General features: G+C 39.4%; 2 protein-coding genes across 12 annotated transcripts; both read left to right on the top strand.

Annotated features, from left to right (window-relative positions):
* The first annotated feature begins 38,898 nt into the window (after positions 1–38,898).
* On the top strand, positions 38,899–62,905 carry ZNF367 (zinc finger protein 367). The gene is made up of 5 exons (XM_081523167.1): positions 38,899–39,715; positions 54,089–54,239; positions 56,853–56,972; positions 57,984–58,122; positions 60,397–62,905. The coding sequence occupies exons 1-5, from the start codon at positions 39,305–39,307 to the stop codon at positions 60,617–60,619; spliced, it is 1,044 nt and encodes a 347-aa protein (XP_081379293.1). The 5' UTR covers positions 38,899–39,304; the 3' UTR covers positions 60,620–62,905.
* Positions 62,906–65,620: 2,715 nt separating this feature from the next.
* On the top strand, positions 65,621–119,048 carry SLC35D2 (solute carrier family 35 member D2). Of its 11 annotated transcripts, none has more exons than XM_081523087.1 (12): positions 65,621–65,835; positions 74,914–74,947; positions 76,825–76,911; positions 85,240–85,307; positions 91,123–91,194; positions 92,590–92,658; positions 97,982–98,084; positions 99,563–99,655; positions 104,506–104,573; positions 116,427–116,505; positions 117,603–117,685; positions 118,409–119,048. In XM_081523087.1, the coding sequence occupies exons 1-12, from the start codon at positions 65,672–65,674 to the stop codon at positions 118,509–118,511; spliced, it is 1,023 nt and encodes a 340-aa protein (XP_081379213.1). In that variant the 5' UTR covers positions 65,621–65,671; the 3' UTR covers positions 118,512–119,048. The 11 variants fall into 11 exon arrangements, with proteins under 11 accessions (XP_081379213.1, XP_081379233.1, XP_081379244.1 ...); XM_081523101.1 differs by lacking the exon at positions 65,621–65,835 and adding an exon at positions 65,993–66,422; XM_081523107.1 differs by lacking the exon at positions 92,590–92,658.
* Positions 119,049–125,581: the final 6,533 nt, after the last annotated feature.

The following is a 125,581-nucleotide window of genomic DNA, read 5'->3' as shown; positions in this document are numbered from 1 at the left end:
TAACTGCTGCCAGCTCTGTGTTTTACTAACTTACTCAGTTTTCTGTCATTCCTGAGGAGGGCAGGGATGATGTCTGTCTTATTCATTGTAACTTACATTCCCAGTGCTTAGCATTCTAGGTAGCTGAATAGTACGTTCTCAGTAAATATTTGTTGAATGAAGATTTTAAGATATCTGGTCTTTTCCTTCTTGGAGTCAACAGAGGCTTATGATCAAAAGCCTGTAATTTTTATCCAAAAGAATTGAAAGCAGGTGTTCAAACAAAACCTTCTACCTGAATGTTCATATTAGAGCTTCACAGTAGACAAAAAGTAGAAGTGACCAAATGTACATCAGCTGATTAATGGATAAACTAAATGTGGTGCAATGGATTAATATTTGGTCAAAAAAGGAAATGAAGTGCAGATAACTGCTACAACATGAATGAATCATGAAAACATTATGAAAAGTGGAAGAAAACAGACATAAAAGATCCCATATTATATAATTCCATTTATGAAATGTCCAGAATAGGCAAATCCTTAAGAGACAGAAAACAGATAAGGGGTTTGGGGGGAAGGAATGAGGAGTGACTGCTTGATGGGCATGAGGTTGCCTTTTAGAGTGACAAAAATTTTCTAGAACTAAATAGTGGTGATGGTTGCAAAGAAAATGTGAATATATTAAATACCACTGAATTGTAAAATTGCTAAAATAATATGCTTTACGTTTATTTTGCCAAAAATTTTAAAGCTTATATTTTGGAGTTAAATCATGGTTTGAATCCTAGCGATGCCACTAATTGACTTTGTAACCCTGGACATATTCCTTATTCTTGTGCCTCAGTTTTCTCATCTGTAAAAAGGAGGCAATAATGGTACCTACTTCAGAGGTTTATTGAGAGAGCTGGGTCCAATAATGCATATGAAGTGTTCATCACCGTACTTGGCACAGAATAAATCCTCAGTAAAAGTCATTTGATAGTAATTATGATAACAAAGAGAAAAAACCAAAAATGCATGAAATCATATAACTTAGAAAATAAAGCATACCAAAAAAAGCAGTGAGGTGTGGATGCTAATCAGTATTTATTGGTACCCGTGGAAATGCAGTGAAGTTTAACTACATACAAAATGTAAACTCTTGTTTTTCAGTAGTTGAGTCATGTCTGACTCTTTGAAACCCCATGGACTGAAGCAAACCAGCCTTCCCTGTCCTTCACTATCTCCCAGAATTTGCTCAAACTCATGTCCATTGAGTCAATGATGCTAACCAACCATCTCATCCTCTGCTGTCTGCTTCTCCTGCCTTCAATCCGTCCCAGCATCAGGGTCTTTTCCAATTAGTCAGTCAGCTCTTCAAATCAGGTGGCCAAAGTATTAGAGCTTCAGCATCAGTCCTTCTAGTGAATATTCAGAGTTCATTTCCTTTATGATTGACTGGTTTGATTGCCTTGCTGTCCAAGGAACTCTCAAGAGTCTTCTCCAGCACCACAGTTTGAAAGCTTCAATTCTTTGGTGCTCAGCCTTCTTTATGGTCCAACTCTCACATCGGTATCTGACTACTGGAAAAACCATAGCTTTGACTAGATGGACCTTTGTTGGCAAAGTGATGTCTCTGTATTTTAATATGGTGTCTAGGTTTGTCATAGCTTTTCTTCCAAGGAGCAAGCATCTTTTAATTTCATGGCTGCAGTCACCATCCTCAGTGACTTTGGAGCCCAAGAAAACACTGTCACTGTTTCCATTTAAAAAAATGGAAATAGATGGGAAAACCCCCATCTATTTGCCATGAAGTGATGGACCATATGCCATGATCTTAGTTTTTTGAATGTTGAGTTTTAAGCCAACTTTTTCACTCTCCTCTTTCACCTTCATTAAGAGGCTCTTTAGTTCCTCTTCACTTTGTTCCATTAGGGTGGTGTCATCTGCATATCTGAGGTTACTGATATTTCTCCTAGCAATCTTGATTCCAGCTTGAGCTTCATCCAGCCTGGGCATTTTGCATGATGTACTCTGTATATAAATTAAATAAGAAGGGTAACAGTATATAGCCTTGATGTACTCCTTTCCCAATTTGGAACCAGTCTGTTGTTCCATGTCTGGTCCTAACTGTTGCTTCTTGACCTGCGCACAGGTTTCTCAGGAGGCAGGTAAGGTGGTCTGGCATTCCCATTTCTTTAAGAATTTTCCACAGTTTGTTGTGATCCACACAGTCAAAAGCTATAGCATAGTCAATGAAGCAGGTGTTTTTCTGGAATTCTCTTGCTTTTTCTATGATCCAATGGATGTTGGCAATTTGATTTCCGGTTCCCCTTTTGATTCCTTTTCTAAATCCAGCTTTACATCTGGAACTTCTCAGTTCACATACTGTTGAAGCCTAGCTTGAAGGATTTTGAGCATTACCTTGCTAGCATGTGAAATGAACACAATTATGCAGTAGTTTGAACATTCTTTGGCATTGCCCTTCTTTGGGATTGGAATGAAAACTGACCTTTTCCAGTCCTGTTGCCACTGCTGAGTTTTCCAAATTTGCTGGCATGTTGAGTGCAACAACACTTCAATAGCATCATCTTTTAGGATTTGAAATAACTCAGCCAGAATTCCATCACTTGCTCCACTAACTTTGTTCATAGTAATGCTTCCTAAGGCCCACTTAACTTCACATTCCAGGATGTCTGGCTCTAGGTGAGTAATCATATCATTGTGGCTGTCCAGGTCATTAAGACCTTCTCTGTACAGATCTTGTGTATATTCTTGCCACCTCTTCTTAATCTCTTCTGCTTGTTAAGTCCTTGCCATTTCTATCCTTCATGACGCCCGTTTGCATGAAATTTTCCCTTGTTATCTCCAATTTTTTTGAAGAGATCTTCAGTCTTTCCCATTCTATTGTTTTCCTCTATTTGTTTGCATTGTTTGTTCACTTAAAAAGGCCTTCTTTTCTTTCCTTGCTATTCTCTAGAACTCTGCATTCAATTGGGTGTTATCTTTCCCTTTCTCCCTTGTTTTTTGCTTCTCTTCTCTCTTCAGGTATCTGTGAAGCCTCCTCAGACAACCACTTTGCCTTCTTGCATTTATTTTCCTTTGGGATGGTTTTGGTCACGGCCTCCTGTACAATGTTACGAACCTCTGTCCATAGTTCTTTAGGCACTCTGTCTATCAGATCTAATCCCTTGAATCTATTTGTCACTTCCACTGTATAATCATAAGGGATTTGATTTAGATCATACCTGAATGACCTAGTGGTTTTCTCTACTTAATTTAAGTCTGAATTTTGCAATAAGGAATTCATGATCTGAGCCACAGTCAGCTCCAGGTATTGTTTTTGCTGACTGTATAGAGCTTCTCCATCTTTGGCTGCAAAGCATATAATCAATCTGATTTTGGTATTGACCATCTGGTGATGTCCATGTGTAGAATCATCTCTTGTGTTCTTGGCAGAGGGTGTTTGCTATGACCAAATAAAATGTAAATTACCCTGAGTTAATTAATAGACAAATTCCATTAGGAATAATAAAACAAAATACACTAAATCTTCCAGATTGACTTAAGATTCACAGAAAGATCAGAGAATTTAAAAGCATATACCTTTATTACCTTTGACTACATTCAGAGAGCAACACTTGGGTGAAGGCCAAGGAAGAGGGACCAGTGAGGCTGTAGATGGTGTGAGTTTTTGTGAATCATCAAAGAGTTACATTCCACACACTCTGTTTTGCCACTGGATTGTTGCTCCCTCTTTGCTTACTTTTCTCCTCTGTAAAATTAGGGTAATTAAATTGATCCTGTGTTCCTCATATGGTTTATGGGAAGATAAAACCGAAGAAGTAAATTTTAAAAGGTTGAAAAATTGTATTATTTTACAATGGTTTCTACTTGAATAATATATACAAGAACAAAAATGTGTTTCCTGACTCTAAGAATATCTCATCTGTCTTTTGTGTCAGTTGAATTAATTGTGGTAATATCAGTGAACTCATAGTTCCTGGCTTAGTTGTCACCAAGTATAAGTGGATTCAAATTCAGTTTGCCACAGCAAATGAATAAAGCAAGTACACAGTTTCAAAGTTAGGGGTTGAAAGTGAAAAGTGAAAGTGAAAGTCGCTCAGTCATGTCCAACTCTTTGCGACCCCACAGACTATACACTCCATGGAATTCTCCAGGCCAGAATATTGGAGTGGGTAGCCTTTTCCTTCTCCAGGGGATCTTCCCAACCCAGGAATTGAACCAGGGTCTCCTGCATTGCAGGCTTTACCAACTGAGCTATTAGGGAAGCCCAAGTTAGGGGTTATAGAATCATAAATAATTCAGAATCAGGATGCTGAGGTCAGCATGTTGAGGTTTGACAGAAAACAACAAAATTCTGTAAAGCAATTATCCTTCAATTAAAAAATAAATTAATTAAAAAATAAAAAGAATCAGGATGTTGCAGGAGAACTCCAAGCTGATCAAAATCTATTTATGATGACCAGAAACAGAATACCAACAAATATTTGTATTCTTGGTGTCACTGAGGTTCTTTCCAGTTTTCTTATGTCAATATGTTACTGGCTACAACAGTGCTTTATATTTTCAGGCACTCATGTCAAAAGAACAGTTTTTTATTCTCTGTCCTACTATTAAAATGTTGGTCTTGGTTGTAATTTTAATCAGGTCTGAATAAAATAATTTGGAATTTAGAACTTCTAGGTTCCACATTTATTCTGGATTCTTACAGTTGTGAGCAACAGAAATCATATAATTAAAACAAAGGAATTTGTTGGCTCAAGAAAAAAGTCCAAGAGTGTATCAGGCATAGCTAGGTCACTGACAAACCGTACCAGGACCTGACCTCTCGTTCCGCCACTTGCCATCTCTTTGTTATATTTTCTTCCCTTTGATCTGCTTCATTCTGTAGATAGTCCCAGTAGTGACATTTTAAAATCCTTATAGTTATGAGACAAGCTAGAAAGGAAAGGGCCTAGTTCACCAGGTCAAGCTGGAGTTAGCCTCCTCAACTGAAGCTGAGTGAACGGAGTGGATCCCCAATGAAAATGTTTCCAATACCAGCAGATAGGAATGGATGGCTGGGCAGGTAACAAACAGAATTCCCCTCAAGTGATGATTAGCATGAACATGTTACTGGCACCCCTCTTGCAGTGTTGGATTGTTTTACCTTGTATTATAATTCTTATTCTTATTTCTCCTCCCTAAGGTGAAGAATCTTATCTAATTCATTTTTCTGTCCTCTCCTTCTCTTCTTTATGGCCTCATCTTCAGTGCTTGCAAAAGTGCTTTTCATCCAGGAAATATTTGTTGTGTGAGTTTCTTCTTTGCATGAACATGCTCCTGACAATTTTGCATGTGTTAGAAGTAAAATAAAAATGCAATAAACTAATTAATGTGTGCAAGTTAATTAATACATTTACATGATTAAATGGATGTGACACTGTTTCTTTTATCTGTAAGATTCATATTCTACATCTGCTAATAATCATAGCTGAATTTTATATAGGGCTTACTAGGTACTAAATCTTTCTAAATATTTTCTGTTTAATCCTTACAACAACCAGAAGAGGTGAATGCTTCTTCCATCTCCAGGTTACAATGCCATGTATGTATGGCATGTACATTAATTGATGTATGTATTATTGTTAATTAATGTACTAATTAATTAATGCCATGAGATTAATGCTTCAGTAAGTGGTACTTCTGGGATCAGGAATGTGAGTTTATACTCCTAACCATAATGCTTTTTGCTAAACACTGAGCTAACAGCTTAGGTATGAGCAGGACATGGTTTTGCTCCTTCAAGAGCTATGCAAGCTGGGAACAGACATTGTACATTTAAGGCACAGTTCTCAGAAGATCCCTAAGAGGAATCTAAGTAGGGGTCTGTAATTATATCACCAATAGAATTTTGTGAGGGAGTGCTCACTGAGACACGAGTAGGGAAAATGGTATACTTAGACCCGTAAAAAACATAATTTTGTGGACTGAAAGCTATATTGTGTCCAAGCTAAGTTTGAATTGACTAAGATGTTGAAATAAGGCTGCTTTTCTGCTTAGATTAAATTTTAGAAATGTATTAAAAATAAGCTCTCATCTCACTCTCTAAGGATGATCTGTGAACCAGCAGCTGCAAATCACCCAGGACCTTTTTAGAAAGGCACAATCTCAGGCCCACCACAGAGCTACTGAATCCGAATCTGCACTTTACAAGGTCCCTAAAAAATGTCTGTACACAGTAGAATCTGGGAAGGGCTGAGTTAAAGTGAAAATACAAAGGCAGCAATGGGATCTGTTAGTACCATCTGATGGAAGTCTGGTCACTCTTTGTTGTTGACATAGTTTAGTCTTATCTGGTCATTGGTGAGTTTTAGGTGCTCAGCTTGAGACCTTGCCACATGGTGAAGAGTCTGTCCACCAAGGAAGGACAGAGATCCTGCACCAGCAGAGGTTCAAACAATCTCTTCTACTGCTAAGTCCTCTAGCCACATGTCCTTTGATGAACCTAACACCTTAACACAAGGTTAGGGGGAATTAATTGGGAAAGGCTCTAGAATGGAAGGCTTTGATGAATGATTGAGCCATTCAAGGAAGAATTACATGTGCAAAGACCCACAGCTATAAAATTGGAAGCTTTGCATTAACTAGAATTTCTCTGTAGAATGGTAAAATATGGGGCTATACCAACAGGAAGGGGCCAGACCTTGAATAACTTTATGTGCTGTGGTTAGGAGTTGGGATTTTATCTTTTAAATTCATGGTTTTTGAGAGTTGGGAGAAATCAGCTTTATTGCTTGGGTGAAATTATACATGCTCACTGAAAGAAATTAAAACTATGAAAAACACAAAGTAAAACTCATCTGAAATAGCACCATCCACAAATAATCACTGCTCACATTTTCTAAGCATTCTTCTAGTCTTCTTCACACATGTGTACAAACATATGATATTACCTATCTGCTTTTTTCATTCAACATTGTCATAGACATAGTTCTGTGTCAATAAATATAATCATCTATGTCATCATTTTAGTGGCCACAAAGTACTCCACTGTATGTAATTTGCATGTGTGCACACAAAGTCACTTGAGTTGTGTCCAACTCTTTGTGACCCCATGGACTGTAGCCCACCAAGCTCCTCTATCCATGGAATTCTCTAGACAAGAATTCTGGAGTGGGTTGCCATGCCCTCCTCCAGAGGAACTTTCTGACCCAGGGATAGAACCCATGTCTCTTATGTCTCCTTAATTGGTAGGCGAGTTCTTTACCATTGAGCCATCAGGATCTGGGTCCAATCAAGAGACAGAAACACGGTAATACAAGCAGGGAAGCTTAATATAGAGAAGTATTAACCTATAATAGTAGAATGACTATAAGGTAGTAACAGAATTCTCAGTGGTGCCCTAGGACTGAGGAAGGGTATCTAAGGACAAACAAAGTTGGAAGGGAGTTTAGACTACACTGAGGAAGGTGTGGTTATAGCCCATTGGATGGTTGAGAAGTTTGCTGGGTCAGAGATGGTCCACAATCACTGGGAAAGCAAGAACAGCACCCCAGGGCCTACATGACTAAAGGCTGATGGGAGAGGGGGGTCCACACAGGAAGTGCCACTGTTGACACTGCTGGAGCCGGAGCTGAGGAGATCACATTCTGCAGGAACACAGCACACTTGTGTGTATACACACAATTCTATGTGTACTTGGGCTGAGGAGCCTCCAGACACTGCATGGCTGGCTGGCCCACCAGATGGCTAGTCTCATAGGGTTCTAGTGTGTGCCCACAGAGGGCAGGAGAAGAGAGTGCCAGGAGCAGCTGCCTGGGCTGAGACATAGGACCATGCATTCTGGGGCTCCTGGCCCACTGCCCATGTTGACAGCTGGAAAAAGCAGAAGCCCAGAAAATAGTACAGAAAAAAACACTTGGAGTAAGTCTGCTTATGCTCTGCAGGAGTCTGGTGACAATGTACCCCAGAACGAGGCAGGATAAAATCTCTTTCTCTTTCAGTGTCCTTCTAGCACCCACCATTACCACAGTTTGAAACCTTCCACTGGTAAAGGAAAATGATTTAAAGGGCTCAGATCCACTTTTGTGGAGCAGGTAATTAAGGATGAATTTGAAGATTAAGATGATAAATCAATAATTAGCATACTGCTGTTGCTAAGTCACTTCAGTTGTGTCTGACTCTGTGTGACCCCACAGACGGCAGCCCACCAGGCTCCCCCGTCCCTAGGATTCTCCAGGCAAGAACACTGGAGTGGGTTGCCATTTCCTTCTCCAATGCAGGAAAGAGAAAAGTGAAAGGGAAGTCGCTCAGTCGTGTCCGACTCCTAGCGACCCCATGGACTGCAGCCTACGAGGCTCCTCCGTCCATGGGATTCTCCAGGCAAGAGTACTAGAGTGTACTTAATGAGTTTTCTATTAATGGAAACTTTGGCATTTCCCATGCTTCACCATTTTCAATAAATGCTTGCATATAAGACTCTAGATACACATGTTTTCACACTCGAGTAATTATTAGAAGAGAGTTTTAAATTAAGGAAATGGTCATGAGATTTAGCTCCCATTCGGGGATTTGTCAGTCAAAGCTACAATTGGCTTTTGGAAATACTGTGGAAATCAGAAGCTGCCTGGATCACTCAGAGATGGTGAGGGGCTTCCTCTAGAGTTAGCCACAGATGTTTTTTGTAAGAATCACTGTAACTATCAGGAATAACTACTTCAGAAGTTTTCTTACTCCAAAGCCTCATCTCCAATCGCTAAATTGTCAACCAAGCCCATGCTCTGAGCCATTCAGGCCTCTCCCAGTATAACAGACCTCTGCCCTGCCACCCCTAGAACCACCAGAAGTCTTTCATCTCCTTCTTTACTTGGTACCTGAAGAGTCCGTTTTTCCTTCATAGGAGACTAGCTTATTCTCCTTGAGAATATTTTTAAATTTGTTATATTAGACTCACAATTATAGATGTTTATAAATAGAACTAAACGCCCTCTAGGACCCAGTCAACTACATGGAAGGTTTGTCCTAATTTCCCTCATCCTCTCTGTCTCCCAGTTCCTACTTAGAAATCCCTCAAGTTCACCCCATTGATGTTCACTTCCTGTACACACACTTCAATCCATTAATTAGCTGAGCAATCACATTATGCCTGGAAATCCTTAGAAGGATCTTGAAAGATAGGTGTTATCACTGTTTTATTCATGAGGAAATTATAGTGAAAAGACCTTAAAAGTCTGTCTAACATCACAAAGATGACAAGTAGTAAAGCTGGAATTTGAAACCAGACCCTAAGTCTAAAGTCCAAGCTACTTTCATATTTTAGAAAAAATATGATTATCTCAAAGGGAAAAAGTCCAGTAGGTTTACTTTCTTGTACATTGGCTCAGAAACACTCACCCTACCCTATGGTTCCCCAGCTCCTGCCTGTTCTGGGCCTGGTGTCTGGCTCTCCTCCAAGGACTCTGCTTGTGATATTTGAACACCCTCCACACAGGCAAAGAGGTCTTTGTTTCTCAGAGTCACCATCTTTTCTTTTGGAGTTCTCGGTCCCAGCCAGGAATTACTGAGAGCACGGGTCCTTCCGTTGTAGAGTATTTCCTAGAGACTTTATGCTGCCTGAGACTATTAACAAGCAGTGACAATCTCACCAGCTTTTGTTGAGCATCAGCTGTGTGTCAGGCCTGGATAAGACAGAAGTGCAGGGTGTGGATTCTGCCACGTTTGTCTTTGATTATTCATCCCAAAGAGTTGGCCATCCTGTATTTCTGTTTTCTCACACATAATTTTTTCCAATTATAAATTTATGAACACAAAAAATTTAAAAAACTCAAACCCTGTGGCAAAAAAATTCTCATAATTTGCCCTTCAACTTCCCACCTCCTTCCAAAAAAAATTCATTAGATGTATGTAAAGAAAGTGAAAATGAAAGGGTTAGTCCCTCAGTCCTATCTGGCTCTTGTGACTGGATGGACTGTAGCCTGCCAGGCTCCTCTATCCATGGGACTCTCCAGGCAAGAATACCAGAGTGGATAGCCATTCCCTTCTCCAGAGTATCTTTCCAACCCAGGGATTGAATCCAGGTCTGTTGCATTGCAGGCAAATTACAGATGTATATAAGTCAAATTATTATGCTGTACACCTTAAACTTATAGAGTACTGTATGTCAATCATATCTCAAAAAACTGGAAGAAAGGCACTTCCCTGGTAGTCCAGTGGTAAAGAATTTACTTTCCAATGCAGGGGATATGGGTTCAATCCCTAATCAGATAGCTAAGATCCCACATGCCACAGGACACCTAAGCCCCCATGCCACAACTAGAGAAAGCTGCATGCCGCGGTGAAGACCTAGCAGTAAAAAAAAAAAAAGGAAGAAAAAAATTTTAATTAAAAAAAACAAACAAACATGAAAAGGGAGTTCCCTCATAGACTATTTGTTAGGATTACAGTCCTTCACTCTTCAGTCTCTGGTCGGGGAACTGAGACCCCCCCCAAGCTACTAGGCATGGCAAAAATCTTTTTATTTTTTAATTGAAATAAATAAACAGTGCATAAGAAGCTTTTGAAAGGAATGGATATATTAATGGCATAGATTGTAGTGATACAGTCATGGGTGTATACTTTTCACCGAACTGATCACATTTTATACATTAAATCTGTAAAGCTTCTTCTATCTCAATCATACCTCAATAATATGGTTTAACAAGTGAAATAAAATGAGTGGAAAAAGTCACCATTAACAGTTTAGCATTTTTTGTATTTAAAAAAATTTTAGTAGACAATGTTTTATAGCAATTTTAGATTCACAGCAAAATTGAGCAGAATGTACGGAGATTTCCAATATACTCTCTCCCCTCACCAAGCACAACCTCCCTACTATCAAGATTCCCTGCTAGACTGTTATATTTGTTACACTATAAACACAGTGCACAATACACAGTCTATGAATCAGTGAACCTACACTGACACATCATTATTACCCAAAGCCCATAGATCACATGTGGATCACTCTTGATGGTGTAAATTTTATGTATTCAGGCAAATGTATCCACAATTATAGTATCATACTGAATAGTTTCACTGCTCTAAAAATTCTCTGTTCTTCACCTATTCATCCCTCCCTATGTTCCCCTAACCTATGACAACTACTGATGTTTTTAATGTCTTGGTAGTTTTGCCTTTTCCAGAATATCAGATCACTGGAGTCATGCAGTATGTAGCCTTCTCAAACTGGCCATATTTTTAGGTTGTTTTTCCTAAGTGCACAACACTATTTACTTGTTTATTAATTAATTAATTAAATAAATAAGGATACTATCAACCTATTATTTAGCAACTTTCTTCAAGTAACACTATGCCTTGAATGTATTTTATTATCAGTATATATAAAAGATAATGATAGTAGTAACAATAATAAATTTATTGAGTATTAACAGTGTGCTATGTGCTGTATACTTTAAATGCTTTCCATCTGTTTTATGGGCTAAATTATGTTCCCCACCAAATTCATATCTTGAAGCCCTAAGACCTCAGAATGTGACTGTATTTGGAAATAGGGTTTTTAAAGGGGTAATTAAGTAAAAAGTGGTCATTAGGGTTGGTTCTAATTCAATATGACTGGTGTCCTTGTAAGAAAAAGAGAATAGGATATAGACATGCATGGAGGGAAGTCCTTTTGAAGACAGAGGGAAAAGGCACCCATCACAAGGCCCAGAAAGAAGCCTTGGAAGGAAACCATCCTGCTAACACCTTGGGCTTAGACTTGCAGTCTCCAAAACTATGAGGAAACAAACTTGTGTTGTGTAAGCTTACTCAGACTGTGGTACCTCGTTATGGCAGCTCTAGCAAAGTAATACAATGTATTGATATAACTCACTTGTTCTCTTCATAACCCTGAGAGGTAGGTATCCTCATTTTACAGGAAGAAACTAAGGCACAGAGAAGCTAAATAACTTGCCCAAGATAACCCAGAGTATAATGTCAGGATAGAGTAAGATGCATTGTGGTGACAAACAGTCCTCGAATCGCAGCAGTTTAACACAACCCAGGTTTACTTCTCACTCACACTTCAAGTATGAGTTTGGGGAGAAGACACTAGTTCTTTCTAGGGGCCCAGGAGCCCAGGCAGATGGAACCTCAATCTCAACACACGTTTCCACAATTCCTGAAGTGGAAGAAAGGGTACATGATGAATCTTACATTGACTTCTAAAGCTTTACCTGCTCATCACTTCTACTTGCATTTCTTCAACTAAGGCAAGTCAGAAGGCCAAACAAAAGCACAATCCCACAGTGTTCCCAGAGAGAGAACAGAACCAGGGTATTTATAGTTCATGGCAACTGCAACCACATGGGGCAGGAAATCTCAGCAAACTCTGAAGCCTATACTCCTGACATATATTCCAAAGTACAGATGGTGTGTTGTATGTTGAGGAATTAACTTTACCCATACAGAGGTCTGGCCTGCTTGGGGGTGTTCCCTGGAATGTCCCACTTGGTAAGAGAGTCTTTGATAGTCTAGTAATCTAATAATGTGATTGGATGGGCCGCATCAGTTCCGACCTCCAGAGGAGCTGGAGACTGCAAGTCAGCCATACGGGTAATATGTGATCAAACCCCAGTAAAGCTCTGAATACCAAAGGCTCAGATGAGTTTCCTGAGTTGACAGCATTCCATGTATATTGCCACACGTTGGTGCTAGGTGGGTAACATATTCCTAAGGATATGGAAACTTCATGTTTCAATCCCCCTTTTCCCCAGAGTCTGTTCTATGTGTCTCTTCCTTTGTCTGGTTCTAATTTGTATCATCTCACTGTAATAAAACTCTAATAATAAATATAGCATTTTCCTGAGTTCAGTGAGTCATTCTAGTGAATTATTGAACCGAACTGTGGTTGTAAGAACCCCCAAATTTGTAGTCAGCTAGTCTGAAATAAGGGTGGCCCTGAAGACCCTCAAGTTGTGGCAGGTATCTGAAGTGAGAGCAGTCTTATGGGAACTGTTTCCTTCCTCTGACCTTATAGTTTGGTGAACTCATTGCACTTGGTGTCAGAGTTGGGCAAACTTGGCTCTCTGGAGATACATTTTAAACTCAAACTTTGGCTAACTCATTTGCAGGTAGAACCTACACTTTCTCAATCGAACCTCAGCTTTCCTCTCCATTTTGTTCTGCTACCTCCTGTACCTTCTCACATGCTTTTAAAATTTTTGTTCCCCAAACACCCCTGACTTCTTCATGCATCAGCAACCTCACACGTGCTGTTTCGTCTATCTAATCTGCCCAGGGAGACTATTCATCACTCAAGATTTAGCTTTAAATTCTCCTTTCTTTCAAGGTTATTATTTCCCTACCAGAAAGTGTTAGCCATTTCCTTTTTTTGTGATTGCATAACACTTTGTTCTGGTATGTCTTATAAGTTTTCTATTAGGTGATCTAACAAAAGTAAACACACAGAACAATAATGCAGGATGAGAAGGTGTTACAACTGATCTCCAAAGATGGCTCTCAATGAATGACACGTTTCAGTTTTGTGTACTTGTGCAGTCGCCTCCCTCGCTGAATCTGGATTGGCTGTGACTATTAAGAAACAGAGTAAAGTAGAAATGATGCTGTGCCAATTCTGGGCCTAACCTTTAAGAAAAGCTTCAGTTTTCTTCTTGGAACCTAACTGCCATGGTATGAGGAAGCCCAAGCAGCCGTGTAGAAAAGCCACATGAAGAGGAGAAGCCCTAAAATCACATGGATATGTTAAGTAGCTTCAGTCATGTCCGACTCTTTGCGACCCTATGAACTGTAACCCACCAGTCCATAGGATTCTCCAGGCAAGAGTACTGGAGCGGGTGGCCATTTCCTCCTTCAGGGGATCTTCCTGACCTAAGGATTGGACTCATGTCTCTTACATCTCCTGTATTAGCAAGTGGGTTCTTTATCACTAGTGCCACCTGGGAAGCCTCACAAAACCACATGGGAAAGGAGGGAAACTTAGCCATTTCTGCATCACCAGAAGCTTCCAGATGACTTGAACCCCACCAGCTGCCTGAGATACATCAAGAAAGACCAGCAAGAACTGCCCAATTGAGTTCAGTCAATCCACAGAATCATAAGATAATAACATGGTGGTTGTTTTAGGTCACTGGGTTTTGAGTTTGGAGATCATCAGATTGGGAGCTCAGTAACACAAAGATACTAAATATCCTAGATGTTTCCTTAGCATAGAGCAAATATAAGAGAAAGTGTAATAGAGCAGGCAGTGTGCGGCTCTTGGCATGTAGTCATTGTTTGCCATAACCCCCCACTTCATTACCAGGTAACAGTTACCTCGAAAGCACTAACAGTCTCTTAGCCATTGGTCAGCACCACAGTGGGCCCCTCCTCCAAGCAAGCAACTGTTGGTGGGCCATTCACCCAACAGCTGGTAGAGTGGTGGTCGTCAGGCAGAGTGAGATAAGAGGCGAATCCCACCCTTCTCCCCTGGGGCCTCCAGCTCACCCAGTCTTGGGCCAGCAGGTGAGCTGGGGGCCCCAGGGAACAGTCTGGGGACTGTGTTTTGCTGGGCTCCAGAGCCCAGGCTGCCCACTGGCCGGGCCCAGGCCTTGAGGCAGCAGTGAATTTCCCCTCATCCCTGCTGCTGCAACCTAATAGCAATGAAGTCTGCCCGAGTCACAGTCTGAAGGACTTAGATCACATGGTTTGAGTGGCCTGAGGAGCCTGAGGGTCAGTTGAGTTGGGCACCTGTCTCCTTCAGTTGATGACAGCTGGGCAGAGTCTGGGGACCTGTTCCTGAGGTAGCCGCCAACTGAGATCTGCTTCCTCTTAGCCAGGACCTGGATCTTGGAGGGTGAAAGTTGAGCCTTGGGACCTTGCCTTTTCTTGTCAGAACACAGAATAACATTTGTTTGGTAGAGAGTTACAAGAACATCGTTACCTGACCGTGATCTGACTTCTAAAAAAAAGGCTCTGACTATAAAGAAAGCCGAGCACTGAAGAATTGGTGTTTTTGAGCTGTGGTGTTGGAGAAGACTCTTGAGAGTCCCTTGGACAGCAAGGAGATCAAACCAGTCCATCCTAAAGGAAATCAGTCCTGAATATTCATTGGAAGGACTGATGCTGAAGCTAAAACTCCAATACTTTGGCCACCTGATGCGAAGAACTGACTCATTGGAAAAGACCTTGATGCTGAGAAAGATTGAAAGCGGGAGGAGAAGGGGATGGCAGAGGTTGAGATGGTTGGATGGCATCACCAACTCAATGGACATGAGTTTGAGTAAGCTCCGAGAGATGGTGATGGACAGGGAAGCCTGGCATGCTGCAGTCCATGGGGTCACAAAGAGTCAGACATGACTGAGCGACTGAGCTGAATTGATGCTACACACCTGTAAGTTATGAAATAGTGCATCTTACCTATATCTCAATTAAAAAATTAAAAAGAAAAGAATGGCAGAATTCTCTCCTGCTCTAGGGTCTTTCTGTTTGGAGCTGTTTCTTCTATAAGACTCATTCTCTAAATTCTTTTCCATCCCTGCTCAGATGTCTTCTTATCACAGACACCTTCCCTGGCAATTCCATTTTAAGCCCCATTTCCCAATTTATCTTCCTCCACAGCATTTTTCATGATGTATATTCATTCATTTGTTGTCTGTCTCCTTCCACTAGAATGTGAGCTCTGAGAACAGAGACATTGCTTTGTCCACTGCTGTATCCTCATTGTTGAGAACAGAGATTGACACATAAGTGGCACTCAATAAATATTTGTTGAATGAATGGAGGTAGAATGTCTAAAAATGTACTTTCAGCTAAATAAAAATGCTAAGCAATACAATGTACTTTATTCCTTTGCTTAGCATCAAAGATTGTTTCGGCCATTGTAGAAAGTCTTTTTAAAGTGGCTGGGTTTCCTAAGTCATTATATAATTACCCTCTTAAGTCTGAGTGAGCCCTTAAAAGCACAATTTCTAAATTGTTTTGCCTATATAACACTGCTGTTATTGACATTATCAATTTAGCAAGCATTGTGATGGGGCATACTATTAAAGCACAGCCTAGGAGAAGTCAGCTTGTGATGAGCACTGCAGTATAAAGAAGAGTAGACTTGGTGCCAGTACTCCCCTTGCCCCATGTCAGCCAGATGGCCTTAGCAAAGCCACATAATCTCTTTGGGACTTTTTCTTCGACTGTAAAATGAAGATACCCTGCCAAGTCTACCTAACAGAGATATTGTGAGAGTCAAATACGAAAATCTGTAAAAGTGCTTTGAATGCCTGAAAAACATCATGAAAATGGAAGGTATTATTATTATGTCAAAGTAATGATCAATCATCAATTTTTGAGCATCTGATATAACCAAAGGACTCTGCCTCTACTATGGGAGAAATCTATATCTAAGCTCATGGAGAGGCTTTCTGTTGAGATGGAGAAATGGGGTCAGTATGCACATTGAAAATGTGCTCTAACTAATAAGGCAGTCATTTTCAAAATGTGCCTTAGATACAAATATAATTTTTAAAAGAATTGGCTGACTCAAATGGACCTTGGCACATTAATTTTTATCAAGGAGGGTGATTGAGCCATACATAGATCTCATATAGTAGACACTTACCAGTTAGATACCACCCCTCTGTGTGCATGCATGTGTCTATATCCCTTCTGGGCTTCATTCTTTTGTTCATATTGCTTTTTAAAAAATTATATAAGGAATACATGAACATTTCCACTGAAAAAGAAAAGGAGTATAAAAACATACCAAGAATAACAAGAAAGTCTCCTTTTGTTCCTTCACCCATCATATTAGATTTCTCTTAAGTCACATTTTAAATTAATATCAACAAGGGAGAATAACCAGAGACAAGAAACCTTTAAAAACCATATAGGACTACTTTGCAGTGTTAATGTTGGTCGCCCAGTCATGTCTAACTCTTTGTGACCCCATGAACTTGTAGCTCACCAGGCTCCTCTGTCCATGGAATTCTCTAGGCAAGAATACTGGAGTGGGTTGCTATTCCCTTCTCCAGGGGATCTTCCCCTCCCAGTGATTGAACCTGGGTCTCCTGCACTCCAGGCAAGGTCTCCTGCACTGCAGTCAGATTCTTTATTGTCTGAGCTACCAGGGAAGCCCACTTTGCAGACTTCCATTCAAATAAATTTGAGCACCTATAGCAAATGGATAATTTCCTAGGGAAACTCAGATTAGCAAAATTAAACCCATTAGAATTAGAAAGCTTAAAGAAACCAATTTCCATAGAAGAAACAAAGAAAATTATTAAATAACTGCCCTAAGAAAAAGCACAAGGCCTGGATAATTTCCTAGGGGAATACTACCAAACCATCATATCAAAAGCATTAAAAAGGAAGGAAATCTTACTTGTTTTTTCCATGAAGCAAGTATAACACTGCTATCTAAACTAAATAGGGTACAAAGAAAGAAGACTGTTGGTCAACATCATTCATGAATATTGACACAAAATTCTAAACAAAATATTAAAAAAAATAATTAGCAAAATTAATTCAATGCCATGTTAAGAAAATAATGCATGATGACCAAGTGGGTTATGTTCCAGAAATGCAAATTTGGCTTAATATTTAGAAATCAATTAGTGTCATACAGAATATTAATAAAGCCAAGAAAAAGAATCAAAGAAGCTGAGCAAGTCTTTGAATAAATCAATACCTATTCATCATAAAAACAGACAGGAATTAAAGAATTCTTTCTTAATATGATTATATGTCCATATATGTGAAAGTGAAAGTCGCACAGCTGTGTTTGACTCTTTGTGACCCCATAGACTATACAGCTCCTCTGTCCATGGAATTCTCTAGGCAAGAATATTGGAGTGGGTAGGCTTTCCCTTCTCCAGGGGATCTTCCCAAGCCAGGGATCGAACCCAGGTTTCCTGCATTGCAGGTGGTTTATTTACCAGCTGAGCCACAAAGGAAGCATATAATATACACCTTACTCTTAAAACTAGTTTCCTACTTAATCAGCAAACATTACAGGCAATTAATTCTTCTAGGACTGGAAATAAGAAAACTATGTGGATTATCCATTACTATTCAACATTGCACTAGCTGCTGCTGCTAAGTCGCTTCAGTCGTGTCCGACTCTGTGCAACCCCATAGACGGCAGCCCACCAGGCTCCGCCATCCCTGGGATTCTCCAGGCAAGAATACTGGAGTGGGTTGCCATTTCCTTCTCCAGTGCATGAAAGGGAAAAGTGGAAGTGAATTCCCTCAGTCATGTCCGACTCTTAGCAACCCCATGGACTGGAACCTACCAGGCTCCTCTGTCCATGGGATTTTCCAGGCAAGAGTACTGGAGTGGGGTGCCATACATTGTACTAGAGGTATTAGCCAATACAATTAGACAAGAGAAATCAATTAGAGACATCAGAATGGGTAAAGAAGAAGTAAAAATAATTTTATTTGTAGATGATATGATAGTATACCTGAAAACCTCTCAAAAATCAATAATAAAATTAATTTAAATATTAGAAGAATTTAATGAATTAGCAGAATGTAACATTAAAATTTTTTAAATCATTAACTTTTACAATAGAAGCAAAAGCAAAAATAAACAAATGGAATCTAATCAAACATAAGCTTTTGTGAGGAGAGGAAACCATAAACAAAATGAAAAGACATCTTATGAGCTGGGAGAAAATATTTGCAAATGATACAACTAACAAGAGCTTAATTTACAAATAGCTCATATAACTCAATAACAAAAGAAACAAACAGCCTAGTCAAAAACTGGGCAGAAGACTCAAATACACATTTCTCCAAAAGAAGACATACATATGGCCAACAAACACATGAAAAGATGCCCAATATCGATAATCATTAGAGAAATAACAAATCAAAACTACAATGAAGTACCATCACACACTGGTCAGAATGGCCATCATTCAAAAGTCTAGGAATAATAAATGCTGGAGAGGGTGTGAAGAAGAGGGAATCCTTCTACGTTGTTGGTGGGAAAGTAAATTGGTACAACAACTATGGAAAACAGTATAGAGGTTCCTTAAAAAACTAAAGATACAGTTGCCATATGATCCTATGATCCCACTCCTGGGTGTATATTCAGAGAAAACTCTAATTCAAACATGCATGCACAATGATGTTCACTGCAGCACTATTTACAATAGCCAAGATGTGGAAGTAACCTAAATGTTCACTGACAGAGAAATGGATAAAGAAGATGTGGTATATATATACAATGGAATATTACTCAGCCATAAAAGAATGAAATAATGCCACTTGCAGCAAAATGGATGGACCTAGGGATTGTTATACTCACTGAAAGAAGTCAGAAACAGAGAAAGACAAATATCATATATCATTTATATGTGAAATCTAAAAAAAAATGGTACAAATGAATTTATTTACAAAACAGAAATAGAATCACAGATGTAGAAAACAAATTTATGGTTATAGAAGGAAAAGTGAGGGGAGGGATAAATTGGGAGATTGGGATTGACACATACATACTACTATATACAAAATAAATAACTAATAAGGACCTATTGTATAGCACAAGGAACTCTACCCAATACTCTGTAATGACCTATATGGAAAAGAATCTAAAAAAGAGTGGAGATACACACACACACACACACACACACACATATATATATACAACTTACTCACTTTGCTGTACACCTGAAACTAACACAACATTGTAAATGAACTATACTTCAGTAAAAATTAAAATGAATGAAAAACAAATGATTTTTGCCCAACAAATTAGCAATAATAAAAAAGATAACATTTAGTATTACTGGGAATGTGAAAAAAATAGTTACTCTTTTATACTACTGGTAAGAATGTAGCTTATTGCATTTTAGAAGAGCAATTTGGGTATATTTACCAGTTAAAATTCTCTATAGTTTTAAACCCAATAGTTTTCAACCCAGCAACATTTTTTTTTTTGCACACGACCTTCACATGGAGTTTTTGGCCCTCTGATGTCAAAAGGACACCTGTGCACTAGACACCTGATCAGGCCCAGTTTTAGAGTTGGTGGTCCCAGCCAGTCTTAGCTGGCTTGACCTGGACAAGTGCTGAGTACAAGTGCCTAGGCTGTGTGAAGCTTAGAGAGTATGTGATTATCAAATAAATAAATAAAGGCAAGCTTGCTCAGTGAAGGCAAGTTATAAGTGAAGGGTTTTTTTTTGTGTGTATGTTTTAAAAAACAAGTTGTTCCCTTACCTACTGTTCTCTAAGACAAGCTCAAGGATGTCTGTTAGTCACCATTTCCGTTAACCCTATGGGGGCACTGTCTCAAAAAGAGGGGACTACTATATATGTTGAGCACAATATCAAATGCTGAGAACACAAATATGTATATCCTTAGCTCTTAGCTTTGTATCCAATTGAGATGAGAAAAGATAACCTGGAAGCTGACTTCTAAGACATGAGAAAGCACTGAAGTAGAGAGAGACTTGGGGGAGAGAGACTGGAGGGGAGGGTTTTACAAGGGTATGAGAAGAAGCAAATAGGGAAGGGGTGGTGGAGATGGAAAGGAAAGGATAAATTCAGGAGCATGCTGGAGATAGTATCTGTAGGATCTGTAAATCCATTGAGTTTTGAGGAAAGAGAAGACAAAGGTGGGCTTCCCTGGTGGCTCAGATGGTAAAGAATCCACCTGCAATGTGGGGAACCTGGGTTCAATACCTGTGTTGGGAAGATCCCCTGGAGGAAGGCATGGCAATCCACTCCAGTACTCTTGCCTGGAGAATCCATATAGACAGAGGAGCCTGGCAGGCTACAGCCCATGGGGTCTGAGCGACTAAGCACAGAGTACAAGGTGAAGACATTGGTTATTTTGTTTTCTCAGGGTAAAAGCAAATGAAAGATTGATTCCACTGATATGAAGTACCTAGAAGGGGCAAATTCATAGAGACAGAAAGTTGATTAGGGGTTAACAGGGCCTGAGGGAGGGAAGAACGGAATTCAGAGTTTCTGTCTGGGATAATGCAAATAATGTTGATGGTTGCACAAAATGTGAATGTATTTAATGCCCTTGAACTATACAGTCAAAAATGATTAAAATGGTAAATTTCATGTTATATATCTTTAATCACAATAAAAAGAAAAAAAAAGAAATACATTTTAGGTTTGATAATTACCATTTTTTTTACACAGCAGAATCATTCCTTTTTTAAAAAAATTGAAGTATATCTTGGCTATTGTGTCAATCTGCTGAACAGCAAGGTTATACATATATGTATACTCTTTTTTATATTCTTTTCCATTATGGTTTATCACAAAATATTGAATACGGTTCCCTGTGCTATACTGTAAGACCATATTGTTTATTCATTCTATATATAATAATTTGCAAGCAGAATCATTCTTAATTGCAGAATGCATTAACATCGTGAAGAATTTCAATTGTATGACACATTGTATGTTATTTCATAATTTTCTGGCACACTTTATACAATTAACTCACATGTGTTCTTTGAGGAATATTATATTCAGTGCTGTGTAGATTATAGGGAAATGATTTGCAAAGAGGGTTACTTTCATTTTTAAAAGCAGTTAATTGAGTACCAAATTTCACACGTCTTATCTCATTGATCCACATGCAATCATGAGATAGGCACTAGATCCATTTTTAAATGCTTTTTTAGTATGGCTGGATTGCTTCAAATAAATCAGCATTTTCAGATTTGTCATTAAAATTGAAATGCATAGCTACTGACTTGTATTTTGGCCATATCCTGGGCTTGTGGTATCTTAGTTCCCTGACCAGGAATTGAACCCAAGTATTCACCAGTGAAAATGTAGTGTCCTAACCACTGGACTGACAGGCAATTCTCACACTGACTCTTTTTTAAAATTAGTGCTCTCCTACTGCATCTTTACATAGTCAAAGATGCAGAGTTTTTAGAGTTTCTAACATGAAGACTATACTCCAAAGTTAAATTGGTGGTGGTGTCTATTCATGTCTATAAATTCTCTTTCTAAGTAGAAGAATTAGTGCTATCTAATGTCTTGATCATTGCTGTGTCTATTTATGGAATTTTTAGCTTTTACTGTAAAGGTCTTTTTAAGCAAATGGTTTTCTCTTTTGCCTCTTATTATTGTGAATTTTGTAAAATAATTCTATTTTTCCCTCAAGCTTATATATTGCCCATATATCCCTTTCAATCAATCTACTAAACCTGAAGAAAATTCATAGAGCCACTAAATAATAGTAAAACTTTTGTCATATAATTTTAAACTCCAGATAAAGAAAAAAGACAATAGCATTAGTCCTGTTAAACATCAAGCTTCCACACTATGAAAGCCACACAAGTACTGGCAGTTTGGACAAAGATCATTCAAAAAGAGTCAGGACTTTTATTTTTAGGAAATAATTTTTCTTACTTTGGCATGTGCACATTTGAAAATATCAGGTTTATTTGTAACATTTATTCACTTTAGGTCTTCTAATTAGAGAATTTTGACATTTAATTCCTAAGATAAATTTAATCTTATAAGAGATGATACATTTCCAAAGAGGTACTTTAGAATCTCAGTGGTCTTTGGGTACAGGTTAGCAAGGGAGCCACAAAACTTCAGTGGGTCAGCTATTATTGTTTTATTCATGCCAGTCTTAAAAAGTAAATATAGCCTTTTTGAATGGGCAAGTCCAGAGAGAAAAAGCAGGTTAGTTGTTGCCAAGGCCTAGGGAGAGAAGGGGGAATGGTAGTTGTGTCATGAGAACAAGGTTTTCCTCTGGAATGTTGAAAATGTTCTGAAACCAGATAGTGGTGATTATTGTACAATATTGTGAATGTACTAAATGCCACTGAATTGTTCACTGTCAAATGTTTAAAAAAGTAAAATGTATATGTATTTTTTACAATAAAAATGTAATCTTATTACAAAATAGCAATTTTAATTATAGACAATTCATACAAATACAAGAAGAAAAACATCACCATCAGTCTCACTGCTCATATAGAATCAATGTTGCCATTTTGGTGACTATCCTCCCAGTTATATCCCTATGCATATAATTACTTTTCTGCTTCAGTTAAGACTTTTTGGTTGCAAGTAACAGAAAACAGAAAATCTGGTGTCTTCAGGAAACCTTGGACAGAAATGTGGCTGGGCCTCTGGGAGCTGAAGGGTCATTGAGAGGTCAGGAAGTGCATTGCATCCTTGCCAGGTCTCCCCTCTGCGGGCTCTGTCCATCAGACTTCATCTCTCTTAGATCATCTCTTCACTTCTCCATTTATTGGCTGACTGCTGCCCCACAGCTCCTTAACATGCCTGCTAACATTACATGCCTGCTAACATTCTAGCCACCCACAGACTGGCTGACTCTCTCAGACCCAATTCCAAATCCTGGTCATGGTTCACTCAGTTTTAGCTGGGGAAGTTGGGTCAGGCAATATAGAGAAGAATGAATTCAGATCACTTGCTTTGAAAAATTTTGAGGTATCTTCAAAGATAGAATCAGCTTTAACCATTTTCCAAGGGAGGAAAAAAATAATGGTAATAAAGTTTATTTTATAGCTTTAACAGCACATTATACATATACAGTTGAGGATAATTTTCTGTATTGTAGATATTTCACAACAAATTGCAAACATGGGTGTGATTTTATTTAATTACTTATTTAAAAGTTGATGTTTATCATATTTTCAGGTAAGTCATCAATTTGTCACTTCAAAAGCAATGCTCTGGAATTAATTTTTTCTTAATTTCTTCCCTGATTAAGGCCAAGTGGTCTTAGGATGCATGTTCATAAGAGAGTTTCGTTGATGATATGAGGGTTTCATATAAGTATTCCTTTTAACTGAAAAAGGAAATTGGGAATTTTGTTTAAAAGCAGTTCTAGTGAAGTATAATTCATCTACCACAGAATTCTCCTATTAAGTGCACAATTTGATTTAATCTTGCATTGTTGTGCATTCATCACTATAATCCAATGTTAAATCTTCTCTTTTACCCACAGAATAGCCTTCTGCCCAGCTGTAGTCAATCCTGTTTTCACTTCTAGTCCAAGGAAGGCACTAATCTATTTTCTGTCTCCATAAATTTGTAAAAAGGGCAATTTTATTTTATATGGCAAAATATTTATGGTCTTTGTGGAGCTCTCACAATGTCTTCATCTGTAAATAAAGTCTAATTTCAAGTTTGATAAACAATAACTTTTTGTTTGATCTTAAGCAAAACATGTAACTTGTTCACCATGTTTTTTCAACTATACTTGTGAAGTTCTACAAGCAAATGAAGTATATAAGTGTATATTTTTAGATGGGGATCTTACTTTTAAGTTCTGAATTTCTCCCATTAGCTGTCCCTCTCTGCCCTTATCAATTCTGTCCTTTGTCCAGCCAGTCACCATTTAGAACTCCTAGACTCCTGTTCTCCACACAAGCCTAGGAAGCCTGAGCCAGTCAGACTTCCCTTTCTACCTTCTTCTTTATTGTTCATTGGACTACGATGCATGCCTCTGAGGATGCACTAGGCTTTTCTGAAATCTTGAACTGTTATGCAAGAGAGGAAAAACTCAAAAGTATACACTGAATATCATTTCCCCAAAGTTCTAGGTATAAATACTCAAGAAGTTAAAACCTCCATGAAGACTTTTCATTCCTGCACTAATCTCTTGCTTCCCTGTCATTGAAGTCATGCTTTTCTTATGCAAGTGCCTCATTCTAAACCTGTTCATACAGGTGTCCCAATCCTTTGTTACTTTTCAAGAAAATCTAGACCCTACACATAGGATTGGTCTCATTCTGAATCTGTGTTTCTCACTTAGCAGCTTAAGCCCTTAGTGAAAGTGGAAGTCGCTCAGTTGTGTACAATTCTTTGGGACCCCTTGGACTATACACTCCATGGAATTCTCCAGGCCAGAATACTGGAGTGGATAGCCTTTCCTTTCTCCGGGGGATCTTCCCAACCCAGGGATCGAACCCAGGTCTCCCTTATTGCAGGCAGATTCTTTACCAGCTGAGCCACCAGGGAAACTCAAGAATACTGGAGTGGGTAGCCTATCTCTTCTCCAGAGGATCTTCCTGACCCAGGAATCGAACCAGGGTCTCCTGCATTGCAGGCAGATTCTTTACCAACTGAGCTATCAGGGAAGCCCTAAGCCCTTGAGTATGAGTTATTCAAATCTAGACTAGAATAATTACCCCTGGGAAGAGGGCCTGGAGAAGAAGAGTTGGTGGTGACTCTCCAAGTCCCACAGAACAGATGGACATGGAACTGAGGGCAGACTTCGGTGCTCCAAGTTTCAAGAAGCAGGTTAGGGTAGCTGTGGGTAACTTAAAATCTTGTTCTCTTGATCTCTTTTGAATAAAAGAGTTCACATTTCTTTTATTCCCTGGACTGTCTAGGCTAACTATGGAATAAAACAATATATAGTCATGTTCATCATATCATCTCCCAAGGACAAATTTTAATTCCCAGAAGTAGCACATAAACTCATGAAGAGAAAGAGAAGTTTCCCTTCTTACTCATAATTTATAAGCCATTTCTTAATAAATGGAATCTGCCCTGTACATTATTTACTGGACATTATAATATAAAATGTACTGGTTCTTTACCTTCATTGCTCCTTCTTTGCTCTCTGCTTTCAAATTATGACCTCTCAGGTCTTCTAAGAAACAAAGCAATTCTATTTTTAGCTCATAAACTGTACCTTTTACAGGCTGCTCCCTTAGCTATATTAGATCTCGCTGAGGCTGTCAAGTCAGTACTTATATAAGTTCTATTAAATTCTTGCCCAGGGTCATACTCTGTCCAGGGAGGAATAGGATGCTGTGATTTCATTCTTCTACTTTTAAGTACATAAATTTTAGTATGCTCTCAATCTATGTGATTTCCACTTGCGTTATTTACTAACTTATGGATATAGTAGTATTCTGTCAGCCCTGTTTAGTGATAGCTCCAGTTGTCACTAACGCAATCTATTGATAAGATAGAGCTGAGTTTACTGCTTATGTTGGTAAGGAAGAACCACATCTCCTCAGAATTTTGGCAGTTTTTCAAATGGAGGAAGGTCGGGAGAACTCATTTAGAATTTGAAGTTTGGCTTAAGAAAGGTCTTTCCATGTAAGGACTTGATTAGAATTGGGTAAAGATCAGATAAAACTGTTCAGGATTGGTGAAAATAACAAAGAATGGGTTTTGAGGCTAGGAATTCAAGAATCTTAGGGCTCAAGCAGCCTGTGGATGTCTTCCTTTGATGAGTTTCTTTTAGGAATTTTCTATGATGAACTTCAACATTTGCCTGGGAAAGAAACTCCCAGAAAACTAATGAAGACAGAGGAATAAAAAAGTGTTGTAGATGTCAATGTAGAGGAGGAAGTAGGTGGGGAGTGAAGTAGTTTCAGTTCTCAGTGTCCAGAGTAAGTCTGGTGTTGATGGTTTTGGTTCTCAGCCCCTTTCCAAAGTCAAGTGAATTAAAGTAATTCTAGCTGTTGAAACAGGTACATTCCCAAATGCTTGATGGCCAAACATGAATTAACTTAATTTTTCCAAAAAGAAGTGTTCCTGATTGATGGATGATTTTCCTCCTTGGGGAGAGAAGAACTCAGGCCTCTTAGAGACTGAGCTCTACTATCAGTGGCCCTAAAATTTGAGCATCATCAGAACCACTTGGAGGGCCTGCTAAATTGTACGTTGTTGATTCTGTAGGTTGGGGCAAGGGGTGGTGGTAAGTTGGGGATGGAATCCAATCACTTGCATTTCTATCAAGTTCCCAGGTGATGCTGATGTTGTTGGTCCCTGAGGCCTAGGCTTCATCTGCTGTATCCTCAGCATCACAATGGGAGATTGTGAAAATGAAGCACATCACTTCTGATCACATTAATTCATGGCAACTTAATACACAATTCCCACCTAGATAAGAGGGGTCTAGGAAATGTATTCCTTGGACCAAAAAAGAATCTTTGTAGAAAATGAACCTTTAGTGGTGTTAAGTAACAGAAATTCAACCAAGTAAATTTTAAAGATCTATTTGGCTTTATTGGATAATTCACGAATCAGGCAGCATTCCATCTAGCAAGTAGTGAGGAGCTCCAAAGCGCTACAGAAAGGGAAAGTTTTTAAAAGGCAACACAAGAGAGTCACGCCAGAAAGATTATTTCAGGCTTAGGTGATCTCCCTATGGAGGATAGAAGGGGTCTGGGAGGTGGATACCTCATCTTCCATTGGAGGATGGTGAGGGCCCATGTGACAGATCACCTTATAGGTGCTGAGCAGAAAATTCCTGGCAGACCTGTTAAGACTAAATTTCTGGGGGATGTTGAAGCTCCAATTAAGTTAGGTACTAAGCCCTGGTTTGATGGCAGGGCTTAGCATAAGTGGCCCCATTTTGGGCCAGGATTTTCTTTTCAATAGTAGATAGCTATCCATCTCCCCCAAGCCTCTAGCCACCAAATCTCCAAGAGTACCCTTCTCATTCACAGAACACACTCACTTCCTCCAAAGATCCATCCAATTTACTACATCCCAGTGGTTCACAGTACTCTTTGCAAAGCCCAAAGTGGCTCCTCGTGCTTTATCACCTATAAACCACAAAGTGGCCTGCTCTACAGTATAACGGTGGATCAGGGACAGGATAAAAGATCCAATCAAACAAGCAAACCTGGAGACACACAGCAGTCCTTAGTCCACAGAAATGACAAAATCCTGCAGGGCTGGTGCTGAAATGGGGAAGGCATGAGTTCTCACGGAGTAGATTCTGGCTACGCCTTCTGGTTTCCTGTCCTGTGAGCTCTTATGGTCAGGAATTCCTTGTGGCACTTAGTAGCCTTCTAATCTATTTACACTCAGGCATTTCAGTGTGGCTATAACTGCACCCTAGGCAGAATTCTGAGGCCTAATCTGTTTCTCTGTTTTTTGCCCCCTAGTGCTCTCTTCACTACATTGAAGCCCTATGAAACAGCAGGTGAAAACCCTGCACTCTTGAACTGATTGTTGCCTTAGCCATAAGTTTAGGTACCTAAATCTCTTTTGGTCTTGTCTCTTACTGTTTGGAACCTGCAAAAGTCAGTTTTTGTGACAACTAGAGCCTAGAGGCCCCAGTGTTTGGTTTTTCTCTATTACATTTCATTTTTGCTCTCAAACTGGGCAATCTTTCCCTGAATTCCATCTTTTGCTTGTAGGAAATTGCTAAAAGCTGAAAATAAACATCAGTATATGCTATCACACCACCTTTTACCAGCTGCTTCTTCTAAAACTTCTCAACAGACTTCTGGTCTTGCTTCCAACTTACCAGTTAGCCAGTTTTGCCAAATGTCTTGTGGCATGGATCTCTCTCTTCAGCTTTAGATACCAGTTTCTTTGCCACCTCCACCTGATCATGAACCCAGCTTCACATATTGTTGGATTTTTGTAATATCAACATCCTACTTCTGATTCTAATTTGTGTGTTAGTTAAGGTAATTCTGACTGCTGTAACAAAAGTTCCATGATGCTCTTAATGCCTGGCAGCTCCTCTTTTTGTGGTGATGGAGGGACATTACCTCCTTTCAGGTTGTGGCCCTTCTATTTCCTAAGGACTCAAAGTCTTTGGTTTGATTCTTTGCATCCAGCTGACAGACAGGAGAAGAGATTGTGGATTAGGCACATCTTCCTCTTAACATTGTTGGTCTGGAAATAACATATTGCGTTTGCTCATATTACATTGCTGAGAACAAGTGACGTGGTGACACCCAGGTGTATGGAGTGACAAAACAGTGGTCTCTATCAATACTGTTCTTTTATAGGAAAATTCTACAGTGTGAAAAGGAAGAACACATCTTTTGGTGGGTATCTAGTTGTGTGACACAGCAGACCACCCTGTCATTAGAGCCATTCAACTGAAATCCAACTTGGATATAGGTATTCTACCAATTAGGAATGGCTTTGGGTCATTAGTAACATATTCCAGAAATAAGAATAACTTAAAACCAAAGTTTATTTTGCTCTCATGTAAAAGATATCCAGAACTGGGCTGTCTTGGCAGGTATGGCTGTTGCATCAAGTCAAGGCTGTTGCTTCTGCTTTTTTGCTTTACCATTCTGAACACTAAGCTTCAGTTTTTCAGAATGCCTGCTAAAACTCTAGACATCACATTCACAATTCAAGTTGGAAGAGGGAAGAAGGGTGAAAAGACTAAAGAAGCTTCCTGAAATTCCATCCCTAGTAACATTGCCTAACAGTTAATTCACAATGACCACATCTAGTTTCAAGTGGTATGAAAGTTGCTCAGTTGTGTCCGATTATTTGCGACCCCATGGACTGTTATGGAATTCTCCAGGCCAGAATGCTGGAGTTGGTAGCCATTCCCTTCTCCAGGGGATATTCCCAATGCAGGGATCGAACCCAGGTCTCCTGCATTACAGGTGGATTCTTTACCAGCTGAGCCACAAGAGAAGCCCAAGAATACTGGAGTGGATAGCCTATCCCTTCTCCAGGGGATCTTCCTGACCACGAATTGAACCTGGGTCTCCTGCATTGCAGGCGGATTCTTTACCAGCTGAGCTGCTAGGGAAGCCCCAATCTCAAGAGAGGATGGTAAATGTAGAATTTTAGCTAGGTGTAATGATGTATCAGGCTTCCCAAGTGGCACTAGTGGTAAAGAATCTGCCTGCAGTGTGGGAGACCTGGGTTCGATCCCTGGGTTGGGAAGATCCCCTGGAGGCAGTCATGACAACACACTCCAGTATTCTTGCCTGGAGAATCCCTTGGACAGATGAGCCTGGTGGGCTACTGTCCACAGGGTCGCAAAGAGTTGGACATGACTGAAATGACTTAGCATGCATGCACACAGGATGATGTATCAAAAATATAGGGATTTTATTATGAAGAAAGAAGGGGACAATAAGTAGCCAACTAGTGCCATAGGGTCATTTCTGAATATAGAAAGGAGGAACATTGAGCTTCCTGCTATGTTTCAGGGTAATAATGATTCCATACGGCACACTGGGTACTTTATATCCTGTGATAAATCAAATGAATTGGGTAAATGCAAAAACTACAGTTATTTTGAGAGTCTGTCCTTTTCCTAAGAACCAAATTCTAACTTACAGTCAGTTTAAGTAATCACCAATTGTTAACCCTATATGTGTGTTAAACAAATTTCATATATTGATACTTCAATGTGATATTTCCCAACCACATTACACATATTAACTTATTAAGTTAGTCAACTAATAAATGTTAATTTGACCTCTATGATATGCTCTGCAATTTGAAACCTACTGGAGAAAGTGAAAAATAAAAAAGATGTAAGTACACTGAATTCAGGACTTATCAAATGGGATGAGTGTGTGCATGCTCAGTCATGTCTGACTCTTTGTAACCCCATGGACTATCCGGCCAGGCTCCTCTGTCCATGGAATTCCCAGGCAAGAATACTGGAGTGGATTGCCATTCCTTTCTCCAGGAGATCTTCCCAACACAGGGATTGAACCTGCGTCTCTTACATCTCATGCATTAGCAGGCAGATTCTTTACCGTCTGAGTCACCAGGGAAGCCCATCAAATGGGATTATTGTTGTGTTGTTCAGTCACCCAGTTATGTCTGACTCTTTGTGACCCTATGGACTGCAGCATGCCAGGCCTCACCATCTCCCACAGTTTGCTCAAGTTAATTGCATCGGTGATGCCATCTAGGCATCTCATCCTCTGACTCCCTCTTCTTCTGCCCTCGATCTTTCCCAGCATCAGGGACTCTTCCAATGAGTCAGCTGTTCGCATCAGGTGACCAAAATACTGGAGCTTCAGCATCAGTCCTTCCAGTGAGTATTTAGGGTTGATCTCCCTTAAGATTAACTGGTTTGATCTCCTTGCTGTCCAAGGGACTTTCAGGATTCTTCTCCAGAACTATAGTTTGAAGGCATCTATTCTTTGGCATTCTGTTTTCTTCATGGTCCAACTCTCACAATCGTACCTGACCAATGGGAAGACCATAGCCTTGGCTATACAGACTTTGTTGGCAAAGTAATGTCTCTGCTTTTCTACACACTATGTTTGTCAACACTTTCGTGCTAAAGAAGCAATCATCTGATTTCCTGGCTGCAGTCACTGTCCGCAGTGATTTTGGATCCCAAGAGGAAATCTGTCACTTCAGTTCCGTTCAGTTGCTCAATCATGTCTGACTCTTTCCAGCCCCACAGATTGCAGCATGCCTGGCTTCCCTGTCCATCACCAGCTCCTGGAGCATACTAAAACTCATGTCCATCGAGTAGGTGATGCCATCCAAGCATCTCATCCTCTGTCGTCCCCCTCTCCTCCCACCTTCAACCTTTCCCAGCATCAAGGTCTTTTCCAATGAGTCAGTTCTTCCCATCAGGTGGCCAAAGTATTGGAGTTTCAGCTTCAGCATCAGTACTTCCAATGAATATTCAGGACTGATTTCCTTTAGGATGGACTAGTTGGATCTCTTTGCTGTCCAAGGGACTCTGAAGAGTCTTCTCCAACGTTACAGTTCAAAAGCATCAGTTCTTCTGTGCTCAGCTTTCTTTATAGTCCAACTCTCACATCCATACATGACTACTGGAAAAACCACAGCTTTGACTATCCAGACCTTTGTTGGCAAAGTAATGTCTCTGCTTTTTAATATGCTGTCTAGGTTGGTCATAGTTTTTCTTCCAAGGAGCAAGCATCTTTTAATTTTATGCTTCAGTCACCATCTGCAGTGATTTGGGAGCCCCCAAAAATAAAGTCCGCCACTGTTCCACTGTTTCCCCATCTATTTGTCATGAAGTGATGGGACCAGATGCCATGATCTCAGTTTTCTGAATGTTGAGTTTTAAGCCAACTTTTTCACTCTCCTCTTTCACTTTCATCAAGAGGTTCTTTAGTTCTTCACTTTCTGCCATAAGGATGGTGTCATCTGCATATCTGAGGTCATTGATATTTCTCCCAGCAATCTTGATTCCAGCTTGTGCTTCATCCAGCCCAGCATTTTGCATGATGTACTCTGCATATAAGTTAAATAAGCAGGGTGACAATATACAGCCTTGACAGACTCCTTTCCTGATTTGGAACCAGTCTGTTGTTCCATTTTCAATTATAACTGTTGCTTCTTGACCTGCATACAGATTTCTCAGGAGGCAGGTAAGGTGGTCTGCTATTCCCATCTCTTTAAGAATTTTCCACAGTTTGTTGTGATCCACACAGTCAAAGGCTTTGGCATAGTCAATAAAGCAGAAATAGATGTTTTTGTGGAACCCTGTTGCTTTTTCGATGATCCAACAGATGTTGGCAATTTGATCTCTGGTTCCTCTGCCTTCTCTAAATCCAGCTTGAATATCTGCAAGTTCATGGTTCACGTACTGTTGAAGCCTGGCTTGGAGAATTTTGAGCATTACTTTACTAGCATGTGAGATGAGTGCAGTTGTGCAGTAGTTTGAACATTCTTTGGCATTGCCTTTCTTTGGGATTGGGATGAAAACTGACCTTTTCCAGTCCTGTGGCCACTGCTGAGTATTCCAGATTTGCTGGCATATTGAGTGCAGCACTTTCACAGCATCATCTTTTAGGATTTGAAACAGCTCAGCTGGAATTCCATCACCTCCACTAGCTTTGCTCGTAGTGATGCTTTCTAAGGCCCACTTGACTTCACATTCCAGGACGTCTGGTTCAAGGTGAGTGATCACACCATTGTGATTATCTGGGTTGTGAAGATCTTTTTTGTATGGTTCTTCTGTGTATTCTTGCCACCTCTTCTTAATATCTTCTGGTTCTGTTAGGTCCATACCATTTCTGTCCTTTACTGCGTCCATCTTTGCATGAAATGTTCCCTCGGTATCTCTAATTTTCTTGAAGAGATCTTTAGTCTTTCCCATTCTATTGTTTTCCTCTATTTCTTTGCACTGATCACTGAGGAAGGCTTTCTTATCTCTCCTTGCTGTTCTTTGGAACTCTGCATTCAGATGGGTATATCTTACCTTTTATCCTTTGCCTTTCACTTCTCTTCTTTTCTCAGCTATTTGTAAGGCCTCCTCAGATAACCATTTTGCTTTTAGCATTTCTTTTTCTTGGAATGGTCTTGATCACTGCTTCCTGTACAATGTCATGAACCTCTGTCCTTAGTTCTTCAGGCACTCTATCGGATCTAATCCCTTGAATCTATTTGTCACTTCCACTGTATAATCATAAGGGATTTGATTTCGGTCATACCTGAATGGTCTAGTGGTTTTCCCTACTTTCTTCAATTTAAGTCTGAATTTGGCAATAAGGAGTTCATGATCTGAGCCACAGTCAGCTCCCAGTCTTGTTTTTGCTGACTGTATAGAACTTCTCCATCTTTGGCTGCAAAGCATCTAAATCAATCTGATTTCTGTATTGACTATCTGGTGATGTCCATAAGTATAGTCTTCTCTTTTTTTGTTGGAATCTGTCACTACTTCCACCTTTTCCTCTTCTATTTGCCTTGCAGTAATGGGGCTGGATGCCATGATTTTAAGTTTTTTTTAATATTTAGCTTTAAGCCAGCTCTTTCACTCTCCTTCTTCACCCTCATCAAGAGGCTCTTTAGTTCCTCTTCACTTTCTGCCATTAGAGTGGCAGAAATATCTGAGATTATCTGATATATCTGCAGTTTTTGATGTTTCAAATGGGATTTATAAGATTAAATAATATTCTATTACATACCAAAAATCTTAAACGTTTTGTAAACTTTTGAACCTATCAATGGTCATTAAAGCATTGATTGTAAAAACAGCAAACTAAAAAAACTTCAATTTCAATAACATAGCTTAGTTGGCGCAGTGGTAAAGAATCCACCCGCCAGTGCAGGAGACGCAAGAGACATGAGTTCAATCCCTGGGTAGGGAAGATCTCCTGGAGTAGGAAATGGCAACACACTGCAGAATTCCTGCCTGAAAAATTTCATGGACAGAGGAGCCTGGTGGGCCACAGTCTATGAGGTCAAAGAGTTGGACATAACTGAAGCAACTTGGCAAGCATGCACGTACCACATCTTTACTACTGGATTGTGCCTGCTGATTGAACGACCTGACTCAAACTGGGCAATCACATTCTACCTCTTAATAATCTGAAGTTGAGATTTGTAAATGCCAATCTGTTTCTTCTGGTGACTTGAACACAGCATAAACACTCAAGAGGCTGACGTATGGTTTTGTATATTTAGCTACATATGTGGAAAAGCAAAGAAGTGTGTCTACAGAGAGGAAAGAATGAAGCACAGCCATAGAGCCAGGAACTGAGGCTGGAAACCAGAGGATTCGGATGACGTTTCAGGTTCCAATCCTGACTTTGGACTCCATTTGACACCCCTGTTTCCTTTTAATAATTCTGTTTTCTGACCTGGTCTGAAGTTACTCTTACTTGCAACCAAAGTTAGATTGCCTATTTAAAACCAAAAGAGCTATTTCTAAAAAAATCAGCAATATCATCACAATGAGATAGTTGGGCATTTGTGGCAGTAGATAGGTAAATAGATGTTAAAAATGTTTCCTTTTTTGCTTAACTTGATGAAACTCTCATGCACAATGCTTTCGGAAAATATTTTGGGGAAAGCTTTTGAAGAAAGATATGTAGATACGGTCTATCTAGATAATCTCCTGTTCTTAGAGCTTAAAAACCCCACTGATATATTGTGGAGAACCATTTTCTGCAAGGTTTCATTCATTTTAAGAGGACTTTTTGGAACTCAAATTTGAGTTTGTTGCCAAATAGAACATTGAGAAAATTATTTTGGAGAATTTTTACAGTAAAATATTTTCCTGTTAATGTCAAAACAAGTGATCAGGCATTTTTATCCCATTTCATCTACATTTATTTGCAAAGCTGTTTTATATGCATTTTTAGCTGTGAAGACAAATCACTTAACAGGATCTATGTTATGTTCAGCCTCTCACATAGGAAGATATTGTAGCAGTCAAGCAGCTCCAAATGCTCTTGTTGATATTGTTTGCGAAGTGAAAAAAAAAAAAATCCTTGCTTTGTTTTACTCAGATTTTATCTTGAAACCATTAAGCACATTTTTTTTTTTTACCTTCTCTCTCTTTTTTTAAAATAAATTTATTTATTTTAGTTGGGGGCTAATTACTTTACAATATTGTAGTAGTTTTTGCCATACATTGACATGAATCAGCCATGGGTTTACATGTGTTCCCCATCCTGAACCCCCCTCCCACCTCCCTCCCCATCCCATCCCTCTGGGTCATCCCATTGCCCCGGCCCTGAGCATTTGTCTCATGCATCGAACATGGAATGGTGTTCTGCTTCACATATGATAATATACATGTTTCAATGCTATTGTCCCAGAACGTCCCACCCTCACCTTCTCCCTCAGAGTCCATAAGACTGTTCTATGCATCTGTGTTTCTTATTCTGTCTCGCATATAGGGTTATCGTTACCATCTTTCAAATTCCATATATATGCATTAGTATACTGTATTGGTGTTTTTCTTTCTGGCTTACTTCACTCTGTATAATGGGCTCCAGTTTCATCCATCTCAATAGAACCGATTCAAATGTATTTTTTTTAGTGGCTGAGTAATATTCCATTGTGTATATGTACCACAGCTTCCTTATCCATTCGTCTGCTGATGGACATCTAGGTTGCTTCCATGTCCTGGCTATTGTAAACAGTGCTGTGATGAACATTGGGGTACACGCGTCTCTTTCAATTCTGGTTTCCTCGGTGTGTATGCCCAGCAGTGGGATTGCTGGGTCATATGGCAGTTCTATTCCCAGTTTTTTAAGGAATCTCCACACTGTTCTCCATAGTGGCTGTACTAGTTTGCATTCCCACCAACAGTGTTAGAGGGTTCCCTTTTCTCCACACCCTCTCCAGCCTATATTGCTTGTAGACTTTTGGATAGCAGCCATTCTGACTGGTGTGAAATGGTACCTCATTGTGGTTTTGATTTGCATTTCTCTAATAACGAGTGATGTTGTGCATCTTTTCCTGTGTTTGTTAGCCATCTGTAACAAACATTGGAGAAATGTCTGTTTAGTTCTTTGGCCCATTTTTTGATTGGGTCGTTTATTTTTCTGGAATTCAGCTGAAGGAGTTGCTTGTATATTTTTGAGATTAATTGTTTGTCTGTTGCATTAAGCACATTTTAAAAAGAGCATTTGAGGTATATATCTTTACCAGAAGAAGTCTACATTTTTAACAATTGGAAAGACTACTGTAATAATATAGCAAGTATCCTTAGATGAATTTTAGTACTCTGAGTCTCAGTATTCTAAATTTTAGTATTTAGACTTTGACTAGGGCAGAACAAAGACATCAGAAATATGATCCGCACACTTTAGACAGCTTCCTAGTTGCAGGGAAATGGAGCCAAACAAGCAGATCTTGCATGACCTCAGCTCTGCTCCTGGAATCACCCTCTGCCCAGTTCACAAATTCCTGGCATGCCTTTCATTCTCTTGTGGCAGAGAGCAAGTGGAGTTGCCAGGTTACTATTGATGAAGAATGATTTTTAGAAGCAGAAAGTTAGTGTCTTGGTTCCGAATGACTCATCTCACACTCTGGGGCTTGTTAAACAGTAACTATTGGCTGGTGCTTAATCTGTTGGATCTTGCTCAACCGGTAATTTGAGAGTCCAAGTTGGATATATCACTTTTTACTTTTCACTGTTTTTCAAGTATAAAATAGATGAATTATATTTTCCTTACAATGGAGAGGTATCTGGTACAGTCATTTGGCATAAAATTGTAAAAACAAAATGAGTGTTTATTAAGTAAAATGAGAGATAAACTTTCATCTTTCCACATCACCTATTTATTAAAATATCAAGTTGGTTTTAATCTCTAAAGAAAACCTAAAGGTTTTAGACTTGAGAAATAGGTCTCATAAATGTGTGTGTGTGGCAGGGGGGCTTCCCTGGTGGTCTAGTGGTTAGGAATCTGCCTACCAATGCAGGGGATACTGGTTGGATCCCTGACCCAGGAAGATCCCATATGCCTTGGGGAAACTAAGCCCCTGTGCCAACTGGAGTCTGTGCTCTAGAGCCTACTCACTTCAACTAGTGAAAGCCTACATGCAGCAACAAAGACCCAGCATAACCAAAAATAAATCTTTTAAAAAAGGAAATGTGATGGGGGGTGGGGACTATCTCAGAAATATAAGACCCACAGTTTTTAGCCACTTCCTTTTGTTCAGCAGATGCTAAGGGAGTATAAACCATAGGCGGTTTTCAAAGCCATCCTTACAAGGGATTTTTATCAAGTTAGGTGAATTTGGATGAGCCTCAAATTTCCTCATCTATAAAGTGGAAATAGTAATACCTACCTCACAGAATCGTTGAGAGCAGTAGAATGTGAGAGAAGCATTCATCCACCTTATCAGTAGATATATGCTATTAATACAGTAAGCCTCCAGGAAATGGTACATACATACTATTTTTTTTTTACTGAAAAGATATTTTCACTTGCTTCAAATTTCAGAAGATACAGAACTATATGTTGTATCTTTTGAAATCTTTCCATTTCTGTTTCCCAGTTACACAATTCCCCTCCTTGGGGTCAACTTATGTATCAGTTTCTTGTGTACCTTGCTAGATATACTTTGTATATTTAAAAGCTAAAGTGTATGTATTTCCCCTCACCTTTTAAAATATGTGAAAAAAATCACACTATTCCATATTATTTAAAAAATCACTTTAAAATGTATCTTAAAAGTTTTTTTTTATATAAGTTGTACTTGTTTTTAAACACTTATGGCACAGATGTCTGTGTATTGGGGTTGGGGGCAGAGAGGGAGAGAATACTCAGCTATCTATTATGCAGGCCTGTTCTAATTACTAATCCTAACTGTTAACTACTGGATATTATTCATTTATTCAACAAATATTTATTGAAAGTCTAAAACAAGTCAGGCTTGGCCCTGGCAATACAGCAAAGAACAAAACAAGACAGTCACTTCTTTCACATTCTAGTGAATACGAGGCTGGACATTCCATTTTGTCCCATCCCTTTCCGAGTACCAAAGTGTCCCTGACAGGAGTGGGGGGTGGGGTTGACTGTCAGACTTTTGACTCCTGTTAACCAAGATCCCTCGGGTGGTGCCGGGTAGGGTCTGGAATGACCGGAACTCTCCGGGGCACCCATAGCTCCACACCCTTCCAGACGCGGGATGAAGGGGCGGCCCCAGACTGGGTTTGGATCCGCGGCAGGAGGGCGGGGAGTCCTCTGGCGTCTTTGGGGCATCCGTCCCGAGTGTGAGAATGGACACTCGCCTGCGTTCGTGTCTCTCCGAGGCGCGAGCAGCATACAGGGAACTCAGAGATGACTTCCTTAACTATCCTACTTAGCAGAGATGGGAAACCGACGCCCGAGGAGGCGAAGGCTAAGACTGATGCCCACCTCTGTCCTGGGGCGAGTCGGGGGCGCGGATTGGGTCCACTCACAGCGAGTCCAACAGCTGGGCAGACGGGAATCATTAAGAAACTACGCACTTCTTGGTGTCTACTAGAAACTACAGTAGGAAGGCCTCGGTCCCTCTTGAGCGGGTGGCGGGAGCTGAGGGCTGGGAGGGCGGCGCGGGCCCCAGCCCTTTAAATTCCCAGCCGCGCGGGAACTACAGCCCAACAGCCACAGGCGGGGGGGTGGTGGGCAGACGCAAGCCCCAGCCGGCCAACGACCGCCCCTAGCCCGCCCCCTCAGCGATACCTCTCCAATCAGCAACCCTCTTGTCGCTCGCCCCTGCCCGCCACCCCTGCTCGTCGCCAACCTCGACTACCCGCGCTGAGGGACAGCAGGGGCGGGGCTCCCGGAGGGTGTGTCTGGGCGAGTGCCGACGTCGCGCGCTCCCCTGGAGTTTCGAACGCTGTTGGCTCCTCTGGAAGAAAAAAAATACAAGAGCGGCGGCCAATAGCATGGCAGAAAGGACCCGCGCGCAGGTCCGGCTCCGCCCCGGTCTGGCTAGAAAGAAGTCCAGGCCTGTCCATTGGCTCGCGCGTGCTGTCACTCGCCGCTGCGGCCAGCGGGCAGGGGCCTTGCGGTGATTGGTTCCGCCCAGGCGCGAAATGTAACGCGGGAAAAACAGGAGCAGGGACCCCGGCGGCAGGTTGTTATTTTCGGGGGCTCGGCGCCGCGCTTCCAGCTTCCCTGTCATCGCAAAGGCAAGCCGCCCGCTGCTTCTCGCGGCTGCAGCCTGCGTTGGAGGGTACAAACAGCGGGGAGCGGGTTTGACTCAAGGGTTGGGGTCCAGCCCTGACCGTCTGGTCCGGCCGAGCCGTTCTGTTCCTTCGCTGGCCGCAGCGCAGGAGGGTTCCGGGAAACGTCCGCCTGCCATGAGCTGGTGGGACTGAGAGCCGGCAAGACTGAGAGCCAGCAACTCGGAGCAGCGCGGGCGAGCGGAGCAAGGACCAGACCCGGGCTCGGGGAGTGCGGCCCACGGCCGCCGGAGCTGCGGATCCGGGCCAGGCAATGATTCGGGGTGTAGAGGCGCCGATGGCGGACAACGCCCCTCAGCCGCCGCCCGTCATCTTCTGCCAGGACTCCCCGAAGCGGGTGCTGGTGTCGGTCATCAGGACGACCCCGATCAAGCCCACATGCGGCGGCGGGGGGGAGCCAGAGCCGCCGCCTCCGCTCATCCCCACCAGCCCTGGCTTCAGCGACTTCATGGTGTACCCGTGGCGCTGGGGCGAGAACGCGCACAACGTGACGCTCAGCCCCGGAGCCTCTGGGGGCGCAGCCTCCGCTGCCTTGCCTGCCGCCGCCGCCGAGCACCTGGGGCTTCGCGGACGGGGCGCGCCCCCGCCCACCGTCTCGGCCGCCGCCGCCTCGGGAGGTGAGGACGAGGAGGAGGCGAGCAGCCCGGACAGCGGCCACCTCAAGGTAAGTGGCGCGGGCGGGCGGGGCGCGGGGCAGTCGAGGCCCGTTAACGGCGCTGCCCAGCCGGCAGCGCCCACGGACGCAGCGGGCGGGGCGGGGCCGAGTTAAAAACGCGAGGTCGCTTTGGCTGCGGCGGGGGCAGGCGGTGGCGGGTGACAGGACGCTGACGTCACTGCCGCGCGCCAAAAATCGCCCCCCCCCACTCGGGGGCGGGACTGGACTTCAGTCATGTGCCTCCGGCAGGGGATTGGGAAGGCCCAGCCGAACAGAGGCCACTGGCCAGCAGGTGCAATGGGCGGGAGCGCGGCCTGGGATCACTGACCGGAATGGTCAGCCAGCTTTGTCAGCCTTTCGGCCCACCTCTGAGTCCTCTCTGGCGGGAGAGGGCGGGAAGGGGCCGCAGGCCTTCAGCTGTTCCTCTGGGTGCAGGAAGGGAGGGGTTGCGCAGTTTCTGCTTCATCACTGCAGACACCGCGACCCCGCTAAAGATGCCTTGCAGAGACGGTCGAAGAATAAGAAGGGACTTATGAGAATCCCAGTTGTACTAAATAAGCGTACAACTTTGCTAGGTTCTGAGAGCACAGAGTGGAATCGGACGCTGTTGTCACCGACTTCGAATGGCTTGGAGACTCAGTCTGTTTTAGAGCCGGGAAGGATTCAAACCTACAATTTACGGATCAGGCAATTGATACTTAGAGGTATTGGTGAAGGGAGCTCCCCAAGGTACACAGCTAGGTAGCAGGAATGCTGATAGGATAGACGCGTTTTTGTGGCTCCAAGTTCTGAAGCAGGGCTTCCATGGTGTCTCAGTGGTAAAGAATCCGCCTGCTAACGCAGGAGACGGGGGTTCCATCCCTGGGTGAGGAAGATCCCCTGGAGAAGGAAATGGCAACCCACTCCAGTATTGTTGCCTGGGAAATCCCATCAACAGCGGAGCCTGGGGGGTTCAGTCAGTGGGGTCACAGTAGAGTCGGACACGAGTTAGCTACTAAACAATAACAGAAGAGTATTTGTATAATGAGGAGTGCTGATATAAGTTTAGCGTTCAAGTTCTATTAGTTAAGTGGCTATATAAGATAAGCAGTTTGATAAAGATAAAACAAATAAATCACCTTGTGGATAAGTACATCTATATTCGCAACTACTGTATAAATTGAAACAAGTTGGTCATCATTTTACACACAGTAGCAAAGATATTGAAACTCCTTGTTGAGCCCTGAGGAAATTGGTACACTTTGTTACTAATTGCATTGTTATTAAAGAACTGTAATTATGCAGTTGTATGCCTTGACACACTTCAACTCTTAAAGCTATACTTCAGTAAAACTTTGAAAGAAGTAGTAGAAATATTTATATTAGTGCTGAGTTTGTGAAGTGAGCAATCACAGTGTGCTGTGTCTAAATAGCCCTTAATAAGATGGCTGGGTATCCTCGGTATTTTTCCATATTAACATATTTACGTGTTTAGTACTTGAAAAAAACATATAGTAGGTTATATGCTGAGCAACATAAAGACATATATGCATAATTTACTTGTAGAAGATTTTACATCTATTATTTTATTCCTGATTATAACTGAATCTAATATTGGATTATCCAAGGAGGTTAATGTTATCACAGATAAATGAAATTCTATAGGTGTGGGGTTTTTTTGTTTGTTTGGTTTGGTTTTTTGGCCCCAAACAGACTTATCTTCACATAAATCTTTAAAAAAAGTTCTTAATAATGCATGAGTTTGAATTTTATTTTTACTTTGTCTATTTATCAGAGGTAAAATACAGTACAAGTTAATGAAAAACATGTAAAAAGCTTATATGTTACTTTTTTCCCTCCTCACAGTCCTTCTTACTGTTTCATAAATTGTTAGACAAGTTGATCCTTTTATCAACTTTTGAAGAATCCAAATACAGCTTCAAAAAATTCATTCATTTAGCGTCTCCATCCTGATGGGGGAAGGTCTGGAATATACTTTCATTTAAGGAAGTTACTTAGTTTGATTTATGATCAGTACATTCTTTAGTTTTAGTCTAATTCATTTGTTTTGCTTTTCTTAAGTACTTGTAGTTGTTTTATCTCTACATGCATGAATCATAGTGGCTGAATCTGCTCACCTTTTGGGAAGATGGAAGACAAGTCTGTGATATAGTTGGTGCCAATAGCATGCTTCCCTCTATCTGCCCCCCCACCCCCCACACACACTTCTCTCAGTATGCGGGTAAGAGACAATAACAGCTATGGGTTTGAGAACATTTGTGTTCATTCACTATTTGTTACCACTGCTCCGAAGGGAGGCTTCAACATCTCAGTCCTTGCTTTCTTGTTTGTTGCTGCCCAACACTGCCTCCCCTGCCTGTGGGGAAAATATCCATCTTCTGCCAGCTTATTTTGGCCCCTCATCACACAATTGTTTAGCACTATTGGGATACAGTTATATATTAGCACTGTCTCTCCCCAGGTTGTAGAATTCTGGGAGGGAAGGGAGCAGGTCTGATTTTCCTCCTCCAAAGGATATTCCAAGCCTCCATAGCTTGTGCCCTTTATTCAGATTGCATTCATGAAGTTATTTCTCCATTGTGGGACCTGTGTAGTTTGACTTCTCTGCACATCCTCAGATTTACCCTTCAAGACCTGCCAGCTGCCTATCCTGTTTCACCTTTCTATCACAGATCATTTTAAACATCTAGACTGTACTTAGGCTTGTAGTAGCCCATAGCCTTGTAGTAGCCAGTAGTTTTGATCACCACCATATTTAAACATAACATCATATTAACATGTTTCATCAACACAGTAGCCACCATTTATTATTCATTGCCTTGCAGAGCAAACCACCAGACTTTGTGTTGATTGGTTTGAATTTTTTAATCAATTTACCTTGTTTACCTGATGAAAAAGGAAGAATTAGAGAAGTCCCCCAAATTAAGTTAACATCATATGATAAGTGGCAGAACTGATTGGAACCTTTTAGAGCTCTTACTCTTAATCCCTACATGATACTGCTTCTGTGAGTTGACTTTAAGGGTTTTTGGTTTTTTTCCTTTAATATTAAGATTCAAGTAGGAAATTTCCTGGTAGTCTAGTGGTTAGGACTCTGTGCTTCCACTATAGGGCCCATGGGTTTGACCCTGTTGGAGAAGGCAATGGCATCCCACTTCAGTACTCTTGCCTGGAAAATCCCATGGACGGAGGATCCTTGTAGGCTACAGTCCATGGGGTCGCTAAGAGTCGGATACGACTGAGCGACTTCACTTTCACTTTTCCCTTTCATGCACTGGAGAAGGAAATGGCAACCCACTCCAGTATTCTTGCTTGGAGAATCCCAGGGACAGTGGAGCCTGGTGGGCTGCCGTCTATGGGGTTGCACAGAGTCGGACACGACTGAAGCGACTTAGCAGCAGTAGCAGCAGCAGCAACTCCTGGTGGGGGAACTAAGATCCTGTATGCTGGGTGGCTTGGCCAAAAAAGGAAAAGGAAAAGTGGACTTTCTTCATGGTCCAGTGGTTTAGAACCCACCTGCCAATGCAGGAAACATGGGTTCAATCCCTAGTCCAGGAAGATTCCACATGCAGCAGGGCAACTAAGCCCGTACACCACAACTGCTGAAGCTTGCATGCTCTAGAAGAGCCTGTGCTCTGCAACAAGAGAAACCAGTGTAATAAGAAACCCATGCACCACGACTAGAGAGTAGCCCCTTCTTACTGCAACTAGAGAAAGCCTGCACGCAGCAATGAACATCCAGTGCACCCCCCAAAAAAGAAGATGCAAGTAGACTTATAAAATACACTATTCAAAATGATATCTCAATTGAGGTGCTTTATGAGAGTACATGCAATAGATAGGTACAAATTAAGACTTGTAAAGTTGTCAAGATAAGTCAAAGTAAGGGATAGAGTTAGGAAGCAGATATGTGAGCCACAGGAAATTTGGATCAAATCTGAATTCAAAAAGGGGAATAAGATCTATTTACATTTTCTCATAAAAACAAGAAGGTATACACCTTTTCTGCTGAAAACTGTTTTTCTTTTCTTTCCAGGTTGTTTGTATACTTTATTCGAATTTTGCTTTGTGAAAAATGTGTCAAGAACTTTTAGTTTTTTTAGTAATCATGAGAACATCAAGTTTGAATATAACTTTTTCTAAAGCCTAGGTAAATGTGTACATTATTCTAAGTGTCTTGAGAAATAACTCAAACTTTATTAAATAACTTTTTAAAGTTATTGATGTTTGAAAATAAAACATTTATCGTGAAGTATTTTAGAAAACATTTTTAAATCAGTACCTTCTGGTGGTATTGAGATTGTTTTAAAAATTAAACTTGCTGAGGTATGCAAACATTTTTGGCAGTATATTTATTTTGCTTCTTTCTGCAATATATTTATTTTGCTTCTTTCCTAATAGCTTATTTTGCAGCAGTTGCCACATAATAGCAATAAGATGTGTTAGAGTTTCTAATTCTTTATTATTATTTTTGCAGATCATCAAGCAGTCTTGACAAGATATGTCTCTTAAACTACAAGTATACTTAGTCACTGATGAGTTAACACTTGGTTATTGTCAAAATGTACATGGAAACATGCTTTTGTTTTTAATTACTAAGGCTGAAATGAAAAGTGTTTTCTTAGAGTGACATTTTTGTATATATGGTTAAAAGATGCTCTTTTTTCATTTATTTAGGATATTAGATGATTACTTGCCTTGCATAATTTTCTTAGCTAAAAGAATGCACTTAGTGAAGTTTTACCTGCATATCACTGAGATATAGGATTATGTTGCATTTTTCAGTTCTATTTCTCATTTGGAAAATGAACATGTGGTTTGTAGCTGAGACAAGATCTTAGAGTTCTGGGAAGCAACCAAATAGTTAACTTAAAAAACAAAAAATGGCTCGGGGCCGGGGCGGTGGGATGGCCCGGAGGGATGGGATGGGGTGGGGGGTGGATGGGGGGTCCGGGAGGGGGAACGCATGTGGGCCCGTGGCTGGTTCATGTCGATGTGTGGCGGGAGCTATTACAATATTGTAAAGTGGTTGGCCCCCAACTAAAATAAATAAATTTATTTAAAAAAAAAAAAATGTTCCCCCACTGTTAAACATGCTTGTTAATTTTTTTTAACCAGAAACAGAAAGTAATAATGGGTAATCTTAAAATTTTGATATTAAACAGTTTAGTTATTTGATACTAAATCAGTTATTTCAAATTGTAATACAGTGAATAGTATGTTTTATGTATTTAAAAAATAGTAGGGAAATGATCCTTTTTGCTGTGGTGGAGCTGAATCACTAAAGTTTTTAATTAACCTTATTTCATGTTCCATTTTTTTCTTAACAGAACCAATCACCTGTTATTTTTATGGATCATAGATGGTGTGTTTATTTTGCATTTAAAACAATTACTCATGATACCATGAAGTGAACTGCAGTGAAAGTAACTCACTAGTGTCTGACTCTTTGAGACCTCATGGACTACAGTCCATGAAATTCTCCAGGCCAGAAAACTGGAGTGGGTAGCCATTCCCTTCTCTAAGGGATCTTCCCAACCCAGGGATTGAACCCAGGTCTCCCACATTGCAGGCAGATTCTTTACCAGCTGAGCTACCAGGGAAGCTCCATGATACCATAACCAGCAACAATTTATACAGTTATTATGGAGAATGGATGAGATCTTTTCCCATCAACAAATATATATTAACAATGCGCCTGAGTCAGTTAGCTTAGGCTAAACCATGCTGCAGAATACAACCTCAAAATCTCAATCTCAACCTAAGCAAAGCTTGTATTATGCATCCTGTGAAGGTGCTCTTTATCCTGTTCATTCTGGGACCTAGAAGGGAGTGTTCCATACCTGGGACATGTGAGTCTTAAGGCGGAGCAGAAAGAGAGATGGTAGAACCTTGTAATGGCTTGTAAACCTTTTGCTCAGAGGTCACACATGTAATTTCCATTCATGTTTTATTGGTCAAGGCAAAGCCATATGGCCAAGTTGGCCTCCATGGGGCTGTCAGGAGGGAGGGGCAGTGAATATTTTAACAGTGTTAATAATCTGCCACAGTGCTTTCTTACAGTCTTTTTTTCTTTTTTCATTTTTGTAGCAAAAAAAAAAAAACAAAAAATTTACCAACTTAACCATTTTAAAGTATTAACTATATGAGCATAGTCATAATAGAACTCCAGAACTTTTTTACCTTGTGAAACTGAAACTATACCCATCTAGCCCCCATTTTCTCCATCTCTGGACCCTGACAACCACCATTCTGCTTCCTGTTTTAAGGGTTTTGAAACTCTTTAGATACCGCATATAAGTGGAATCATGTAGTATTTATCTTTTTGTGACTTATTTCACTTGGAATAATGTCCTTAATGTTCATCCATGTTTTGTAGCATATGACAGAATTGCCTTTTTTAAGGATAAATGATAAGAAAATATCACATTTCCTTTGTCCATTCATCTGTCAGTGGACATTTAGGTTGCTTCCATCTCTAAGCTGTTGGGAAAATAGGTTTTAATATCTACCAATATTTAGACATGATTTATCCTATAAGATACTCATCCATGTTGAGATTGTGCTTTTCTTTCAAGGTGAACATTGACTGAAGGGAATCTTGCGTATTATCAAGGTTTCAGGTGATGTTTTTAAGCTTGGGAAGACTTTAGGTTTTTATATGGAAAGCAGTAAAAACATCTTCAGTTTGGATGTAGGTGTTATTTTTTATATATAACTTGTATGTGTAAAACTGTAACTTACCTGGGAAGAAAGCTTTTTTTTTCCCCAAGTAAACACTTATTGTAGATTAGTTTTAGATACCTAGAAATGTTAAGACAGTACAGGGAGTTCCCATCAAGCATGTACCCAGTCTCCCCTATTGCCAATATCTTACATCATTTTGATACATGTTGTGCTTAATATATTTTTATTTATTTTGCTACACCAGCTCTCATTTGTGGCATGTGGCATCTAATTCCCTGACCAGGGATCAAATCTGGGCCCCCTGCATTGGGAGTGCAGAATCTCAGTCATTGGACCCCTAGGGAAGTCCCACATTCATTGTAATTAATGAACCAAATTGATACATTATTAACTAAAGGCCACAGTATGTTCTGAGCTCTTTAGTTTTTTTTTTTTTAATTGAGCTGACATTTACATAGCATAAAATTGACCATCTTAAATTGTAATTCACTGACATTTAGTAATTCACAAGATTGTGAAACTAACACCTATATCAAGCTTCAAAACATTTTCATCATCCCCAAAGAAAGCTGCTTATTCATTATTTAGCCACTCCCTTTTCCCCTCTATAGGCAGTCTCTGGAAAACACCAACTGTTTTCTGTCTGTACATCTTATAACATGGATCATACAATTTGTGGCCTTCTGTGTCTGACTTCTTTTATTTAGTATACTGTTTTCTGAGGGTCATCCACCTTGTAGCATGTATGACTGTTTCTATGACTGAATAACATTCCATTGTATGTGTATATGTACATATATATGTGATATTGTATCACACTGTCAGTCTCTTCCACAGTGGCTGAACCACTTTACATTCCCACCAGCAGAAGTTTCCAGTTTCTCCACATTCATGCCAAAAATTACCTTATTTCCTACTTATGTTCCTGGGTTTTTTTGTTTTTTTTTTAGCATAATCGAGTTGGTGTGAAATAGTATTTCACTGTGTTTTTTTTAATTAATTTTTTTCTCTTCAGGCTTTACTGAGGTCTGATTAACCTCAACTGTGGTTTTGATTTACATTTTCATGACCTTGCTGGCCATATGTATTAATATAACTGCTTTGGAGAAATGTCTATTCAAGTACTTTACTGTTTTTTTATTTGAGTTTTCTTTCTGTTGTGTTGCAAAATTTCTTTATATATTCTGGATACTGAAACCTATCAGATAAATGATTTGCAACTTAGGCGACTTAGCAGCAGCAGCAGCAGCGGCAGCATATCCCATTCTCTAGGTTGTCTTTTCACTTTCTTGATAATGTCCTTTGACACGCAAATGTTTTTAAGTCCAGTTTGTGAATTCTTTTGTTGCTTATGCTATTGGTGCCACATCTAAGAATCCACTCCCAAATCTGAGGTTATGAATATTTATCCCCCCTCTTTTTTTTTTTTAAGAGTTTTAAAGTTTCAGCTCTCACATTTTGGTGTGATGCGTTTTGAGTTAATTTTTGATATATTGTGTGAGGTACAACTTCATTCTTTTGCAGGAAGAAATCCAGTTATCTAAGAACTGTTTGTTGAAGAGCTGTTCTTTCCCCATTGAGTGTTCTTGGCACCCTTGTTGAAAATCAGTTGGCCATAGAATAAGGGTTTATTTCTTGACTCTCAATTTCATTTCATTGGCCTGTGTCTATCCTTACACCAGTACCACACTGTCTGAATTTCCATTGCTTTGCAATAGGTTTTGTAATTGTGAGTCCTCCTGCTTTTGCCTACTTGGAGCCTCTTGCAGTTCCATGAGTAGAGGATTGCTTTCTCCATTTCTGCAAAGAAGACCTTTGGGATTTTAAATGGATTTCATCGAACCTGTATATATGATCTCTTCTTTGATCCACTGGCAATTTAAGAGTGTTGTTTAATTACCACACATTTTTGTGTTTTCCAGTTTTCTTTCTGTTACTGGTTTATAGTTTCATTTCATGTGTGTCAGAGAAGATGCTTTGGATGATTTCAATCTTTTAAAATTTATTGATACTTGCTTTGGGCCCAACATATGGTCTGTCTTGGGAAATGCTCCATGTGCACTTGAGAAAAACAGGTATTTTTCTGTTTTTGTGTGGAATGTTCTGCATATGTCTGTTAGGTGTAGTTGGTTTATAGTGTTGTTCAAGTCTTCTGTATCTTTGTTTATCTTTGTCCTATCCATTAACTGAAAGTGAAAATCTCCAGCTATTTTTGAACTATCTCATTCTGTTTGCAGTTCTGCCAGTTTCTGCTTCATACATCTTTGGAGCTCTGTTGTTAGGTATGCATGTATTCATAATTGTTCTCTTTTTCATCCTTTCACTTTTTGTTTGTTTGTTTTTTAATAAATTTATTTATTTTAGTTGGGAGCCAATTACTTTACAATATTGTAGTGGTTTTCGCCACACATTGACATGAATCAACCATGGGTCCACACGTGCTCCCCATCCCGAACCCCCCTCCCACCCCCCCATCCCATCCTTTCACTTTTAACCTGTATGTTTTTGGCTCTAAGTTGAGTTTCTTGTTGATAGCATATAGTTGGTTCATTAAAAAAATATCCATTCTGCTAATCTGTGCTTTTTATTTGCAGAATTTAATCTATTTACATTTAAAGTGATTACTTATAAGGAAGAACTACTCCCCTTTTGTTTTCTATATGTCTTATACCTATTGTGTTTATGAATTCCTCCATTACTGCCTTCTTTTGTGTTTGAGTTTTTTGTAGTTTATCATTTTCTTTCCTTTCTTGTTTCCTTTTCTGGTATTCTTTTCCTTCCTTTCTTCTTTTTAGTGATTACCCTGGGAATTTTGCTTAACTTCTTAAAAATGTGAAAAAAAATCTATTTTGAATTAATATCACCTTAGTGCCAATGGTATACAAAAGTTCTGCTCCCATATATTTCTGTTTCTTCCATTTTTTTTATTGTTGTCACAATTACATCTTATATTGTGTTCCCACTAACAAAGATTTATATTATTTTTTTAATACACTTGGCATTTGCCTTTTATATAGGACAGAAGAGAGAAGTTATAAGCCCAAAGTACAATACTTCTAGCTTAGGTAGTTACTTGGTGTTGTTTATTTCTTTGTATGGCTTTGAGTTGTTGTCTAGTGTCCTTTCATTTTTGCCTGAAGAACTAACTCCCTTTAGATTTATTGTAGGGCAGATCTACTAGCAATGAACTCTTAGCGTTTATCTCGGAATGCTTAATTTCTTCATTTTTGAACAATAGTTTTGTTGAATATAAGATTATTATTTGATTTTTTTTCCCTTTCAGCACTTTAAACATATCATCCCACTGATATTTGCCGTTTCTCCTGAGAAATCAGCTGTTAATCCTATTTAGAATTTGTAGACATGATAAAAACTGACAAAAAGTGCTTCCAGAGTCTTTGTCTTTTGATTGTTTGATTATGTCTCCCTGTGCGTCTCTCTTTGTGTTTATTATAGAAGTTGATTGAGCTTCTTGGGGGTTTAGACTTGTGTCTTATCAACTTTGGGAAGTTTGCAGCCATTATTTCTTTAAATAGTCTTCCTGCCCTATTTTCTCTTGCCTCTGGATCTCTGTGTTTGTGTTGGTAAGCTTGATGCTAAGGTGTCCCCTTAAATTTGTTTGTTGAGATCCTGACCCCCAAAATGATGGTGTTAGGAGATGGGGCCTTTAGGAGGTGGTTAGGTCATGGGGGTGGAGCCCTCATAAACAGAATTAAAGCCATTATGAAAGAAGCCCTGGAGAGCTCTCTTGCCCGCTTCTGCCATGTGAGGACACAGCAAGAAGGCACTGGCTGTGAACCAGGAAGTAGTCCCTCACCTGACCATGCCGGCACCTTAATCTTGGACTTTACAACCACCAGAACTGTGAGAAATAAATTTCTGTTGTTTATAAGTTACCCGGTGTGTAGTATTTTGTTTTAGCAGCCCAAATGGGCCCATAAGACACTTGATGTCCTACTGGTGCCTTAGGCCCTGTTCATTCTTTGTCTGTTCCTCAGACTGGATTAAAAATAGTTGACCTATTTTTAAATTTGCCGATTCTTTCCTCCTGCCAGTTCAAATATGCCATTAAGACCCCGGAAGTGAATTTTTTTTTTCTTCATTTATGTTATTGTTTTTTTTAGTTCTAGAATTTCTATATTTTAAACATAATTTGTTTCTTTATTGACATTCACTGTTTGTTGAAACAGAGTTCTCCTGGTTTTCTTTTGTTCTTTGTCCATGGTTTCTATTACCTCTTTCAACGTATTTAAGACAGTTTATTTAACTTCTTTGTCTAGTAAGCCCAAGGTCTGCTTCCTTGTAGGAAAAATTAACTCTTATGCATGGGTCATATTTTTGTTTCTTTGCATGCTTTGCTATATTGTTGAAAACTGGGGGTTTTGAATATTATGAAGTAGTAGCTCTGGAAATCAAATTCTCTCTCCTCAGAGTTTGTTTTAGTTATGTACTGTGGTTTGTAGTTGTAGGGTGACTTTTCTAAACTATTTTTGTAAACTCTTTGTTGCATTTGTTCTCTGAAGCCTGTTTCTTTAGCTTGAGATCAGCTCATATTTTGAGATTTTCTTGAGTGCTTGGAGCCAAACGGGGGGCGGGGGGAAGAAAGAAAAAGAGTAAAAAAGTAAAACCCTTCTAACTTTGCAAAATGGTTCTGCGCTGTAGCTCTCCTTATATACTTAGCCAGACTTTTTTCAATTCTGTCTTAGCCTTCATTTCTTGCTTGTGCTGAGCCTAAAAATCAGTCAGAGGTGAAAACTTTGATTCTTTTCAGATCTTTTCTGAGTGTGATTCCTGTGCTGGGCAAGTATGTGGCTTCCTAAATTCCTTCCTTTAGGATATCTGGGCACTTTTCAATGCCCTAATTTCCCAAAGAAATTCTCTCGCCAGGGTTTCCTCCTAGGCTTTTGGTGTGTCTATGTGCCTTAGTTGAAATCTTTTTCCGCAGGTGGCAGTAAGTTGTTATTGGCCTTACAAGGTTTTTGAGTGATGCCCTCCGTGTAGCCACTTTTCTGCCCAGAGAGAGTTCTAAGTTAGTCAGAGCTTCAGGTAGCCCCCAGGCTGGGGAAAACAAACACAATTCTTTCAGAATATAAAGTCTTCTCTGTTCTCTCTTGAACCAGGGACTGGGATCCTATACTGAGAATGAAGGCAACTTTCGTCAAAAACCACTGTGGGGAGAGGTTGGGGCAAGGAGTTGTTAAATGTGCTACACAACTTTCCTACAGTTTTACATTGCCAGTTTCTTGAGTTATTGTTGGCTGAGTTGCTGTAAATTTCTGATTATTTTCTGGAGTTGTGACAAAGCTGATTTTGACAGTTTTTGCTTGATTTTTCAGTGATTTGTGGTGGGGTACGACCTTGAAACTACCTACTCTGCCATGATGTCACTGAAGAAAGGTATTAAATGGTTATTTACAGGCAGTACACCTTTGAGAGACTGTGGGTTCAGTCCCAGACTGCTGCAGTAAAGCCAATATCGCAATAAAGCAAGCCACACAAATTTTTTGGTTTCTTAGTAAATAAAAAGTTGTCTATACCATAGTCTCTTTAGTGTGAAATAGCATTATGTCTAAAAAAATATTTGTGTTCAGTCGCTAAGTCATGTCTGACTCTTTGCAACCCCGTGGACTGCAGCACGCCAGGCTTCCCTGTCCTTCAGTATCTCCCAGGGTTTGCTCAGACTCATGTCCATTGAGTCAGTGACAACAATGACAATTCAACCATCTCATCCTCTGTTCCCCCCCTTCTCCTGCCCTCAATCTTTCCCAGCATCAGGGTCTTTTCCAAGGAGTCTGCTCTTTGCAGCAAGTGGCCAAAGTACTGGAGCTTCAGCTCCAGCATCAGTCCTTCCAATGAATATTCAAGGTTGATTTACTTTAGAATTGATTGGTTTGATCTCCTTGCTGTCCAAAAAACACTTTATGGGGATTTGTTGGTGGTCCAGTGGTTAAGAATCCACCTGCCAATTCAGGGGACATGGGTTTGATCCGTGGTCCAGGAGGATACCACATGCTCTGGGGCAACTAAGCCTGTGTGCCACAACTACTGAGCCTGTGCTTGAGAGCCCAGGAACTGCAACAAGAGAAGCTACCACAATGAGAAGTCCGCGCACTGCAACTAGAGAGTAACCCCTGCTTGCCACAACTACAAAAAGCTGGCACACAGCAATGAAGGCCCAGAGCAGCCAAAAATAAAATAAATAAATGATTAAAAAAACCCTTATTTCTAAAAAATTATAACTTCCATATGACTACACAGAGTTGCCACAAATCCTTCAATTGTAAAAAATGCAGTATCTGCAAAGTGCTTTTCATTCCAATCCCAAAGAAAGGCAATGCCAAAGAATGCTCAAACTACAGCACAATTGCACTGATCTCACACGTTAGTAAAGTAATGCTCAAAATTCTCCAAGCCAGGCTTCAGCAATACATGAACCATGAACTTCCAGATGTTCAAGCTGGTTTTAGAAAAGGCCAAGGAACCAGAGATCAAATCGCCAACATCCGCTGGATCATCGAAAAAGCAAGAGAGTTCCAGAAAAACATCTATTTCTGCTTTATTGACTATGCCAAAGCCTTTGACTGTGTGGATCACAATAAACTGTGGAAAATTCTGAAAGAGATGGGAATACCAGACCACCTGACCTGCCTCTCAAGAGACAGGTCAGGAAGTAGCAGGCAGAACTGGACATGGAACAACAGACTGGTTCCAAATAGGAAAAGGAGTACATCAAGGCTGTATATTGTCACCCTGCTTATTTAACTTATATGCAGAGTACATCATGAGAAACGCTGGGGTGGAAGAAGCACAAGCTGGAATCAAGATTGCTGGGAGAAATATTAATAACCTCAGATATGCAGACAACACCACCCTTATGGCAGAAAGTGAAAAAGAACTAAAGAGCCTCTTGGTGAAAGTGAAAGAGGAGAGTGAAAAAGTTGGCTTAAAGCTCAACATTCAGAAAACTAAGATCATGGCATCTGGTCCCATCACTTCATGGCAAGTAGATGGGGAAACAGTGAAAACAGTGACAGACTTTATTTTTTTGGGTTCCAAAATCACTGCAGATGGTGATTGCAGCCATGAAATTAAAAGACGCTTACTCCTTGGAAGGAAAGTTATGACCAATCTAGACAGCATATTAAAAAGCAGAGACATTTCTTTGCCAACAATGGTCCATTTAGTCAAGGCTATGGTTTTTCCAGTGGTCATGTATGGATGTGAGAGATGGCCTATAAAGAAAGCTGAGTGCCAAAGAATTGAGTCCCTTGGACTGCAAGGAGATCCAATCAGTCCATCCTAAAGGAGATCAGTCCTGGGTGTTCATTAGAAGGACTGATGTTGAAGCTGAAACTCCAATACTTTGGCCACCTGATGCGAAGAGCTGACTCATTAGAAAAGACCCTGATGCTGGGAAAGATTGAGGGCAGGAGGAGAAGGAGACGACAGAGGATGAGATGGTTGGATGGCATCACCGACTCAATGGACATGAGTTTGGGTAGACTCCGGGAGTTGGTGATGGACAGGGAGGCCTGGTGTGCTGTGGTGCATGGGGTCGTAAAGAGTCGGACATGACTGAAGGACTGAACTGAACTGAACTGAAGCATAATAAACAAAGTATGCCTCAATTATGATACTATATTTTAATGAGTGGAGTCAAAGAAATTATATTAATGTTTTACAAATTGTTAACAGGATGGAATCCGACGTGGTAGACCCAGAGCAGATACTGTACGGGATTTAATAAATGAAGGAGAGCATTCGTCCAGCAGAATCCGTTGTAACATCTGTAATAGGGTGTTTCCACGGGAGAAATCACTCCAGGCTCACAAAAGGACTCATACAGGTAAGTTGAGCAAATTTTAGAGAATGCCAATAGTGATACTTAACTGAAAGCTGATTTGATGTTTAGGCCTATAAATTAATTTTTTAGTTGCCTCACATTTCCTCATTGTAAAATTTTAAAAGTGGGCACTGTGTAGTCAGCTTCTCTTTTGGTGGGGAGGGATAGTTTTCTGAAAATTGATACCAGGTGATTTCTAAAGTTATCATGGTAGTTAGTATAGCTGTCACAGGAATAATTATTACTAAATTTGGTTCTATCCTATCTCTCCAAATTTTACTTGATATGCCTTTGAGTTGTCTGACTGTCAAAACTGATTTGTAAGTCAAATCCTAAATCACTAATAGTCAAATTTTTAATAGAAAAGAGTCCTCAGTGTGCCATCAGGATATTTGATGTTATTATTAAATCTAAGGTGAAGTAATTTTTCAGAATTAAATGTATTGTAGGTAGTTATCCCAAGACTACCATATATCTTTATTTGTATGAAGAAGTCATACTTGCATTTAAAATATCATACAGAGAACAAAAAGATAATATAAAGAGGGTCTTGTTCTTGCCACAGAGAAAGTTGGTCCCTGTAGGAGCCATATATTTCTAATAATGACATCAAATAATTTACAGATGAGGAAACTGAGGCACGAAAGCACCCAATTACCACTGACTTACAACTTCTCCTACTCTTTAGTCTAGAAGTATACTGGCCAATACAGTAGCGTATGTGCCCCTTGAGCACTTGAACTGTGGCTAGTCCAGGTTGAGATGAGCACTATGTATAAAATACACTCAGTATGAAAAAAAGAGAGCAAACAATGTCCTTAATAATTTTTGATAATGATTACAAACTGAAATGATAAAATTTTAAATGTATTGAGTTAAATAAAGTATATAGTTAAGTAATTTTACCTGTGTTTTATTACTTTGTGAATGTGGCCATTAGAAGTGGTTCTCATTCTATTTCTCTTGGTCAGTACTGATCTAGAATTTGTGTTTTTAACCTGTAGTCCCCTGTTTGTTCCACTGTGTTTATGGTCATCACCTGTTTCTTTTTTCTTTTAGTTTTTGAAAAGATAGTTCAGTGACATGCTAGAATATAGGTGCTCTTAGGTAAATCTCTAAAAAGGGTAAAGTTTTAATTTTGAATCATTATAAACTAAGGTGGCCAAGAGGTTTTGAATTCAGGTACCATTCAGTAAAACTATTATTTTATGCATATCTGATTCTGAGATTTTTTTTCAATCAACTTAGCCTGAAATAACCCCAAATAAGCGGTTCACAGCTATAGAGTACATGTTGCCAGTGTGGAATCAGTTACCAAGATTCAAGATCACGTGGCAAAATAAAAAGGTGCTTGAGTCCAGTCCTGATCTACCACTGATCCATTGTGTGTCACCCAATACTTCTACACCTATTACACTGTGTACCAGGGACCTGAGCCCAAGATCTCCATGCTATCGTTAAGTTCTAATAGTATATGCTTTTAGAGAGTAGAAAACTTTTCTCTTACTCTAGTCTATGTTTATTAACTTGTGTCCAACTGTTACATTCATTTAGTACATTTCTAAATAAAAAATTTAGGGAAGACTCATTACTGTTCTTTGAGTCATACTGGAAGAACCAATGTATAATTGTTGACCAAAGAATGTTTATTCAGGAAATAAGTTTAATTATGATTGAACAACAACCTTTTTGAGCACTTTCTTTAGCCTAACACTACTCTGTGTACAGAAATTGAAATGGAGTACAAGGTGCTATTCATCTTTGTATAAGGAGAGTTCATGATACATAAACAATATAGGATACTAAGTTAGTGGAGGGATATGTCGCTTAATTATTCAGAGGTTGGGGGGTAGGGGTAGAAGTTGTTTCACTGGGAGCCTACAAGATTGGGAAGATTTGAATGGGCAGAAAAGATAGGAATTTCAAGAAGTAGAAGATAGGGAACTGCCTCACGGCTGGAATGAATCTCCAGGAGGGAAGTCAAGCTAAACCCTGCTCCCGAACCCAGTAGCTATAGCTCAGGTATTAGAGGGCCATTTAAAAGTCAGCAGATCCTATGGGGTCGCACAGAGTCGGACACGACTGAAGTTGACTTAGCATTAGCAGCAGATCGTTTTTACTTGTTCAAGAATAGTAGAGTTTGGGGTGGTTTTAGAGGGTAGTTGGAAGGAAAAAGCAAGTACTCTGTGCCATCTACTCCAAAAGCACTATACAGAGTCAGAGAGCAGAGACCTGCCAGGATTCCTTCTAGGTGGGGGGGAGCTACCAATCTGACCAGAGGAGGGTGGCAGTGGAGACATTTTAAATAATCAGCAAGAGCTAGCGATTGAGACTGTGGGGGAAAATATGGGATAAGCTGAAGATGATAACTGCAAAGACTGTGAACCTGGGTACGTAAAAGCTCAAGGGCTCAAGAAAACGTTGTGCTTCCAAGTGATTATCTGCTTCATATTATCGAAGTGTGTGCCCTTGGCACTTCCATTTGCAGCTCTGTAGAGGCTGTGGCATGTTTTATTGTTTGTAGTCATGACTTATGTAAAGGTTGATTCTCTCTCCCTGCCCCTTCCCCCTCCCTACCTTATTGCCTCATAAATCTAACAACATCTGTTTACTTAGGTGAGAGACCTTATCTGTGTGACTATCCAGATTGTGGAAAAGCCTTTGTTCAAAGTGGACAGCTCAAAACCCATCAGCGTCTTCACACCGGAGAAAAACCTTTTGTTTGTTCAGAAAACGGTATGGTGTTAGAAGTTAAGTTTATGGAATAACCAGTTGTGAGTTAAAGGTTAAAATATATTTTGCTTGAGTTTTTAGGAAGTGAAATTTTTGATAGAGATTTTATCAAACCTCTTAAGTTAATATTTCCTTGCTAATATGTGATCCATGCTCAATTGCTGGGAAATGATTGATTTTTAAGTAAAGTATTCTTTTTAGGTGAAAATCTTTATAAAGGGCAATTAAAAATCTATAACCAATTGTAGGCAGTAGAAAACTCTATTCAAGTATATACAGCCTTTAGCGTAGGCTTTTACTTTGGTAGTAAACTTTTTAACTGTTAAACTGAAGGAAGCACATTATTGTCTAAATTTTCAGGAGGGGTGGGGGGTGGGGATGGATTTTACCAGCTCAACATTGCTACTGTTGGTAATTTCTTAACACTTTTCTTAAGTGTTTACTTACTGTTTTACCAGTTTCTTAATCTGTTTTTTATGTACATTTTTACATAGTTACATTTGAAATTCAGTACAGTTTTGTTCTGTTGCTCCGTGGTTTCCTTGATTAATGTCAGTTGTTACAAATGTAGCACATATACATAATGATTGCCTCAATGTTAGATATTGAATATTTAATTTGTTTTTAAATTTTGCTTGTTATCAACAAACATGAGAGGCCTGTTTTCCTACTTAAAGCTTTATTTACCTTTTGGGATTTTTTTTATGACAGATGCCAAGAATGAAATTCCTGGGTCAGAGATTTTGAATATTTTTATGACTTGTGCTAGTAAATTACTTTCCATTGGGGTTTAATGCATTTACATTGCAATGACCAGGAGGTGAAAGAACCATCTTCACCTTCCTCTCAGTGGCATTGATAATACCAGCTTAAGGTTATTTTTTTTTCTCAAGTTATAGAATGATAAATCTCATCATCTTATTTTATTTTTTTTGGATACCAGTGAAACTGAACGTTTTCCATGTCTGCTGGATATCCAGATTCTGATGAAGTGTTTCCTTCTGTGTTTTGAAGGCTGCCTAAGCAGATTCACCCATGCAAACCGCCACTGTCCGAAGCACCCTTATGCCAGGCTGAAGCGAGAGGAGCCCACAGATGCTCTCAGTAAGCCCCAGGCTGTGGACAACCAGGCTGCCGCTGAGTGGTTGGCAAAGTAAGGCTCTCCCTGGAGTCTACAACAGAACACTGCCCAGTGTGTGGGTTGAAGCCGGGGACTTACACAGTTCTATCAGTTTAAGTTGCTTTTATACACGTTTTTTTTTTTTTAATGAATTTATTTATTTTAGTTGGGGGCTAATTACTTTACAATATTGTAGTAGTTTTTGCCATACATTGACATGAATCAGCCATGGGTTTACATGTGTTCCCCTTCCTGGACCCCCCATCCACCTCCCTCCCCATCCCATCCCTCTGGGTCATCCCATTGCCCCGGCCCTGAGCCCTTGTCTCATGCATCGAACATGGAATGGTGTTCTGTTTCACATATGATAATATACATGTTTCAATGCTATTCTCCCAGAACGTCCCACCCTCACCTTCTCAATTCAGAGTCCATAAGACTGTTCTATGCATCTGTGTCTCTTATTCTGTCTCACATACACGTTTTTAAAAAATAACTTGACATGGCACTTTATTTCTTTAAAGCACAGAATTGTTAGGAGTTTTATTTGGATCTGTGTGTGATAGAAGACTACTGTATGATATTAGTCTGAGTGCTCAGACCACAATTTATTTAAAAGCAAGGGTTTAACTCCATTTGAAAATAATGTTTTTTATGTATTGTATTTCATTTTTCATTAGTACAATCCGTCTTCATTTTCTTTATATTGAATTTAGCAATGTGTTGATTATTAGAGAGATAGAGACTAGAGGTTCTTCTAAAGTAAAATTTAATTTTTTTAATGGCAACAAAGGGACCAGTATAAAAACATTCCTGTAAGGATGTTTTGATTTAAGGAGTCATCACACACCAGCAGCAGCTGATTGTGCCATTCCCTAGCTTCACTAATCTCCTCTGCACTGAGGATAAAGTCTAGAATCCCTAATTATGTTCTGTGGTTCTGTCTCCCTCTAGCAACACAACTGTCTCCAGCCGACTGGATTCCTTGTCTCTCTATAGTACTGTTACTGTAGTTTATAACCTTTTGTGCTCACTTCCTTCTTCATTTAGTTTGGGTTTCCTGAAACCTGGTAGTTGTAATTTTTTTTTTTGTATGTAATTTTAAAAACAGCTTTATTGAGGCATAATTGTCATATAATAAATTGTACACATTTAAAATACATAATTGGATGTGTTTTGACATATGTAGATACCTGTGAAACCATCACCAAAATCAAGATAGTGAGCATACCCATCACTTCCACAAGTCCCATGTCCCTTTGTAATCCACTGATGTAAGCCTGCATCTCCCTGCCACTGCCAGCCCCCCAAAACACTCATCTGCTTTCTCTCTGTACAGTTCATTCACATTTTCTAGAGTTTTATACAAATGGAATCACCCGCTATATACTTGGTTGGCTTCTTTCAACCAGCATAATTATTTTGAGAGTCATGGTATTGTTGAGTGTATCAGTTCATTCCTTTTTATAGCTGTGCAGTAATCTGTTGTATGGCCATAACTCCAATTATTTATTCATTCGCCTCTTGATGGGCCTTTATGTTGGTTTTGGCTATTACAAATAAAGCTGCTATGAACATGAATGGACATTTTTGTAGGTAATGGTCCTGTCATTTAAATTTGGTTTTCAAAAAAGGTGGAACATTTGAATTTTCTCTTGTGAGTTATCAGTTGACCATGCAATAGAATAATGATGGTGCTCTTAAATTCTTGAATAAGCTGTATGTGTTACCCCTTATTAATCCATTTGTCCTATTTTTTGGTGCGTTTAAACTTTCTCATAGTTAGCTCTATCAGAAGCCATCATCCCTCTGTGAATAGGATAAATAGGCTTCTAATGATTATTCTGTTTCTATATTTTACTCTAGTCCATGTCACATGTGATCTTTAAGTCAGTTTAATGACGAAAACACATGACTCCAGAGCTGAGTCTGAGCTGCTCTTTGTTGATTGTGGCATTCTAAGCAAGTCCTTCAGCTTCCTGAACTTGAGTTTTTCCTTCTGTTATGGAAACATGTGGAGAAGGAAATGGCATCCCACTCCAGTATTCTTGCCTGGAGAATCCCAGGGACAGAGGAGCCTGGTGGGCTGCTGTCTATAGGGTCGCACAGAGTCGGACACGACTGACGCGACTTAGCAGCAGAAGCAGCATGGAAACGTGTAACGTATTCATTTTGTAACTTTATAAACTGAAACACACAAATAATACTGTAGTAAAGACCCCCCACCCCCCCCCTTTTTTTTTTAGAAAAGTGAACATTGGAGAATGTTACCTATAAGTGCAAGTAATGCGGATGCATTTCATACAGGTACTGGGAAACACGAGAGCAGCGCACTCCCACCTTGAAAGGAAAGCTGGTTCAGAAGGCTGATCAGGAGCAGCAGGACCCGCTGGAGTACCTCCAGTCTGACGAGGAAGACGACGAGAAGAGCGGTGCGCAGCGGCGGCTCCAGGAGCAGCGGGAGCGCCTGCACGGAGCCCTCGCTCTCATCGAGCTCGCCAACCTGACCGGAGCGCCGCTCCGCCAGTAGCCGGAACACTGACTCTTCACTGTACAAAAGTACTGCCCAGCGTACTTAAAAAGTAGATCCTTGGGCATAAGCTAAGCACCTTATCTGCTTATCATAGGCTGCTATTCTGTAGAAATGTATGAAGAATGTTATTGCCCCAGAATATGGGGTGAGAGAGAATTGCACTTTTTTTGTATGGTAATAGATTTGTTGTAAAGTTTAAAATATTTTGTAAATATGGGACTTCTAGTACAGGGTAGAAAACTATGTATTGTGGGAGGCTAGATTTTGCAAGTTTAATGCATTCATTGGAAGCAGTTCTCACAGAAAGCACTTTCTGAATAAGACACTTGTATGGGGGGAAAAAAAAAGCATGGTACATGTAGCCAAAGAAGGTTTAAATAGATTATTTATAAGATCATTTTTAACAATGTATATTAGTATGTTTAACAATACTGTAAACACTGAAGCAAGCAGAAAGTATAAGATGTGAGTAAGGTATATATTTTAAAATTGCAAAATAGTGTGCCTAATAAGACTAGAGATGGAAAACTGACTTTCAGAAGACTTTCTAACTTTGGGACTTTGGAAGAAAACAGATATTTGAAGATCTTGGTAAGATAAACAGTAGTTAAGAATTTTCAAAATTGGAGTGAAATCAGTCTTATTCTTTCTGAGGTTTTACAACTCACTATGATGTTTAGATTTGAAAGCACTTATCACCCCTAGCTTGTTAACTTGGGAACTTTTGCACATTTCATGTTTCTCATTTGCTGAAATTGAATGATTAATCTTGCAAAGTCTAGGTAACTTGGTAATCGGTATTTTAAAAATATATTATGGGCCCTGTAATGAGATTTGGCACTTGGATTTTTATTAATAAAAGGGACATCTGCAGGGTTGTTTTGTAGTGAACCGTTTTAGATCTTTTGTTAGCAAACACTAAATTTAAATGTACTGCTTGTTTAGAATTATTGGAAGCCTCCTATTTATATTTTCAGTGCATAAAGCCACCTTCTTGCTTTACTTCAGAATAACATGCCAAGCTATTTTGTGTTCACTAAATTTAGCTATCAGTTAAACACTGCAGAAAATATTAGCTACTCAAATAAGCAGGCTTCCGGAATAGTTTTAACTGCAAGTGTGTTAACTTGTGTGGTGGTTTTAAATAATTTTTTCCAAAATAGATGAAGTTTTTAAACACCACTTTATGTACTGAAGCATGAATATAAAAATGAAGAGCTGAGTAGTTCACCTCCTTTATGTAGGCATAAACTTCCATCATTTTAGCTTGTTTTAAGCAGAAATTAAATAACATGCATAGCATGGTAATTTTATAGATTGCTTAATTGGAGTAAATGTCACAATAAGGGAAATAAGGGCTCTTCAGTGCCTTTTTTTCTTTTTTTTGTATTGAAGTAGTAGCCTACAGATGTAGTTTAAACATCTAAAATGTAGGCTTCTTTATCTCAAAATCCCAACGTGTTGCAGTACACAGATAGTTTAAAATATGTAGCCATGGGGAAGGGGATGTATGTAAATGTCTTGAAATGACGCAAAAGTATGAAAGATAATAGTAACAAATAATGTGTATGATGAGGACATACTTTAAAAATGTAATTCCTCTGTACAGTAAATTACAAATCTTGAGGGATTTTTTTTTTTGTAATAAGAGAATTTATATTTGTAATGGTCTAAGAATTTTTTTTTGTAATCTGGTATATAGAATTTTAACTTGGAGCACTTATGAGCACAGTAAGAGAGACTATAGCATCTGAATTTTCTTGGTTTAGGTTTCAACATTTTTCTCTAGAATTTTTCCTCTCAAATATGACTTAAATGAACTATAAAAAGCTTCATCAGTCTTGGGAAATTTAATGAACTTACTTAAAGAAGGAAATGCAGTAGGAATTTAAAAAATTCAAATACTTGCCAGTTCACACATAATAAAATTTAAGGCCTTCAAAAGTGAGAGTTTTTGTTTGTTTCTCCTGTCAGCTTTTGTCAACTATAATAGTTATATTTACAAACATTTTTTATTTGTACAATTGGAAGTTTTAAGAAATTATTACAATTATTTACTATAGAAATATTTAAAATGTTCCTTTTTGATATAAGCTATATATTTGGACAAAATACATTGGCATCTAAAATTTGAGGTGTGTTAAAAATGTGGTTTACATTCAAATTTTTGAAGTGTTTTATGCTTCATATGGCTAAGTTGTAGTTTGACAGAGTTAACAGCATAAGAATAAACATGCTGTAATTTTAAAAGTTGCTTTGAATAAAAACTTACCTTAACTTAGAGTTTAAAGTACAAGCTCATTCTTAAACCCTTTATAATTTGTTTTCCTTTTAAAAATATAATAACCATGATATAAAAATTTAAAGATGGAAAGAAATATCATGTAGCTATACATTCTCCTGTCATTATTATTTTGGTGCATTTTATATTTCATTCCAGTCTCAGGCATCTTTTTAGCATAGTTGGAACCATTGTGTGAATTCCTTTTTCTAACTTTAAAATTTTGGCCTTTTAGACTATGGATATTCATTTAACTTCCTCATCTGTTTCCATTATTACAGTGTAAAAATACTGATGTAAAAAAGCATCAAACTACTGCCAGCTCTATCCCAGGCTTTATATTAGGGTAATCAGGAACTGGAGTTTTATTTCACTTACATCCAGGATGTGTTGAATCTGAGGTCAACCCTGGAGAATGCACCCAAGGCTTGTTTACTTTTCTGAGTCAAGCAAATTGCTTTAATTTTTAAATTATTTTTGGTAGATCTTTAGTTGTTTGCTTGCAATGGCAAGGTTTCAGCCTGTCTAGGCTTTGTGCAAAAGAATTTCACAAGCAACTCTTCACTGTAAGTTGTGGTTTAAACACAGAAAGGATGAGGAAGTATGTACATGGAAGCAAATTAAATGCAAATATGATTAAGGCTGTCTTGAAAAGTGACTAAAATACTGTCTTGGACTTGTGGTCCGGTAGTTAAGACTCCAGGCTTCCAATGAAAGGGGGCGCAGGTGCTGACCCCTAGTCTAGGAACTAAGATCCCACATGCCTTGTGGTGTGGCCAAAAACACCCAAAACTGTCTTGTTGCCAAAACTTAGTTGGAGACTCTGGGACTCACTGGAAACTTAGTTGATCTTTTTGAGGAACTTAATCAAAATGACTTCCAATTTCAGATTTTGGATTCAACCTAAGTATGAATTTATTTTCTATTTTGAAAGTCATGTATATTCCTTTTCTGTTTTGGGTAATGTAGACTTCCTTTCTGGCTTTTTTAGTGCCAGTTATTTGTTAAAAGCTGGGGTTGCAGAGTTGGACACCACTGAGCAACTAACAACACATCACATCACATCTTCAGCTCAGTTCAGTTCAGTCACTCAGTTGTGTCCGACTCTTTGCGACCCCATGAACCGCAGCACGCCAGGCCTCCCCTCCCGGTTCATCACCAACTCCTGGAGTCTACCCAAACTCATGTCCATTGAGTCAGTGATGCCATCTAACCATCTCATTCTTTGTCGTCCTCGTCTGCCTTCAATCTTTCCCAACATCAAGGTTTTTTCAAATGAGTCAACTCTTCGCATCAGGTGGCCAAAATATTGGAGTTTCAGCGCCAACATCAGTCCTTCCAATGAACACCCAGGACTGATCTCCTTTCTTATCAATACCAAAAATGTTCTTAGTCGTTCATTACCTCCAACAGAAAACCATTGCATGGCATAGCTTCAATCTCTATTTAACCTGAAAACTAGCTTTTCTAAAAAGTTGAAATTTCAAGTTTTTTAAATTATTTACAATGAAAATATAGGACATTTAATTGAAAGAATGTTAGAGCAGGTAGACTGGTCAGAGTAGGCAGTTCTGGGAGGCCCTCCTTTAATTAACATGAACAACAAACCGATGTTTAACTATACCCTTGTAGAAAAGAAATGGGTAAGGGGAGAACCTGCCTTACCTCAGAGGCAAGAAAAGCCTGGAGACTTTGCACCCACTATACCCCTGGCCCCTCCTCTACTAGGTACTTCCTGAAGATAAATGAAAATATATGTTCACACAAAAACTTGTACACGAATGTTCGTGGAAGCCTTTTTTGGGGTAATAGCCCTAAACTGCTGCTGCTGCTAAGTCGCTTCAGTCGTGTCCGACTCTGTGCGACCCCATAGACGGCAGCCCACCAGGCTTCCCGGTCCCTGGGATCCTCCAGGCAAGAACACTGGAGTGGGTTGCCATTTCCTTCTCCAAAGTGAAAGTGAAGCTGCTCAGCCGTGTCCGACTCTTCGCAACCCCATGGACTGCAGCCTACCAGGCTCCTCTGTCCATGGGATTTTCCAGGCAAGAGTACCGGAGTGGGGTGCCATTGCCTGCTCTGAGCCCTAAACTGGAAACAACCAGACATGGCCACCACCTACCTAGTGAATGGATAAACAAATTGTGGTACTACTCAACAATGAAGACTCAAACATGGGTGAGTCACAAAAACAATAAACTGGGCGACAAGAGCCTTGAAACAGTACACGTGCATTTATATGAGCTTTCTGAAAAGACACATCTAACCTACGGTAATAGAAATCAGAATGCAATGCCAGGGGGATCGACTTCAGTGGGACACAAAGGGCACTTTTTGGGGTGATGGAAATGTTCTGTGTCTTGATTTGGGTGATTACACGGCTGTATGCATTTGTCAAAACAGCGGCTGTGGACTTGTAAAATCTGCATTTCACTGTATGTAAATTAAACGTTAAAAATACTATTTAAAAAAGGGCAAAACAAACCCTAAGTCTTAACGTTTCTCTCTAAGGCGGCAGTTTAGAGGAAGACAGGGTTTTTAAAAACTCTCCCAAACCTAGACAAGAGTCAGAGGGTGGTGCCTTTGACGACGAACTTGAGCCCAACCCGCTTCCACGTGCGGGCAGCTTTGGGGCGCCGGGTGCGGGGCGTGTGGGGTTCCCTCCGCGGCCCTTCCTGTTTCGGCCGCGCCCCCTCCCGCGCTGGCTGGGGGCGGGGACTGAACTGGGGCGGCGCGGGCCCGAGGGTGGCCCAGACGGGCGGCCGCGGGACATGACGGCCGGCGGCCAGGCAGAAGGCGCGGGCGCGGGCGCGGGCGCGGACCCCGCTTCCGCGCGGCTGCCTTCCCGGGTGGCCAAGCTACTGTCGGCCCTCTTCTACGGGACCTGCTCCTTCCTCCTCGTGCTGGTCAACAAGGCGCTGCTGACCACCTACCGGTGAGGCGGGAGCCTGGGGGCTGGGAGGAGTCCGCGGGGTCGCCTGGCTGCTCCGCGGGACTCCGCGACCTTCCCTCTCCGGCGCCGCGCGGGCGGGTGCTGGCAGGACTCCGGAGGTCCCGAAGCCGGGGAGAGCCGCGGGGCTGCCTGCCCTCGTGCACTTTGGTCGCACTCGGGTCAGCGGCGGGTAGGAACGGCGAGCGGGAAGTCTCGCTGCTGGCTCCGGAGCCAATTTGGGCGGCTAGTGCACTGCGCACAGGCCACGTATTCAAAGTACGGACCTTCACACTGTTCTGGAAACCAAACCGCAACCTAGCAAATCAACGCGGGCGCACCTTACCGCGAATTACTGCTGCAGGACAGGAAGCGCACCTGTGCTTTTCTGAGCACCAGTGAGCTGAAACTAGCGATCCGAATGTGTTCTTCAAATGTAGGCTATTTCTGCAAGTCTAGATATTCAGCCATCAGAAGAGTCCTGAGTGGATGAGTTTATTCGCATTGTTTGATCATTCATTCTCCAGTTACCAGCATGTTCATGGGAAAATAGAGAAAACAAAACTTCATATTCTCTACTTTGTTTTTGATGAGTATGTAGTAAACCAGCAAATTTGTGTTTCCTTGAACCTATTTGTAAAGATTGAAAATCCTGTTTAATTCTTTTTTGGTTGTATAGGCATCGAAAGCGCTGTGAATTTAGACCCAACTCCACCAGATAATTACATCTCTCTGTAAATTATCTCCCAGAGCTCGGCATGAGCTGTCATAAGTGAGGGCTCCTTGTAAACTATACTGTGCTACAAGAATGTAAAATCAGAATTTTATAAAGAGTCCAAAGGGCTTCCCTGGTAGCTCAGTAGTAAAGAATCATCCTGCTTGGGCAGGAGACAGAGGTTCCATCCCTGGGTGGGGAAGATCCCCTGGAGAAGGAAATGGCAACCCACTCCAGTATTCTTGCCTGGGAAATTGGATGGACAGAGGAGCCTGACAGATCATGGGTCATGAAAAGAGTGAACACTACTTAAACAACAACAAAGAAACCTCGGAGTGTCTTCAGCCTCCTTATTTTAAACTAGTAGAAGCTGAAACCTAGGTGAGCTTGGCTGGTTCCACCTCTAACAGATGTTTACCGAGTACCTACTAGGTGCCAATCCCTGGCATCAGGGAAGCAGCTGTGAAAACCACAAAGCACCCTACGTTGGAGCCCCCTATCTTATCAGTGGTAGAGAGGAAAGTAAACAAGTGGGCTCATGAATAAGCAAGGTGATTTCAGGTTTGCTGTAAGAGTTCCTGGGGTGGAGTGGGTGGTTGGTGGAGAGCATTCCACACAGAAGAAAATGTGCTGAAGTGGGTATGAGCTTGGCCTACTGGAGGAATAGAGGGAGGGTGATCTGGCTAGAACTGAATGAACAAGTGGTAGGAGAGACAGTGTTGAGATCGGTAGGATCGGATCCTTCATTCATTCAATAATATTTGGTAAACACCTGTCATAAAAAGAGGATGCTGTTAATAGGCTTTTGGGGAGTGGTTGACAGATATATCAGTTGAAGTTTGATGGTAAATCTCTGCTTTCTGCTCTTGATTGAGCAGTGTGCTCACTCACCAGAACAGTCAATGAGTCCAAAAACATGTGTCTTCTTGTTGGAAGCAGGGACCAGTAAACACTGGTTAAGTGTTTGGAAGATGAAGGACAGTGTTTGACTGGAAAGAATTATATGAGGCATCTCCTGCTCTAACCTTTCCATCTTTAAAATTTTGAGTTCTGTGATTGAAGGAGGAAATTGTGTTTGTCTCAGCAAGGCAAAGCCCCTTTTAACCTTATATGTTTCACATTTCCGTAATGTGATACACAGTTGGAGAGCCCTGTTCAAAAAACATTGTTTAGTCTCTCATCTCAGAATACTTTCGGAGAATGTTTTGAGGCAAAGAGGGTTGGGGTTATTAGGTTATAACAATAAGCCATAGAAATCTGATCCAGACATTAACCATTTGAGGATAGAATGTTGTGTTGTCAGGTAGAAGGAAGAACTTTTTGTAGTTACCTAGTTCACAGGATTCGGAGAAGGCAATGGCACCCCACTCCAGTACTCTTGCCTGGAAAATCCAAAGGACGGTGGAGCCTGGTAGGCTGCAGTCCATGGGGTCGCGAAGAGTCAGACACAACTGAGCGACTTCACTTTCACTTTTCATTTTCATGCATTGGAGAAGGAAATGGCAACCCACTCCAGTGTTCTTGCCTGGAGGATCCCAGGGACGGGGGAGGCTGGTGGGCTGCCGTCTATGGGGTCACACAGAGTCGGACACGACTGAAGCGACTTAGCAGCAGCGCAGTTCACAGAATTATGAGAATGTAGCTCAGGGAATATTTTTTTCTCTTCCAATTTGAGTAGATTGTGTCTGGTTGGAGTACCAGACTGATGAGTGGTCTTAGTTATATGTTAGTCTTAGGTCATTGAGTTGCTAAATTTACCTGGTTGGATGGAGAGAGCCTTGGAAGGACTTGGAGTGAGACCCTGTTGGAGTGAGAGGGAAAAGAATCTGTGGGACAAGATGGGCTTTGATGGTTCAGCGCATGTAGCCCGAAGTCCTGAAGGGTGGAGAGAAAGACCAGGACTCCACTAAATGAGCCACAGAAGCTCAGGAGGCACTACAAAGAAGAACACTAGCGCTGAACCATCAAAGCCCATCTTGTCACACAGATTCTTCTCCCACTCACTCCAACAGGGATAACAGTAGTGGTTCTTTGGAGTCACATTCATGAGGCTTGTGCAGGCAGTCTCAGTTGTTTTTTTGTTACTATTTTAATACTGTTCTCTGACATGCAAGAATTTACGAATAATGCTTAACAAAAAGTGTAAACTTAGTTGTATTTAGTTCAACAGGGATTTGCTTGGTACTTGCTGTTTGTTTACGCAGTCCAGGGCTTTGAGATCATGTAACACAGCCATTTCCAAACTTGCTTGGTAATGTGAATCCCTAGGAGAGTTTTTTGTTTTTTTTTTTAAAGCTGTTGAATCAGAGGCTCCAGTGGTGGGAACTGGAAGTTTTTGTTAAAAATCCAAAACAACTAATTTTCTCCGACTCTGATGAAAACTGGCTCTCTCCTAAAAACACTGCTCCATTTGGCTCCTGGGAAGGAGCTGGATCCTGGTCATGCCCCACCTGTTGCCAGGAGGTGGGGTTGAGTCCTCCTGGCTCCCCACTGCCTCTGCTCTGTGGAGAGTCCAGACTTAGTAACTCCCTTTCTGTCTTCTCTATAGTGCCTCCTAAGCTTCTGTGGCTCATTTAGTGGAGTCCTGGTCTTTCTCTCCACTCAGACTCGCTTAAGTCCTCAAGACTTCCTGCTACATGTGCTGAACCATCAAAGCCCATCTTGTCCCACATCCTGTGTCACTTCCAGGGCCATGTGCTCAGTGTGACCCTGCCAGCCACTCCAGTCCCTGTGCAGGATATCCACGCTTAGTGCTGCAGCCCAGGTATTTCTGCCACATCCGCCCTCCGGGCATCCCTTCTCTCCTGGTCCAGCTGGTGGGCCCCTCCCTGGAAGCCCCTAAGACTCCGTCCCAGCTCTTGCCTTGGCTGGTACTTATCTCACACAGCCTACCTTTTGCAGCTTTCCTTCAGCATTGAGCAGCTCTGACTGTCCCGGGAGAAAAATTACTTTGGGTATGGCTGGGTTGACTTTAATTTGATGATCACAAACCTCAAAACCAGCTCTTCTACCACCTGCTAGTTTCTTCTGGAGCCTTGCTTTCCTTGTCTCAGAAATGTCTCCTTCCTGCTTTCCCTTTTTCCCTGAAACCTTCCATACCCCCATCCTCCACTCTCCTCTGATACTTCATTGAGAAAAATAGAAACTGTCAGGTGAGGTCCCCTTTCTGCTGTAATGGAGGGAGTGCTTTATTCCTGTGGAGGGCCCAGCTCCCCATTTCTGGATGTCCCCTCCTCCCTGCTCCTTTCATTATCCTCCTCTATTCTGCATCAGCAGCCTCTCTCTGTCAGCTTAAAACATGTTTAGGTTTCTCAAGCAAAAATAACCCTCCCTTGATCCATGTGGGTGCTTGTTTCTCTGATCCTTTCAGAGTCAGACTTTAAAAGGTTGTGTACGCATACTATCTTCACTTCCTTGGATTCACTCCAAAAATAATTAGTTAAAAAATTGGGTGTTATTTAAATATACAAATGTACAAAGAAGATGATAATAATAATTATTCATATTCCCACTATCTAGAATTAATATTTTGAATTTTTTAAAAGAAAAGTCATTCTGTGTGATCATTATAAAGAATTCAAACAAGAGAAAAATATTAGGGTAAAATTTTAAAAATTACTATAGTTGACATTAGGCAATAACTTCAGACATCTTTTAGATAGATGGATGGATTGGAGAAAGATAGGTTGAATTACTTTTTATATAAAGTATAGATATAGCTACTTATTTGCTCATTTCTTTATAAACTATTTTCTTTAATTCATAAAGGAGTGGGAAATGAGTAGGGGCTTTCATTTAATTTTTCAATTGTTTGAGGATCACCGAAGTCCCTCTGAGCTTTCCTGGTGGTTCAAATGGTAGAGAATCTGCCTGCAGTGCAGGAGACTTAGGATCGATCCCTGGGTCAGGAAGATCCCCTGGAGAATGGAATAGTTACCCACTCCAGTATTCTTGCCTGGAGAATCCCATGGATAGAGGAGTCTGGCGGACTATAGTCCATGGGGTCGCAAAGAATTCGACATGACTGAGCAATTAACACTTAAGTCCCTCTACCACTTTTTATTATGAAAAGTTTCAAGCACACAGGAAAGTGGAAAGCAAAGTACAGTGAACATCTGTACATACACCACTGAAATTAAGTAATTAACATTTTGCTATATTTGAGCACTGAAGAATTGATGCTATTGAATTGTAGTGCTGGAGGAGACTCTTGAGAGTCCCTTGGCAAGGACATCAAAACAGTCAATCCTAAAGAAAATCAACCGAGAACATTCCCTGGAAGGACTCTTGCTGAAGCTGAAGCTCCAATACTTTGGCCACATGATGCGAAGAGATGACTCATTGGAAAAGACCCTGATGGTGGGAAGGATAGAAGGCAAAAGGAGAAGAGGGCGACAGGATAAGATGGTTAGATAGCATCACTGACTCAATGGACATGAATTTGAACAAACTGTGAGAGATTTTGGAGGAAGAGAAGCCTGGTGTGCTGCAGTCCATGGGGTTGCATGAACCATTGAATGCATCATTCATACATCATGACACTGCACTCTCAGATATTTCAACATGCATGTGTGTGCCTGTTCAGTCGTGTCTGACTCTTTGCGACCCCGTGGACTGTAGCCTGCCAGGCTCCTCTGTCCATGGGATCTCACAGGCAAGAATACTGGAGTGGGTTGCCAGTTCCTTCTGCTGAGGATCTTCCTGACCCAGGGGTGGAAACCACATCTCCTGTGTCTCCTGCATTGGCAGGTGGATTCTTTACCACTGCGCCACCTGGTATGCCCTATTCAACATACCTCTCCTGAAATATGGATATTCTCTGACATTAGTATCATTTTTGCTCTTGGCAAACTTAACAGTAATCTCCTAAAATAATCTAATACCAAATCTATAGTTATCCCAATTGTCTCCAAGATGTTTTTATGACTGACTTAAACATTTGAATCAAGATCCAATTGAGCTTCATGCAATGTTTACAGATACGTCTTTTTAGTTTATTTAATCTAGAAGAGTTCCCCCTCCACCTCTTCCCCCTGATTATTGTTGTTGTTTAGTCACTACGTTGTGTTCAACTCTTTGTGGCCCCAGGGACTGCAGCCCGCCAGGCTCCTTTGTCCATGGATTTCCCAGGCAAGAGTACTGGAGTGGGTTGCCATTTCCTTCTCCACTTCCCCTTGATATTGACTTTGAAATGCCTGACCCAGGTGCGTTGTAAAGTGTCCCCAGTTATGGATTGTTTGATTTATTTTTTGAAGTCTCACTTAACTTACTTTCTATTTTTTTTAGCTGAAAGTTAGATCTAAAGGCTTGATTACATTCAGATGAAACATTTTTTGGCTTCGTACTAATAGCGGACCCTGTAAATTTCAGCTTGCATTATAATGAGGGGTTGTAACACCGTTAGTCATTCTGGCTGCGTTTGAAGGCTTAAGGAGAGGGCTGCAAGTTGCATGTATGTATGAAATTTAGTTTTAACTGAATTGAACGGAGAGAAGAGAAATTAGAGTTCAATGAAAAGAATTGTTGACTTTCAAATATGTTTCTTCAGTTTCTGACTGTATGTATGGCTTCTCTGCTATGAAGTATGACACCTGTGTGCTTCTTCCTATTTCCCCTCCCCTCTATGTCTTCTTTGATAGTGTAGCATCCTGTTGTGTATGTATAATCCCACAGTTGTTTGAATCTGGTCTGTGTTAAATGAATACAGTAGTCAGCAGCCTTTTATCACGGTGTCTCCATTCCAGAGTTCAGTATTTTGATTTGACTCCTGAGTGGTGGATTCCATTGCAGGGTAGAGTTCTTATGGAGAGTTCATGGCTGCTGTATTAATCGTGTTGAATATTCTTAACAACTTTTTCTGCAACAAGTGTGCTTTTAGATCTGGAGAGTTTGCTTATTTTCCTCATGTCAAGGAAACAAATTTGCCTTTTTTTATCTTTGAATTATTTTCTCTCTTTATTGAGAGAAAACAGCACAGAAATTAGCCCTTTCTGATGGTATCTATCTTCTAAATCTGTTTATCTTTGAGAATGTATCTTTTTCTTGTTCATTCACTGTGATTACCTGGTCTAGGTAATTCATTTTTCAGCAGCAGTCATTTGCTTCCGTGTTGTTTCTGAATTACTCATACAGCAGTTATGTTGTTTTCTTCCTCAGTTGGTTTCCTTAGATCTTTGGTTCCCTTTTCATCTCACTTGTTTGCTTTGTTATCTCAATTTTGAGCTGTTGGTTTTGTTGATATCCGCTTATTAAGGTGTTCTGTAGCTGGGAACAGTTAAAAAGTTGCCTTCTCTCCTTGTGTTACCTTCTCTTCTAGGCTGAGCTCTTTGACTTCCTTCCGTAAGCCTTTTGTTGTTGTTTTATTGTTTGTCTATGTTGTAGTCTTATTATTTTGCTTGATGTTGCGGGTTGTATTCCTGGGCAAGGAGACTCTCAGATGCAAGGAAAGTATACTGGGCAGTGCTCTTGGGACCCACTCCTGTGGGAGAGGGAGGGAAGCAGGATTAGGTAGAGAGAGAAGCTGGGCTGTGCTTCATTGCAACAGAGCCTTATCCCAGGGTCTCTGGAGCTGGAAGGGCTCAATCGAGTTGTTTTGAATTGGGTCGAGGGCCCTTGGCCTTTATACCTCTGCACAGACATGCAGGCTTGGAACACAGGCTGGTCTCAGGGAGTTGGGGGCTATTGGTAAGGCAGCTTTCTCCCGCTGAGGATGCTCTTGGGAAACTGGGGAATGAGGGCTTCAGTCCAGAAGCAGATGTCTGGGTGACACATCTGGCATCCGTTAGAGTTCATTTTATTTTCATGGTGGTGCTGTCCAGTCATTCTGTTTTCTCTGACAAGGTGGGTTAGTTCCTTATTCTCTTCTCACCCTATCTGAAATAGATATGTTTCCCTGTGACATGCAGTTTAGGGGATGAGGTGGTGGTGTTGGTGGTGGTTTTTTGAGTGATATTCCCTTTTTTTAGTAGCTGGACAGAATGACTGGGAGCCAGTGAAGGGCTGGACAGTGAGTGAGCCTGGTGAGGTGATGTGCTGCCTTGTTAAGTATGGTATTAGGTAGGGAGTAAGATTCTGTGTCCAGTTGCCTGGTGCCATTTGTTAAGACTGACTGTATTTTCCCTACTTCTCTGTATGGTCATCTTTGTCATAAATCAGGTTTCCATGTAGGTGTGTATCTCTCCTCATCTCTGTTCTCTCACATTGTCTGGTTAGAATATCATTGTGCAAATACCACACTCTCTCATTTGTTTTGACATTAAAATCAATCCTGGGAAATTCCCTGGTGGCCCAGTGGTTAGGGCTCCAATATTCTACTACAGGGTATGGGTTCAATCCCTCGTCTGAGAACTAGGATTCCAGCATGCTGCAGCCAAAAAAAAAAAAAAAAGAAAGAGAATACTGGCATCCAGCAGAATCAGTCCTCTAACTTTTTTTCTTCATGATTATCTTAGATCATGTTTGCTTTTGACTTGAAATTCAGTTTTAGGGTCAATACAAAATACCTGTTCTTGTTTGTAAAGAGAGATTTGATTTTATAGATCAGTTTGTGGATAATTGTTCACTATAATATTGATTCTAATCCATGAACTTTATTTAGGGCCTCTTTCATTTTTTAAATGTAGATTTATAGTTTTCTATGTAGAGGTATTTCTTGGAAATCTTTTATTAGATTTGTACCTGGGTATCTCCATGTAGCCATAATCCAGTTTCAATAAGCTTGTTACATTTATATCACTCCTCTTCTCAATTCCAACATCTCCCCCCAGATTATTATGAATTTCTAAAGGATAAGAAGACCTATTTTGTTTTAAAAAAAAAAAAGCGGCTGCAATATCATTTCATGCTTAAAAAAGTAAAAATAATTTCTTATTACCATAAAATACCCAGTTAGTATTATTTGATGTTTTTTGGGTGCTATTGCAAGTGAATACCTTGAAAATTACTATGTTTTTTGTGTCTTTATGATATATAGACATAGAAGTGATTTTTTTCACATGTTCATCTTTTATTCAGTAACTTTGCTAAAGTTATTTACTAATTCTAGTCATTTATCCCCCAGATTACTTTGGCTTTCTACATATACAACTGTGTTGTTTGTTAATATGACAGTCTGCCTCAAGGGGCAATAGAAGTTTGCCCAGTTTAGCAATGATCAGTTTAAAAAATGGAAAAGAAATGAACAATGAACAAATTTGATGTTTTCACTAAGACAGAAAAAATAGTCTAAGACCTTTTAATAACCTTTTAATAAGTTTGATAAGCTTTTAATAACATGACCTTTTAATAACTCCTGTCATTCTGTGTTGTATATTGTTTTCAAATTTTTTCATTAGTTGCTAAAATTATTTGTTATTCTGTATTCTTTGTAGTTTCCCATCACCAATTGTTCTTGGAGTTGGACAGGTAAGTGAAAAAAGATAAATTAACCTCTTAATTATTTGTTAGTATATATGATGAAATTTTAAGTGCTTTTGTTTAAGACTGTGGTTTCCGAATTTGTTCAGTTGGCAGAGGACTATGGTACTTTGGGTGAGACAACGTGAAGTATTGATACATTTTATTTCATTTTACAATTTAGGAACAGTTGTATTTGTAGGAAAAACAACTAATTCTAACTTCCTTAATAGAATTTAATTACTCTAAAGTAAGAGGGCAGCAGACTGAAAGCCTCCAGAGTCTGCTGGGTTACAGATGAGTGTGCACAGTTGGGAGTCACTGTGGTTGTTTAAGAAGAGGTTTGGGGAGATGAGGCGAGGCTCACTAGGAATCAGAGAAATTTTATTTTCACAGCAAACCTCCCAATTTGTAAATAGTGGCAACAGATTCATATTTTTTCATAAAACTCTCTAAGGGCCAAATGAAACAGGTTTGCAGTTTCCTTCCTGAACTTCCTGATGTTTGTTCTCAAGTGTAAGGGTAAGCTTGGATAAACTTGCAAACTTACCTCCACTTGGCTGTTTCTAAAATTTTCCATTAATATTATTTTGTGACTTGCTTACATTTTTTTTTTGTCACATGCTAGTGATTTCTAGTAGACAAATGTTAACAGGTACTGAAGGGGTTTTTTTGTTTGTTTTTCTTTAGTTTACAAGGAGAAAAAATTACAAAAATTATATCTGTTAACTAAATTTTAAATTGTGAATCTAGAATTTATACAAATAAACATTCTAGTTAAATGTTTTGCTAATAAGATACTCTTTGGACATCATTTTAGGGTGAAAAATAAGGAAACAGTGTTTCCTTAAGGTAATAAAGAATGTATCTTTATGGTTCAGTGTGAAAATATGTTTAAAGTACTACTTTAAAAGATCAATAGTATGTGGTAATACGCCCTATGTAATGCCCAAGGCAAATAAATTCACTGTCTTATACTCAATTAAGGAAAAAACCTTTCTGATTTGCAGTTTGTAAGGAAAGAAGCCAGTAGACCAAATTTTAAAAATTTGAATTGCAGAATAGTTTACATAGTGTTGGTATATTTCTGTTAAGAATTAGAAAGTAAGTCATAAATACAAACTAAAATTATTATTCAGAGTGGGCTTGAGTTATATAAATCTATCATAAATATCTGTACACTCAGGCTCGAGGTTTAGGACAATAATCATGTTGAAGGAGTCTTTATGTTTTTGCATCCTAATATGGAGAAAAGTGAATAAGTTCTAAAATTTGCATAGAAAGATGATATTAAAACTTTTTATTTCGTAATAATAATCTGGGTAATTTCTGATATACCTGGTGTAACCCAGCTAAATAGCATTTGAATGAGATATTTTTGTAACACTGGCTAGGTGGAGAGAAAATGTCTTCTGTGTTATAGAAATTGTGTACTTTACAAAATATGTTTGTGTGTGAAATTTGCCTCCCTTCCCCCCCTCCTTTCACCCCAACACTTACTTTATGGGGGAAGGTGACCATATGCTCAGTACATGGGAAGTATGGTCCAGGATCAATAAGCAGCCTCACTGACTGTGGTCACGCTGGTCTGTTTGGGGCACAGCATTGTTTTTTCCCTCTGTTCTTGTTCCTTGAGCCGCTTGAGATCACGTGTATATGTGTAAGTCTATTTGATGTTATACTTTTGGCCTATAGTTCTAATGCAATATATTCAGTGACAAAAAAAAGTTAATATTTTAAGGGATAATAATTTTTTTGGAACCTAGAAAATAGATTTTTCAGATACATATGTTTTTGGTGAATCTCTTTTCTTCTGATGATGTATTTGTACCTCAAATAGTCTTTCTAGATATTTTGCTGAAGTTTTTCTCTTCCCTTTTCTTTAGATGGCAGTTACCATAATGATACTATATGTGTCCAAGCTGAATAAAATAATTCACTTTCCTGATTTTGACAAGAAAATTCCTACAAAGGTATGTGATGGAAAGTACATATAGCTATGTTGGAAGATGTGAAAATGCTATAAAATTACAAATTGATCTTAGAGTACAGGTCCATTTCCATATACCCTGTGCTTCCTGCTGGTTAGAAACTTTTTAATAAAGATTTCATATCATTCAGTGGTCCACTAATGTAACATGATAGTAAAAGTGTGTGCTTAGCAATGGGTATTAAATAAATACTATATGTCTTCTGAAATAGCAAAACTCTCTAATAGAAATTGTCAAGCTTGCTTGGTAAAGGACCAGATAGCAAATAATTAGACTCTGTGGGCCAGGCTATCTCCCTTGCAGGTATTCAGCTCTGTACTTTGAAAGCAGCTGTAGATGATATGTGTATAAATGAATCGATGTAGTTGTGTTCTAATAAAACTTTATTTGCATAAATAGAAGATGAATTAGATTTATCTCTTGGGCCCTCCCAGGTTGCTGATCCCTGCTTTAAATTTTCATTTTTAGCTTGGGTAGATAAAGTCTGTGAGTGGAATAAAGAGTAAATACAATTTGATATACATAGTTTGTTTTTCTTTTTCCCCATGGTAGAACTACAAACACGAGACCTGCCATTTCTTCCTGGGTATATGGAATGGACCTAATTTTATTGAACAATTGCTAGGTGCCAGGCATGAGGCCAGACATTTAATTCCTAGAACAATCCCCTGTGACCGGTAGTATTAAATGGATCATGGTGACATTTTTGGATTTAGGGAGGTTAAATCAGATTGCAGTTCCTTAAAAGTAAAGAGCTCACATGGTTTGTTCACTCCATGTCTCTAAGGCCTAGAAAAACATTGGCGTCTAGTTCTGGATTATTCATCAGGCTGACTAAACATATTAGTCATATTAGAATATTAGTCAATATTAGCTAATTTTAGTCAATATTAGCATATTGATGCTTACATCATCAATAATCAGGGACATCCACAAACAGAGAAAAACAAACCACTGAAGTGTAGGAAAGGTATTAACCCAGTCATCATAAGAAAGATCAGAATATTGTTGGGCTTGCCTACGCTTAGTTTATGATATAGTTTTAAATACTTTAAACAATTGTGAAATATCTAGACATAGGAAAAAAAGGCATCTTCCATGAATGTGTAATTGAATGAATAATTACCCTTGTAATCATTACCTAGATCATGAGATGGGGTCACAGAATCCTTACCTACTATTCTGACTTTTGTCGTAATGATTTTCTTGAGTTCTCTGTAAGTTTTCTAAGTTTGTATGTATGCTTGAATTTAGTTTTGCCTATTTTTGGAGGTTATATAAAGGAAATTAAACTATATATATTTTTTGTATCTTGCTTTCACTTTATTATGATGGTAAGATTCATCTACATTGTTGTGTGTGGCTGTATTCTTTTATTTTCATTGTATAAATATAATTTATCTGTTTTACTGTTTATGGTAATTGGAGTTGTTTCTGGTTTAGACACGAGAAAAATAAAAAGCACTGTTCTGAATGTACTGAGAGTTGGATCTTGATGCAGATGTGTTAGTCAGATAAGGCTCCCATAACAAAATATAACAGACTAGGTGGCTTTAAAAAAAGGGGGTTTATTTTCTCACACTTCTGGAGGTAGGAAGCCCAAGATGAAGGTGCTGATAGGGTTGGTTTCTGGTGAGAGTTCTCTCCTTGGCATATAGACAGCTGCCTCCTCTCTGTGACCTCGTGTGGCCTTTACACTATGCCTGTGCCCTCCTGGTGTGTCTTCCTCTTCTTATAAGGACACAGGCCCTATTGGATTAGGACCCCACACTTATTAGCTCACTTAACCTTAATTACCTCCTTCCAGGCCCTATCTCTACCTGCAGTCACCTGGGGTCCAGGGCGTCAAGATGTGAGTGTAGAGCAGACACAGTTCGGTCCAAAACAGCGCGTGTGTGTGTAGTTTCTTTGGGAGGCTTATCACGCAGTGAAACTGCTGACTCCTAGAGGGAGCATATTGTCACCTTGAAAAGATGATGGCAAACTGTTCTCCCAAGTGGCTGTACAAATTCACACTCCTCACAAAAGTGTATGAAAGGCCCTATTGCTCCTCATTCTTGCCAATGCTGGGTGTGTAATGACATCTTCTTGGCTTTAATTTGCGTTTCCCTGGTTATTAATGAGGTTGAGTGCCTTTTCATTTTTTAGTGCCATTTGGATATCCTATTCTGTGAAGTACTTGTTAAGACTTGTGCCCTTTTTTTGTTGGGTTTATGTCTTTTTCTTACTGATCTGTTTAGCAGTTTAAAAAATATATTAAAAATATATTAATGATAGTCCTCTTGTTAGTTATTATAGCATTACAAATATATTTTCCCTTTCTGTGGCATATCTTTTTATTTTCTTTATTATGTATTTATCTTGTATTTCTTTATCATGTATTCCTTTTCATGAAAAAGAATCTTAATTTTAAAACAGTTATATTTCATTGGTCTTTTCCTTAATAATTAATCACTATTTTTCTTACTTAGGAAATTCTTCCTCATTCTGAGATTATAAAGATATTTTTCCAGATAAAAAGCATATTGTTTTTCAGAATTAGGTTTTTAATCTGTTTGGAGTTGATTTTTGTGAATGGTGTGAGGTAAGAGTCCGATTTCATTTATTTTTTTCCAATTAGGTACTCAATTGTCACAGAATCAGCTGAGAGGTTTATTAGCTCTTATGTTGTGCCACTTATATCATGATACTGTTGTTTCTGGACTCTCCATGCTTTTTCATTTGTCTGTGTTTCTGCACTATTACCTCACAGCCATAATTACTATTGCTTTATGCAAAGTCCCTTGTGGCTCAGCTGGTAAAGAATCCACCTGCAATGCGGGAGTCCTGGGTTTGATTCCTGGTTTGGGAAGATCCCCTAGAGAAGGGAAAGGCTCCCCACTCCAGTATTCTGGCCTGGATAATTCCCTGGACTGTACAGTCCATGGGGTTGCAAAGAGTTGGACATGCCTGAGCGACCTTCACTTTCATTATGCGAAGTCTTGCTGTCTGATAGAGCAAGTCTTTACCTCCTGAATTCTTGGTTCTTCACATTTTTAGATGAATATTAGAAGCACATTGTCAAGTTTCAGGAAAAATAAACTTTTTGGATTTTGATTGGATTGCATTGAAGCTCTAAAGCAGTTTGAAGTGAATTGACATCTTTAAAGTGTTGAATCTTACCATCTATGTACATGGTGTACATAAAAGTGAAAGTGTTGGTCACTCAATTGTGTCCATCTCTTTGTGACCACACAGATTGAAGCCTGCCAGGCTCCTCTGTCCATGGAATTCTCCAGGCAAGAATACTGGAGTAGGTTGCCATAGAGTTCTAATATTTTTTGTTAGAAGTAGATTTTGTTGTTGCTGTTGTTGCATATATCATTTAAACAGGGAAATTTCCTGGTGTCCAGTGTTAGGACTCTGCAGTTCCATTGCAGATGGCACAGGTTTGATCCCTGGTCAGGGGACTAAGATCCCGCATGCTGCAAGGCATGGGCAAAAAAAGATTATTTGGGAAGTTAGAGGTATGTTGACTTAAAATTGTTCACAAACCTTAAATTTCTGAATTGTAGTTTATTCGGCGGGAATTTTTAGGACTTCAAGCCTGGGAGGCAGCATCTCAAGTAATAGTGAGAGAACCGCTCTGAGGAGTTGAGGCAGAAAGCTAGGACATATAGGAGTTTTGCAACAAAGTGAAGATAGTCTGAACTTCAAACGAGTACTGTTAATTAAAGAAAACCAAATATGTTAAGGTATATAGCACTTTTCTGTGTACAAGAAGATGCAAAATCTGGGCTTGGAAATCATTCCTTTGATATGCACCTCAGCTATCTGAGCCAGTATCCTGTTTTCATATCCTAAATTTCCTTAAGTCTCGTGTGGGAGCAACTGCAGTCTGATGGCTCCTATATGGCAAGTTTTCTTTCCTTCCTGAATTCCCTTAGGCCTCACCAGCTCACCATAGGCTGTGGCTGCACAGGTGGTGGCTACAATAGCTGATGACCTTTGTTTAGTGATATAGCCTAAAATAGTCCATTTCTCAGATACATATGTTCATCTTTCTTTTGTATATTGTTTTTGTATCTCCAACATTCTTTCATCTCTTTTACTTGCTTTCCTGTACAGCATAGGACCTACAATTCAGTGTTAGAAATGTAAATACTGGGGATTTTTGTCTGATCTCAAAGGGAAAGCTTTTAATATTTTGCCATTAAGTATGTTGTTTGCTGGAGGTTTATTTGAGATGCCTTTTACCTATGTTCTAGTTACCTTTTGCTGTTAGGACATAGACCCTACCTCCGGATGGAAAGTGAAGTGAAAGTGGTTCAGTCGTGTTTGACTCTTCAAGGCTCCATGGACTATACAGTCCATGGAATTCTCCAGGCCAGAATACTGGAATGGGTAGCCTTTCCCTTCTCCAGGGGATCTTCCCAACCCAGGGATCAAACCCAAGTCTCCCACATTGCAGGCTGTTTCTTTACTAGCTGAGCCACAAGGGAAGCCCACCTCTGGATGAAAGGGAGTATCAAAGTCACATTTTAAGAGTATGTGAGAATGGAGATACTGTTACAGCCATTATCTCTGATTATGGATTTGTCTATTTCTCTTGGTATTTGTTAGGTTTTTTGTTTTGTTTTCTGTATTTTGAGACTGTATGATTAGGTGCCTAGATTGTTGTTTTTTTGTCCCGCTACACAGCATGTGGGAATCTTAGTTCCCTGACCAGGGATCAAACCCATGCCCCCTGCAGTGGAAGCACAGAGCTCTAACCAGTGGACTGCCAGGGAATTCCCATAGGTGCCTAAAATTTTAAGTTAGTTAAACCTTCCTGGTGCATTAAAGTGTTTAATTGTACGAGGTGGAACTCTTGTGTCAGTTCTTTTAGTGTTTCCCTGGAATTCAAAACAGACGTGCCTAACTTACCAAATTGTAATGGTGAATATATTCTCCCTGTCAACAATGCAATGACTTTCACTCCATTTACCTTTCCTCCCAACTTATATGCTCTTGCCACTAAGTGCTTTAACACTCTAACTCTCATAATACATTTTAATTTTCTTTAAAAAAAAAAAGTGTCCATTTATATTTACTGCTTCCTTTGTTTTTCTTTCCTTTGTGGATCTCACACATGCCATTTTCCTCCTGATTGAAACTACCTTGTTTAGAATTTACTGATGGTCTGCTTAAATACTCTTCATTTTTGTCTGAAAAAGGAAAAAAATTCCTTTGTTTTTGAAATATATTCTTATTTGAATTCTGCTTTGGCAGAGCTTCAGAGATGTAATTCTGCTATCTCTGGCTTCCATTGTTTCTCTCTGGGTTTCTGTTCTCCCTTTATTTTTGACCTAGGGGTTCCTCACTATCTTCCTAGTCCTTTCATGCCTTTTATGAAGGTTTTATTATTTTACCTAGCATTTTTAATTGTTTTCAGCAGCGGTATTAGCACAAATAATTTTGCCCATGGTTACCAGAAACTAGAAGTCAGTACTGCCTTTATTTTGAATTCTATATGGTAGTAGGGGCAACTGATTCTTTTCAATGCCTAAGAACCTCTGAAATTGTAATATCAATAGCTGTATGATTTAGTCAGTTGTACACTGTTAATGAGAATATTGTTGACCAGAAAAAAACACACAACCTGAAAGTTGACAATCATGTTTTATTCTGAAGACAAAACAAGGACTTAAGCCCAGGAGGCAGTCTTTCAGCTCAGATAGCTCTGAGAGAGTGCTCTGAAGAGGTAAGGGAGGAGCTAGCATATGTAAAATTTTTTGCAACAAAGATCAGGTAGTTGGAACTTCAAAAGATTACTGTTAGTTAAAACTGTGTAGTCAAGGTTATGGTTTTTCCAGTTGTCATGTATGTTGTGAGAGTTGGACGATAAAGAAGGCTGAGTGCCGAAGAATAAATGCTTTCTAATTGTGGTTGTGTTAAGGAGTCCAAGCTCGCTTTACTTGCTACACAGTAGGCCAATAAATCCAAGAGATGAAGCATTGAGACAAGGAAGAGGCTTTATTTGGGGAGCCAGCTGACTAAGAAGACAGGCTAGGCCTCAAAATAACTGTCTTGTTGAGGCCTGAATGTCAGGTTCTTTTATGGATCAAAGATGGTGGGGAGGTAGGGAAACAAAGTAAAAAGATCATTTAATTCTTGCAAATATCTCCTAGAGGGGCAAGCCTCAGGCAGGGGTATGTATTAGTTTCACTTCCTTACACCCCTTCACAAATCAAATCCCTTATGATTATACAGTGGAAGTGACAAATAGATTCAAGGGATTAGATCTGATAGACAAAGTGCCCGAAGAACTATGGACAGAGGTTCATGACATTGTACAGGAGGCAGTGATCAAGACCATCCCCAAGAAAAAGAAATGCAAAAGGGCAAAATGGTTGTCTGAGGAGGCCTTACAAATAGCTGAGAAAAGAGAAGTGAAAGGCAAAGGAGAAAAGGAAAGATATAACCATTTGAATGCAGAGTTCCAAAAAATAGCAAGCAGAGGTAAGAAAGCCTGCAAAGAAATAGAGGAAAACAGTAGAATGGGAAAGACTAGAGATCTCTTCAAGAAAATTAAAGATACCAAGGGAACGTTTCATGCAAAGATGAGCACAATAAAGGACAGAAATGGTATGGACCTAACAGAAGCAGAAGATATTAAGAAGAGGTGACAACAGTACACAGAAGAACTGTACAAAAAAGATCTTCATGACCCAGATAACCACAATGATGTGATCACTCACCTAGAGACAGACATCCTGGAATGCGAAGTCAAGTGGGCGTTAGGAAGCATCACTACAAACAAAGATAGTGGAGGTGATGGAATTCCAGTTGAGCTATTTCAAATCCTAAAAGTTGATGCTGTGGAAGTGCTGCACTCAGTATGCCAGCAAATTTGGAAAACTCAGCAGTGGCCACAGGACTGGAAAAGGTCAGTTTTCATTCCAGTCCCAAAGAAAGGCAATGCCAAAGAATGCTCAAACTACTGCACAATTGCACTCATCTCACATGCTAGCAAAGTAATGCTCAAAATTCTCCAAGCCAGGCTTCAACAGTACGTGAACTGTGAACTTCCACATGTTCAAGCTGGATTTAGAAAAGGCAGGGGAACCAGAGATCAAATTGCCAACATCCATTGGATCATCAAAAAAGCAAGAGAGTTCCGGAGAAACATCTACTTCTGCATTATTGACTATGCCAAAGCCTTTGACTGTGTGGATCACAGCAAACTGTGGAAAATTCTGAAAGAGATGGGAATAGCAGACCATCTTACCTGCTTCCTGAGAAATCTGTATTCAGATCAAGAAGCAACAGTTAGAACTGGACATGGTTAGACTGGTTCCAAATAGGAAAAGGAGTACGTCAAGCAAGTATGTCACCCTGCTTATTTTACTTATATGCAGAGTACATCATGTGAAATGCCAGGCTGGATGAAGCACAAGCTGGAATCAAGATTTCTGGGAGAAATATCAACAGCCTAAGTTATGCAGATGCTACCACTCTAATGGCAGAAAGTGAAGAGAAACTAAAGAGCCTCTTGATGAAAGTGAAAGAGGAGAGTGAAAAAGTTGGCTTGAAACTCAACATTCAAACTATTAATGTAAACGGCATCTGGTCCCATCACTTCATGGGAAATAGATGGGGAAACAGTGGAAACAGTGACAGACTTAACTTTGAGGGGCTCCAAAAATCACTGCAGATGGTGACTGCAAGCATGAAATTAAAAGACGCTTGCTTCTTGGAAGAACGGGCTGCATTGTTTAACCTTGGTAGATATTTACTTATTCTAGGCCTTTAAGACAAAGTAATGTGGCCAGCATGCACAACTTTTTGAAAGCGTCACTAACTATTTGACACGTCAGTGAGATAAGAACCTTTGTCTTTGTCCAGAAAAGTGCTTATATGCCTAGATAACAGGTTTGCGCACTTTTTCCATGGCTTTCTGAACCTCATCCATAAACTATATTTATATAGTTTATAAACTATAAGCACCCATCCTCAACTCACCAACCTGGCTAGGGGTCTCCACCCAAGAGAGGTGCTTGTTCAGAACTTTGTTTTAGGAAAACAGTCTACTAATATGGGCAAGGTCAAAATTTTCGTTTCTATCCACCTTCCTCACCACCATCAGGATTATGGATATCACTGCATACCTGTTTTTTGATCACATGGAGAAACTTGTATGTGTTCTGGATTCTGGAAATTCAGTCATTGCAAGGAAAGGAACTCTGAATGATTGGCTTTCTGATGGGGGAGTGAATGTCATCATCTTTATTGATGAAGGAAAATGTTATTGGAGTTCTAACCAAATATTCTTTCTTTTTTTTATTGAAGCTGTTTCCTCTGCCTCTCCTCTACGTTGGAAACCACATAAGTGGATTAGCAAGCACAAGTAAATTAAGGTAGAGTGCACAATAATGGTTGATTGGCGGTTCTTCACTAGTTTGCTTTTAGTGTCACAGAGATAAACTTTGATTTTTCAAGATATTGCTTGGGCTATATATAGAAGATAATAATATTTCATAATTTAAGGAGATAAGGTAGTTTTAAGTTTGATAATGCTTTAGAAATGTTGAAAAGCTGATCTAGTTTTCTTTATGTCCAAGTCTGAAGATAGCGTGTGAGATCTGTAGAAATCAAAATAGAGAACATATGATTTTCCAGGAAGATTCATTTATACGAATGCAGTTCTGTGTAACTTTTGATTCCCTCACAGTTTTATAAAAGCAGGAATACTCTGTCAGTTTTCGTATAGTTCAAGTTTGGTACAAGGAAAAATCAATGACATATTATTTTCAAGTATGTGATACATATTTCTGAAATTTGCATTTGCATTTGTTTTATGGTCCTTTGACTACTTTGTTGTTAGTCACTATAAAAATGAAAATGGAAGTGTACAATGAGTAAGTCATCCGATAAATTGGAAAATGTGTGAAATATGTAGCCTAATGAATACACCTTCGGGTCACGAACCTTATGAAAAAGATGTGAATAATGAGAAAATCAAGGTTAAGTAAAGGGTGACAGAAGTGAAATAAAGTCTGTTAGTACAGAGAGAGTAGAAAAGAGGCAGGTAGGAAGTAGACCAGAAGGAGAAAATATGTAGAACACTGAGAAGTGTGAAATTAGGCCTCTTGCCTTTCACTCTTGTTTGGAAAGGGTGGTGGTTGTGAAAAACAAAATGTGCCATCTTCTTTCTGATTATACCTTTTAGTTGTTTCTTTCTGGGATTAGGTCAACCAATTTTCCTTAATTATCTCAAATTTGTATTAAAGCTTCCTGTGGCAGGTGCTGTTGCTGTATTGCCATGTAACCTCTTGGCCTGTTTCTGAGCCCACTTGCAGCATGGGAGTGCCTTCAGTCACCCTGATAGCTGCCCAGCTCTTGCACTGGGGGCCTGGGTAGATGAGGGCTTCTTTTTTTTAGTGATCTGAGAAACGTCTTTATTAGAAGGGTTTTTCAATACTTTTCTGCATGCGTAGCAGAAGAGGAAGATGAAGGCTTTCAGCAAGTGAGACTGAGGAGAAAGGAAGGAAATTGCTTATACGTGGTGTCATGTGGTGTGGTTCTGTCTCCCCTGTCTTCAGTAAACTGGTAGCTGGTTCTGGAGGCTTAATCAAACTCAGATTCAGTTTTTCAGGCAAGATCAGTTTATTAGTGATGTTGGGTTCTTTCTTCTGCATGACCTCATAGGGCACATAATGTTTTCTCCCACTTCTAATGATATTTAATTGATCAAAAATTCTATCTTAATGATTTTAAGGGGTCAGTCTGGTCCCTTCATTAGAATGTTCCCCATCAATTTTTTACCTAATGAGTTTAGCACACATTGATGATCATTGTGTAGATCCATTATTTCATTACAAATTGAAAAATGATGATTTTCTAAACTATTATCTCCCCTTCTGCAGTTATTATCTAAACTTCCTCAGTGAATACAGATTTTCATTCACCATTTCATACAGGAAAGGCAGGATAAAAGCTTTATCTATAAGCATTCAGAGTAATAAACCAGTGTTGTGTCACCTTCAGTAGTGAACTGCTGTTTTTTTGTTTTTTTTTTACCAGCATTATTAACTCATGGATTGTTATTTACAAGTCCCATATGAGATATATACTTTGCAAATATTTTCTCTCAGTCTATAGCTTGCCTTTTCATTCTCTTAACACTGTTTCTCAGAGCAGAAGTTTACATTTTAATGACGTTCCACTATCATTTTTTTCTTTCATGGATTATGCCTCTGATATTTTATCTAAAAACTTATTACCAAACCGAGGACGTCTAGATTTTCTCCTACATTATCTTCCAGAGGTTTTATGTTTTACATTTAGGTGTATGGTCCATTTTGAAGTTAAGTTTTGTGATAGGTATAAAGCCTGTGTCTAGATTCATTTTTTTTTTTTTTTTTTTTACATGTAGATGTCCGGTTGTTTGACAACCATTTCTTGAAAGGCTAGTCTTTCTCCCTTGAACTGTATTTACTGCTTTGTCAGAGATCAGTTGACTCTATTTGTGTGGGTTTATTTCTGGGCTCTCTATTCTGTTCATCGAGCTATTTGTTTCATTTACCTAATGTTTTAGTTCATTATATGCATCTTCTTTTGATGCTTAAATTGTATCATCTCAGGTCAGTGGGAGCTCTTTGAATTGGCTCCTATGTTCTAGGGCTCCAGTAGTCTTTGATTACTTCCTTGCTTCCTGGCACATGATGTCCAGATTTATCAGGCTTTTTCTGCCATTTCTCCAAGGGTCCCCTGGTTATTTTTGTTGTGAGATAGAGGCCATAGTATGGGTGTTGGATATATTTGGAAGGAAGGACTAACACAGTATCCTGATGAATAACATACAGGGTATGAGAAAAAGAAAGACCAAGGTGCCTTCATGGTTTTGGGCCTGATTAAGTGCTATCAACTGGGCCCATACCTGGGAGTAGGATTGCTGAGTCCTACATGTTTAACATTTTGAGGAACTGCCAAACTGTTTTCCAAAGTGGCTGTACCATTTTACTTTCCCACCAGCAATGTATGAGGGTTACAATTTCTCTATATTCTTGCCAAATTTGTTATTGTCTGTCTTTTTGATTATAGCTGTTGCAGTGGTCGTGAAGTGATATCTCACTGTGGTTTTGATTTGCATTTCCCTGATGACTAATGATACTGACCATCTTTTCATGTGCTTATCAGCCATTTATATGACTTCTTTGGAGGAATGTGTATTCAAGTCCTTTGCCTATTTTTAATAGGGTTATTTATCTTTTTGTTATTGAGTTTTAAGTCTTGATATATTCTAGCTACAGGTGCTTTATTATATACATGATTGCAAAATTTTCTCCTATTCCGTGGATTGTCTTTTTACTCTGTTGATGGTGTACTTTGAAGCACAAAAGTTTTAAGTTTTTAAAAATTTAATTAATAATTAAAGTTAAATATACCTAATATAAACATTTTAACCATTTTTAAGTGGACAGTTTATTACATATATTCACAATCTTGAGCAACCATCACCACTACCTATTTCCAGAAATTTTTCATCATCCCCAACAGAAATTCTGTACCATTAAACAATAATGCCCCATAACCACCCCCCCCCGCCCTGGTAAACACTGTTTTATTTACTGTCTCTATGAATTTGCTTATTCTAGATATTTCATACAAATGGAATCATACAATATTTGTCTTTTTATTATGTCCTGTTTATTTCAGTTAGTGTAATGTTTTTAAGTTTCATCCATTTTGTAGCATGTGTCATAATTTCATTCCTTAGTAAGGTTGTATAAGATTCTCCTGTTTAGATCTGTCATATGTTCTTTACCTATTTATAAACATTTATATTTTGGTAAAGTCTGATATATCTATTTTTTGTTATTGTTGCTGTACTTTTGGTATTGTGTCTAAGAAAACTTTGCCTGATCCGGGGTCATAAAGATATAATCCTATTCTTTCATCTAAGAGTTTTATAGTTTTCCTATATTTAGGTCTTTGATATATTTCTAGATTATTTTTTATATGTAGAGTGAGGTAGGGGTCCAAAATAATTCTTTTGCATATGAATGTTGAATTGTTTCAGCGTTATTTATTGAAAGACTGTTATTTCCTCATTATATGGTCTTGGGACCCTTGTTAAAAATTAATTTAATGTTTCTAATTAATTAGAAAGATTTATTTCTTGATTCTCAATCTTAATGCTTTGATTAAATGTTTTATTTTAAACCAGTACTAGATAATACTGAAAATTGTAGCTTTGTAGTAAGTTTTGAAATTGGGCCCACCAACTTTGTTCTTCTTTTTCAAGATTGTTTTGGTTTCTTGGTTTTCTTGCATTTCCACACTGATTTTAGAATTAGTCTGTCCGTTGCTTGGGGAAAATGCGGCTGAAATTTTGATAAGGATTGTGTTGAATCTATAGATTTATTTGAGAAGTATTTCCATTTTAATAACATTAAGTCTCTGATCCACAGCATGGAGTGTCTTTCTATTTAATCTTCTTTCATCTTTTAACAATGTTTTGTAGTTTGCAGTGTATTCCAGTTCTTACAGTGCTTTTGTTAAGTTACTCCTAAGAATTTTGTTCTTTTTGATCCTATCATAAATGGAGTTGTTAATTTCCTTTTTGGATTGCTCATTTCCTTTTTGGGTTGCTCATTGCTAGTGTATAGAAATGCAGTTGATTTTTGTATATTCTTTTTGTTTCATGCATACTTATTTCATTTGTTCTACTAATTTTTTGGTGGATTTCTTAGGATTTTCTAGATATATATCATCTGAAAATAGAGACAACTTTCCTTTCCTTTTTTCCAAACTGTATGCTTTTTTTTTTTTTTTGGACTAATTGCCCTATCTAGAAATTCAAGTGCAGTATGAAATAGATGTAGTGGTGAGAGCAAACATCCTAGTCTTATTCCTGATCTTAGGGGAAGAACATCCAGCTTTTTACTATTAAGTATCCATATCTGCTTTAATTTTATTATTATTATTTTTTCTTTTTGGCCACAGTGTACAGCTTATGGAATATTATTTCCCCAACTAGGGCTCGAACCCATGTCTTTGGCACTGAGAGTGCAGAGTCCTAACCACTGGACCACCAGGGAATTTCCCTTGATGCTTTTAAAAGGCATCATCTAAAAATATTTTTTGAATTTAATTGAAAATAATGACTTTTTTAAAATCTTGCTTTGAAAAAGGCCATTCAAACCAGTCTCATAAGACATCTTTAAGTGTGGATATAAAGTTCCTGAAAATTCTTTCTGCACTGCTCTCTGGTTATCTTTGGAAACCCCTCCGCAGGTCTGGTCAGGAGGAGCTGCTCCCTCTCCCTTAAGGTTCTGACTTTCCTTCCTTAGGTCACATCTTCTGAGGGTCACACTGGAAACAGATGGAGGTGGGTTTTTCCAGCCCTGGCTCTCTGTGTCTGTGCATTAAGCTGTGTCCTGGAATCTCTGGGTTTTGAGTGAAAGGTTCATAAGTGTTTTTAAAAGGCAGTGAATATGGCCTCTTTACATAATGTTTTTGGGGAAGATTACCCATAATTTTATCCTCTAACATACTATTTTAAATATTCACTTTCAGTCTCTTTCTGTACATAGAATGTATCTTATTACAGTTATAGACTCTACATAGTTTCATTAACTCCTTGATTTATTTAACGTTTGTTTTCTAAGAGTGGTAAAGTTTTATATTATAGAATTAGTGCATAATGTTCCCTCAAGTGGATTTAACCAGAATTTATTTGATAATTGCCTTGTCTGATATTTGGATTGTTTCTGATATTTTCCCCAAAGACACTACTGCAGTGAACATCTTTGTGCACATGAATTTTTTCTTTTCTTTGGGTTATTATCTTAGGGTAAGTTTCCCAACAAGAAGTAATTAGATCTGAGGTTAGGACCATTTAATGACTGTCCATACCTAGTCCTAACTTGTTTTGTCAAAGGGTGTATTGGTTCACATTGCATATAACCTTTTAACACAATCTTTGTAGTTTCAACACTTTGTAGTAGTTGGATAGTATGATGTTTTGAATTGCTCGTAAGTAAAAGTTGCATGAAATTATAAAATTTCCATTTCTGTTTATTATTTTATATGACTTGGTAACATACGTGATAATTAGAGTTAACTCCTTATATTTAATTTAGAAAATTAATGGGCTTAATTAAAAATGTAAAACATTAAAAAAATACTTGGTGGCTGATGTTGTTATGCTTGATTCTTTTCTGACAGCTTGCCGATGTTCACTGTGCTCAGGAAATTTACCATTCCACTTACTTTACTGCTGGAAACCATCGTACTCGGGTGATTTTTGTTTTTCCTCTCTTCCTTTGGTGTCCTTTTCCCACACGCCCACATTATTTTTACCTAGCAAATTTGCAACATCTAGTCATCTTTACACTTGGTTTGAAGTGCTTGTAATAATTTAAGGGCCAATGGTTTATTCATTTAAAAGCAGACTCCTATTTCCATTATTTCTTAACATGTTATGAGCATTTTTTTTTAAGTTATAATTTTACAATTAGACAAGTAATATGCATGTGTAGTAGAAAATTCTAAAAAAAACAACCACTGCAAAACAGATGTAAATCTGTTTTCTGAGCTGAATGGAATATACACTGATTTTGTAATGGCAAGGAAAAGTTGTCCACATATATAGCATGTGTGCTATACTATATAGTATGTGTCCACATATACAGCAAGTGTGCTATACTATAGTAGGTGTGCAGGAGATCAGGGAAATTCATTCTGATGCAGTAATTATGATGTAACATCAGAATAAATTAATTTTTATAGTGTTGGATTAAAAATTTCACGTAAAGATATTTAGGGCGGCTCTCAAATGGTGACTCTTGATTTTGCTGTGGAGATTACTTAACAATGAAATTAGGATGATGGTCCAGTGTTCTAAGTTTTACTATTGAATTTTGTCTTAATCTTTGGATGCTTGATAAAAGTACAAACCAACTAGACCTACCAGCAGGAGCTCTTCTGCTTTTTTTTTTTATTGAAGGATAATTGCTTTACAGAATTTTGCTGTTTTCTGTCAAACCTCAACATGAATCAGCCATAGGTATACATACATCCCCTCTCTTTTGAACCTCCCTCCCATCTCCCGCACCAACTCACGCCTCTAGATTGATACAGAGCCCCTGCTTGAGTTTCCTGAGCCATACAGCAAATTCCCGTTGGCTATCTGTTTTACATATGGTAATGTAAGTCTCTATGTTACTCTTTCCATACATCTCACTCTCACCTCCCCTCTTTCCATGTCCATAAGTTTATTCTCTATGTCTGTGTCTCCACTGCTGCCCTGTAAATAAATTCTTCAGTACCGTTTTTCTAGATTCCGTATATATGCGTTAGAATACAATATTTATCTTTACCTTTCTGACTCACCTCACCTCTTACACATTTTGTCCCAGCATCTCTCTAGTGAGAACAGAGAAATACATTCGAAATTAGATTAAGACAAATACTTAAGAAAGAGAGTAAATTTGATTTGATTTACTGATCCATTTAATGTGCTTTTAGTGCTCTTTTTACATAAAGCATCATCCATTAGATTTTATGATAGCTATAAAACTGTTAACAATGTCTATTCTCAGTTTATTTAAAAGTATAATTTATATTTTTTCTCTCCTCCTCCTTTTCTTTATCTATCTACCTATCTATCCATCCACTATTTATTTATTACAGGAAACAATATTCCTTGAACATCATTGTCAGTGTCTTTGCCATCATTCTTGGTGCTTTCATAGCAGCTGGGTAAGACTTTGGACTATTTCTGCTCAATAACTCCTTTGTGTCTTTGACAACAGACCTGGCCCTGTCCTCATTTTTCATTTTCCATCTGGTTGCAGTTGAATTGAACAGCTAAGAGACAAATCTGTTGATGTTAGTGGAGCCTCCATATATTACTGTGAAAGTCAAACTGAGTTCCAAGTTGGCCAGAACATTTCCGAGAAATATGTATAGAGAGCATTACAAGATATTAATACAGCTTTTCTTCATAAAAAGAATGAACTGTGTGCTTTTATTACTGAATGTTTGTCTTCAATATAAAAATTTTGCCACGAGTTTTGAGAAGTTCTTAGGCTAAGAATATAACAGATTTATAAAACCCTTGTATGCTGATTTGTTTTATTATCCTGTAATGCCTTAGTGGTCAGTATTTCCAAGGGTGGAATACTCTCATTAAATGCATTTGTATGTTTGGGACGTGAGCCAATACCAGTGTGTGACTACTATCTTATTCATTAATAAGCCTGACCAGGAGTAAGGATTCCAAGTTTGCATCTGAAAGCAGGCACTCAGACTCCTTTATAGCGCAGTGTTTAAAGAATGTGTGCAGTTACTTTTCTTGGGTTGGAAACTTAACCCTGCTTGTCTGTCGGCTCTTTCTTAGCCTCTCTGTGCCTGTTTCCTTATTTATGATACAGTTAGCCATTTGTATCTGAGGCTTTTGCATCTGTGGATTTAACCAGATATGGATCAAAAATATTTTTTTAATTCCAGAAAATCCCCTAAAGCAAAACTTGAATTTGGTGTGTCCTGGCAACTATTCACATGGTATTTACATTGTATTAGGTATTATAAGTAATCTAGAGATGATTTAAAGTATATGGGAGGGTGTACATAGGTTAGGGCTTCCCTGGTGGCTCAAACGGTAAAAGAATTCACCTACAATGCAGGGGACCCAGGTTTGATCCCTGGGTCAAGAAGATCCCCTGGAGAAGGGAATGGCTACCCACTCTAGTATTCTTGCCTGGAGAATTCCATAGACAGAGGAGCCTGGTGGGCTGTACAGTCCATGGGGTCGCAGAGTCAGACACGACTGAGTGACTAACAACAAGAACAACATAGGTTACCTACAAACTTTGCACATTGATTTATATAAGGGACCTGAGCATGCACAGATTTGAGTATCTGCATGTGAAGGGTTTAGGGGTATGGGGTCCTGGAACCAACCCCCTGTGGATATGGAGGGACAACAATAATAGAAAAGAAAAACCTACATGAAGTGAAGGGAAGAAAGAAAAGGTTGGAGGAATTTCAGTTAAACTAGTTTCATTAACTCATTTAGAAGCAAGAGTTCTGGATCATCAATTGCAAATTAATGGTGTGGGCTACAGAGCCAGAATGTCTGGAACCTTATTCTAGTCTCCTCACTTACCACCTGTATAACTAAAAACAAGCTACTCCACCTCCCTGTGTCCCAGTTATTTTGACTGGTAAGTGCAGATTAGAATAGCATCCACCTAATATAGTCACTTGTGAGAATTAAATGAGATAATAGTGAGCCAGGATTCACTCTAATTTGTGGCTGAGTTCAACAGAAACATGTTGAAGCATTTACTGTATGCCAAGCATCATTCTATGTGCTAAAGAATCCAACAGTTAATAAAACAGACAAGAATTCTTGCCTTTATGGAGTTTCCATTCTAGTAGACGGTGACAGATATTAGCAATAATAATGATGTTTATTATTGTTATATTGCAAATAGAAGGGGAAAAAGTGGAAACATTGACCTATTTTCTTTTCTTGGGCTCCAAAATCACCGTGGATGGTTACCGCAGCCATGAAATTAAAAGACACTTGCTCCTTGGAAGAAAAGCTATGACAAACCGAATAGCATATTAAAAAGCAGAGACATCACTTTGCCAACAAAGGTCCATATAGTCAAAGCTGATTTTTCCAGTAGTCATGTACCAGTGTGAGAGTTGGACCATAAAGGAAGCTGAGCACCAAAGAATTGATGTTTTCGAACTGTGGTGCTGGAGAACACTCTTGAGAGTCCCTTAGACTGCATGGAGATCAAACTAGTCAATCCTAAAGGAAATCAACCCTGAATATTCATTGGAAAGACTAATGCTGAAGCTGAAGCTCCAATACTTTGGCCACATGATGCAAAGAGATGACTCATTGGAAAATACCCTGATGCTAGGAAAGATTGAAGGCAAAAGGAGAAAGGGATGGCAGAGGATGAGATAGTTAGATAGCATCACCAACTCAATGGACATGAATTTGGGCAAACGCTGGGAGATAGTGAAGGACAAGGAAGCCTTGTGTGCTGCAGTCCATGCAGTTGCAAAGAGTCGGACATGACTTAGCAACTGAACAACAGATTATTGTTATGAAAGTGTTTAGTCCCTAACCCTAGACCTAGGGTTATTATTTGAATTTTTATCAGTAATTTCCTCTTCTCCAATTCTACCTATATCTGAGCTCAGTTCCGTTGAAAGCTGGCCTGTTTGGTCTCAATGCTGGTACAGACACTAAGCAGCCACACTTAGAGCCTAAGTTTTGGTCATGAAGACTTTTGTTCAAACAAAATAAGATACATAAAGTAGTTAAAAAGGGGATTGCTCTATTGAAAGTGCCTTCTTCCTACAGGGCTCTGAGGCCTCCACTGGGCCTCCTCTCTTTTTTAGGTTTATTGGAGCTCAGTTTGAAAACCACTGACTTAGAGTCAGTTGAAGACTTTTACAAAAATTAGTTTATAAAAATGTAAGTCTTTGATGAGGAATGGCAGTTCAGGTACTGTGTGTGTGAAGGCACATTTCCAGAAGCAGTTAGCAGGAATTCAGCTCATATTTAGCATATGTGATAACTCTAATGAGCTGAAAGGGTAAATAGTGCTTCCTGAAACATCTGACTTCTACCCAAGAGCCAGCTTGGAGTAGTAATTCTCGACTTTCTCTTTCCTCAGCACCCACAGAACGGATAAAATCCCTATGGGTAATGAGTGCAGTCTTAGCTGCAGGCCAGCTGTAACCCCACCTTTCTCTGCTGTCACTCAAATTAATTCATCAAATGCAAGTATAGATGAGCCAGTTTGGGCTGCTATAACAAATAGTCCCCACATCTTGGTTGTTTAACATACCAAATATATTTTCCCCCCACTCCACATACATACCAACATCAGTTAATGCTGTGGGGGTGCTCTACCCATTATAGCTACTCAGGGACCCAGGCTGATGGAACCTCTGCCTCAAAGGGGTTTTCCTTTCTCATCAAGAAAGGAAGAAGGCATGTGGGGAATTGTACACTGGCTCTCCAGAGTTTTCCCCAGAAGTGACGTGTTACCAAAGCAAGTCACATGGCCAACAGCAGTTGAAATAGAATGTCTGTGAACAGCCCTAAATGACAATCCCAAGGGTTAACCATGAATCCACCCCCACTTATAACACAAGTAAATTCTTCTCAAACTTCTGTGCTTTCACAACTGGCCTAAACAGACAATGTTGGGAATTCTTGGTCCCCCTCAAGTAGGAGATGTGAAAACTCCAAGAATTCCCCTAAGGCTCTCTGAGGAAGTGAGTAAAATACTTCCTTTCCATTCCTCTGGAATCTTCAATTTTTTGCCCATTCAACTCTTTGCCATCCTAAGGATGGCAGATTCTTTTTTTGGGGGGGGGGGTATACAAATCCTTATTTTATTTACATTGTTTTACATTTTCCAGACAATTCTAGTTTAGACTCTCAGGAACTTCCATAGAATCTGGTAACATATGCCAGTCCTCTGTAATAACCCCATCTTCTGTACAGGTTCTTCTTTACACTGAGCTGAATGGTGTAGGCACGATTTGGAAAACTCTCCTTTGAGAGATTCTATTTTTGTGATTGAACCACAGAATTCTGATTTACAATGATTTAAAATTATAATGTCACAAATATATTTGTAGGTGAGTAATACCAGTGGAAGCTTCAGGCAAAGTCTGGTTTATTTTGCATTCCAATCTTGATGCAGTTTTTGCATATTTCCCTCTTTTTGGTTAGAAATAATCTTATTTTGATACCAAAGGGGACGAGGATATGCCACTCCAAAATGTGCCACTTTGACATAAATGTTATTTTGAGTTGAAGGCAATTGAGAATCAACAAGTGTGGGAAGAGTTCTCTGCCCTCTCCTTTTCTGCCTAAAAGTAGACCATAAATTTCTCTTTGTGAAGGTGTCCCTGGTCCTTAGTCAGAATAGGAAAGCAGTTCTTATCACCAGACACAGAGAGTCAGCATCAAGATGAGTCAGCATAAGCAAACCTTATTAAAATAACCCTTATCTTCCATAAGATTCCTCTGTATATTTCCCAGTGCCTTTTCCACAATTTATTTGTTCCTTAAAGCCCACACTCTCTGCTGTGTTGATGTGGTATATAAGCTCCATAGTCTAACCACCTCTTTGAGTTTCATTTCTTTTCTGTGAACTCCTGTGCATGTAAAATATTTAATACAATTGGTATTTTTTTCTCCTGTTACTCTGTCTATTGTCAGTTAAATTTGCAGGCCCCCAGATACTTACCCAAAGATGATAGAGGAAACCTCCTTGACAATATATAATTCATAAGTATATTGTTCGTACTTACGAAGTATGATGTGGGTGTGGTACTGTTTGCAAGGTCAAGTGCAGGTGATGAATCATATCTGGGCATAGCTGTTGTTTACTCTCCTCCCTTTGCCATATTCCCCTCAAACATGTTTATACTAGTGTCATTTATTTAAAATGGCAATTGAAGGGAAGGCTTCAAAGAATGGGAAGAAAGGGGCCTTAGAGGAGTTGCAGAGAAGGAAATGCACCCTGCCTTGCCTTTTTGATAGACAGAATAGTGAGGGTACTAGTGGTAAAGTGACTGTTTGGGGGCCAGATGGAAGTGTCAGTTCCTCATTTGACCTCTTTGGCCTGTCACTGCCCTGCTGTCCCCAGAAGGCTGTACTCTGGGGATGGCTCTGTGTACTACAATAAGAAAAGCCACAGGTGGGTTGAACAAATCACTCCCCTTAGAAAAGCAAGGCTCATGCTGATTTATTAGCAAAAGAAGGGCTTCCTAGTCAAAGGAAGATGGTTAATATCCGTCTGGTTTTAAGCTGTTATGATTAAGTTGAAGCCTCCTGGTGGCCTGATTTTGTTCTTGTCTGGAGGCAGGGGAGAAGAATTAAGCCATTCACCACCACACGGGGAAAGTATGCCAGAGAAAAGGCAGTTTTACTAGCACTACAAATGGATTTGATCAGGGAAAGAGAAAACAGAAGGCCTCTGAGGCCAAGCTGTGAGTTTCTGATAATCATATTCCTTTGTATTTTCCCTCCCAGTTCTGACCTTGCTTTTAACTTGGAAGGCTATATTTTTGTATTCCTGAATGATATCTTCACAGCAGCGAATGGCGTTTACACCAAACAGAAAATGGACCCAAAGGTACCAGACGTTTACTCCTTTGGCTTTTAGGCTTTGTCATCTGACCCCTGAAATAACATGAAAAAAGTAAACTTGTAAAGCGGGCATGTAATTTAATTTACATGTTATGATCTACAGATTACTAATTTCTTTTTAATTATACTGTGCATAGGTTCTTGTTATTCCTTGTCATGCAAAATTTTGGGTGAAAATTAAGTAGGAATGGAAAAACAGGCACTATTTTGGGTACAAAGAAAGAATGCTACATAGAAAGGGGATCATTTTGAAAGGCAAAGTAAAGCTAGAAGTTTTTTACCATCACCATCAGTGATCAAGGTAAAGTCAGGAGTATTCTGAAAGCAGCTCTAGTTTGAGAGTCTGGAGATGTGGGTTACAGATACAAGTATTGCTGACAAAAGTGAAAGTGAAGGTCACTCAGTAGTGTCCGACTCTTTATGACCCTATGGACTATAGTCCACTGGGCTCTTCTGCTTATGGAATTCTCCAGGCAAGAATACTGGAATGGGCTGCCATTCCCTTCTCCAGGGGATCTTCCTGACCCAGGAATCGAACCCATGTCTCCTGCATTGTAGGCAGATTCTTTACCGTCTGAGCCACCAGGCTGACAGGTTAATGTGACTTCACTTCACCAAACCTCAGTTTCCTCCACTGTGGAGTTAGATGACTGGAATGGATAAATGATAAGGCCCTTTCATGAGGGGCGGGTGGGCAGATGGGCTTTCCTCCCGTGTGGCCGTGGGTCGGAGCTCCAAGCCCTTACCCCCACCCCAGCTGTGCAGGAAGCTCTGGAGGATGGGCCAGGCATATGTTTCTTTGTTCCAAGTTCTTTGTGTTGAGTGAGGATGTTTGCTTTGATGGACAGGCTTATTCCTGTGAGCTGTTTTTCATCTGGACTGTATTTTTCTGTATTATCATTTATTTTTTAATGGCAGTTTTACAAAACTGCGTTTGTTGCCTTTTGAGAATCACAATATGTCACCCTGTATGGAAAGTGGTGGATGTAGTCTCTTTAATGAAAATTAAATTTATGCAAGATTGGAAACAAGATACCTGGTGTTTTAACCCTGCTGTTCCTTAATAAAAGGAGCAGATGTTTTTAAGAAGTTTTGTTTATATTAACATTTTTAATGCTATTGAATTTGTTCCAGAGTTCCTGTTTTGAATAGCATACTTTAAAATAAAAAGAACAATTAGCATGTTAAAGATTGGTGGAACCTCGGAGTCCATCCAGCTCCATCCATTTTATATCTCATTTTTGGGGTAAAACAAATTTTTTTTAAAAATCACAGTATATTTGAAGCATTTTATTTTACTCCAGAAATTTGCTGAAAATATTCAAATACAGAACTGGTCAGAATGTGTATTCTAACTCTGCATAAGTACATGGTTGTATAAATAGCTCTAGGCAAATAAATGGCTCCAGGAAATCTGACGCTTTATATTTCTAAAACTGAGTGGCGTTTTCTTGGCTTTTGCAGGAGTTAGGGAAATATGGAGTGCTTTTCTACAATGCCTGCTTCATGATTATCCCAACTTTTATCATTAGTGTCTCCACTGGAGACCTTCGACAGGTAAGCTGATGACAGTCATTCATTCTTACTTAGCAGTCTTCACAACTTTAATATTTAACCTGTAGTACTCATTAAAATAAAAAGTGTATAAAGGAAAAAAGTGTCTAAAGGTAACTAGGATTTCCAAAAGCAAGATGTTTGATATCCTCAGTAATACCTTTGGCACTTTCCTTTCTTTGTATTTGTCTTTAAACCCCTGGGAAGTAGCAGGAAGTAGTCAAAAAAACTCTGGCCTTGAAGCTTTTAGCAAGACAACAATAACTAAAATCTGGAGTTTGAGTCTTCCTTTCCCCTTTGTTGGTATGAGGACCCTGGGAAAGGTAATTAACACTGATGGGGATTTTGATAGTTTAAAAAATGGATTTACTTATTTTTTACCTTTATTATGGACATTTGGAAACAGACACACAAAGTAAACAATGACTTGATGAGCTCGCATGTATCCATCACACAACTTCATCATAGTTTGGCATTTCACCATTCTTATTTCATCTGTCCTCATCTGCTCTCACTCCCCCTTCTTCCCCTGGAGTATTTTAAAGCTAATCCTAGACGTCATGGCATCTGCCTCTAAATATTCCAGGATCTGGAATTTTGAGAAGGTCTTGTTCTCTTGGTATTTGCCCTGTTCACTTACCTGCTGCATACCTGTCAGAGACAGGTAAATTAGGAGGATATGAGGTTCAGCTGGGGCGTGGGGTTATCTCTTAGGAAGGGTTCACCCCATAACATCCACAATAGCCACCTTGAAATGTGCTGGCTCAGAAAGTTGCCAGACACACCACTTGAAGTTCATGTGAGAAACGAGGTGTGCTGGACAAAACCCTTGTCCAGTGTGGCCTCTGGCCTCTCCCACAGCTGCCCACCCCACCCCCCCCCCCGCACCAGTCGCCAGGCGTTAACCCTCATTAATCCTGTTGTTGCTAGGCTGGGGTGGTGTTTACAGCCCCCCTACCCCTGCCACCACAGCAGACGTTGACCTACTATATGACAGCATTTCTGTATTTAATAGCATGGTTGTGTGGTGCACACTGGTTGAGCATAAGTGTCCCTTGTTGCCCGCTGGGAGTTTGAATGGCTTCAGAAGGCTGCAGACTCCTGGGGTGAATATCAGGACTTCTTGTTCCTTCTCAGAACTATACTTTCTCCCTTTTCTAATTCCTTTCTCAGAACAAGAGAATAGTGGACTAGCTTAGTAGCATTGTCCCCAGAGGTAAACATCCATTTCCATGTGTTTATATTGAAAACTACCAAGAAACACCAGTTTTAATATAGGAGTCTCAGTTTGTGAACCTGGGTCTCACTGTTAATTCAGAATATTGGAAGTTAAAGCAAGCACCCCAAGTGTCTTTATCAATAATGAGCAAGGGCAGAGTATCTAAAACACAGTATTTATGAGCCCTCAATGAAGTACTCTTATTGGCTTGCCTCATTTCATTATTATAAAAATGAGTTTTTCTTTTGAGTCTCTGGAATTTATCTCTTCTGAGATTCTGATGCTTTATAGCTTTTCAGATATATATTTATTTCTAGAAATATAAATCTAGAAACTCTTAGAATACTTGATTGAAACTAAAAGCTTATTTCACCATAGAAACAATGTTATGAATGGCATAGTGACCAGAAACTGGATTTTAGGTACCTTTTGAAAATAGACTACATGTACTATGTTAATAATTTATAACAGTATTTCAATAGGAATATGTATTTCTACATTCAAGTTATTAACTTACAAACTTATAGCACGGTGCTTTCAGAAGTTGCCACCTGCTGTAATTATTATTATGCAGAATTATTATACTTTCTCATGTAATAATAAAAATAGCTAGTAATTATTGAGGAATCATTCTATCAGACATTGTTTGAAATAGTGTACATGAACTGTCTCATTACATTCCCACAATAGCCTGAGGAGAAGGTATTATTAATTATCCCCATTTTATATACAAGGAATCTAGGGCACAATATTTAAATAACTTTCCAAGGAAAGTAGGTGATAGATCCAAGAGGCTGTCTTGCTCTAGAAACACACCCTCTGCTGTAATCTCAGTTTTTAAATTTGTATATTGAAAGTGTTTGTTTCTTTCCTTCATATATGAAAAAGCATGACCTATCATTATAGCTTAGAAAGTATAAGAAACCTTAGATTTTCTTCAGCTTACTCAATTCTAGTGTTCTAGGAGAATATTGTATTCCTATTCTGACTTTCCATGCTGGAGTATCTCAGTATTTACCCTATTTAGCCTCTTCCATTTGACCAGTCTCTTAAGATTTCAAACAGAAGTTCCCATAGTTACCTTAGAGCCCAAGCAATGATAACTATTCTCTGAAATTCCAGATGGATCAGAGCTAAATATATAGATTTATTTAAACATCTATAAGAAAAATTATAATCAGAAAAATATTTTTTTTCTGTAAGAGAAGGCCTCTATAAGATGACAAAAATACAAAAGTCATTAAGTTAAAAATTTGACTAACTTGAAATTGTTATATGGTAGGAGTTGCCAAAAGAGATGAGATACTGTAATCAGTAATTTTAAAAAATTCTGTAAGAAAAATAGTAAGGTTTTCATTTCTTTCACTTTATTATTCTGCCCTGTGTTCACTGAATCATCATGAATTTCTTCCAGTTGGTCACTTTTAACCATGGCTGAATCCATTTTAGACTGTCAACAAAATATAACAAAGTAGTGAACTTATGTAATTAGATGTGTTAGTCTGCAATATAAAATTGCATTTTATTACCAAGTTTGGTTTGATTGTATTGAAAGTTGATTGATGAATTTGAGTGAAAGCTTAACTTCTCTTATTAATGGAAGGAGTACTTTGATGAGTCATTTTTCCCAGTTGACTGGAAGGGTCAGAGATTCTATTGAGACTCATGTGTGTGACTCACTGTACTCCTGGACCTTGGACTTCCACAGTCAGCAGATCTGGTAACAGCACCTTGATTCTGTTTGTGATTAACTAAGTCAGTAATGCCAGCTCCTCTTGTTAACAAATTAGGCCCCTGGAAAATAATGAGTAAACTTTCTTTAGTTAATCAAATCACTGCAATAAGTTCAAAGTACATTTAATGTATTGCAGTTGATGAATAGAAATAAATAATAGGACTTTTTTCTGATTTAAAAAAATAATGAAAAGTGAAAAAGATTCTTTCACAGAAATAGTAAGTTTAAAGCAGGAAGTACTTTCTTGTTACTCATTTTAAATTATTTTCTGTTTTCAAATAAGTATCACTCTATGTGATTTTTTAAAATGCCACCAGCACAGCTTCATCATTGTTAAAGGAACAGAATAAAACTAAAATCTATCAAAGTTGAGGTTGGCAATGAATCCAAATATTTTTTATGAAAATTACCACATAGCACTCAATGGCTTATGTGGTATCAAGAACATACAGTTTTTATTTACTGTTTTCATAAATACTCCCAGTTCTTTAAATAGATAAGTGTTTCCCATCTTTGGTTTGAAGTTTGGGGCATATGGTTTTCTCTTATTCCCAATTTTATTTAACTTTTCAGACACAGAGTGTTTTCCATCAGTTTCTGTTTTGTTTTGATCTTTTGACAATCTTGGCATAAAATGTCCTGGATGTTTTCTGACTCTTTGATTGGCTTGGGGCTTGCCAGTAAGACAGCTTTATATTTACTATATTTTTAATTTCAAAAGTAAGTGTTAAAAAGAAAAGTTTTATTATGAAAACTTTCAAACCTATTCAGCAGGAAAGAGAATAGTATGCAGATCCCATGTACCCATCAACCAGGTTTGGTGGTTATCAACATTTAATGTGTGTTTTTTTCATAAGGAAGATGGGCAAAGTATTACTGATGAAACAGTGACAGTAAAGTGTGACAAGGTTGTACTAGTCAGAGAAGAGAATTCCACTTAATTGGTTTAAAAAATTTGAATTATAAACTTAAGGAGGATTTAGTGTTAAATCTATAAAGGTACTAAAACTTGGCTAACAAAGTATTGCTAAATAGAAAGTGAATAGAAGTCATATTTAATCATGTTATTCAGCACATTCTTACATATAGTCTTGAGTCACTGTATAATCATTTTTGGATCAGGCAAGGGAAAAATCATGAATAAAATACTCCTTTTTATTGTTACCTATCTTTTCAAAAGAGTTAATTTTATTTTCTCACCTAGGGACCAAGAGAAGAAGCTGAGCATTAAACTTCTCTACCAGCTCCTTTACCCCAGTTACTTGATTGGTTTGTAAATAGGAAACAATAGTTTATTTGTTCATGATAATTTTAAGCATTTATAAATTCTTTTTTTTTTTTGGCAGCTCTTAGTTCCCTGACCAGGGATGGAACTTGGGCCCCGACAGTGAAAGTGCTGAGTCCTGGCTACTGGACCATCAGGGAATTCCCCTTCACTCTTTTCCTTTTGTGCAAATTCTTGAAAATAAGTCTGTGAACTTAAAAGTTTTCTTAGTCTTGCCAACATTATTAATTTTATAATAAACTTTCTTCCAAGATTATTAAAAAGTGAACACAATCTTGATTTTATGACTAGAAATCAGTAAAAATTTAATAATAGCCACAGCAATAATAGCTGTCATTTTGTTCTTGCCACCTGCCAGGTTCTAAACAGTTTCATTAAATCCTCACATTGACCTTTGAGGCAGTTTTTAAAATAATAATTCCCATTTTGTGAAATGACCCTCAGGTTCAGAGAAGAAAAGTAATTTGCCCCATATCTCACAGCTGGTATTACCCAGGAGTTTTGAAACTGTATTTTTCTGTTTGTGAAAGTGGAATTTGTACTACAGTGAGCAAATTGATAAAACCAGTATTATTACTCTAACCATTAGTCTTCTTTGCTTTTTTTAACAATAGGCTACTGAGTTCAATCAATGGAAGAATGTTCTGTTTATCATACAGTTTCTTCTTTCCTGTTTTTTGGGGTAAGAAGCCATAGATAAGAAGAAGCTTTGGTCTGTGGTATCTCTTGATAAGTCATATCAAAATATACATTCTCTCTGCTTTGTCAAAATCCCTTAGTCTGTGCTTCTCCAGCTTTTTCTGAAATGTAGCCCTGTAGCAGCCTTGGAGAAGGAAATGGCAACCCACTCCAGTACTCTTGCCTGGAAAATCCCATGGACTGAGGAGCCTGGCAGGCTACAGTCCATGGGGTCACAAAGAGTTGCACATGACTGTGCAATTTCACAAAGCTCTGTAGCAGAGGAGTGGATCGGGACCTATGACCTCCAAAATATGATGATACCTATTGATTTCTGAAAGTTAGTTTGAAATAAAGTCAGCTGCCCTATCACATTCAAATGTGTTTTTTGTCTTTGTCCCAATGTCCCAAGTTTCCCAAGATTCTGACCTCACATAAATATGTGGAAATAACGATTTTCTGTAGTACTGTACCTGTTATATTCAGGGTGTTTTCTGAGGAGATTTGCCCAGGCTATTGTCCAATAATTTTAGGCTTTTGTTCTTAAAATTTTCCTCAGGTGTATCATTCTGTTGAGGGGCCTTACAGCTTGTGTCTTTATGTGTTCCCTAAACTTGAAAATTCCTTTTCATAAATAGATAATACATACAACTAGTAAATAATTCAAAAGCTGCAATAGGATGCACAGGGGAACATAAGCTACCCTCTGTTCTTCCCTGCCTTGTGGCGCTCACTGAAGTTTTCCTCTTTAGAGGTTTTGAAGAGACTTCCTCTCCACTGCTTGAAGTCTTTGAAGTATCCTTCCTGGGCTGGGCTCCATGTACACGCAAGCACCTGTGTCTTACCCCATGAGAAAGGGTTTTTGAATGACTGTCTTGGAATTACTTGTCAAAAGATTTTTCCTGTGAAGAAAGATGAATTTCCCCTTATTATTTTTTTTGATTACTAGTACTACAGTTTTCATTGTTGTGTAGATGGACTGAGACAACTCATGATCTCTTTGATCAACATTCTTCAATTCTTAAACTTGATCTTACTTGCAGTAATGTAGTCTCATACAGTAAAAGTGTTTATGTATATCCTCCAGCTCAGTAATTCTTTCTTTAGCTGTGTCTGATTTAATGTTTAACCTATTTCTTGGAATTTTAAAAAAATTTATAGTTTATTGAGGTATAGTTGATATACAATAATATATAATGGCAACCCACTCCAGTATTCTTGCCAAGAAAATCCCATGGACAGAGGAGCCTGGTGGGCTGTATAGTCCATGAGGTCGCAAAGAGTCAGACATGACTTAGTGACTAAACAACAGCAATTATATATGTTTCAGGTATGCAGCATAGTGATTCACAGTTTTTAGAGGTTATAGTCCTCCATTTATAGATATTATGAAATATTGGATATATTCCCTGTGTTGTACTATATATCCTTGTAGATTATTTTATACATAGCAGCTTGTACCTCTTAATCCCCTATTCCTTTCTCGCTCCTCCCCACTGGAGTTTTTGATTTTAACAATTTTATTTGTAAAAGTTCCACAGTGTTTTTTAAACTTAATCTGTTCATTCATGACATTCTTTTGTGGGTTATCTTTGTGACTCTATCTTTTATTTCTTGGAACATTACACACATAGCTATTCTGTATCTGATGATTCCAATATCTGCAGTTCTTGAGAATCTAAATATATAGGTTGTTGACTCAATATGTGTTTGTGAATGTCATTATGGTATGTTTTCTTGTGTATTTGGTGACCTGTGATTTGTGAGCATATGACTCAATCTTAATCGTTAAGATTAACCTTAATTACTCATAATTTTGTGGACCAAAATTAGGAATTTGAGAAACTTTCCTGAGTGGACAAATTGTTTTTAGTATTGTTGGTAGCCAGGTGTGCTCCTCACTGGGACCACTCAGGCCTTTTTGAGGGTCTAGGCTCAGTGGGCTAGTGTCTGTTCTCATTTGAAGTTTGGCCCAGGGCTCAGGCCCAGAGAGTGTTGTTTTGCAATGGCCTCTGCCCTGACATACTCTGATCCTGTACCCAGTCTCTCCTGTTTTCAAAGGCGGGATTTGGGGCAACCTCTTGTGCCTCTTTCAAAACCAGTAATCTCTCAAATAATGTGTTCTTTCCAGGCATTGCTTGTTTGGCAATGGTGAGTACTAAGTGCTCCCAGTACTTAGGCAGCCATTGTTGAATGCCTAACCATAGTAAGATATTTATATCCCAGTTGCTGACTGAGAACAAATAATTTTGAAAAAATCTACTAACCTGTGTTTGTGAGTTGCTTCTGCTGCTGCTGCTAAGTCGTTTCAGTCGTGTCCAACTCTGTGCGACCCCATAGACGACAGCCCACCAGGCTCCACCATCCCTGGGATTCTCCAGACAAGAATACTGGAGTGGGTTGCCATTTCCTTCTCCAATGCACTAAAGTGAAAAGTGAAAGTGAAGTCACTCAGTTGTGTCCGACTCATCGCGACCCCATGGACTGCAGCCTACCAGGCTCCTCTGTCCATGGGATTTTCCAGGCAAGAGTACTGCAGTGGGGTGCCATCGCCTTCTCCGGTTTGTGAGTTACTCTTTGTCAATTACCTTCCCCCCATTCCAGATAATAAAAAATTCAACTCATATCACACAGACTCAGACTAGTACCTTTCCTTGCCTAAGCCTATGTTCACCTATATGTAAACAGCAGAGTCAAGTTTTATTTTTATCTTATGTCATTAGAAACTTGATAAGATCCTGCTTTTTTTTTTTTTCACTTGCACTTTGCTGTGTAGCCATTACATTCAGAAAATCAAGAAACAAACCCTCTGATGTCAGCTGTCTGCAGTGAGTGGTGGGTTGGCAGTGCCTGGATGTGAGTTGGCAACTTCTGGGGCTTCTTTGTCAGACTCTTGACCCCATCTGTCTACAATTCTATACATTTTTTTCCAGTTAATAGTGTGCTTCCTAGAAAACAAAGACACTCTTGATAAATGTTCTGAATTATTATTTTATCAGTAGTCATTTTGCAAGTAAAATCTAATAAAGGCATAGTAATTAAAAATAAATCAGTAAGTGATAAAAACAATATTTCAGATTCTACAACTTTAAAGATGAAAATAAGGTAAGTCTCAGTTTTTTGGAGAAGGAAATGGCAGCCCACTGCAGTATTCTTGCCTGGAAAATCCAATGGCCAGAGGAGTCTGGCAGGCTACAGTTCATGGGGTTGCAAAAGAGTCAGACACAATTTGGTGACTAAGCAACAATTTTTAAAGGGGGTCTTTTGAGGACACTAATTCATGGCATCAATCTAACAGTTCGGTGCCTCTCGTTTGGAATCAGATGGCCTGGATTTGAATCCTGGCTTTGCTGCTTTTTAGTTCTGAGTCCGTGGACTAGTTATTTACTCTCTTTGAGCCTCAATTTCCTTATCTTTAAAACAGGAACAATGAGGTTACGTAGCTGATTTATAAAGTTCTGTGAATTGTGGATTGCTCAAACTCATGTCCATTGAGTTGGTGCTGCCATTCAACCATCTCATCCTCTGTTGGTTCCTTCTCCTCCTGCCCTCAGTCTTTCCCAGCACCAGGTTCTTTTCCAGTGAGTCAGCTCTTCACATCAGCTGGCCGAAGTATTGGAGTTTCAGCTTCAGCATAAGTCCTTCCAGTGAGTATTCAAGACTGATTTCCTTTAGGATTGACTGGTTTAATCTCCTTGTAGTCCAGGAGACTCTCAAGAGTCTTCTCCAGCACCATAGTTTGAAAGCATCAGTTCTTTGATGCTCAGCTTTCTTTATGATCCAATTTTCACATCTGTATATGACTACTGAAAAAAACCATGTTTTGACTCTACAGACCTTTGTCAGCAAAGTGATGTCTCTGCTTTTTAATATGCTGTCTGGGTTTATCATAGCTTTTCTTCCAAGGAGTAAATGTCTTTTAATTCTGTGGCTGCAGTCACAGTCCACAGTGATTTTGAACCCCAAGAAAATAAAACCTGTCAAGTTTCCATTTTTTCCCCATCTATTTTCCATGAAGTGATGGGAATGGAGGCCATGATCTTCATTTTTTGAATGTGGAGTTTTAAGCCAGCTTTTTCACTCTCCTCTTTCACTTTTATCAAGAGGCTCTTTAGTTCCGCTTCGCTTTCTGCCATTAGAGTGGTATCATCTGCATATCTAAGGATATTGATATTTCTCCTGGCATCCTGATTCCAGCTTGTGATTCATCCAGCATTATGTACTCGGCATTTTGTTGTTGTTCAGTCACTCAGTCGTGTCCAACACTTTGTGACCCCATGGACTGCAGCATGCAAAGCTTCCCTGTCCATCACCAACTTGTGGACCTTGCTCAAACTCATATCTGTTGAGTCGATGATGCCATCCAACCATCTTGGCCTCTGTCATTCTCTTCTCCTCCTGCCTTCAAGATTTACCAGCATCAGTGTCTTTTCTAATGAGTTAGCTCTTCACATCAGGTGACCAAAGATTTGGAGCTTCAGCTTCAGTATCAGTCCTTCCAATGAATATACGATTTCCTTGAGGATTGACTGATTTGATCTCCTTGCAGTCCAAGGGACTCTCAAGAGTATTCTCCAACATCACAGTTCAAAAGCATCAATTCATTGGTGCTTAGCCTTCTTTATGGTCCAACTCTCATATCCATACTTGAAAAACCATAGCTTTAACTATATGCATCTTTGTTGGCAAAGTAATGGCTCTGCCTTTTAATATGCTGTCTAAGTTTGTCATAGCTTTTCTTCCAAGGAGCAAGCATCTTTTAATTTCATGGCTGCAGTCACCTGCAGTGATTTTGGAGCCCAAGAAAATAAAGTCTGTCACTGCTTCCATTGTTTCCCCATCTATTTGCCATGAAGTGATGGGACCAGATGCCATGATCTTTGTGTTTTGAATGTTGAGTTTTAAGCCAGCTTTTCCACCCTTCTCTTTCACTTTCATCAGGAGGCTCTTTAGTTCCTCTTCGCTTTCTGCCATAAGGGTGGTGTCATCTGCATATCTGAGGTTATTGATGTTTCTCCCAGCAATTCTGATTCTAGCTTGTGCTTCATTCAACCTGGCATTTCACAGAAGTTAAATAATCAGGGTCACAATATACAGCTTTGATGTACTCCTTTTCCAATTTGGAAGCAGTCTGTTTTTCCATGTCTGGTTCTAACTGTTGCTTCTTGACCTGCATTCAGGTTTCTCAGGAGGCAGGTCAGGTGATCTGGTATTCTCATCTCTTTAAGAATTTCCCACGGTTTGTTATAATCCACACAATCAAAGGCTTTAGCGTAGAAAACAAAGCAGAAGTAGATGTTTTTCTGGAATTCTCTTCCTTTGTCTATGATCCAACAAATGTTGGCAATTTGATCTCTGGTTCCTCTGCCTTTTCTAAATCCAGCTTGAGCATTTGGAAGTTCTTGGTTCACATACTGTTGAAGCCTACCTTGAAGGATTTTTAGCATTACCTTGCTAGCATGTGAGATTAGTGCAATTGTGCGGTAGTTTGAACATTCTTTGGCATTACCTTTCTTTAGGATTGGAGTGAAAACTGATGTTTCAGTAGTACGACTACTACCGAGTTTTCCAAATTTGCTGGCATATTGAGTGCAGCATTTTAACAGCATCATCTTTTAGAATTGTAAATAACTCAGCTGGAATTCCATCACCTTCATTGGCTTTGTTCGTAGTAATGCTTCCTAAGGCCCACTTGACTTCACACTCCAGGATGTTGGCTGTAGGTGACTGACCACACCATCATGGTTATCCAGGTCATTAGGACCTTTTTGTATAGTTCTTCTGTGTATTCTTGTCACCTCTTCTTAATCTCTTCTGCTTCTGTTAGGTCCATACCAGTTCTGTCCTGTATTTTGCCCATCTTTACATCTATCCTCTATTTTCTTGAGAAGATCTCTAGTCTTTTGCATTCTATCTTTTCCCTCTATTTCTTTGCATTGTTCACTTATGAAGGCTTTCTTATCTCTCCTTGCTATTCTTTGGAATTCTGTATTCAGTTGGGTATATCTCTCCGTTTCTCCTTTCCCTTTCACTTTTCTTCTTTTCCCCGCTATTTGTAAGATCTCTTCAGACAGCCATTGTGCTTTATTGCATTTCTTTTTCTTGGGGATGGTTTTGGTCACTGCCTCCTGTACAATATTATGAACCTCTGTCCATAGTTCTTCAGGTACTCTGTCAGATCTAATCAAACCACTAGGTAATTCAGGTATGACCTAAATCAAATCACTTATGATTATTTCTTCTATTATGTCTACTTCATCTTCAGTCATCAAGTTTTAAGTCTGAAATTGCCTTAGAAGAAAACTTCTATTTTGTCATGGTGCACTTTTCAGAATGCTGTTTTCTTGCAGTTTCTCACTCAGAAGACACCATGATCAGATCATTTGCTTCTTGGCAGTAATACAAACCATTGTAAGCTTCTGAGCACATCCTTGGTTTTCAGAGCAGCTGGGACTGGGCTCAGACTGTCCCTTTGCTTTGGTTCAAGCTCAAGGAGCCGCAGGATTAACGTGTGCACGTTCCAACCCTTGACTCCAGAGAACTCTCTGTCAGGTTTCTTTCTTATTTTCACTGCTTTCAAGTTTGCATTTCCAACTTGCTTTTTCTGACCACCAAACCTCTATCCAGAGTTGAAAATGTGCACCGGGATGACCCGGAGGGATGGGATGGGAAGGGAGGTGGAAGGGGGGTTCTGGAAGGGGAAAACATGTACACCCATGGTGGATTCATGTCAATGTATGGCAAAACAAATAAAAAAAGAAAGAAAGAAAGAAAGAAAAAAACTCTAACACTTTGAAAATGTACATTAAGCCAACAGAATGGTGAAAAGGGCAGACTTTTCTTTTGAGCTATGGTTAAGGATTCAGCTTTAAGGAATGCTATTTGTAATCAAAAATTTGTAAATAAAGCTTATGATGAAGTGAAATTGCATCAGGCAGGTAAACCAGATTGTGGCAGCCATGATAATTTAACACAGGCAAAGGTAAAATAAGACTGAAATTTAAGCAGACAAACTAGATTTTAAAAGGCTAGCTCTGCTGGTCTTTTTAGTCTTGCCCAGAAGCGACAGGTTCCGGTTCATTCACACCAGCAGCTGGCACCAGCGCCCAGGCCCTGGAGGCAATTGTTTTCCTCTGTTTCTGCCCCAGTAGCAGGCTCTCTGATGGGCTTCCCTGGTGGCTGAGTCAGTAAAGGCCTAAATGTCCCTGTGTCCACCTGCAACACAGGAGACACAGATTTGATCCCTGGATTGGGAAGATCCCCTGGAGGAGGGCACGGCAACCCACTCCAGTATTCTTGCCTGGAGAATCTCGTGGACAGAGGAGCCTGGCAGGCTACAGTCCATAGGCTTGCAAAGAGTCGGAAACGACTGAAGCAACTGAGCATGCACACAGAGGCCTCTTTGGTCTCACTGAAGCAGTAATATGTTCCTTAATAGAAATACAAGTGTATCTGTTTTCCCTGCTCACAGTATAAAAAATGTCCTATTCTTTGAAACTTCACTGATACTGCCAAGATGTAGGGTCCAAAACAAAACAATTCTGCTGATTGCTTGGGCACTGGAGTGACAGAACCTTCAAAGAGTTTAGATAGCCCCATCATTGCCCGACAAAGCACTTCCTAGTGTGAACTCATTGCTCCAGGAAAATGGGCCATATTTATCCCATGTCTTTGGCTTCCCTGTCACACCACCGAGGTCTGGGGTTAAGAGTGAGTTCTTACTAGAGTTGGGCAAGATGAGAGTACTTGAAGTTCTTTGAAATCTGGAATAAGAGAGTAATGTGCTTGGGTATCATTGTGATTGGTGGAAGGAGTGTGGAAATGGCCTTTTATTACTCGAACATTTGTGTTGGATTTCTGTATATGCTTGTACATGGAATAGTAATCAACAACAAGATGTAAACAAGGCCATTTAGGTCCTGCTTATGACTGCCAGGAGTGTGCCATCCAACTTTGGGTTAATCAGTTTTTTTTGTGTGTTATTTTTCAGAAACAGGAAGAAACCTTTGAGCAGGGGTTCTGGTCCAGGGGTTTCCACATGAGCACCTCCATCCCTTGGGGCCCTATAAACACCAGCTGGTATCTGTTGTCTGAATAAATGTATCTTGTATCTGTGCCATCATTTTTCAGATGTACACAGATGATAAGTATGATTTTAAAAGTATGGAATGGCAGAAAGCTACTGAGAATTCAGCAGTGCTTTTAAATGTCTTTTCATTTTATTAATTCATAGATGCTAAAATCAAAACTATCATGTGAAGACTGACATTTTTGGTGTTAAAAGTGGTTTCCTTTGCACTGAGTTAATGGAGGGTCTTTTAGTTCAGAATCTTGGTCTTAGCCAAAGGACTGTATAGGTCCTTTGCGTATAGAAAACTATTATATTATATTATATTTCTTAGAAAATTTTAATATACTCCTTTGGGCCTAGTCATTTTATATAATAGTTACTCTCTCTGCCAACATCTGTTGAATCATAGAAAAAGCAAGAGAATTCTAGAAAAAACATCTGCTTCATTGACTATCTTAAAGCCTTTCACTGTGTTGATCACAACAAACTGTGGAAAACTCTTAAAGAGATGGGAATACCAGAGCACCTTATCTGTCTCCTGAGAAACCTGTATGCAAGTCAAAAAGGAACAGTTATAATTGGACATGGAACAACAGACTGGTTCCAAATTGGGAAAGGGGTACATCAAGGCTGAATATTGTCACCGTGCTCTTTTAACTTCTGTGCAGAGTACATCATGTGAAATGCTGGGCTGCGTGAATCAGAAGAGGGAATCAAGATTGCCAGGAGAAAGATCAACAACCTCAGATATGCAGATGATACTACTCTAATGGCAGAAAGCAAAGAGGAACTAAAGAGCCTCTTGATGAAGGTGAAAGAGGAGAGTGAAAAGCTGGCTTAAAACTCAACATTCAAAAAACTAAGATCATGGCATCTGGTCCCATCACTTCATGGCAAATAGATGGGGAAACAATGGAAACAGAGACAGACTTTGTTTCCTTGGGCTCCAAAATCACTGTGGATGGTGACTGCAGCCACAAAATTGAAAGACGCTTGCTCCTTGGAAGAAAAGCTATGACAAACCTAGACAGAGTATTAGAAAGCAGAGACATCACTTTGGTGACAAAAGTCTGTCTAGGCAAAGCTATGGTTTTTCCAGTAGTCATATATGGATGTGAGAGTTGGACCATAAAGAAGGCTGAGCGCTGAAGAACTGACGCTTTCAAACTGTGATGCTAGAGAAGACTCTTGAGAGTCTCTTGAACTGCAAGGAGATCAAACCAGTCAGTCCTGAAGGAAATTAACCCTGAATATTCACTGGAAGGACTGATGCTGAAGCTGAAGCTCCATTACTTTGGCCACCAGATGTGAAGCTAGAAAAAGACCCTGATACTGGGAAAGATTGAGGGCAGGAGGAGAAGGGGGAGACAGAGGATGAGGTGGTTGGATGGCATCACTAACTCAATGGACGTGAGTTTGAATAAACTTCAGGAGATAGTGAAAGACAGGGAAGCCTGGCGTGCTGCAGTCCATGGGGTCACAAGGAGTCGGGCAGGATTTAGCGACTGAACAACAGCAAAAGAAATGCAGCCTGTCTGTCTGCAGAAAGTGGCTGTTCCTGTATCAGACGCCATCTGGCACTTAGGAGAACTGCTGCTAATTCAGATTCCCCCAGGAGGCTGGAGACAGGGACTCCTCCCCTCACTCAGCCCAGCTGGTTGGTGAGTGTCCTAGTGGCCCACATTCATGGTAAATGGATATTGGCCAAGGTGGTTTCACTAAAATTTGAAATGAAGAAAACATTGCACGTTTGGAGCCCTGGATTAGGAAATTTTAAGCAAAACTGGAACATAACAAACGTCCATGGTTGTCTTGGATATAATGCTGCACTCCAGTTTAGGAAGCCTATAGGAAGCTTTTCTGTGTCCTGGAAACTGGGTTGGACCTCTCCCAGGAGTTGTGATTTCTGTTATTTTATTAGACTCTTAGCTCCTCCAGGGCAGATACTGTGGCTTATATGCTCTTACTACCCAGGCTCAGAAAAGCAGGCAACAAACAACATCGGGTTGATTTTTTAATCTTTTTATTATGCATGCTTTGGATTATTTATAGCTGCCTGGGACTATAAATTAATGTTGAATTTATTAAAACTGTAAAAAAACCTTGGACTTTCTTAAGCCAATTTATAAATACTCTTGCTTTATTTATAAAATTAGTAATTTTTGTATTAATATAAGAATACTTTCATTATTTGATTAATGGTTTAAGTCATGTTTAAGTGATTGAAATCTCCTAAACAACTTACTGTAAATCAGTCTCATAACTTACTGAATTAAAAAAAATTAAACATCTTAAATGTGGTTTACAAATGTAATTTACCAGATTTTTTTTCTAGCAATTCCAAGGTATTATGAGACCCTAGAGAAGCTGATGGGTCAGGTTGTTTTATAAACTTAGAAACTCTTTGAAATCTAGTAAACTAAACTTGGCAATGTGGTAAATCACCTTCTTTTAAACATCAGAATACTGTGTACAGACTTAGATTTTTGTATTCTTTTCAAGTAAAAATTGCAAATTTAACATAGATTTCAGATTTCAGATACAAACAACAAAAGTCAAGATGTTGGATTCTCTCACTTGTCAAATTGTTGTAATTACTTTAATAACAAAGACATACATTATTCTGAAGATTACAAAATTTATTTGTAATTGAGTTTATTCCTTAACTTAGTATAAAAACTTGATGTATATTATCTCTAATATTTTTTCTCTGTCATCCCTGGTAATGAACATATTCAGGCCAAAAATGGTTATTGTGTTGCATATTAGTGATCTAGATTCTATTGTTAACAATCAGAAATTTGGACCTGGACCTGAAACTGGTAGGTACATTGCCCCGAGGGGAGTCTCCCTAGTGCCTGGGGCCTGAGCCCTTTCTTAGAGTTCCCAAGCTAGGATGTAGCTTTAAAACCCAACGCATCTTATGTTCTCTCTATCTTTCCAGTTTCATTCTCAACCAGTTTTGATGGTAACCTCTTTCAACATTTAATCATCTGATTCCAGTGGATGAAATTTTGCACCCCACTTAGGTTACACCTAATTTTCTTTACTACTTGAATGAGATGAATGTATTTCTTTACTTTTGATTGGATTCTTCATTTTTTTCTGTGTATGTGTATATATATTTTCTTCTCTGATGCCTGGTCATGATTCTGTAGTCGTTTTGTTGACCAGTGTCAGACATACTGGTCAATGCTGAATACTTGTTGAAATAACTTTGGTAGTAGGGTACAGGAGTATTATAGGCATGTGGAACCCATTATTTAAATCTTCTTAGTCCAAAGCTAGCAATTGTTCAGCAGCTTTCCCTGCTAACACCAGTGTTTCTCAGAACTAGCTGCATGTTAGAATCACCCACAGATCTTTTATACGGCACATGTCTGGGGCCCCACCTCAAACCAGATGAAGGAGACTGTCTGTCAGGCATCATGGTGTTAAAAGTGCATCAGGTGATTCTGATCCACAGAGAGGATTGAAAATCATTGTTGTAACGTAGCTGTTAAGTGAACGAGTTCAGATCATTTAAAAAATCTTATTGTCTCTATGCCCTTTTTGTGGAAACACTGACAGGAAATGCACAGATAAAATGAAAAGGACACCTAAGGTGAAAGTTTGGCTAATGCGCGACTAGACCATTTTCCTGTAAAAAGTTGAAGTTAGTAAGGAGATGTTTTAAGATGTAGGTTTTAAAATATTCACAGTATGTTTTTCTTTTTTATTTGTTTAAAACAGCTGTGGTTAGATGCTTGCGGACTCTTCACTCAGGTGTTTGCTTCCTTGTCCCAGGTTTCTGCTGATGTACTCCACGGTTTTGTGCAGCTATTACAATTCAGCCCTGACGACGGCGGTGGTTGGAGCCATCAAGGTAAGTGGTTGAAGTCTTGAAATACACAACCGAATTGGGGAATTGACTGATTTTATTGTTGTTATTATTGTGGTATAGTAAGAATGGAGGCTTGTGATATTTTCAGCTATGGCTGGGTAATCCCTTCTTACATTTTCTAATCTTTTAATCCATAAGACAAAGGGAAGACCTGCTAATTTAAAGGTTGTTGTTCTGTTGCTCAATTGTGTCCGACTCTTTGCAACACCATGGACTACGGCACGCCAGGCTTCCCTGTCCTTCACCATCTCCTGGAGTTTTCTCAAACTCATGTCCTTTGAGTTAATGATGCTATCCAACCATCTCATCCTCTATAACTTTTAAATTGGGAGTGGAAGGAAGGGATGGTCTGGGAAAGCTAAGTAAAATAGCTGAAAAAATTACAAATTTCTGCACCAAGATACAGTGTGATCTACATTTTGATTTTCTGGGAGAATATTGCTGACTAAGGAAATCCTTATAAAGAACTGTTTTCAGCCTAGATCTGTACACAGTTATAAGGTGATTAATGCTGGGATTGGTGTATATGCTGTGTGTGTGTACAGCATTTGAGTACACACAGTAATTGGAGGGTGAGGTATTCTAAATTCTGTTCTGCAGTTGCTTTGTGTTTCTGTTCACATGAGTTTCTATGACGAATGGATGCTTCATCAGTAGACTTATCTTTTGGCTACCCAAAGATCATTGAGAATATACTGGACAGCATACTGCTTAGAATTTGTCAGCTGTCTTAATCAGTTTACGTTTAGGACTAATACGATTAAAATTCCCTACCCAGTGATGATAAAGAGATGAGATCTGAAAAGCTGATTACAACCCAACTCTTACATGTTTTTTCTGGTATAGTATGTGGAAGAAGGTATGGATGATGCAGTTCTGTGATTATAGTGCTATAGTTTACTTCATTTTCTTTATAAAGCCATATGTTATAGTTTTTATTCACATATTCAATATTCCATGAATCCCTACTATATGCAAATCATTTTGAAAAGTAACAAAATATTTCAGAGTTCACCATATATATGTATTTTCCCCCCAAATCCTTTACTTCTAAGATCACTAATCCTCTCTTTTTGCAGAATGTATCCGTGGCCTACATTGGAATGTTAGTAGGTGGAGACTACATTTTCTCTGTGTTAAACTTTGTAGGGTTAAATATTTGGTAAGTGGGATTTTTAAATGAATTCATTTTAGTAACATGAATTTTAAAAGCCTGATTAATATGTTATAAGTGGAAAAGCAGGAGGTATTTTGATGTTACAATTCCTAGGATAAATTTTACTTGAAATATTCAGTTCATCTCTTTTTGTGACATATTTGCTCATGTGGTTCATGGGGATGTGTGTAATGAAAATTCAGAGTCGAGATCTGAATTTAATTCATGTGTCCTCACAGAAAAGACCCTACATTGTGGTCTTCCTTTTGCGAACGGGCCTTACTAAATCTGTGCTCCATCAAAGCACATGTGTTAAAGATGTTGAGAGGAGTGACTAAGATACTTTCCAAAGGCATTTTGGGGTCTCAGAGGTAGGACACCACTTTAGGATAATAGTATATCATTTATTCCAGTAATAACCAGGTGCTTATTTCTCTCCAAGTTTATGTATTAGATTTGACCTGCTCTTTTTCTGCTGCCAAAGATTTGTAAATAAGAGGGCTAATTCCCATCAGTTAATCCACATATTTGAGGAAGTAAAACAGAGGGTTCGATAATTTCCTTTACAATAGGCTGACTGCATTGTAAATCAACTATACAAAATTTGAAAAAAGAAATAAGTAGCCAAAGTATCAAAAAAATTAGGCTGATTATATTTATCAAGAGCATGACTGTTGATGGTACCACCTATGGAATTTATTTTTACTGTTTTTTTTTTTCTTCTTTCAGCATGGCAGGAGGCTTGAGATACTCCTTTTTAACTCTAGGCAGCCAATTAAAACCTAAACAACCTGTGGATGAAGAAAATATCTCTCAAGATTTGAAGGTCTAGAACCTGGGGCAGAATTGCAGACTGACTTGCAGACTGTGGGGAGGGGGGAATATTCCCAGCTGTTTTGGCTGTGGCACTCGCCCCTCTGGTTAAGACACAACAGAAACGTCTGCAAAATGCAAAGCGAATCTACCTCATGTGCTGCGCAAGGAGCCATCATCAACCCTGAGAAACGTACCCGGGCAAAGCCTTACCAGCTGAAAGTGAATCTTTTCAAACACTTGGTGAAAGGGATCATTTCGAAGGCACTTGCGGGGCCCACACACCTGTGTACTCTTCCCGGTATCCAAAGTGCTTCAGAGGCGGTAAAAGGCCGATGCTGTTGAGGGTGCTTATCAGCACCTTGGCCTTAATTTCAAAGGTCCCAGCCAAAGCAAAGTGCCAGTGAGAACATTTTTTTGGTTTAAGTAGACATGTCTTCATTTTAGTAAAATCAACCACTTAACTGCCAGTAAAGTTGTTAGCTTTGATTTGATCTTATATGTTGGTATCTTCACAATTATCAAAGTAAAATAAAAAATAATTTATATGCATGCCTCATACTGTTATGTTATTGTAGGCAGGCAGTAAACAGTAAGTCATTTTATTCAGTCTGCCTTGAAGGGTAATAAATGACTCATGTTGGGAAAAATTACAAAATAACTCAATGGAAAAAACAATACTTGGTGTGCTCTGTCAACATTTAAGTAGGTTATATTTCTCTCCTCTTCTTCCAGGTTTGTTTAGGGGACTCTGAAATTCAGATCACATCGACTTTAACCAAGGTATATTTTTTTTTCCTGGGCTTGCCTGACTTCCCAGACCAATGGTGTGTGGGAAGGAACCTCGGATTGGATGACTGTTATCATCTCCTCCTAGGTGTCTCAGTGGTAAAGAATTCACCTGCCAATGCAGGAGGCACAGGCGATGGGGGTTCAATCCCTGGGTTAGAAAGATCCTCTGAGGAGGAAATGGCACCCCACTCCAGTATTCCTGCCTGTGAAATCCCATGGACAGAGGAGCCTGGTGGGCTACAGTCCATTGGGTTGCAGACCTCTGACATGACTGAGCATGCATACACTGCACAGCACCATTTAGAAATGGACTGTCCTCACAGGGGTTGTGCAAGGTAAGGCCCCACTCTGGGAATCAGGGGCCCTTCTTTCCAGTCTTGTCTTCACTGCTAACTCACTGAGAGCTCCACAAGTCACCTTGCCATGGTTGCCTCCATTTTTTAATCTGTAAAATGGAACTATATTCCCAAATCCCTGCCAGCTCTGACTTTCTAAGTTTATAGAAGCTGAACCAGATGGACAGGGCAGCAAATGAAGGAATGAGTGTGTTGACATGTTTCAGTTTACTTTAAAATAAAAAAAAAATTAATTGTAAAATACACATAATATACAATTAGCAGCTTAACCATTTCTAAGTGTACAGTTTAGTGGTGTTAAGCATATTCACAGTGTTGTGTAGCCAATCTCCAGAACCTTCTCATCTTGCAAAACCAAAACTCTATACCCATGAGACAGTAACTCTCCATTCCCCCTTTCCCCAGTCCTTGGCAACCACCATTCTGTTTTCTGTCTCTATGAATCTGACTACTCTAGGTACCTCATAAAAGTAGACTCACGCAGTATTTATCTCTCGGTAGCTGGCTTATTTCGCTCAGGATAATGTCCTCAAGGTTCATCCATGTTGCAGCATATGTCAGAATTTCCTTTCTTCTTAAGATTGAATAATGTCCCATCATATGGATATACCACATTTTGTTTATCTATTCATCTCTCAGTGGACTCTTGGGCTGCTTCTACCTCTTGGCTATTTGTGTATAATGCTGCTATTAACGTGGGCGTACAAATATTTCTTTGAGACCCTGCATTCAGTTCTTTTGGATGGTAAAAGGAAACCTGTTTCCTCTACACATAAAACACTTCTGACACCAAATGTGTGGGGACTTTCCCTCACATCAAGCAGTTCTTCAACTCTCTGGATGCCAACTAGGGGTCCTACAGTTAAATTCTGACTCCACCCAGAGTTAGCACAGACCCCCCCCCAGGTTAAGGGCCCAGTCCCCCAAGATTTCCCCCTACTTCAGATGCCAGTCCCAAGTCCCAGGTTGTGGCTGGTGCTTCTGACCAACTGACCATAAAGCTGGAGTCTTCATGCCCACTTCCTTGGGTTCGGTAATTTGCTGGGATGGCTCACAGAGCTCAGGGAAGTGCTTGACTCTCTATTACCAGTTTATTATAAAGCGTTTGACTCAGGAATAGCCAAAGGGAGGAAGTACATAGGACAAGGTATATTGGAAATGGTTTGGAGCTTTTCATGACCCTTCCTGGCACATCAATGTGTTCATCAACTGGAAGCTCTCCAAACCTCATCATTTTTCACAGTAACGCATGGACCACAGATACCATTTTGTATTCCCACCAACAGTGCGGGGGGTTCCTATTGATCTACATCCTCACTTGTTATATCCTGTTTTTGGTAGCAGTAGTAGGAGGAGGTGGTGGTGGTTTAGTCACTTAGTCGGGTCTGACTTGTGAACCCATGGACTGTAGCCTGCCAGGCTCCTCTGTTCAATGGGTGTGAAGTGATATCTCATTGTAGTTTTGATTTGCATTTCACTGGTGATTAGTGATGTTGAGAGTCATCTCGTGTGCTTGTTGGCCATTTGTACATATTCTTTGGAGAAATGTCTGTTCAAATCCTTTGCCCATTTTGAATTGGGTTGTTTGGGTTTTGTTTTTGTTTTCGAATTATTGGAGTTCCTTATTGTTTCAGTTTACTTTTAAAAGGCTTCTAGAATATTACCTTGGGGCTCCCAAACTGTGTAATCACCTTTTCTTGCATCATCATCAAATGAAATCCAGGGACCAAAAGTGCTAAGACTTGAAAAATGTAAACTTCAACTCATTTTTTTTTCAATGTCAAGCTAAAATAAGGTTTGTTTTCTTCCAAAATTGTTTTTTCTAATTTTCATCTTTAGAATTATTAAAGGAAGATGCTTTTATTTTTTTCTAAAGTCTTACTATTGTTGGTCTTTTGTTTCAATAGCCAGGATGCCTCGGGATGGGGTCCTTTTATTTATTTATTTAATTGAAGGATAATTGCTTTACAGAATTTTGTTATCTTCTGTCAAACATCAAAATCAATCAGCCATAGGTATACATATTCCCCTCCCTCTTGAACATCCCTCCCGGAATGGGGTTCTTATTTAAATATTTTTCTTTTGCAATCACCTCAAATACTTGGACTTACATGACCCCCCTCCCCCCCGCCTTTTTTTTTTTTACCAGTGTGGAATGATTTCTTCCCCTTGTTTCCATATGTGGCCAGCAGAGGGCACCCTAAGAGCAGTCCAGCAGTCCTGTGTGTTGTGTTACTAGCTTCCTCCTGTGCGACTCTGTGTGATCGCATGGACTGTGGCCTGCCAGGCTCCTCTGTCCATGGAATTCTCCAGGCAAGAATACTGGAGTGGGTTGCCATTTCCTTCTCCAGGAGATATTCCTGACCCAGGGATCGAACCCGGGTCTTCAACAATGCAGGCAAATTTTTGTAACTGGGTTGAAACGTGCGATTTTTGCTCTCCTTTACAGAACTAGAGTGGGGTTGATGGGAATGCCAGTCTGGGTTTTGAATTAAGTTTAACTGAGAATCCTGGATGCAGAGAGGGGGTGCAAAAGGGATCCATGAACTTCAGTGAGGCTGAAGAAGAAAAGTAGCTCAGTGCCCCAGGTCTCCAGATTTCTTTTTTCTTAAAAAAAAAAAAAAAGTAATAAAAACCATTCTGGGTGGAACAAGGAAAATTAGTTCAATATACTTGCTACTTTGCTTACTTCTGGCTATTTTACTGCTAATAGCAGTGACATTTGTTAACTTGTACTTTTTCCTGTTGTTTTAGTATTTTTAAAATATATTCCATATATAAGTAAAAGTACAGAGGGATTAGAAGTTAGTGAAAACTGAGTTTGCCTAAAGAATAAAATCTAGTTTAGAGAAGAGTTATATATTATATGTGTATTATTATTATTATATGTTTATATATTTTACATATTATGTTTATTTATATATATTTTCTGTGCTCTCAGGAACGTGGCAAAGGTACAAATGTGAATACTTTCAGAGGCTTTAGTGAGTTTTTTCCTTTTGCATGATCACTTCAACTTTTCAGTCTTGTTGAGTCATGTTTATGACTTGTGAGTAATTTTTGTTTTCTGTGAATGGGGATGTGTACTTGTGCATATATTTTGAGGACTGGGTCTTGTCAAGGGTCAGTGGTTTAGCTTTGGGAAACTGAGGGCGCCCAGCAACTCAGGATCTCTAAGTTCCCTTTCTGTCACTAGATACTGAAGCATGTGGTAAAACAAAACATGTCCCTTTAGGATGAAGCCATTCCTGGGGACTCCCAGGGTCAGGAAATACCATCTGTGTGTCTCTGATTCTCACCTCCATTCCAGGCTGAGGTCTCCCATGATAAGCCTCAGAACCTTTTCTCTGCAATGTGTGGTGGCTGGATCAGAATATCAGCATTACCTAGGGCTTGTTAGAAATGCAGAATATCAGGTGCACACATACACTGAACAGGAATCTGCATTTTAACCCTGATCATCTGAGGAGCACTACCCCAGACTCTTGGTCCAGATCATATTTTTAGTACCAAGGGTTCATAACCTGAGGTTCACAGAATTTAGAGGGCTGGTGAACTTGAATGGAGAAAGAAAATATCTTCATTTTCTCTAATGAAACTGTAACATTTCTTTTCATTTGAATGTAGGCAAGACCACAGTTAATACTGGCTGTACTTGTGACTTAGTTATCAATAGAAGTTGAAATATTTTCGTATCACCTTAGAGTTTTTGTAGAAAATCATTTGTGCATTGCTTAGTATTCCTATAGTTATTAGTGCCTCCGCTAGTTCTTATTGTTTAATATGTTCATAAAGAAGAATACATCAGATTTAGATGTATTTTTATATGTATCCATATGTATTTTAATGTGATAGTACATCATATTTAGAAAATATTGCTGTAACCTTATGACGGTTGGTTTTCATTATAATTTTATGTGTTTTATTTCATGCGTTTAAAAACATTATTTGGAGAAGGAGGCTGTAGCCATCCATAGACTGCCATTGTAGTTCATGGCACTGAAAAAAGTAAGGATCCCTGCTTTAGAGGAAAATAAAAAATTCAAGATTAGTATGTTTCCTCAAGAAGTTGTCCCATTTTTGGCCTCAGGAGGCTTGCTCCCGGATGAGCCCAGGGGTAATTTTTATATCTGCTACCTGGTGGGAAGGCATCTTCCGCCAGCCAGTGTGGTCAGCTGGCTGCAGCCAAAGGGAGAGAGAGAGGCAAAGGGAAAGGAAGAGAGGAAAAGGGGGGGAAAGGGCAGGGAAGGGAGAGACCAGGAGACAGGACAGCTAGGCTTCACTGCCACATCCTTCTCATTCACAGCTCAGAACAGGGATGTGCCTCATAATTGTGTCACAGTACTGGAACCTTGTTCTTCAAATTCTGCTTACCTCAAGTGTGACATTCCATCTAGGGAAGGTGGGACAGCAGCGTGAGATGCTCTGTGGGCCCACTCTCCAGTGATACAAGGGGAAGTAGAGAAGACTGTAAAACCATTTAAGGTCCCTGGAAATTGTCCTAGGGGAAATTAGAGATTGCACTATTTAGTCTCAGTTCAGTTCAATTCAGTTGCTCAGTCGTGTCTGACTCTTCGGGACCCAATAGACTGCAGCACTCCAGGCTTCCCTGTCCATCACCAATTGCCAGAGCTTGCTTAAACTCATGTCCATCAAGTCGGTGATGTGATCCAACCATCTTATCCTCTGTCATCCCGTTCTCCTCTGGTCTTCAATCTTTCCCAGCATCAGGGTCTTTTCCAATGAGTCAGTTCTTTGCATCAGGTGGCCACAGTATTGGAGTTTCAGCTTCAGCATCAGTCCTTCCAATGACTATTTAGGACTAATTTCCTTTAGGATTATTTAGTCTATGCTGTGTTAAAATGCTTTTTGAGTTGGTGGCTTTATTTTCTAGCTGTCATGCAAATAACTTTTTTTTTTAATAAAAATTGAGAAATTTCACATTAGAAACTGGATTTCTTGCAATAGTTGAAAAAAAAAAAATCACAACTTGCCAGGTGGGCCAGAATCTCCACAGGTAACAGTCAGCTGGAGCTGAGGTCGGGGGGTAGTTGTTATTTTGTCGTGTTCGCCACCATTTTCTGTGTCTCCAGTCACGTGACTGAGTGTCTGCCTTTCATTAGTGTGCCTGTAGTGTTGTTTTCCTTAAAACAGAGTCGAGGGACTTTTCTGGTGGTCCAGTGGCTAAGACTCTGAGCTCTGAATGCAGGGGGCCCAGGTTCAATTCCTGGTTAGGGAACTACTGATAGATCTCGTGTGTCACACCTAAAGATCCGGCACAGCCAAATAAATAAAAATAAATGTTAAAAAAAAAAAACCCAAACAACAGAGTTGAGAGGATAGGAGGAAAATAAAAGCTGAATCAAGAGAGCCAAAGGTTCAAGAGTGTATTTGTGGAAATAGAAATTACGCCTACTATGTGCTTGTTTTGAAACAATACAGATTAAGGTACCTGGCCTATTTCATTAATTTACATTACTTGTCTGCCTTGGGGCTCCCCAGGTGGTGCTAGTGATATAGAACCTACCTGCCAATATAGACGATATGAGACATGGGTTTGATCCCTGGATTGGGAAGATCTCCTGGAGGAGGGCATGGCAACTCACTCCAGTATTCTTGCCTGGAGAATCCCCATGGACAGAATAGCCTGGCAGGCTGTAGTCCACAGTGGTGTAGAGTTGGACATGACTAAAGTGACTTAACATGTACACTAATCTGCCTTGACTGTAGGCATTTCAGTTTTTGATTCCAGTTTCAGAGGCCCAGTTCTCAAACTATTCTGTCTCCATCCTATGTAGAGTTACTAGACATGTATCATAAGGAAACTTTTTTGTTACCATTTATTGAATTTGGTCTTCCCTGGTGGCAGTAGTAAAGAATCTGCCTGCAGAAATGGAGACCTGGGTTCGATCCCTGGGTTGGGAAGATCACCTGGAGGAGG

Source organism: Giraffa tippelskirchi, chromosome 1 (assembly GCF_054371585.1).
Source record: "Giraffa tippelskirchi isolate mGirTip1 chromosome 1, T2T-mGirTip1v1.2.pri, whole genome shotgun sequence".
In the NCBI taxonomy this organism is placed as follows: domain Eukaryota; kingdom Metazoa; phylum Chordata; class Mammalia; order Artiodactyla; family Giraffidae; genus Giraffa; species Giraffa tippelskirchi.
This window is presented reverse-complemented; position numbering and strand designations above follow the sequence as displayed.

What these genes read in the sequence shown, in the direction of transcription:
- ZNF367 (XM_081523167.1), top strand. Translation starts at nt 39,305, where the DNA reads ATGATTCGGGGTGTAGAGGCGCCGATGGCGGACAACGCCCCTCAGCCG. An exon ending in TTTTGTTTGTTCAGAAAACG is followed by an intron (nt 56,973 to 57,983) that starts GTATGGTGTTAG and finishes TGTGTTTTGAAG; the next exon opens with GCTGCCTAAGCAGATTCACC. An exon ending in GCCGCTGAGTGGTTGGCAAA is followed by an intron (nt 58,123 to 60,396) that starts GTAAGGCTCTCC and finishes CATTTCATACAG; the next exon opens with GTACTGGGAAACACGAGAGC.
- SLC35D2 (XM_081523087.1), top strand. Translation starts at nt 65,672, where the DNA reads ATGACGGCCGGCGGCCAGGCAGAAGGCGCGGGCGCGGGCGCGGGCGCG. An exon ending in TTGTTCTTGGAGTTGGACAG is followed by an intron (nt 74,948 to 76,824) that starts GTAAGTGAAAAA and finishes CCTTTTCTTTAG; the next exon opens with ATGGCAGTTACCATAATGAT. An exon ending in ACAAGAAAATTCCTACAAAG is followed by an intron (nt 76,912 to 85,239) that starts GTATGTGATGGA and finishes TTTTTATTGAAG; the next exon opens with CTGTTTCCTCTGCCTCTCCT.